This window comes from Mustela putorius, unplaced genomic scaffold (genome assembly GCF_011764305.1).
Source record: "Mustela putorius furo isolate JIRA1106 unplaced genomic scaffold, ASM1176430v1.1 tig00003853_pilon_pilon_pilon, whole genome shotgun sequence".
In the NCBI taxonomy this organism is placed as follows: domain Eukaryota; kingdom Metazoa; phylum Chordata; class Mammalia; order Carnivora; family Mustelidae; genus Mustela; species Mustela putorius.
The window spans coordinates 47,090,806-47,213,800 of record NW_025422005.1 but is presented as its reverse complement, the minus strand read 5'-3'; the positions used below and the strand labels follow the sequence as shown (position 1 = coordinate 47,213,800).

At 41.8% G+C, this 122,995-nt stretch overlaps 1 protein-coding gene and 1 long non-coding RNA gene across 5 annotated transcripts; one reads left to right on the top strand and one right to left on the bottom strand.

Annotated features, from left to right (window-relative positions):
* Positions 1-55,105: 55,105 nt before the first annotated feature.
* LOC101679253 lies at positions 55,106-61,595 on the bottom strand. Its single transcript, XR_001179212.2, has 3 exons — positions 61,377-61,595; positions 58,854-58,967; positions 55,106-55,407 (listed from the first exon to the last, which is right to left on the bottom strand). It is a non-coding gene; the product is annotated as an uncharacterized LOC101679253 (long non-coding RNA).
* Positions 61,596-61,689: 94 nt separating this feature from the next.
* On the top strand, positions 61,690-104,340 carry MYSM1 (Myb like, SWIRM and MPN domains 1). 4 transcript variants are annotated; one of them, XM_004751635.3, is made up of 20 exons: positions 61,690-61,784; positions 66,438-66,513; positions 68,034-68,104; positions 69,913-69,990; positions 70,083-70,106; positions 71,199-71,277; positions 73,942-74,040; positions 76,358-77,118; positions 81,805-81,935; positions 83,043-83,146; positions 84,736-84,813; positions 86,455-86,540; positions 89,662-89,716; positions 90,055-90,105; positions 90,815-90,889; positions 91,507-91,695; positions 92,627-92,759; positions 97,627-97,732; positions 97,913-97,967; positions 101,722-104,340. In XM_004751635.3, the coding sequence occupies exons 1-20, from the start codon at positions 61,702-61,704 to the stop codon at positions 101,758-101,760; spliced, it is 2,373 nt and encodes a 790-aa protein (XP_004751692.1). In that variant the 5' UTR covers positions 61,690-61,701; the 3' UTR covers positions 101,761-104,340. The 4 variants fall into 4 exon arrangements, with proteins under 4 accessions (XP_004751692.1, XP_004751691.1, XP_012911093.1 ...); XM_004751634.3 differs by having other exon boundaries at positions 98,971-104,340; XM_013055639.2 differs by having other exon boundaries at positions 97,910-97,967.
* The last annotated feature ends 18,655 nt before the right edge of the window (positions 104,341-122,995 follow it).

The following is a 122,995-nucleotide window of genomic DNA, read 5'->3' as shown; positions in this document are numbered from 1 at the left end:
TTGTTAGCTATCAGATCCACTCCGTTGTAATAACACTTCTTTAACAAAGGGTTACTGGGAGCAGAGCAGAGTTTGCCAAACAGTGAATTTGCCGATGTCAGCAACCCGGAAGGTGAGTTGATTTTGACCATATGTAGGAATAGTCAGCAGAGGGACAATAAAGCACTTTGGGGTGGGGCTCTATGGAAGCTAAACAAGAGCCAACTAGAAAAAATAAGCAGGCTGGGGAATTAATTACCTGCAAAGGTAGACTAAGCCAGACAACAGAGCAGCACAGAAAAAGCCACACCACTCCCCCGCTTTAGACTCCAAGTGTTTAAAAAAAAAAAAGAGCCTGAGTCTCAGGCCTATTGCCACTCTTGTTTGCTTTTTGTTTATTTCAACTAACATTCTAAATGTATATCCCTGAAATTCTAATCATTCTAACAAGAGGGATAGAAAAGTCATTGTGGTAGAGGACATTAACCAATGACCTTGGGACACAGAAAATCAGCTAATTTTGTAGACACACGAGTTAATTTTATTTTGCCATTCAATAAGTTACTTGGGTAGCACTAGTATTTGGAGAAGATGAAGCTAGTGCCACATAAAACCATTAATTCTCTTCTAATTTGTGTTATGTATGGGTATTTCAAACAGATTTGTAACCCTTTGTGTCAATTGAGGCAGAGGGTTCATGAACTCAATGAAAAAGTCTACAAAATTCTATGTATGTGTACGTGCATGCATACACGGGCACATACACGCTCCCCTGGGGAAAGAAATCATTAGCTTTTATTTGGTTTTCACAGAGTTCCATGACTCAAAAATGGTTAATAATTCCCAAGCTTAATGGCTACACACTCATTATGAGAAATTTGCTTTTGTGTGAATCTGAGTCTCATGCCTTTCCCCCCTTCTAGGCTTCTATTTGTGCTCATCCATTTACCTGGAATGCCTTTCCTTCTGGTCCCGTGGATGAATCCCATCCATTCCTCAAGGCTTGGCATACATAGTGCCTTCACTATGAAGCCTTCCTTACTAACTCTGTCTTCAGGAGGAATGAACATTCCCATTGAGCATAACATTTTATCAAAACTAATATGGTAGCACTTATCAAAGTATTATCATTGTGAACCTCTGTGACTCTTGGCTAGAACCCTATCCTACTCATCTGTGGACCCCAGACTCCTAGTACAGTGCCTGGCACTAGGATATATTAAAATGTGTGATGATTGAAGAAGCAATTGAACTTAAACCCTCCTCCAAAATAACTTCAGGTCTTAATTTCTTCTAGTGAAGTATACTTCATCCATTTTTCGGGTATACAAGTCCAGATGGATTGAAGACCCCAAGAAAATTCAAGCCTAGTCAATTTTCAGTGAGTGTTCTAAAGCCCAGTTTTCAATGAGTGTTCTTAAAATAAGCTGTCAGCACGTTCTTCCAGCCATAAAGTGTCCCTTCTCCCTTCCACTAATGCAAGTGGGCACCTCCTTATATAAAATGGGTCTGCCTGAAAGATTGGGCTTGGAGGTGGGGATGGGAAAGGATAATGTATGACCATTAGGCAAGCATAAAAAATAGTTCCAGATGTGGCTTTATTAAAAACAACTACTTCGGGGCACCTGGGTGGCTCTGTGGTTTAAGCCTTTGGCTCAGGTCATGATCCCAGCATCCTGGGATCGAGCCCCGCATCGGTCTCTCTGCTTGGCAGGGAGCCTGCTTCCCCCCCCACCTCTGCCTGCCTCTCTGCTTATATGTGATCTCTGTCAAATAAATATATAAAATCTTAAAAAAAAAAAAAAACCTACTTCATTGGTAATCGCAGAGAGGACTTTCTTTTTATAAAGTTAATATATCTCAGGCATCTAGAAGTTAGTGCTTAGCATCTTCTGGATAGAGATAAGGATCATGCTGAAGTATCTATTCCCCATGTCCTTTGATTGTTAGAGAAGATGTGCATTGGTGGAACTAACCGAAAAAGACCATTCCAAAAAAGACTCTGCCCTACTCTTGCCTCCATGGGTCTTCTATATGGGTCAAGTGGAAGGTCATGGAAAATGGGAAAATGTTAGAATATGGGATGGCCCCAGAAAGTGAAATTGTTTCTTCCTAACTCTGGAACCTGGCCCCATTTATTTGGTTTTGGACGTCTGACATCCCAGAGAAGGGCATGCCCCTGGGCCTCGGTCTCATTGAGGACCTATGCTAAGCATGGGATTCAGTGATGAGCAAGACACAATCCCTATTCTCAAGGAGCTCACAGTCTGGTGGGGAAGAGCATACAGATAAAGCACAAAGAAATGCCAGATCTGGGGAGGAGGAACCATTATCAGGAGAGACTTCATGGGAGAGGTGACATGTAAGCTGAGCCAGTGGGACTCACCAGGAAGGAAAGGTTGGAAGAGAAACCTGCATGCGAGGGCACAGTGGAATAGGAGAGCACAGTGCATTCAGAGAACTGTGAGCTGCTTGGAGAAGCTGGGAATGAAGGTATGAGAAGAGAAATGGAAGCAGGAAAGTTTAGGGGTGAGGTTGTGAAGTAGGATCTGTTCCATGCTAAGAGTTTGGTAGTTATCTTGCAGGTGATAGGGAAATGTAGAAGGACACAGAGAAACGGACTCTCAACTCGAGAGAGATTCATGCTGGTAACAGTTTGGGTGATGGACTGGTGGGGAAGATGCCAGGAAGGAAGGGTGATACCAAAGACAGGATTTAGTTTAATTTGGAATGCCTGTGGTCTCCAAAGCTGTCCTGGAGCTGGGGGAGAAGTGGGAAGAAGATGGCTTAGGCTGGACCCCCATTATCCCACATTTGTTCCTACACAACTTCCTGGCAAGCTGGGCCTAAGGAGGGAAATCTGCAAGTTCGCACTTTGCCTCGACAGCTTGTCCCGAACTTCAGTTTTCCTGTGTCAACTTGACATCCAAAGGGAAGTCATCTTATAAAATGGTCGCTTCTCCCTGCTCAGTGTCAGGATGCTCAAATAAACAGATGTAAAAGAAAAAAAGGCTTGTGATCTCACCACTGCAGGACCCAAACCTAATTTTACGTCATCTGCCAGAACTGACTAAGCTCAGTGGGACTGATTGACCCAAACTATGCAAACCTTCTGATGTAAGCCAAGAGACCGATGTTTTTACTTAGGCTGGGAGAATTGAATCATAACACCTAGCATCCGTATGACACTCATTTGATTTATCAAGCAACACTGAATTTCTATTTTGTGCCAGGCACTCGGAAGGCAACAGGGAGTGAAATCCACAGGATGCCTCCCCTCATGGAGTTTTTATTCTGGTAAGAGACGCCGGTAAATAGAAAACACAGCGATTAATGTATGATTCTACACCTCGACAAAGACAGTAAAGAAGGAAAGTAAAGAGAAAAATCTTCTGAGCAGGGCCAGGGGGAAAGGCCTTTCTGCAAAAAACACCTAAACTGAGACTTCCTCCATGACTAGAGTTCCTCAGGGGAAGAGCAGATGAGAAGGGCAGCAGCTGCAAGTGCCCTAGGAGGGAAAGCTTGGGGAAGAGTTCTGGGCATCCCAGGGGTTGAGAGACAGCCTGCTTTGCTGGCGGAGTGAGCAAAGGAAGTGTGATGAGCAATGTGATGTGCGCTCCCCAGTTCACACCTCTGTCATTTCCACAGGGCTCTTCTCTCTTCTGTCTCCTTCCACTGGTACCTCTACCCTGGCTATGTCATTGGTACTAGCTGGATCTCACTGACTCAGCAACTGTTGCTCCCAGTGAGTCTTAAGAGTTTTGTTCAGGTTCTTCTCATCCACTGGCTGATGGGGCCACTGTTAGGCTTCAAGAACCATATTCTCCTCCTATGTTGTTCTAGGAACCAGATGCCCGGGTGATCCTGGGTTCCTTATCCAGGGCACGTCCCCGCTTCCACATCAAGGACCCCAAGGAACTGAATTAGTCATCAGAAAGTTCTTTGATGTGCACACCATCTGAGCAAAGGTAATCAGATAGTATCCTGGGATATGCCATCCGTGCCCCAGCAGCGAGTGCTGAACTCCCCTTGTCCTGCTACAAACTCATCCTCTCTGGAGGGGCCAGAACACTTAGTGCCAAGAATCCCTGGCACTTTCTTGCCATACAGACTTCTCCCATGTACATCCACCGAAAAATAGTGTCTGATGGTTGCCTCCTTGTTGCTTTAGAACACTGGATTCCCAGATCACCACGTTACTGCCTTCTCAGGTTACTGCTCCTCACTGGCTATTTGCGCAGAATTTGCGTATTTCCCAGATCTCCTCGGGACTGTCAGTGCATCAGCTTCTGCTGCTGGCTAATCTCTTCCAGAGTGGTGATTCATCTAGGTTCATGTTCAATGGGAGGAATTTTCCCTGGCCTTATCACAAGTCCTGGAAAAAGGTGGGCAAGAACCTGGGCTGTTATGTAATTGACCATACTAACAGTTAGGATGCTTATAGGGACCAGTAACAGAAGACCCAATTTAAAGAGGTCCAGGCATGACCCAAGTCCAGGGCTCATTCATGGACATCATCATGGGTTTAGTGGCTTTCTATCTTTCTGTGTCACCATTCTTAGTATGTCAAGGAACATCCTTGCGTGGTCTCAAGATAGCTCTGGCAACTCCTGACATCATAGGTAAACACAATGCAAGGACATTTACTCTAATTTTTCTCTTTTTATTAGCAAAAGAAATCTTTCCTGGATGCTCCCCACCTCCATCCCTGTCAACTTCCTCTCAGATCCCTTTGGTTAGGAGCTGGTCACATACATATACCCAAACAGGGGATGAGGCTCCATAATTGGCTGACAGTCATGCTTTGCCTTTTGGGATCCCCTTTTTCTAACCACATGGGAAAGTGAACACACAAAGTTATTTTTAAAATAAGTAAAAACTCAGGGCTCTGATAGCAAGAAAAAAGTGAGAAAGAAGATGGCTTTTGGGTTGGTGGAGGGTCACTAATGCTCTATGCCAAACATTTCCAGCTCTCCTCTTGGGTACAGGGTAGGGTAGTACTTTCCCATCTCCTACCTCCTTGAAGGTGGGTAAGAAACCACGTGACTTGTGTCAGCCAATGCAATGTGAGCAGGGGTGACATCTCTCACAATCAGGTGGAAGCCCAAGAGCAAGTGAGAGAGATTCAACACACTTCAGCTTTGGCAAATATGGAAGCATAGAAATGGGGTGTCCATTAACCTGGGTCTTTAAATAATAATGATGTAGATCAAAGTCTCTCTCCAGGCCCAGCAAATTTACAATAGACATTGAACACGAGCAAGAACAAAACCTTTGTTGTTTTAGGACACAGAGATTTGAGAGCTACTTGTTTCCGTGACATTACCTAGCCTTTCCCAACTCCAGGAGAAACCAACTGCATCTTCTACAAGTGTAATAAAAACACGTGTATAATATTCATGATAGATCTCATTTCCCAAACTTCTACTATGTAGCAGGCACTGTACTAGGTCTCACAAGTAAATGACAGGGCTGTGTTTTATACATGAGAAAATGGAGGTTCAGGTCTTGTTCAGGTTCATGGGGTAAGTGGCTGGTGGAAATGCAAGTTGAGTCTAGGTCTTTCTGACGCCAGAGAGCTTGCACTGTACACACATATCCTTATTCCTGAGTACTGGTGCCACATATCTCAGCGGAGCTTTACAATTTCCCTGCCACAGACCCCGTTGTCATTCTACCCAGAGCCTCTCCCCTTTCCACTCTTCCTCCCTATCCTTCTGACTCCATAAAGAATCAAGGTATTACAAGTTAGAGGAGGCACATGGATTTTGGAACTGAGTGCCTACAGGTTAATCTGGGCTCTGCAGTTGTATTTGGGGGAGCAAGGGGCGAGTACCCTAATATCGCTAAGCCTCAATCCCTTCCTTTGTAAAAATGAGGCCAGCCAGGGCTCCCTCAGAAGCCGGTCAGGAGGATCGTGTATGTACAGCCCTTGTATGGAGCAGACAAGCAAGAATTAGCCACTTTTCACTGTAGACTTGTTCATTTAAAAAGAAGCAATCAAGACTCCCCCACGCTATGCTCCAAGCTGGTGTGTGTGCACGCACACATGCACAAACCACCCTCCCTGAAATGCAAACGTTTCCTGGTAAGATTCAACAAGGTCTCACCGGGCCTGCTTCTTGGTCATATAAGGGCCGGCAGGTCCTCTCCACGGGCTGGAGACAAGTTTTGTTTCCCCAGCTGCACTCACAGGGGAATGCTCTCCAGGCACAGCATCGGGAACCTGTTTGACTTGGCTCAGAGGCCTGTCAGCACATTCAGGAAGTGAAGTCAGAGAGAGGCCCAATTTCCAACAGAGCCAGCTGTACACGAATGCCCAGGCAGCGACATGCCTTACCTAGGCAGGAAGCCTATCAGCCCGGGTCACCCTGGGTGCTGTCCAAGAAACCTCTGAGGATGGCTCGGGGCCACGAAAGGAAGAAGCAATCTCTGGCACCCAGAGATGGGCTGTGACTCCCAGAGCAAAGCAGCCCAGCAGGGCTACGCCAGGCTCATCTCAGCCAGTCCCGTGTCCTGGGCAGCAGGATGACTACAGCCGGACTCCCAGAGCTTGCTGGGTTGAGGGGCTCATGTTTATCTCCCTGGAGACCTGAACTCAAGTTTTGGAAAGGGAATGAAGGAGAAGGGGAGGAGAGCAAAACAAATAGGTTAAGAGTGCTGGAGAGGGAAGAGAGAAAAATGAATGGTGTCTGACAGTATGCAGGCCCTTGAGAAGGAACACACAACCATTCTCCAGCCATGTCCCAGGAACAGTATGGTGACTGAGTCCTTCATGAACCCTAGTGCTAACTAGAACATTAAGGATTAAATAAGCTGATATATGTACAAGGGCTAAGCTTAGGGCTGGCAAATCAGAAATGCACCCGTTAGAATTCTATGGTTGCAAGTGACAGAAAATTTTAAATCAACTTATATTTTAAATCAATTTAAGTCAAAAGCAATTTTATTGGAATAAATCATTGAAAAGCATCAGTAGAAGTAGCCTTGACCTGGCTATATGTTGGGCTCAAAAAGAATCATCAGGCTCTGATTTCCCTCCATCACTCAGCTTGCTATGGAAGTGTTAGCTTCATGCCCAGGCTCCATATGATAGTATCCAGCAGACCCCACTCTATGTCCACAGGAATAAGTAAGAGGGCAACAGTAGCTACTCACCCCCTCCCAGAACGGTATCTCTTGATTTGATTGAACGACCTTTAAACTGAGACCTGATCAATTAGTCAGGCATACGGGAGTGGGTAGGGAAAGCATTCCTGTCTTGGGCAAAAGCACGTGTTAGAAGGAGCCAGAACACCCGTGTGGTTAGAATGTAAGGTTCCCTCCAGAGGAATCAAGGGAGAGGATGGGAAGGGGCAGAGGCCATGGGGCAGGTGGATCCAGATGGTGTGCAGTTTAATGTAGCAAATCTAAATATGGTTCCTTGACCCTCAAGTCTCAAACAACCTGAGAGCTTAGATGACAGCAAAAAGAACGGAGGCATTTTCTAAAAGTCACATACCTCATCTTAGGGGCAGAAGCTCTGATTCCTGGCTGCAAGAGACTGATCATGCCATTAGCTGTTTGTGAAGGTCTTGAGATGTGCCCATCAAGGGGGCTGGGTGGGGAGTGGGGGGGAGATTGCCTTCTGGGCTACCTTGTTTCAGCCTCACAACAGCCCTATCTGCGAGCTATCACAGGCTTGCTCCCCGGGCAGGAAGCTGGAATCAAACGGCTCCTAGAAAATGGCTGTGTCGGCATGACCGTAAGAGTCAGGAGCTGGGTTTGGTTCCAAAGTCAAGCTTTTGACCATCCCATCAAGCTTCCTCCAAAGAAATCCACATCTTTAGAAATCTTGAAAATTTCAATGGCTCAGCAGTAGGACTCTCCCTGAATGTTACTTCAGCAGACAGTAGGATTACAAGAAATGCTAATTCCTTTTCCCTACCGTGAAAGGTGAATGAGGGAACTCCAGTTATCTTTTAATTTTCTTTCCCGTCCATATCTGGGTTTTATGCCCCTGCTATTTTGAATTCCATTTCAAATGAAAAAAATAACCAAAAACTACTCTCGGCCAAGACATTTGGCTTTAAAACAGACTGGCAGAAACCTGGAAGGAGTCACGACTCTCCTTGGTATATCAAACAGGGCAGGCAGAGCCAGTCGGAGAGGCTTCGCTCCATTTTGTAGAGAACAGGCCACATTTTGAAAATGGATGAGTAAGGTTCACTGTTTCGACTTGTTTCATGGTCTAGAGGCCAGGCCTGGTTTTGATCTGACAGGCCTGGGTCTCCAACCGTGGGTTATTCATTTGCAAAGACTCAGAGAGGCAGCTCGATCGCCAGGCACAGACCTGGAACAGTGTCCCTTTGAAGACTTCCTTAGTGGGTCTTAAGTGGGATTTGGTACCCATTGTGGAATCACAGTAATGAGCTCAAAACTAATGGTTTTCATTATGCCAGCACACCAGCCAGCCCCTCTGTTTGCCCAGGTGCGTGGCTCTGTGCCCCATGCCCGGATCTCTATATAAGAACAAAATAAATATTTTTAAAAGAAAGAAAGAATTGGAGATGAAGGAATGTCACAACTGGTGCAGTAGGAAAAGTGAGAGGAAGGAGGCTCTGGTCTCTTTAAAGTAGCGTAGATTTGCTATCTACTTTCTTTATTCCTTGGTCACCCTCTCCTCTGGGAAGACAAAAAACCAGAAAAACAAAAAACAATCAGCTAATGATATGGCAAGATTCACCCAGTTAATTGGGGGCTCCGTCAGAGGCTGGAGCAGTGCCGGTAGATGGCGCCAGAGGGCAGACACGGCGCTCCCGGCTTCTCGGAGGATGAAGGATTCGGAAAAGCCCAGCCAATAACTTGGGCTGGGACGAGAGCATGGGCGTCGCCCTCCGTCAGAGGGGACCAAGTATAAAAACATTTTTTCTTTTTTTCCACGGAATAGGGAAACATATGCGCTGGAAATGTTCTTGCTCTACCAGCCGGAGGCCAGGAAGTGAGAACCGGACACTGTTTCCAGGGCCACTCCAATTTCAGAGTGAAGAATAAGGCTCAGCAGGTAGGAAGGCCTTGAGAAGAAGAACCTATTTTCCAGAAGCCCACGCTGAGATGGAACTGTGGAGGGCTGGGCTCAGGAAGCTCACTGGATAAGATGAGGGAGCCTTACATTGTCAAAATAAACCCATCTGCCTCCACCGAGGGGCCGGCTGGGTATGCTGGGGAATATAGGCGGAGCTAGAGTTGGCCAGAACTGGGTTACGATCCTATATGGGTGACCTTGAATGGAGCAATGGTTGACTCATCCCTGGGGTAGATGCAATAGTTGTAAATGAGAGACAAAATCTGATTTCTAGAAAATGCTTAGTACAACACTGAACATTCACCAACCTCTGAAAAACTCTGCCAGCTGGGACACTAAAACCCCTTCCTATGGGAATGGGGACAATTCGAAAAGACAACTTTTTCATCTGTGTCACCACCGCATCTAATACACCTTGCTTGATTCTCTCTGGGCTTACCATGCTATTTTGCATTTCATTTACCTATTCAGGTAATGAGACTGGGGGCTCCTTTAAATCAGGGATGTGCAGTAAAATTCTCCCTGAATTCCCAGAATCTATCAGGGCCCCTGAAGTATAACATCTGTTTGAATACATGAGCTTTTCTTGTGAACAAGTTGTTCCAACCTACCAAGCTAAGTGATTCAGATACAGAATTATGGCCACATCTTACTTTCTTTTTCTGTGCTCAGGAAAGAAACAGAAAATACTACATACCCGGTGATGAAAATCAACTTTGAATTTTTTGTTTTAGCCAAAGACCAAATAGGAGCCAGATGCTAGGCAGCCATTTTCAGTATCGGCCAACTCACCCAGCCAAGATTCTGAATACATTCCAAGACAGAATTGCAGTATAAGATCTAATTCTATGATCTTGGTGTCATAGGTGAATATTTGGGCATGTGGCATTCCCATCTATGCAGGCCAGAGAGAGAGAGATTCTGAAGGAAAGAAGAATGACCCGGATGGAAACATATAAAGGGAGGCCAACAGAACCAGGGATGCCAGTGAGACCAATACTAAGGAGGGAATTGGAGACCACAGAGCTTGGCTACAGGGGTCAGATAGACTCAGTTACTAAGTAGCCCCTTTGACTGGAGCAAGTTACTTAATTGCTGAAAGACTCAATCTCTTTGTTTATAAAAGAAGGTATTGTTAGTCAGAATAGGTTAACCCATGCTATAGCCATATATCAACCCTGAACTCTCTGTGACTTAGCAAAACAGAAGTCAATGTCTCACTCACCCAACTGTCTCGCCCAAAGGCAGGTTAGTGGGAGCCCTTCTTTACCCCGGGACTCAGGGAATCCATTTCCTTCTAGCTTGTGACACCGCTCTCTCATTGTACAGCCTCGTTTGTTGTTACTGCAGCAGGGAAGAGAGAGCTGGGGAAGGCACACCAGCTCTGAAGTGCCTTAGTAAAAAAGTGATGTAGGTGATTTCTGCTCAGAGCCCATTGTGCAAAACAAGACACGATCCCAGCCTAACTGCAAGGGACACTGAGAAATGGGGAGGGGCATAGAGATATTTGGGGAGCACTATAGATTTGTCTGTCCCACTGTATTTTAATATTTAATTAAAATAATTTAATTGATCAGGATTAGCCTCTGCTGCATGAAATAGAACAGCCAATTAACAGTGGCTTTAAAAAGCTAGAAGTTTATTTCCTCTATTATAAAAGAGGTGGGCAGCTCCACAGTCAAAGGGAGCATAAGCCCCTTCTACCTCATCTGAAAGTCCCTTCAAAGGTTACAAGGGGCCCTCTAGGAGCCATGGCCACCTTTCAGCCAAGATGAAAGAGAAAAAGATCAGGGTGTTAAAAGGCACCCTACCTGCTTTAAGGAGCTCTCACAGACGCTCACCTAGCAACTTCCATGTATATTTTGTTGGCCATTTCTAGCTACAAGGCAGCATGCGATGTGTAGTCTTTAACCTTTGTGAATGGGACAGTGAATGTTGGGAAGGCTACTAACCATCCATGCCAAAGTAACAATGCTCAATTCGTGGAGTTATGGTGAGCACATTACAAAAATAAAAAGGCTTTGCCTAGGAGCCTACCATTATCTGTGTCCAATAAATGTTAGATATTGTCATTACATTTTTGTTTGTTTGTTTGTGTATGTGTTTTACCATATCATCATTTGGGAAGCCTGATCTTAGGGACAACACCTTAGGGACATGTCAAGAAAGTAGAGCAAGTCTTTGGTCTTAGTGAGGAAGAGTTGGGAGAGCAAGGCAGGGTATGAGAGCCCCAGGCCCTGGGTTAGGAATTAGGAAAAGGGAAAGCATTAACACTCAAGGGGAGGGACCAAGACAGAATGTCATTCTGATGGGCTGGGCCCAATCATAAGGCAGCTGGGGGTACAGGAAGGAAGAAGCTCAATGTGGTAGCCCTTGGTTTTTCTGAGGCTGACTCTGGTTAAGAGATGTAATTAGCTGAGAAAAGAACCCAAGAAAACACGGTGGAAAACCAGAAAGCATCACAGTGACTGCCTTGGTACCTTTAGAATTCAATCTTTCCGGACCCTCAGCTCCATGTATGTACTCCCTTCCTCACTGACCTCTTTCCACCTCTGTGAGGTCGCCTCACTCCTTCACTTGGTTTCTGCCACCACAAATCTGAACACTACTGCTTTTGCATCCTTTTCTTCAGTATATGTTTACTGAGTACTTGTCATGGCCAGACATAGCTTTTAGTACTAGGGATAGAGTGGGGAAGAAGACAGGCAACACTCCTTGTTCTGTGAAATCTAAATAATATGTTGGTCTTTTCCTTCCTCGGATTGGTGCCTTCTAGGTAATTCTTCAGCCTGGTCCCTGGGATTTCCTCTCTGGTATGCTACATATCATTTACCCCCTTGTTGGTCTCGGTCTTAACAGTCCTACTAGTCACTAAAGCCCAGATATAAGAGGGATGACTTAAATCTTCATCCCACCTTCGTATCTCACTTCGATGTTGGCTCAGAGGTAGGGCAGGCCTAAGTCTGTGGTTGGAGGCATTAGTGGCTTCATCAGAAGATGCTAGAGAAGAAAGAGCTAGCATTAATAATAGTCCCATCAGCCTATGCAATTCCACATCTTCAGGTAGAACAATGAATAACTTCTTGTGTCAATTAAGGTTCTTGGGTTGCAAGCAGCAGAAACAGACTCCAAGTAACTTGAATAAAAGAGATTTACTGGAAGCGTATGGGGCACCGTGAACAAGACTTAAAGGAATAGCTGAAGGGTCAAACATCAGATGGGACAGAGTCTGGGGCAGCTCATGGACTTTGTTGGAAATCCATGCCTCTGTTGGAAAGAATGGCCTCTAATCATATTTCTGCACTTTCTCTCTACTCAAGAGGCAAATTTCTGAGAGAGGGGGAGGCTGTTGTTCTGGCTTGAGTTACATTTCTACCCCTTCCCACCCAAAGCCCAATTAATAGCTTCTACCAAATCTACTCTATCTCTAGTACTAAAAGCTATGTCTGGCCATGGCAAGTACTCAGTAATAGGAACTGGTAGTTCTGCAAAGAAAAATTAGGGTGTGACTACCAGAATGGGGAATGAATGCTGGGTAGGAAAATACACAGATGTCTACCTCCCCAGTCTGGGTAATGTTCCTATTCCCAAGGCTATGGCATTAGGAATATTTCATGCAGATGCATAAGAATGTGTCCTCCTGGAAAAGTTTTCAGTTGCAGGGAGCAAGACCATGCTCTAATTACAATAAAGGTGATGCTCAGATTGGGAATTTGGAGTGATGTTGATAGAAATACCAATTACAGGGTGCCTGGGTGGTTCAGTGGGTTGAGCCTCTGCCTTTGGCTCAGGTCATGATTTCAGGGTCCTGGGATCGAGCCCCGCATCAGGCTCTCTGCTCAGCAGGGAGCCTGCTTCCCCTCTCCCTCTGCCTGCCTCTCTGCCTACTTGTGATCTCTGTCTATCAAATAAATGAATAAAATCTTAAAAAAAAATACCGATTACGAGTGGTTTAACAATCCAAAAAAATGAAAGATTTTATTTTTGTATTACTTTTTTTTTAAAAGTCTGGTCTATATTTTTGTAATTGGGATTCTATTGCATTTAAAATTAGGTCATGTGTTCACATCGTTTGTGCACCTTCTTCCCTCCCGCCACCTGGAACACGGTTGTCTCCAGCTTGAAACTTGGAGGCTGTCCTTTTGGATCATGAGGACTAAAACACCGACAGGGCAGGACAGCACGCTAGAAGAAACCTAGATTCTGGTGACTTTATGGAACAGAGACATGATTTTAGCCCTGCTCTGTATTGCTCTATATTTTTCTGTAATAGAGAAATAAGCTCCCACCTGTGAAAATTAGTCAAGCCTAATTCCAATTGCCTCTCTGAGGTTATGCCACCAGCAAGGGACAGAGCCCTGATTCTAACTCAGTTCCAGAACCTGGGCTAGATGAGGCAAGGGAAGCACCCAGGGTACAAAATTTAAGGAGGCACTCACGCTCAGGGTCACGCAGGTGCTGACCATGCTCCTGTAGGACTGTCAGTGTAGGTGCCTCCTAAAATTTTGAGCCCTGGCTGCTAGCCTTGCCTTATAGCCTGCTCCACTGCATCAGCTCCCAGAGCCCCTGCGCTGCCGACACACTGTGACTGCAAGAAAGCAACTAGTCTTCATCTGAGATCTGAGAAACGCCTGCTTTGATATTAACTGTGAGATGCAGCATTTTAAAACTTTCTGGCGTCTGCATTCCATAGCACCCCTGCTATTTTCCGAGCTCGCTTTTCTCATTAGCTGGCACGGGAGTGAAAAGCCCTTCTGAAATACCTCACCCTCCTATCCGCTTTCCAAGCAGGCAGCCTTGTTTATACATCGCTTCTCCTGGATGAATCATTCGTAGCAAGAGTACAGCTTCCACTTGTCCATGAGAAACTGTTCAAAACAATCCTTTCTATTCTGCATAGAAACCTCAGGAGTAACAATAGATATTCAATCTAAGACGGCTACTTGTCAGCCTCTCAAAGTCAGGGAACAAATAATAGTAACTATGTGCCATCGAAAATCATTTTGAAAGAAAAAACAAAACGTCCTTGTGATCGCTTATTTTTCTTTGAGCTCCTTCCCTCCGTCTTCTTTATATTCTGCTTCCTGCAGAAGCCTTTCCAGTTCCTTTTGCTTCTGGTTTCAGGGTGTTATTTTCACATGACGCTTCCTGAAACCCATAGACGGTCATCATAGTGGGGTGGGGGGAGGGCTGGTTTGGGGCCAGAGTTCAGTTGCCATTGACATCTTAGGGATCAGAACCCCTCAATCAAGTTTAGAGGGACACGTAGAGTCATTTCTCAAGTGTGGGTTTATTTGACACGCTGAATTTACGCAGGGCTAGACAAAAACCTTCCAAAGAAATACGTGTTCTGTAGATCTCTGCCAAACTCTCAGGAACAGAGAAAAAGTAGGTGAGGGAACAGGGGCTGGAGAAGCTAATAGAAGTGGAGAATGGGTCTGGGTCATGGCTTGTGAAGAGCCTTCACACTAATTCTCACGCCATCCTCCTTCAAAGAGAATGCTTTTATCTCTGTCTTACAGGTAGAAAGAAACAAGTCAGAGAGATTAAGTAATTCGCCCAAGATCACACAGCAAAGAAATAACAAGTGGGGACCCAAATCCAGGTTGACCCGACCCGATACCAATGCTCTTGCAAGTGTGCTTCGCTGCCTGCCACAGCTCAATCTATTTCCTATCAGAGGGAAGATGAGCAAGATGTGGGAAGTCAGGAAACTGAGGATATAGTTCCAGCACAGGGACATGACACAAATCCTTCCACTTTGCCTGGGTCTCCATGCTCTTACCTACAGAACAAGAAAGTAGAAGTGTTCTTCAACGGTTTCTGCTCTCTGACAGTCTGCACTTCCATATCTACTCCCATCAAAGGCATCCAACAAAAGCATAGAAATAACAGGAAGGGTGAGCCACAGGCAGGATCCCTCCCTGTGGGTCAGGAGTGCAGGAAAGGCCAGAGACAGCCACTGCAGGATAAATAAACGAACTTGGTGTTCTCTGCACTCTCCCATTTTTTCATCAATCTTTCCAGCCCCTGCCTCCACCATCCGGGCACTGTGCTCCTGGCCTTACCACCTCCAGTCGGCCTCAACGTGTAGCACCCCACCTAGGCTTGCCTGGATTCCTGCAGTGCTGAGTTAAAAGGCCTAATTGTTTTTTATCTGGCCAACTGGATGGTTCCTTTTTTGCAAATTATAAGAAGGTGCTTCTCAGACTTGGGTAGGGATAGCCCTGACTCAGGATGTATGGTTGGCAAACAGAGCATGGACTGACTTTCAGCTCCTGCCTTCCCCATTCCTCCAGATGCCCGATGCAGTGCACAACTCAAACAACTGTATGTGGCAGCCCTGGGATGAGGCCAACTGCTGATTCATTTCAGTAAATTGTACTCCTTTCATCCAATTACACATGGCAGAGAGAAACCAGGACTATATCTTGACCCTTTTCTCACCTTCATCTCTCATGTTCTACCCACTACACTATTGATTTAGTTCCTATTTACCTCTCAGAGTTCCCAGTGCTCTCCATGGCTACCACCACCCTGATCAAAAGAACATCTTTCTTCTGAACCCTAGCACTAACATTCTAACCGGCTTCCTTCCATCTATTCTGTCCTGCCTTGTGTTTATTCCTGTTGTCCCAGCCAGAAGGTATAGGAACTCAGTGAGTTTAAGACTGAGAGCTAACAAATTGGAGGATCTTTTCAAAATATAAATAAATATGGCCATACCTCTGTCTTGCTTGAACTTTCAGTGACTTCTGATGACTTTTAGATTAAGGATGAAACTCTTGACTCAGGCCCCTCCCTACACTTCCAGAATCACTTCACATTGTCTTCTTTTCAGCTCTCCTCTCCCCCGTGCCTCAGAAATGTCCCCCAAGAGCACAGTCTTCTCTCTACCTTGAACACTGGTCCTCCTTCTTTGCCTGTTAATTCCTAATCACACTTTGAGTGTGTGAAGGGTCAAGCGTTACACCTCAGAAGGTCTTCCCTGATCCCCCTGACTGGCCAGCTCTCCTTAAGATAAGTCCCTCAGAGACAAGAGCCTTCTTCCCTTTGCAGCACTCATCAGTTACATTTCCACGCGTATCTGTGAAATCATCTGACACTCTCTCTCCAACTGACCTCTAAGCTATGTCACACGGTGCCTGGGCTTGTCACTATATAATGTCAAGCATACAGTACCTCCCTGATAAATGTATGTTGAATGAAGGCGGATTTGTCTGGCTTGGAGACATCCCCCCAGTGATCTACTAGTTTAGTGTCCCCAAACTGGGGAGTGTCAAAGGAAGAGGAAGAAGAGCAAATCTTAGAAGATAACAACTGGCAAACCATTCCGTCATAACTAACCAACTCCGAATGCATCTTCTATGAGGCATTGTGGTTAACTGGTTCTGGGCAAACATTTGGTGAATCAGTGAATAAAATCTAATCATTCAAGGCCCAGATTAGATGCCACATATGCTAGAAAGATGCAGAAGTAATCTCTCTGTCCCATACGTGTGCAAAGCATTTCATCATTCCCTCTCTGTTGATAGTTTTTATCTTCTGTTAGAATTATTTGGGTATATGTCTCATCTCATAGAGAACCTTGGAATTACCCAATTGATTCCTGCTCTGATCTTCCATCCCCCAACATCCAGCACAATGGCTATCTGTAATAGTGTTCAAATAAGGTTCAGCAAGAGAATGAAGGCACAAATGGGTGATAAATCATGCTTGTTTTGCTTGCTCTCTCTCTCAGAGGTACAAACTATTAGTTTGAGCGTATTTCTGACTTTCCTGATCCTACATTCTCTTCAAAAAACCTGGGGGAAAGGATTACTTGGGATACTTTCAGCCACTTTAAATTAATCAATCATCTATCATTTAGTAAGTCTCCATTGTGGGAAGCCAGGTTGTTGTCCCCTTCCTCCCATCAAGCATTTTCAGTCTGGATGATCTCAACAGCTTTCTAATTCGAATCAGAGAACTTCCAGTACCACAAATGTGTCCCAAGCACGCCAGAGTTTCAAAATCCAGCTTTGGAGATCGAAGTACCAATCTTAGGATCATTTAGGTATATGGCCTCATGCTATTTAATCACTGCCAGCACTTTCAATGAGTCTCTTATTTGTACCAGTCAAATACATGCATTAAAACAGAAAATCTAGTGGCACCTGTGTGGCTCAGTCAGGTAAGTGTCTGCCCTCAGCTCAGGCCATGATCCCTGGGTCCTGGGATAGAGCCCTACATCAGGCTTCTTGCTCAGCAGGGTGCCTGCTTCTCCTCTGCCTGCTGCCCCCACCCCTTGCACAAGCACCTGCTTGTGCTTGCTCTCTCCCTCTCTCTCCTTCTGTCCAATAAATAATAAAATCTTTTTAAAAACATAGAAAAATCTAACCCTCTCATTAGGTCTCTGATTGAAGACATTTCACATAATGTGTCAGGATGGTAAGAGTCTCAACTCTTCTCTGACCGTGAGCTACCATTAGGATTCACATATACATACTGAAACATGCCTAAGAGTTGCCACATTTTAGAGCAAAGGGAGACCTCAGAAATTGTTTGACCTAAATATTCATTTTACAGATGGTGAAACTTAAGTCCCAGGAGAGGAAGGCACTGGTCAAGTGGACTATGGAGTTAAGATGCACTCAGCTTCGGAGGTCTTTGGAGTCAAGATACTTTTTGAATCTTCTGGGGTGTGACAGGCTTTTTAAATACTTTATCACAGCTTATCTCTACACCTCAGGAAAGGTGCCTCGTCTACATTTCACAGGTGAGGAAACTGAGCAGGGAGTTGAAATAATTTGTCTCAATGTCTCCCATTTATAAATCTTCCAGATAAAAAAGTTGGGGTTGAAACCCATATCTGTGTCAATCTGAAGATAGAGATTCTCCCAGGGATAAAGGTCACTGGAACTTTGTGAAGAGCCCATTGCCATTGAGTTATGGGTTTGAGACCAAGAGAATACAAATTCCAGACTAGAGAATCCCAAGGCAGAGATGTCATAGGCTCCTGTGCCCCCACGCCTCGCACACAACCACCGCTAGCATCCTGAAAAGTCAGACCAATACCTTCTCAAACTATATTGGGCATACAAATCACTTGGACGTCTATTAAAAGTGCAGATTGTGGTTGAATAGATCTTGAGTGGGGCCTGAAATTCTGCGAATTCTGAGATTCTCAGCTAATACAAATGTTCCTGGTTCTGGACCACACTTTGTGTAGCAAGATTGCTGAAGGTCACTCAGTCTTCAGCAGCTCCATCCCCAGACTGTCAAGCAGCAAAATTCATAAGAATGAGGGAGGGCAGCCAAGGTTGAGTAGCTGGCAGAGGCACAATGGGTGTAGATATCGTTTGCTGAACATCTTACTATGTGCTGGCATAATACTGAGGACTTTATTGTACAATCACCTTTAATCCCTCTATAATCCTCCTAGTAGCTATTGGTGTCCACAGTCTACAGATGAGGAAACAGACTCAGAGTTCAGGCAACTTCTCCAAATTCACATGGTTCTGTCTGATTCCAAAACTCATGCTCTTAACCGCAATGCCAACTTCCTCCACCATGAGCGTCTCCTTTACACTCAGCAATTCTGAATGGTGCTTTCAAGGAGAAAGGAGTCTTGGAGCAGATATTGATTAGCTGTTAGGGACATTCCAAACTTAACACCAGACTACAGTGAATATCTTAGACCAGATGTTGATCAGCTTGCTAGGGGAATGTGCAAAGGATCCATTCACATCAAGACAAAAACAAGCATAAATAGCTTGAGTGAAAAATTAGAAATAACTTGCATGGTCCACAATAGAGGAATGGTTAAATAAAACATAGTCTATTAAGCAATGGGCGTATTAATTAAACAATGGGTATACCGATTTCAGTAATGTATTTGCTAGAATAGCATGATCTGATTTGTTTTAGAAGAGACATGAGTGTGGAGGGGTGGTGGGGAGGGCGTGAAAACAGAGAAAAGGACTGGAATGAGATGTTCCAAGAAATTAATATCAGTAAACTTTGGGGACTATTATTATTCACTTTTTCCTTTTCTTTTCCTTTTATACTTACCCATACTTCTCATTTTTCTGTAAAAAGAGTGAACCATTTGTGCAATTTTTAAAAGAAAAAGTAAATATGCAAGAGGAACCAAAAAGCTTTTCCAAAAGGGGCGATGGAAGTGGACATGCGTTACCAGATATTAAAGTATATTATAAAGCTGCAAATATAACAATTTAGGGTTGGGAAATACTAGACTGATAAATCAGTGGAAGAAAATAAAGTGAAACATGGGATCTGGATACATAAATAATACATAAAAAACACATAAATAGCCTCTCTTTACATGAGAGGCTAATCTAAAAATAATACAAAAGTATTGTATGGTCCCCTCCAAATGCTATGGGTATAGCCCGTAGACCATCAACAAAGTGGGGGGAAATATTTCTAATATATATGATCAATAAACAGGACTGGTTTTCTTAACAGATGACGCTTTCTTATAACTCAATAGGTAATTTGGTAGAAAACATAACCATCTATTCAGAAACGGCAGGTGGGGGGGGCGGTGTTGATGAGCGAGAGAATGAATCCCAGCTACAGTGACACCGAGAAAGGGGGCATTGCTTTTTGCTGTGGTCCTCCTAGGTCATCAGAGGTTTTATGTAACTCTCAAGGTAGAAATTCAAATCAAACTAGAACAGGAACAATTTCATGAGTCACATCTGACCACTGACTCATCAGTAGCTTAGTGAGAGAGAGATCAAAAATTAATACTCGTATCCCCTGTGCACAATTCACAGTTTGGGGTTTTTCGTTTGTTTGTTTGTTTTGGTTTGGGTTTTTGGCACGTAACTAGGTCTAAGCTAACTGCAGGATAAAACAAGGAAGGTAAGTGACATGGCATTAAGGATGAGCAGGTATAGCTTAAGGGGCCTAAATCCCAGCTCTTCTCTGAGTGTATCTTCAGGTACCTCACTAAACCTTCCTTTCCTCATCTGTAAAATGGCTTCAAGAGGTCTTCTTCACAGTGTTTTTTTCTGTGGGAAAAACAAGATTGCCTGTGTAAAGCACTCAGCATCTCTTAGTGAGTTGCTCCATAAATAGTAAGTCTGATGACAGCCTCAGAACTATTATTACCAGGCATGGAATGGCAGGAACAGGGGCAGGCATTGTGCTTCCCCTCTCCTCGCCCCAGTACTAAGCCTACAGAGGAGACCCCTGTGATTCCTGGGTTGAGGAGGACACTGGGGCCATGTGGATACTGTGTGGCTTCATCTCGCCTCCGAAGCTCTGCACCAGCACGGACTCCCACGCAGGGAGCCTCCCAGGACCTCTGAGTCCTCATGCAGAGAGAACATTGGTGGTGGAAGCTGTAGAGAGCAAACTCGAGGAGAAGGTGTTTGGGGAAATACTCTATGTTGGCCTCAGCCCTGCCTTCTCTGGTTCAGAGATCTCGCTCCTTGAAGCAAGCCTATACAGCAAGGTTTCCCTCTAAGTCACCTCAGATGCCTCCTCAGCCCATCCAGCAGAGTTTGGAAGATGTTGCCAGACCAGGAATCTGCTAACTTAGCCAGGACCAAGCAGTCACGGCTTCCTGCAGAGCCCCAAGGTCCAGCTGATAGGAAAATTATGGAAAACCCTAGAGTATCCCCTAAATGGTCATCATTGCCCAAACACATGCCACATAGCTCTATTTCCTGCACCTTCACTGCCAACCAAACCAGGACCTGACATCCCAGGACCAGCTAATAGCCAACTTTTATGGAGGGCTGTCTGGGTTCCAAGCCTAATGCTAAGTATTTTACCTGCATTGCTTCAGTGAATCTTCACAGATAAGCCTCTCACATCTTATTTACAGATGGGGAAACTGAGGTTTACAGAAGGTTTAAGTACATAAATGAAGTAACTGATGGTTACGGGCTAGGGCCTCGAACCCAGGTCTGTCTGACTGATCTTGGTTATTACGCTACTTCCCTAGGAATTATTTTGCAGTTCCCCCCAAGAAGGGAAGGACCCACCCAAGATCACACAGCTAATAGATAGCAAAACTGGGATTCAAATCTGTTGCTCTCCAAGTCCAAAGTCATACATTCCCCATGATACCCGGCTGGGTTCCCCAGTCACATAAGCCCAGGCTTTAAGTGTCCCTTCCCCGAGCCTAGAGCCTGCTGTTGTCCCAGCTCCTTGGTTGATTGCTTGGAACCATGTCTGACCTTTCTCAGCTCTTTTCCCTGGGGGCAGGTTCTAGAGTCTGTTCTTGCCAGTAGGACATGGACAGATCTTCCCCAAAGATGCCAAATCGCAGCTTGGTTCTGGAGAAGGCAAACAAGAGTCCCCACTCCAGGCACACCTACTTTGGAGAATGAGAAGGAGACTAACTTATCTTCTTGGTTCCTTCACTGGGTCTTTGAAGTTGCCCTGCTCCTAAGTGGACTTGGAAGGGGCAAAGACATCAGTGCCCCATCCTGCCTTCTCCCACTTTTGTCCACCTGCTTAGGCAGGCATGTTAGGGACCCACAATGCCTTGTACTCCAGCCTGACCCATGACCACTGGGCGCTGTTATTTTTTTACTGTGCTTGTTCATTTCCAATTGCAAAAGCAACAGGCTTGTTGTGTTATTTCCCACCTCTCCGGCAAACCGGCCTTCTCCACAGCAATGCTGCAGGAGCGTAAAGGGAGCCAGGGTTGCATAAAAAGTATTGTAACGGGCGTGAGTCCAAATTAAAATTCCTCCAAGGTGTGCAAAGGATGCCACAAACGGATCAATTTGCCCATAAAGGCTCCCATTCGAACTGAGAGACTCAAGAGAGGAAAAGCAGACTAAGAAACAGAGTATTTAAACACTTCAAATCATTTCCTCAGAAAGGCTTTCCGCATCTTGCTGGAGGAGCGAGTCATCTTCCTGTGTGAAGTGTTCGAACTCACTTCCGCTGAGTCACAAGAGGGGCATTCAGGTCTGGACGCAGCCACTGTGCACGTGGTGGAGCCCACGGCTCTACAGCTTCCTCTTCAGAAAACAGAGGGGCTGCCTCTCGGGCCCCATAACGGCCGGCTTCCCTCCAGGCCGCCAAACAACCGGAGTTTCTGAGGGGCATCTGCTGACAGCCTCTGCCAGCTCCCCACCCAGCGTGTCCCTGAGGTCTGTGACTCACAGCAAGCTCACACCGGAAGCCGCTTCCCCTTGCAGGCTCCATTGGCTGAAATGCTTGCCAGCCCCGAGAAAGGTCTGTGGTGCTGGCCGGCTGCAGTCGTGCATTGGGCAGCAGCAAGGACCCAGCCTTTCCTCAGAGGGCAGCAGCACGAAGAGCAAAAATACAAACGTGCGCACACTGACTGGTGGGATGAATGGGCTTTTATCTATTCTGCAGGCTGGAAACCACAGACCATAGACATGGTCGGGAAGGCAGACGCACGCCATCGGGCAGAAGGCTATGTGTTACCTAGCCAAACACGGCCCTTCGAAAGAGAAAAGGAAGGCAAGGAGCCCACCGCTCTGAAAGCAAATCAAGCAGGACAGTGAGACTTGGGGTTTCAGAAACTCCCATCCTGACCTCTAATTTGGGTTAATCATAATGCCTCCCAGTGATCCCCACAGAAAGAGCCTGCTGGTGGGGGGAGGGGGGATGTTGGAGGTCTTCTTGCCTGTTCTACTTCACACAAACTTGAACTTCAAAGAGGTTAAGTCGCCACAAACCACGCCAGGAGTCAGTGGTCCAGTGGCATTCGAACCCACATCTGTCAGACATCCACACTCTCAGCTACTACAGATTTCATTTCCTTCTGATTGATGTTTATTGAAAACCACCTGTGTGCAATGTCATAGCTTGGAGCCAGACACCCTTATGAGGTGTTGAATGGAAGAAAAAAAAGAGAAAGAGGGCAGAAGTCCTAGATGTGTTGCTTTCTAACTCTGTGACCTTGAGTAAGTCCCCAATAACCTCCACCCCCTTAATGTTTGATTCTGTGATTGCCTTAAGAAGTTGTTCAGGGGAGGTTCTTGGGTGCGTTCCCCATGTTGACTCTAAGAAATAGAGTTTTCTCTTTCATTCATTCTTTATTTATTTATTCCATCACTCTCTAAACATGTATGGATTACTCAGTAACGATCTTTGGGGCAGAGGGGTAAATAAGACACAGTCCCTGCCATCAGAGCCGTTGTGGTCTGGTGGAGAAAAAAGGCCTCCAAAGGGAGTCACCCTGCAGTAAGATTAATGGGTTTCCCAGGGAGAAAAAGTCACAGCAGCCATAGAGACAAGCACAGCTAATGCCATCCAAAGGACTGGGGAAAATTATAGAGAAAGTGACAGTTGACCCAGGCTTCGAGGAATGAGTAAGGATTAGCTAGGATGTGTGTGCTTCACGCCCTGTCTTGTCTAGGCCCATCTCATTCTCAGGTGACGCTGACACTGCCATCTTGAGTAACCAAGCGAATGTGTGGAAGGACGGTGTAGCGGGTAACAACGCAGGCTCAGGAGTCAGGCAGCCCTGTGTTTGAACTGGAGCCCTGTCACTTACCAGCTCTGCCCTCAGCCTGAGTCTCTATCACTGCAACCTTTTGAAGCGCTTCTCCTTTTCTGCAGCTGCCTCTTCTCAATGAAAGGTCCTTCTACAAACACATGAAATGCCCATCCTTGCCAGGTAGTTGGTAGGCACTGGGAGGGGGAGATGCAGAGGCGTGTAGGACACTGTCCTTTCCCCTAAAAGTGCAAGCATTTCGGAAGGCAGGGACAGGGACAGTCTCACTAGGCACAGTGGTCCGTGCACCATGGCGGTGGCCTCCTGCAGGACTAGGACTACAGCAGCACAGACGAAGGGTGGTTCATGCTCAAGACTTCATCCTCAAACCACCGCCACTATCTGAAGTTACATTTGGGGTTCTTCAGGCTTTCATGGCCCTGTTGGGTGGTTTATTATAAAATTTAGAGCTGGAGTGGGATTTTGAGATCATTCTACAAGTGGGAAAAAGGAGGCCCAGAGAAGCAAAAGGCATGTGTAGGAAGGGATGGAATCTGGTTCTGGACCCAGTCCTCTGGGCTTCTGTGTCTTGCTAATTTTCAGCAGTGATGAGATACCCAAATCTTCCCCCCTTTTATCCTCCCACTGCAGTTGTACCCTATAGTCTCATTCAGCTGCAGGTAATAATACAGGACAGGGGCTCTGAATAAATATAAAATTTCTCAGTGGGACATTTGAAATGAAGGAGATCATTTTTTAAATTCATTTCCATACATTTCTCCAATGAGGACTCTGTTTTCCTAGTCAAAGTACTGAGTCTCAACTAACATTAAAATCGGCTGCAGTAAGCTGGTGCAACCACTCTGGAAAACAGCATGGAGGTTCCTCAAAATGTTGAAAATAGAACTTCCCTATGACCCAGCAATTGCACTACTGGGTATTTACCCTAAAGATACAAACGTAGTGATCCGAAGGGGCACATGCCCCCGAATATTTATAGCAGCAATGTCCACAATAGCCAAACTATGGAAAGAACCTAGATGTCCATCAACAGATGAATGGATCAAGAAGATGTGGTATATATACACAATGGAATACTATGCAGCCATCAAAAGAAATGAAATCTTGCCATTTGCGACAACATGGATGGAACTAGAGCGTATCATGCTTAGCGAAATAAGTCAAGCAGAGAAAGACAACTATCATATGATCTCCCTGATATGAGGATGTGGTGATGCAACATGGGGGCTTAAGTGGGTAGGAGAAGAATCAATGAAACAAGATGGGATTGGGAGGGAGACAAACCATAAGTGACTCTTAATCTCACAAAACAAACTGAGGGTTGCTGGGGGAAGGGGGGTTGGGAGAAGGGGGGTGGGGCTATGGACATTGGGGAGGGTATGTGCTTTGATGAGTGCTGTGAAGTGTGTAAACCTGGTGATTCACAGACCTGTACCCCTGGGGATAAAAATATATGTTTATAAAAAATAAAAAATTTTTTAAAAATCGGCTGCAGATGATTTTCTTTTGTGATATGAAGTCGATGGAAAACATCCTGATGTAGGATCTTGGAAGCCCAGATTCTAAGATCAGCTTTGCCAGTTGGCTGCCTTGGGACCTCAGGCAGATCACTCCCCTCTCAGGACCTCCAGTGTCCCCTCAGGTGCGAAGATGGCTGAACCCAGTGGAAGAAGCTCCATGAGATCTAGGACATTGTTGACAGGGGTCTCTCCAGGGCCTGCAGCCACGTCGGATACACTGGAGGGACTCAATCCATGCTTCTTCTTTTTTTTTTTTTTAAGATTTATTTATTTATTTATTTGACAGAGACAGAGATCACAAGTAGTCAGAGAAGCAGGCAGAGAGAGAGAGGGAGGAGGAAGCAGTCTCCCCGCTGATCAGAGAGCCTGATGCGGGGCTCGATCCCAGGACACTGGGATCATGACCTGAGCCGAAGGCAGAGGCTTAACCCACTGAACAACCCAGATGTTAGGGTCCGTAATCAAAGGAGCGAGACGGATATGAAATGAAGGTCAAGCAAAGCTTTATTTCTTGCCAAGCATCTCTTAAGAGGTGACCCCGACCAGTCGGTTTGATTCTCGAGGCTTGGTGCGAAATAAAGCTTTGCTTGACCTTCACTTCGTATCCATCTCGCTCCTTTGATTACGGACCCTAACACAGGCACCCATGCTTCTTTTAGAAGAGAAATATCTTCAAAGTCACCAGCATTCACTGAAGAGGAGTCCATAAAATCATTTCCAAAATCTGAAGTTTGTCTCTGTTCATTTTTTCCCCTCTCTCTCGTTAGAAGCATGATTACCTCCCCACCGCCCCGTCTCTTAGCAACAACATGGAAGGGTTGACTGTTCTGAAGCACTTCTCAAGTTGCGTGACCTGGCAGCTGTGAATTATTCTGTGTACTCTAATATTACCATTTCGGCGTTGCTCCCCCTCCGCTGTCACTCCCCGGGCCTCCTGCTCAAAACCACCCGCTCAGCACCTCGCCTCACTTGTTGCTGAAAACACACCCTGATTCCGCCCACCTCCGCTGGGCTCATTTGTGCAATTGTTCGCGACACCAGAAAACTTAACAGAACAATGTATTTTAACAGGAGCGCAAGAACACAGGGAGGTAAGGTAAATACTTGGCAATACTTTCTAATGCCAGGCCTGAAACCCATACACATGTTTCTAGGGTCTTCCATTTGTCACTTTATTGTGCAATGGATTAAACCAAAAGAAAAAAAAATTAAAAGAGATGATAATGACCACCATTTATGGAGCATCTACTATGCATCAAGCAACTTCCCACACCCTTCCCTTCTTTGTCTTCCCAAAAGTCTGGGGAGCACCCATTTTTACAGATGAGGGAACGGAGGCTCAGAAATGTGGATGCACTGCTCAGGGTCACACAACTGGTAAAGTCTGCTGCCGAGACTGGGTCTGGGTCTGCTCTCTGATTCTCAAATCTCAGGCTTTACAACTGAGAATAATCTGGAAAGAGTTAGCCCACAAGAACCATCTAGCAAGGAGAGAACAGAATGGCAATTCCAGTCCACCTAGTCCTTTCTCCACCCACTTTATTTCCACTCCTAAAACTGAAATAACTTATTTTTTGTTGTTCCAATATAGAGAGCTGAGTAAAAGTTGAGCCTACTGAGGGAGATGCCCAGCAATTATTAGGCCAAAGAGAATTCAGGTTGGAATGGGACTTCTGGCTCATTTGATCTAGCCCTGATAGTTTATAGATGATGAACTGAAGCCCAGATTGTTTAAGATAGTCGCCCACATTCACCCATCTTATCAGTATGTACCAGAGCCTGCCTTATCGCTAGCAAATTCTGTGCTTTTAATCTGTGGGAGGCATCCTAGCATGTATGAGCCAATGGCTCTGAGGCCTAAATATACTATCCTCAAAGTGCTTTGCCTGGCCACACCCAGTACATGTAACTGCTGTTGACCTGGATCCTCTTGGAACCTTGGTCTCTTTATCGGTAAATGGGGTTGGCAAGGGTCCTTAACTCATACCTTTGGGAAGAAATTCCACTGAGCTCCGGGATGTGGCAGAGCATTGTAGTGCTTGCTTCCCCAACACGAGCTCTAATCTTTGGGGGTTGGGTAGGGCATTTCACATTCCTGCATGATTTCCGAGATGGGCAGCATTAGAATACGATCAGAAGCACCTGCCCCGGTCTCTTATGATTATGAATGATCAGGAAACAAGAGAAAGAAAAAAAAATCACAGGAGAAAATATTAAAACTTGCATCCACATACTTTCTTGACCTTCTTCTCTCCTTGGCACAGCTTCAACCTCACGGAAGCCATGGGCGAGGAAGGCTATCAGGCTGAAGGTCCCAGAGGAACTGGCAGAGGGTGGGCCAGGCTAGATTAGAAGTCAGGTTCCACCAGGTAGAGGGCTCAGAGTGTGGGAGGCAGCTGCACCGCGAGCGTCAGAAACCTCGAGGACTGTGGGTTCGCCCCACAGGCATGAGCCCCCCAGGCATGTGCACGTCCCACATGCATGCACACGAGGCCCACAAGGCCGACAGGGGCCAGGACGATTGCATTCTCAGTTCACCAGAGTTCCTATCTCCTCCCCGTCCCTCTCTACCCTCTCTCTAGGCCCCCTTTTTAGGATGAAAACAACTCCTGACCTCATGTCTGACCTTATTTCCTCCAGACTCGGATAGTCACCCTCCTCCTTACCAGGCTGCACCACCAGCAGTAGTGAGGGGGGGGGGGGCGAGGCAGCAGAGCCAGGTCGTACAGAGAAATGCTGCAAGGAGTTTGCCGGGGAGGCGGGGGGGGGGGGGGGGGGGGGGGGGGGGGGGGAAAAGAGAAGGAAAGGCACTAAGGGGACAGCTGGGGCTTAAGCTGATTGTGTGTGCGTGCACGTGTATGTGGAGTCAAGTTTATTCTAAGCAAGAGACTGAAGCCCATTTACATGCTTTTGGGCAGAAGCCAGAAGAAAGAAAAGGAAACAAGGAAATGGCTGAAGGGTCTGGGTTGGGGGGTGGCAAAGCACTAGCAGGGGCTCTCTGAGAAGGGGAGGGGGAGGGAGCGATGGGCCTCACTCAGGAGGAGGGACCGCTCTTCTGTTGTGGTAGGAAGCCAGGAGGGTACCAAGGAGCAGAGGGAAGAGCTTCAATCTGCCAGCCCCCAGAGCTCAGCACTGTCTCTCCCCGGAGCACAGCGGTGGCCTCAGGCCAAGGACTGCCTCCGGCGCTCCACACACGTGAATTGCCATCCTCACCACAACCTGCAAGGCGGGCATTTCTAACACCCCCATTTTATAGATTCCCCCCACTGAATCTAAGAAAGCACATGAAATTGCCGAAGGTTGCACAACCAGTATTAGTAGTCGAAATAGTGCTGACACGAATACAGCCCGAAGTCTGTGTCAGTCTTTATTCTGAGCACTTTATATTCATTAACCTACTGACCCCTGTGTGGCGGGCACTGTTACTACCCTGACTTCACAGATGAAGAAACTGAGAAACAGGATGCTTGGATAACTTGCCCAAGGACAAACACTGTGAGAGCCCTTGAACCCCGGCTCTCTGTCGCCCAGGTCAGCGTCTGGAGCCCTCGTGTCCCACTGGTTGTCGGATACAAAGCCCTGCAGATGGAACTCATTTCTCTGATTCCAAAGGCGGTCTTTTGCTCACACGTCACATGATGAGGCTACCTGAAGGCAAATGAGCTTTGAGAGTTGAATACTCTGTCCCAAGATCTCGTTAGGATGTCGAAGAGCAAGGAACAAGTACCCCCCGAAGACGTCCTCCGATTTCTCTTTGGGTAAAACTGGGTGACAGGGCTCTCCCCCATTCCCTAATGACTGGGGTGTCTCTATGGTGGAAGCGGGAAAGTGGGGGAGGTCCAACATGGTATAAATTTAACCCATCAGCAGTGTCTGCCGTATCCAGGCAAAGCGAAAAGTGCTGTTCTTAAGCCTTCCTGTGTTCAGTCGGTCATTCATGGACCCTGACTTCTGGCGGGCCCTGCGCCAGCTCCAGGCACCCAGGAGTGGAAGCCCATGGTTCCTGCTCTTCAAGGAGCTTACAGATGGGGACTTGGAACAAACACCGAGAGCAGACGGGTCCATCGCGGCGTGTGGCAACACCCTCCAGAGGAGGACACCGCGTCTGTCTAGGGGAGAAACCGAGGCATGGGATTCACAGAGAAACCGTCACTTTTAAGGAAAGAAGTTTGCCAGAGGAACAAGGGAAGTGAAGGCATGTGACTGAGGTGGAGAGGACATACGTGCCAAGTCAGAGAAGCACAGGGAAGGATGGCACAGTCTGGGGAACTGGTCACAGGTCAGTGCGACCGCAGCAGAGATGCGGGCTTTGTGGGGTGGGAGATGCAGCAGGAGAGGGAGGCCGGGGCTGGATCCACCCACCCTGGGCAGCTGTTCTAGTACTGCAGGTTTCTGCAGCTGATGGTGTTCCTGGGCACCGGTCATCGTGCTCTGGCAGCTGGCTGCTGCGGTCCTGAGTGGAGTTCCCAGGGAGGGCGCTTGGTGGGCCACGGCCAGCCAGAGGAGGTGCTCCTGCAAGACCCATGATGAAGGCTCTGTTTGCTTTTTGCCTCTTTTTCTTTTTCTTTTTTTTTTAATTTTATTTATTTATTTGACAGACAGAGATCACAAGTAGGCAGAGAGGCAGGCAGAGAGAGAGGAGGAAGCAGGCTTCCCGCAGAGCAGAGAGCCCAATGTGGGGCTCGATCCCAGGACCCTGGGATCATGACCTGAGCCAAAGGCAGAGGCTTTAACCCACTGAGCCACCCATGTGCCCCTTTTTTTCTTTTTTTAAGATTGGTTGATCAATTGATTGACTGACTATGTTCAGTGCCTCTTCAGGTTTCTTCCGGTGAGCAAAAACAAGCACCAGTGTAGGTTCTTCATGAAGAAAATGTGGCATAACACACACTTCGGAAAAGCAGGGGAGACCTGTATTTCTAATTCACAGGTAAGAAAAAAGAGGCTCAGGAGAATTACCAGGCCCTCTCTCCAGAGCTGACAAGACACAGGTCCAGGGTTCGAACCCCAGCTGGCCGGAAGCCAGAGCCTACACTCTTTCCCCTCCCCCTCAATGAGGCCTCTAAAGCTATTCCTATTATGTAACCAATAAATAAATAAATAAATAAACTTTTCTTTCTATGGTGGCAGTGGCGATGTCACTCCAGAAACTAAGATTTGTTCCCTTTATAAATGAGGGGTCAGGGCATTTTCCCCCCCTGCTCATTATAAAGGCCTGCTTCCTACCAGAATGAATAATGAGGTTGTAGCTGTCTGCATTCAGCCATACGAAGACGAAGACGGGTAATTGTGTTTCTTCCATGATGGGAGAACCAGCTGTGGCACTAATAAAAATGACTGCTTTTCAATTCTTTCAACAAAGTAAATAAAACTCCCTGGTGATTAACAGCAAATTGGTTTCCTGCAGAGTTGTCAGATCTGAAGGGGGGCCATGAGGGGGAAGGGAGAGAAGATGGGGACAAGGGTTTGGCTAGCGGTTCAAGCGTGCCTTCTCTGAGTACGTGGTCCTGAGGTGCTCTGGGTACAAGAGATGTTTTTAACTCCTTTCAGGAAATTCCCAGGTCTGGCAAGATAACAATCCAGTATCCTGGCATGGGGACAAAAGAAGAAAGGGGTCTCACTTATTAACAAGAGCAGCCCCTAAGGCTCTCAAATTTAGGGCACCAGTTCTTATTCCATTCATCTATTCCACAAATATTTATTAAGTGCCTGCTAGCAGCTTATTCATTAACTGACTATTTACTGAGTGTCTACTATATTCTGACAGAGTTATGCCTTGGGAAAGGAGCTCACAGTCTAACAGAGAGAGAGAGAGAGAGAGAAACATGGTTTGTTGTTATTCCTGTGATAAGTTCTATATATTGGAAATGAAAGTTGGGAACTTATATAGTCTTTTCATTCTCTTGACAAATAGGATAGAAAAGCTGTTTTGCCCCCAGAATTAAGCCAAAGAGTTACAAACCAAGTCCAATAAGAGATCAGTCAGAAGTGAAGATAATATGGTTGGAAATGAGAACAGGGGGAAACGTGATTCTGAAATTTGCAGAATATTGGTGGATCCAGGGCTGCCATGGGAAACAGGTGGGATACCCAAAGTCGGGTAATACAAGGAGAGTTTTATCTACCAATGGGTCCTTCGTGTGCAGGGGTGCGGCAGGATGTTGGGGACTCCCAGGGACTATGCAGGAACCCAAGACTAGCTGTAGCAGGGCTGTTACCAACCCGGGTCCAAAACAATAGGGGAGGATATTGGCTATAGGAACCTGTAAGGGAAGAGTTGTCTGGGGACGATCACTTTGAAAGGTGTTCTGATGGACATCTGGAAGTCACAGCTGGGATGACCCTATAGGGAAGGTGTCAGAAACAGAAATACCTAATCTCATTTTCCTCCTTCCCAAGATTTTTTTTTTTTCCATCTCACGGGTCAGGGAAGTCTTCCTGTAGTAAAGATAGTATCTGAGCTACATCTTGACAGATGAATGGGAGTTTTTTTGGGTGATGAAGGGAGGGGACAAGTCAAGAAGGCGGGAAGTGGACCGAAAACAGATTCTGAGAGACCTTTATGATATGCAGAGAAGTTTGGCTTCTGTAGCCCAGGCACTGGAGAGCCATTGAATGATTTTTAAGGAGGCGAATAGCATGACCATAAGCATTTATGAAAATCCTGTTGGCTGAAGCATGGGAGATGGCACCAAGAGAGATGAGAAGAAGAGACAGGCTGGCTGGCTAGTAAGTAGCAGATGAAGGGGGAATGCCTGAACCACAGTCATAGAGAGGGAGACAGCGAAGATTTTGAAATAGTTGAAAAAAGTAGCAATTATGGATGATTGAACCAGAGAAGGGCATGCAGGAGAGGGGGCATCTAGGCTGACTCTTAGAACTCCTGCCAGGATATTAGTGGACACACGGTTTGCTGGGACTTAGAAAGGAAAGAGGCAGAACAGGTTTGGGAGGACGAAATGAGACAGCTTTGCTCTGAGGCATAGTGAGATCCCCCCGCCTGCAGGACCTCTAGGTGGAGAGGCCTGCTGGGACTTGGGTATGACCCTTGAGTTCAGGAGAGGGAGACAGAGCTGGCCTGAGAAAGAGGTCCGGAACACCTGAGCATGCTAGAGGTTAGGACATGGAATCACAAAGGGAGAGCTTGCACAGAGGGAGAGGGCTCCCCTGCCTTCCAAGGCCTTACCTGCAGGATGCAAATGGAAGTGCCTCCTTCATGGGGTGGTGGCAAGCCCTTGAGAGAAGGGATAGCATGTGGAAGAGAGCTTGGCTAGTGGTTCTACCCCAGCAATGTGCCTAGCATATCCTAAAAATACTTACAGAAGCAGAGGAAAGGTACAAATACTAAGAAACTTGATTTTACACCGTATTCAGAAAAGAAAATAGCAGCTGCTTTACACTTAATGGACACCATGGTCTTATCTCGCTGCACCTTACACATCTGTCTCTTCTTGCTCCTTGGGCTGAGAGGGGTGGGAACTAGATCCCAACGTCATCTGTGTTTCACATTCTCCTATGTACCGGCAAAACAATTAGCACATAATAGCTATCCACTAAATATACAGATATCGCTAATTGATTGTCTGGTGGAGAAAAAAAAAAAAAATGAGAAAGACTCCAAGCTGGAGAGAGTCCCAATTACCCTAGCATTTCCCTATACCCGACAAGCCGCTCACTCTCTGGGTCCGGCCCCTCCCCCACCAGAGAGACATGATTAATGTCCTTCCTCTGTTTGAGAGTGCTAGTCCCAAGATTAATGAAGTCAGAATCCCTTGGAGATACTTGAGTAAGAAATGGGCCGTATTGTTGTCTCGCTTTAATTAATTTGAAAATTATCCTATATTGTTCAAATGGCAACTGACTCATCAAAAGTGGGTGTTTGGAAATGATCGATGGAAAGTCTGAGGATTTTCTCATTAATTAATTTGGCTGTGAAAATAAGCACTGGCCCACATTCCCAGTGAAATAAAAACACACCCAAAGGTAACCAAGAAATCAGGCTGGTGTGGAATGGCCTAAGTTCTGCCCTCAGGCATAGACTCACACTTTTGGCAGCCAAGCAATGATTTTATATAGGTAATATGTAACGTGTGATTTTCTGTCTCCCCCCCCCCAATTTTCCACATGTTATCCTACCATAAAAACTTAATTAAAAAAAATTAAAATAAAAAATATTTGTCATACACATATACGATATAGAATAAATACAGCATGTACAGAAAGTATAATAATATAAAGTAAATGCTATCTTTATTTTTCTCTTTATCTATGTTTTGAGACTTTTTAATTAGTATTCCATAGTATTATTTGTCCTGCTATTCTATTACCACGTGAACCGGGGGTCTTTACATGTAAGCAACAGAAACTGTATCTAGCTAATATATGCCAGGAAGAAGTTTTCTGGAAAATACAAAGGAATTCAAATTTTCAAAAGAAAAGTGGGGAAATGGGCTTAGTAAGACAGGAAGAGGAAGCTAGCTACTCCAGGGGTTTTGCAGGAACTACGCACCAGCCTGTCCAAGAGCCCCTGTGACAACCAGTGGCTCTAGCCACTCACACGCGCAATTAGGAAGGGGAGTTCTGGTCAACCCAGCAAGGGCCGTATTTTGCTTCAGCTAGAGAGAAGTGGCGCACCTTGCTAACTGTTGTAGCCAGACTGTACTGGAGGGCTTTGATCATTCACCCAAGTGAATTTTAATCCCAGCTCCATAAGAGGTGGTAGGGATGTTGGACAAACAAACAATAGATGCCCATCTCATAAGGCGATTGTTTCCCCCTTACCCAGTGATTCTTAAGGTCTAATTTACATAAAGCAATAATGTTGCATATCAGCCACTGATCCATTGCTGAACAGCTCTAACTGTTAGGTAATCATCCAGTGGGTGTTGATTCCATTTCTGTCTCCCTGTGTCAAAAGAGGGGCCAGCAGATCCCTGGGTGGCTCAGTCGGTTAAGCGTCTGCCTTCAGCTCAGGTCATGATCCCAGTGTCCTTGGATCGGGCCCGGCATTGGGCTCCCTGGTTCAGTGGGGAGTCTGCTTCTCCCTCTCCCATCCCCTTTGTGCTGTTCTCTCTCTCTCTTAAATAAAATTTTTTTAAAAAATGAGGTGTCAGGATGGTAGTGGGACTGGAAAGAACTGGAACAGTTAGAGGATCAGTTGGGAAAGCTGAGGGAGGGGAGCTTGGAGGTGAGGAGAAGACTCAGGTGAATGAGCTGTCATCACCGCCTTTCTAAAGGGTGGTCTGCCATGCAGCAAAAGAATGAGTTTTAAAATAATCGATGGAAGTTCAAGAGAGGAAAGAGTTGTCTCAACAAATGGTAGAATACTTTAAGAATTAAAACGGCCCTGCTCTGGAAAGTAGGAAGCCCCTATTTCAAGGGGTGAGCCACTAAGAATTTCAAAATGGGATGAGGTTGGGTTATTTGATCTCGAAAGGATTCTTCGAACCTTGATAGTTTGTGGCCCTCCCATCCTTTGATATTTGCAAACCTAGTAAGTGTCCTACTGAAGGGCTCCTTGCCTTTCACAGTTAGTCACGGGCATGCCTTGGGCTCAGCTTCTCCTTTTCACCTGGTTTGCTCCCAAACCTTAATGGAAGGATCCCCCAGGCACTTCTCAGCTGCTGCAGGAGAATTTGGGGATTTCCTCAAGCAAGCATGACAAGCAGAGATCAGAGGAAAGGTGCAAGCAACAGATTCAGAGTAAGAGTTCTGGGGTTTAAACCTCAGCTTTGCCACTTACATACTGTGGTATCTTAAGCAAGTCAATGGGTTTTGTGGTTCTCATTTTATTCCTATGTAAAGAGTGAGAACAGATGATGAGAACCGTAATAACAGTAATAACATGGTTTCAAGAGTTTATTTTTTTAAAAATGTAATGCATGGTTTTGTGGAGTCTTAATGGTGTGCTAGATTATTTACATGCATTTTTTTCTATATTTAATTCATTGATGTAATCCTGCCAAAAATCACGTGATGTGTAGATTCCATTATTTCCATTTCACAGATAAGAAAACTGAGGTTTGGTGAGTTTAAATTATTTACCTGGGGCACCGGGGTGGCTCAGGTCATGATCTCAGGGTCCTGGGATTGAGCCCAGCATTGGGCTCTCTGCTCAGCAGGAAGCCTGCTTCCCTCTCTCTCTCTGCCTGCCTCTCTGCCTACTTGTGATCTCTGTCTATCAAATAAATAAATAAAATCCTTTAAAAAAATTATTTACCTAAAAAATAGAGCTGAAATTAAAATCGACAGATCTAACTCCATCAGCAGACCTGACCATGGCTGTCAGACTTAAACATGAGCTCATACTGGACCTAATAGGTGATCTGGAACATGAGAGGGACTCAGCAGATATTAGCTCTCCATTCATCATCTTTCTGACTTAATCTTCTAAAAACTCCTGTTAAAATTCATCATTAAATGTTGTGCCCCAGTGCTGCCTTAATCCTCCCACTGGGTCACGAGATGGTGGCAGCAGCTTCCAGTGTCAAATCAAGATACCACCCAGCACCCTAGTTGTTCTTTTTCAAGAGCATGAAAGCTTTTCCTAGAAACCTCCTCTCAGGTCTCATCTAACAGATTTAGGTCCACAGTCTCATCTCTAAACCCATCATTGCAAAACAAGGATGACTGAATAACCCTGAGGCCAGCCAGACCTACCCCCAGAGCTTGTCCGCTTCCAAAATCAGCCTTCCTCTTGGAGAGGACAAGGAGATCCTGGATGTTGGTAGGCTACCAACTGTCTCCTCAATAGCCCTGTTATTCTGATAAGAAAAAGAAGGCTCAGAGGGGTTTAACGAATCTGCCCAGAGTCCAGGGGCAAGGGTAGGGCTGGGGGAAGGGATGTGCATACCTATGGTGGTTCTTAGGTCAGGAAGAGGGTTGGAGCTGTGGCAGGGTAGGGAGAGGATTTAAGACAGTGGTCCTCAACTGTGCTGCACACTGCAGTGACACGAGTCACTTTAAACAGCTGTGATGACTGGATCCCACCCGGAGGGATTCTGACTCACTTGGTCTGGGAGGAAGCTTGGCTATCAAGGTTTGTAAAAGCACCCCAGGACATTTTAATACGCAACCAAGGTAAGAACCACAGGTTTAGGAAAAGAGCTGATGGGCCATGGAGGGCTTGAGGCTAAAGGCATAGAGTCTGCACTGAGTAACAGAGATCCTGTCTCTCCTGTTTCTCCTCAATAATTGTTCCCATTTCCTGAGGGCTAACCCCCCCCCAACCCCACCCCGTTCCAGGCATGGCTGTGCCCTCAGTATTTGCCATCTAGTAGGCAGGTAATAATTGAAGGGTTGGAGGGATCACAGACACTTTACTCATAGAATGAATAATTTTCATGCAACCTCCACAAAGTAATAGTGCTTTCCATTTTACAGACGAGGCAACAAAAGCCCAGACATTTTGAAGAACTAAGGCTTTTTGACTCCGTTCTGCAAATCCTGTCCCATCCATAGAAGAAATCAAAAGTCTGAGAAACAAAACCGAGCCTCCCCTCTCTCTTTCTGCCCTCCTCCAGTTTGCATCTTACACCGTCTGGACCCTTGTCGTGGTCCCTCCGACCTGCTAGGGAGCACCAGCCTCCTGCGAGAGGAGTCAAGGGCTGAAGCTTCCTGCCTACCAAGGCATAAGCAAATGCCAAGACCAATCTTCATTTTGAAGAAACCCCATTGGGAAGCCTGGTATCTAGCCTGGTCTTCGCGCCTCCTTGTGGTGTGACCTTGAGCATGGGTCTTCCTGTTTCTGGGCTTCATAGTCCTCATCTGTAACATGAAGAACTTGGACCAGAATCTGCAGGTTGTAAACTCAAGTATTTTTGGGTCTAGATAGTTGATGTAAACCCATGAGGCAGGCTGGATGGGGACTATAGGGAGAGAGCAAAACCTGCCCTGTCCAAAACAGTGGAATTTATTGAATTCCAGCCAGTTGCCATCATGGTGGCCTGTGGGCTCAGGGTTATGAGAGCTTCTGATTCGCTTTCAAAGAAATACTAAGAAATCTTTATGTTCAATCCCCTGCTTAAGCTAATATTAATCTAATGATATGATGATGCTGATGATGATGCAAGGGAAGAAAACATGAATGTGGGCTGAATGTAGCTCACAGGCTATTTCTTTGTGATCTGTGAGCTAAATGGTCTGTAAGGCTCTAATCACATTCTGTGATTTCTAAATGAAAATCGACCCATTAAGAAACACAAGCACCGGCATTCCTGCACTAGCTGAAAATTCTCTTTGGAAAGTAAACCCAAATGGCATCTTTCCTATTTTTCCTTCCTAGTACTTTGCTATGCATCAATTTCTGGGGTTTCTGGGAAACTGTACCCCCTCCAAAATCTGATGATCCTGTTTGAAAGATCACCTGCTTTATAGAGAAACAGTGCCCTCTGCTGGAAGAGTAATGCAAAAAGACGCCTTTGGGGCTGAGATCATTTAAAAGGGGAAAAGTGGATTTGTTTGTTTTCACTTGAAATAGATTTCATGAAGAATAATAAATAAAATATAAACGCATATTTATGGATGGCTTGATGTATGTTAGGCATAAAATGGACTTTCATGTATCCATTTGGGAGTAATTACTCTTAATCTACAGAAAGGCCAGGATTCAAGAAAGGAAGAAAACATTTGTTACCTCAACTGACAGCAATGTAGAATGCACAGACAAGGAGAGGAAATTGGAGTCTAGGTCTCCAGACTGTGTGCTGGAAAGTCAGAGCCTTTATAATAATGTATTGCAAATCGGTGGGTTTTAATAGTTACTTTCACTGCATCCTTTCAATAAATCCTCCCAATAACACTCCAAGGTAGGTTTTATTTTCATTTGACCGATAAAGAAAATGAAGCACAGAGCCTGAGTGGCCAGCTCAAGATTCCTTGGCAATTAAAGGATGGAGACAGGCTTAGACAAGTAGCTTGGCTTCCCTAAGCCTCAATCCCCCTTTGTAAAACATGGATGAAAATAGCATCTATGGGGGCACCTGGGTGGCTCATAGGTTAAGCCTCTGCCTTCGGCTCAGGTCATGATCTCAGGGTCCTGGGATAGAGTCCCACATCGGGCTCTCTGCTCAGTGGGGAGCCTGCTTCTGCCTGCTGCTCTGCCTACTTGTGATCTCTCTCTGTCAAATAAATAAATAAAATCTTTTTAAAAAATAGCATCTATGTTTTCAACAGGGATAGAATTGGGAATCCACGTGTGAGACCTGTTACATCACGCCTGGCCCAGAGTGAGCCTGGTACCCAGCATTAGCTAGAACTACTTCAATGATCAGAGTCCAGGTCTTTCAACTCCTGGCCTCTGCCTTTTCCACTACCTTGCATGGTGTTTTGAATCATCAAAATAGGGACCCCAGGGCTGCTGGGATTTATAATCATGGCCCTAAACCCTAAAAACTCCAGTTTTTTTAAGTTTTTGTTTTTGTTTTTTGTTTTTTAGCAGAAGTGGCTTTGTCAACATTTATTAAGATCTTGAGCTACATCGTAGACAGATTATTCTAAATGAGGGAAGTTATGGTTCCTGTGACTTATGCACCATTCACACAGTCCTGGGGCTGTGATACAGATCGCTGAGTTCTACGCTGGAATAGGAGCATTGCCATGTCAGATGATATCCAAAAGAAAGTGGTGAGCGTCCCAGGGGGTCCAGGAACCACATCAGAGGAGACTTGTAGAAGGAACTGAGGATACCTGGCCTGGAGAAGATAAGATTCATGGACCATATTCATTCATTCATTTACTCATTCAAGTGTTCATTCGTTTTACATTTACTGAGTACTTACTCCTTGTGACACGTTACCAATATAGCCAGCAGCCAAACACACAGAATTTCTGGGCTTATGAACCAGATCTAGAGAGGATTCACGTGGAGTAATAGAGGATGTCATGAGAAGAATTAACCTTATTTTGGGTGAACCAGGACCAGGGCCAGAAGAAGAATACATTTTGGTAGAACTCTTTAATTGGTTGCAGGCGAGGTGGCAGGATGGCTGGCTCAGACATGTGAACTCTTTACTGCTGGGTGTATTTTAAGTCCAGAAGCCTACTGGGAGGTTTTCAGAGGGGATTCGAGAAGGAGCCAGGTTGGGTCAGGGTGGAGCTGCATTAGTTCCCTCCGAGCCTAGGCACCATGGATGTATCAACATTGCCCAGGCTGATCTGGGAAGGCCCCCAGGAGTTGCCACTTATACTGAGGAGGAGAAAAACAAGGACCTTTCTTGAGCCTCCATGTTCCTGATGCTTCCGTTTTACGGTGGCCCGCTCTCTCCCCATCACAAAGAATTCTGAACAGTGTCCCTCAGCAGAACATAAGGGGATTGGCAGAAAAATTCTTTAGTACAGGATGCAGATTTTTCAAAAGTCCATTATTAAAAAAAAATCATTTCCTTCATTGCTAATTCTGAAGCAAAATATAAACAACAAAGCTAAGGGAATAAAAAATCACCCCATGATAATCATGGCTAAGACAATTTTCCTCCATTTTCAACTTGTTTAGGATTTTATTTTATTTTTTAAGTACATATAATCACACCAAATCCTGCTTTTTTACTTAGGATTATTTAAAACTAATCTGTTTTTAAAATTATTATAAGCTCTTCGCTACAATCCTATCTTGACTTATGTAGTTATATTATTATTATATAACATGATATTGAGTAAATAAAGCATAGTTGACTTGTTCATTCTCCCATTACTGGCCATTCCCCATCTTTGATACCACTTGGTACAAGGGAGAAGTCCACACATGATCGCAGTGTGGAGGGAATAAAGGAGGAAATGGTGTACTCTGTGGGGAGGAGGGAGGTTGGTCCTGGGTTGGGGCAGGGGGCAGGTATGGCCGTTGATAAAAAAGGAACCAAGGAAGTAATATAGACTTAAAGATCTGCGGATTTTTCCTGGGTAGACCAGGGAGGAAAGCACATTTGCAGTGACTGAGAGGTCCTCTGCAGGGGTCAATGTCAGCTCCCCATTACCAGAGACCAACTGGGTGACCATGGAAAAGAAACGTCTTTGAGTCTCGTTTTCCTACCTGTATATCACAGTGTGGCTGACAGAATTACTTTAAATTGGTAGAAAGGAGGATCAGATTGAGACAACATGTGCAAAGTGCTTCCATCCATGCCTGATTCCCAGCATGTGCCCAACACACGCCAGCTGTGCCAGATTGTCTCTTGGCAACTCAGGGCCATTTTTGCCCTTCTAAGTTCTCCTTATTACATGGCAGTTGGAAGCTCAGCAACTGTATCTTAGAAAGTTTCTACTCCTGGAGTATGTTAGTTTACTAGGGCTGCCCTAACAATTCACCCCAAGCTGGGTGCTTTAAACAAGAGAAATTCATTTCCTCACAGTCCTGGAAGCTGGAATTCTGAACCTCAGGTAGCAGAGGTGGCTTCTTCTGAGGCTCTCAGCTTGTTTGTGGTTGGCTACCTTCCTCCTATGTTTTTACATGGCCTTCCTTTGTGGGTCTACATCCTAATCTCTTGTTATAAAAGGACACCAATCATACTGCACTAAGTTAGCCCCCTTGAGACCTCATTTTATGTTTATTATAGTTCTCCTTAAAAGACCCTATCTCCAGGGGCACCTGGGTGGTTCAGTGGATTAAAGCCTCTGCCTTCGGCTCAGGTCATGATCCCAGGGTCCTGGGATCAAGCCCCTCGTCGGGCTCTCTGCTCAGTGGGGAGCCTGCTTCCTCCTCTCTCTCTCTGCCTGCCTCTCTCCCTACTTGTGATCTGTCTGTCAAATAAATAAATGAAAATCTTTGCAAAAAAAAAAAAAAAAGACCCTATCTCCAAATAGAGCTGTATTCTGAAGTACGGGAGGTTAGGACCTCAACATGAGAATTGGGTGGGTGTCAGAGTTTAGTCCATAACACAGAGTCTGGATTAGAGCCATATATACAATAATTGAAAGGTAGAAGAGAATCAAAAGCCATTGTCTTGGTCCTTGGCAAGTGATAGACACAAGGTCTTTCTAGTATCTGCAGCTTCCAGACACCCTCTTGAAGATCACCCACTTGGCTGATATAGACAAGCTAGATTCACTAGGGATGGTTTTCCTATGATTCCTGTACTTCCCACTTCCCTGAACACTGGCAGGGGTTTTCCTAACGTTTTTCTCCCAGATCTTCTAAGAGCTTTGCAAACATCTAATATCCTGTGTAATACCCACTCCTGTTTGAGATTCCCTACAGTGGTTTTTGATTCTGACTGAATCCTGAAGTCTGCGGTAACTATTATGTGTGGTGATGTGGGATGGTTGGTGAGTAGAGTTGCAAGAGACCCATTGAAGAGAGCAGGGTGGCAAGGCACAAATGAAAAGATCCTGGGGAAATCAAGGATAGGGTACTTAGAATTTATCCTGTGGTCTAAGACATTATGGACTTTTCCCACTAAAACATCCCTCAATGGCAGAAAAGAATACGCTTCTACTCTCATGGGTCCTGACAACAGATACTACAAGAAAATTCTTTGAAATGTTTTAAAGTCACCCAAATTTCTTATCTATAATATATTCATTTGTTTTCATGTAAGGTAATATTTGTAATTATTAGCCATCAAGTAAAGTCAACATTCTAGAGCAATGTTGTTTGTCCTATGGTTTTGAGCACTGTCTGGACCCGGTTACAAATCACAGTTTGAGAAGCAGAGCCCAAAGCAATATGGAAACACTGAATGGTTTTGAAGAACAAAGTAAAATAAGGCAGTTGCAGCCATTCTTTTTTATCAGCGATTATCTGAATGGTCTGCGGGCTGCTGCATGGAGGGGGGGAGGAGACAAGCATATAGGCAGGGCAAGATGTTAGAAGGCTATTGGAATAACCCCGGTAAAAAATGATGAGACATTGAAGTAAGATCATGGCAGTGAGAATGGAAAGATAGGAGCCAATACAAATGACTAAAAGAACTTGAGTGGTCACTTTCATCTCTGGGCTTCAGCAGAATCAACAAGATCCTTCCCAGCCCAGAGGTGGAGGTGCAGATGCAGAGGCATGGGGGAAGGGAGGTGCCCAAGGCTCACAGGGAAATCTCAAGGATGGTACCACCCACCCCTGACGTCTTCTTGACTCCACTACTTCTGTGGCTATGGAGAGGCAACTGGCCTGGGACCCAGGGAGGCAGAGCCTACGCTTTGGCTGGTATTGTGATTTCTTTCCATTTATCTTTATTGTATGTGCTTGCCTTTAATCTATCATAAATATTCATGGCTTATTTCACTCAAAGACTGGCTTCATTCAAAGAAGACTTTTGCTGCTACTTTGCCACTGAGACAAAATTTTGTAGACTTGTCTGTTTTACAGGAGACGAAATTCTAGATATAAGGAGCAGTGATATTTTGACAAAGATGTCTAGTGATTTCCAATTCTAATTCAATTCTGATTCTAATGTTACCTGGCATACAGGAGGCACTCAATACACATTTGTTGAATTACCAAATGAATAAATGGCAAGTGACATATTTCAACGCATTCAAACTCTTCTGATAACAAGTCTTCCCTTACATTATCTGTGTAAACTTACATTGTCTTGGCAGTTCAGCCCACAGCCCAGGGCCTTGTTCATGCATGTACTGGTCCCTTGGTTTATAATGTCCTTTGCCTCTTAATCCATCTGGGGGAAAAAATGTCTTTTCATTTGTGACAATTTGGCTTAAATGTCACATTACCAGAGAGAGCATATCCATTTAAGATGAACATAAGCATTTAGAGCCCAACAGAACTGGGTTCAAATCCAGACTCTCATACATACAGAGTAAAGGTATCCCAAGAGTCCCTTTCATAAATGTTTGCTCTACTAGATAAGTAAAACAAGAAAGAAAAATTATTTCACCAAATCCAGCCACCCTTTTCCATGGCTAGGAGCCATTTTTCAGCAGGCAATCCAACGTAGTAAGTACCAAGTCTCATGTTTAGCTTTGCTGAATGTCTCAAACTGCTGCCCACGTGAGAACATGTCATAGGCTGGTTAGCAAATATATTTGGTGTCACAAAATCTCAGCCATATACGGATTTACCAGAACTTCAACTCCAACCAGTTTCTGAATTTTGTCTGGGTCAAACATGTCTACCAAACTTGTATATCACCGGGCTGGAGGGGTCCATACTTAGGATGGACCAAAGCTGGACAGTGAGACTCAGAAAGTTGGAACCCTCAATATTCCCATTCCATTGTTCAGAGATGAGTGAGGAATCCATACCAAGACTGGAGAACCAATTGAAAGAGTGGAACTTCTTATCATTCCACCAACCCAATCTCCTTGTGCCTGAATCGGTCTGGTTGATGCACCAAATGTGCCTCATGGTACATTTCACTCATTGTCCATCTCTTTGCCTTTGAGTTCACAGATGTGTTCAGCTGCCATCGTGCTCTCAAGCCTGTTTTCCAGAAGAAACCCAAACATACTTGAATGTTATTTTTGTCATGGCACATCTGGAGGACTAAATAAAATAAAATGTGTTTAAAGGGTGGAAAACTACGGGGCACCTTGAAACAAACTTCAGAATGATACTAAACCAGCTTATATCCAATTTGACTTTCACATGGCAAAGTCAGCATCAATAAGATCATCCGATACTACAAAACAATTTTTGAGATGCATTAGATTTCTGTCCTTAGGCAAGCTTCCTAAGCGTTCTTTGCTTCAGTTTCCTCATTATAAATTGTGAGTAATAATTCCTACTGTGAGACCTCAGTAAGGTGGATTCACATACTTGGCACATAGTAGAAGCTCAGTAAACAATGTCTACAATTACACATTGCAAAATTCTACCCTTTGCAGAGTATACTTTCTTCTTTGGTACCATGTATACAGAATGTTCTTACCTATTAAGTGAGCAGAATGATACCAAATTCATAGGATTGTTAGGGCTACATTAGATAAGACACATAAAATTACAATCTCATCACAATTACCATTTGCATTATCCTTAAATCAAATGTGCTTCCATTAGAATTCCAATCATTTCATAAGTGTTCATTACACATCTGTGTTGTTCATACAGCTACACATTCTTTGAGTTTCTTGTGTATCTTAGGGGAGGATGAGTAACTAATACATGTTGGGTCTCTACCACAGGGCAAGCCTGTCTGGGGTGTTTTTGATATGCTATCTTCTTGGTTCTTTCCCCAGGATCTGTAAGGAGATGTTGGATCCCAACACAAGTGAGAATACTGATGTGATGGTATGAAGGTCAAAACCCTTAGACCAGGTGTGATGCCACACTCTTTGCCTCACTCTGTAGCTTGAGTGAAGCCCAGGCAGACATTCAATAAATGTGGAAGAATGTTCCTGTGGATGATGGGGCCCCTGCCCAAAAGTGAATGTTCCCTAAGGCTCAGCACTTGACAGCAAGCACCCTGGGGGCAAATTGCCTTGGTTCTTCCACTTTCCAGCTCTCTGCCTTTTGACAGGTTCTTAACCACTCTGTGCCTCAGTTCAAATCCACTGTAAAGTAGAAATCATAACAGCACCAACCTCTTATTATTGTTTGTTTTGAGAATAAAATAAAATATGTAAATTGTTTCATACAGTGCCTGGCATATACTGAGTGCTCAGTAAATGTCCCTCTTAAATAATTAGTCTCAGAGTCCCTAAGAGGCACGGCTGCAGAGACTAAGGAAGCTGCCCCTTGAGCTGTGGAAGGCCAGGGCCTCAGGAGCCTGCAGAAACTTGGATGCTGTTGCCGATGGGAAGAGAGGCCCATTTGCAGCTGCGATGGCCTCACAGCTAACAAGGGGACGGTGTTCATTTCCTTCAGAAGCTGTTTTGCTCTCTTTCCGAGGCTGTAGGGCAACTGCTGCTTCAATAGGAAGCTCTCTGAAGCAGTGAGTCAATAGTCACTCATCCTGGAGGTGATTCACATGCCTGAGTGTGTGGTCCACAAATGGTGTGGGGGTGGTACCTCTTGGGGAAAGACTGACATGCCCCTAAATGAGTTGTTTGTGATCACAGGCTGCTCACGAGCAGACGTGGGAACAGATGCGCCAATTAAGTCCTCATCATGTCCTCTCCACCCTCCCTCAGGAGGGGCACACGTGTTGCTCGAAAAGATGTTGAACTTGGGCATAAGAGATGTCATCACCCGCCATCGCCCAGGCCTCTTCACAATGAGGGCTGGTGAAGGCTCAGAATGGGACACTGGAGGTTTGGGCAGTTTCAAGACTTGTGCTCACATGGAGGTAAAATGAGAGAACTCCTGAAAAGCTGGCTGGAGAGGAGTTTTGGAGCTGAGCACGGTTCCAGTGGGGTGAGAGTCTTGTCCCTAAATTTTTACTCAATGATAAAAATTTTATCAAAAATAATTAACCTGTTATTTATCTGTTTCTTCCAATGGGCTGTGCATGTTCTAGGGGTTCTGGAATCTTATTCTGTAGCCATCACAGCCAAGAGGGCCACATTAGTTGTGCCAAAATGCCTGGATCTGGATCGGAGCTCTGGGCGGCTCCAGAACGCCTCAGGCCCTCAGTCCCTAACCTGGAATACAGGGAATCTAACTAGTACCTACCTACTAGGACTGTAAGCGTTAACTCCTCTAAAGCAGTGCTAGTCAAAGTGGGATCCACCTTCCAGAGCTCATCTACAAACTTACAGGTCCTTTGTCAGTTAAGTGCAAAAATGAAGAGTAACCTTCCGGGAACCTTTATCCCAGTGGCTCTTTATAGCAACAATTTTGTTGTATTTTACGAAAGTAAAACTTTTTTTTTTTTTAACTGTCTCTTCATCACAGTTTGAGAACCACTAATCGTGTACATCTTAAAACAAAGATGTGTTGCTGTATCTACTTATTAAAGTCCATACCATTTTGTTACAAGTACCTTCCTTGGACTTCTCCTCTGTGCTTATCTTTGAGTTTTGTGGGTCGGTAGTATGACTTCCATTTCAGGATCTTTAGAAAGATATTTAAAATGTTTATGATTAAAAGTGGGTGTTGTAGAGTTAAGAACTGCTGATGGAGAACTTTAGTAAACAAAAGGACTTTGGAATTGATTCCAAGACAGAGTGAGAGAGACTGAGGGTTCTAAGTGGGAACACCAGCAACACGGTAATGGAGGGGCTTCTTTGAAATCTCATCCTCCAGCAGTGAGGTACCAGGATAGGCCCTCCTCCTTGGTTCTGCTGTTGGAAAAGCCCTCTTGATGAGCTCAGGGTTGAAAGAAGTCTTTCGCATCTTCTAGCACATTTCATAAGGTAGAATATGGGCCTTGCTCAATATCAACTTGTTAATTTTAGACAAGAGCAAATACAGGGCCAGAGAAACTGTCATAAAAGTGATTATTGTAAATATCTACCAGTTCGCGGTGCCTGGGTGGCTCAGTTGGTTGAGTGTCTGACTTTGGATTTCAACTTAGGTCATGATCTCAGGGTTATGCCATCGAGCCCTGAGTCAGTCTCTACACTCAGTGGGAGGTCTGCTTGAGAATTCTCTCCTTTTCCCTCTTCCTCTCCCCCTGCTCACATGCTCTCTTGGTCTCTCTCTAAAAGTAAATAAATAAATCTTGAAAAAAAGAAAAGAGAAAAGAGAATCTACCAGTTCACAGGCATTTAAGGTGCCCTCCGTTTTCTCCTCCATAAAATGAGAGATTCAATATAGATGCATGATAATATAATGTAGCAGACGGAGAAAAACTTCAGAATCAGACATAACTGGGTTTGATCTCTCACTATGCCATCCATTGATCACCAAGCCACTTAATATCTCTGGGCCTCAACTTCCTCACTGGTAAAAGGGGGGTCGTAACACTTACCATATAGGGTCTTTGTGAGAATGAGCAGTGATGCCCTGACTTAGAGATGTGGCTCTTCTTCTCACTGAAAGGCAGACTCTAGTTCTCCTTCCCTTGAATCTGACTTGGGCTTCATCACCTGTATGACCATAGAATGTAGCAGAAGTCATGTTCTAGGACTTGCAAAGCTAGGTCATAGGAAACCCTGCAGTTTTCACCAAGGCTTCTTGGAAAATTTGCCATGAGGACAGCCACATGCAATGTAAGTATCTAGTTACTCTCTCCTCCATGCTTTGAGGAAGCCCAAGCCACAACAGTAGAGAAGGCTGTGGAGAATAGATGTCCCAGCCAGTTTCCAGCTGGCCAGTCATCCGGCCCAGAGGCCAGACATGAAGAATTCCCCAGATGATTCCAACACCAGCAACTATCTCTGACAATAGCCACCTAAAGGACTCTAAGAAAAAACCACCCAACTGAGATTGTCAACAGACAGAATGGTAAGGAAAAAATACTGCATTGTGGAGGGGTTTGTTAAGCGGCAGGAGATAGCCAGAACATTCTGCTAGAGCAAAATTTCTGGTCTTTCAATCCCTTACTAACATACAAGTGACTGATGGTTTGCCAATAGTTCACAATCCTGTCCTGGCCAGGAGTAAGGTATTCAAGGTTGTTGTTCCCACATGGCCTGCATTTGTTTCCTGTTTTGCGATCTGTAAGCATTCTCCTCCTCCTCCTCCTCCTCCTTGTGACAGGGTGACTCTTCCCAGGGTAGGTGAGGAGGAGGCTGCTTGCCTCATTGATCTTGCCTGTGACTGGGTAGGTAAGTGGGAGGAAGCCAGTTTGGCTTCATGTTGAGGTGACTTTTTCCAGTCTAGATCTGAGATTTTGGTGTCCTTCTCTTCAACTGGTTCAGTTCAACAGTGGGATGTGTTGGGATTGGCACCTCAGAGAGACCCGAATCTCCCTTACATTTCAGACGTTCTGTAAAGCAAGTGGTCAGGTACTAGACAGGTTCTTAACTTGCCCCGTCCCCTTGCTGATGTGGAACTCCTGCATACATTGCTAATAAAGTTTAATCTCCTCAAACTTACAAACAAGCTAAAGCAATTATAATCATGGTTAGTAAGTTTCTGGTTGTCTCTTGACACTTTTGATGGTTTGGCTACATGACTTCTCACAAAGATCATGACAGAAACTTTCTACCCAAGCCAAGCTGATAAACAGAGCCCTGGAGACTGCCATCATATCCTGTACATGACTCAAACACGACTTCTAATTTCCTCAGCCCCTGGGAAGATGACAGTGCGCATCTGCTTTATTAAATTCTGTTGGACCTTCATTATATTTTCTTAGTTATTTTTTATTACTTCCAATCATTCTTCTTGCTCAGGACATAGAAAGAGAATGGTAATCCTGTTAAGGTGACAAATACTGCATTTTTCTGCCCTCTCTCCAAGACGATGTTAATTCATCCATTCATCCAACCATCCAGGCATACATTCAGCTCAGCATGGCTTTATTGGGAGCCATCTCTGAACTAAGACCTGAGCTGAATCCTGAACGTTTAAGCGTAAGTGAGAAACTTGCAGGCCCCTTCTTCAAAGGGAGTGCAATCTAGTGATGGAGCAAGTCAGTAGACAATTGCAATGATGTGTAATGAGTGTCCCAACAAGGAAATACATACACATATACACATCCTTCTGAAGATAGAAAGCAGGGGCACTGAGGACACCATCCTCTGATACCCATCACCTTTGAGTAATGATGTTTAAGTACAAAATTTGACAGTTTTTGTGACTCAGGCCATGAATGAATTTCACCATTGCATTTTGCATCCTTCACGCACCTCATTTACAAAATCTTAGGCGACAGAATTGCTGGAGATGGAAAATCAGCATCTAATGAAAGGAATATTATTAACGTAGTGATTGCAATATACATTATCTTAGTTAAGCCCCACCACAACCCTGTGAAGAGGCCTATCATCTCTGCTGTACGGAGACCTCAGGTTACAAGTTACAGTTAAGTAACTTGCATATGATGACACAGCCGATGAACAGCAGAAACAAACTACAAAAACAGGCTTGTCTGAGTCCAATTCCATCTTCTCTCTATTGTATTGTGCAATAGAAAAATGTCTACAGAAAGAGCAACTCCACCCCTCACATTTTGTCATTAAAAAATAATAAAATCCTTATTGGGGAAACAATGACAAAAATGCGATAGGAAGAATGTTAGTGGTCTAATAATATTAAGAGGCAAAAAGCAGGTGTTATGGGCTGAATGTTTGTGTCCCTCCCCCCAAAATTCTTAAGTTGAAGTCCTAGCCCCCAATATGATGGTATTTGAGGTGGAGACTTTAGAGGGTGATTAGGTTTATATGAGGTCAGAAGAGTGGGACCCTCATGATGGGATTAGTACTTCTATGAGATAAGGAAGGGAGAAAGATGGATCTCTCTCTCTCTCTCTCTCTCTCTCTCTCTCTCCAGGAATATGCACCAAGGAAAGGCCATATGAGGACAGCAGGAGAAGGTGGCTGTCTACAAGCCAGGAAATGGCTCTCCCAGTCAACAAATCTACCAGCACCTTGATCTTGGACTTCCCAGCCTCTAGAACCGTGAGAAATAAATGTGTGTTGTTTAAGCCAATCAGTCTGTAGTATTTTGTTATAACAGCCCAAGCAGACCATGACGGCAGAAGATGACATTCAATACTATCATAACTACGCAGCACAAACGTACAAAACAAAGCAAAAAATAGGGGGGAACGCCTTAAAAAAATAGGGTTAAGCCGCTGCCTTCGGCTCAGGTCATGATTCCAGCGTCCTGGGATCAAGTCCCACATCGGGCTCCTTGCTCAGCGGGAGCCTGCTTCTCCCTCTGACTCTGCCTGCCATTCTGTCTGCCTGTGCTCGCTCTGACAAATAAATAAATAAAATCTTAAAAAAAAAAAAAAAAGATGTTAACCCTGTTCTCTCTAACTGATAAAAATACTTTTTTCAAACTTTTCTATATTTTCTAAAATGTTTATAAAACCCCTCCTATGAACTCTGATGGCTCGTAGGGTAATGTTTACTGAGCCCTTAACTCTATGCCAGGATCCGTAATTTCAATTGGTCCTCACAACAATCACAAGATGTATGAATTCCTCAATTTTACGTGAGGGAAAAGTGAGGACAAGAGGAGTTAATTCATTCATTGAAGATCACATGTCTGGTAAAGGACTTGTGTATTCATGTTTTGATACTGGGAAACTAGTAAGCCTAAAGAGGGGGGTTCCAGAGTCCAGACCACCCAAGGGAGTAAACTCTGCTTTGAGGACATGGATGAATTCTTTTTTTTTTTTTTAAAAGATTTTATTTATTTATTTGACAGACAGAAATCACAATTAGGCAGAGAGAGAGGAAGGGAAGCAGGCTCCCTGCTGAGCAGAGAGCCCAATGCGGGGCTTGATCCCAGGACCCTGAGACCATAACCTGAGCCGAAGGCAGAGGCTTTAACCCACTGAGCCACCCAGGTGCCCCAGGACATGGATGAATTCTTAAAGACCACTTAGTAACTTCTTTCATCCCTGGGGCCTCCTTCATGCTTTCTAGCTTTTGCTTTCTGTGAACTTTCTCATTGGCTGACCTGTCAAACCCCAGGACCCCAAGGTTGGAAGGACCAGAGAGTCCATCTGGCCAAATGCCCTCTGTGAGGCTGAAGGCCTTCTTTAACCTCCCTAGCAAGGGGTACTCTAACTAGCCCTTGAACGCATCTCCAGGAGGATGCTGCCATTAACACCAGCATCCCCCTCTCCTCTGGGACTGTGCTTTCACTTTGAGGGAATTGACAACAACCTCATTATCTGCAGAGAAAAATAAAGCAAATACAAGGCTGTCCTTACTTCGCTCTCATGGAAAAACGATTTTAATGCGCCGGAGTAAACTGCTGGTCCAGCACACTGAAGACATATTAGCATCTAGCTATGGCAGAGAATGTTGCTGATACTCAGCCAAGAAGCATCTAGCATCAAGCCCGGCTGCCTCTGACCACAGGATTCTTCCTCGGTCGGCTCCTGCTCCAGTCCTCCACATCTCGGCAAACGAGACCTGCCTCCTAGCATTGCTCAAGCCAGAAACCTAGGAGTTATTCTTGTTGCCTCCTTCTTCCTCACCCCCACAGACAATCTGTCACCAAATCCTGTTGATTATACCTCCAAAATATATCATAATTTCATCTACTTCTATCATCTACTCCTGTCCAAACAACTATCATTTCCCATCTGGACCCCTGATCCCACTTTCACAATACTCCCCCCAAACACACACACACACACACACACACACCCCACAATCCATTAACCATCCAATACCCAAAGTGATCTTTTAGAAAAGGATGCTAGGTCATATCACTTTCCTGCTTAAAATCCATAAATGGCTTTCCATTGCCTTCATAATATCATTAAAAATCCTCTTTGCTACTTCTATGGCCCCTGTGATGGTCCCAGACACCTCTTGGTTTCATCTCACACCACTCTTCACTGCATTCCTCATAGTTCAGTGTCAACAGACAGCTTTTGTTCCTGCCTGCCTTGGGGTTCTCATCACCCACCATCCTGGAATACTTCCCCTGCCAACCTATGCATTTGTAGAGCACCTGAGTGGTTCAGTTGGTTTAATTGTCTGCCTTTGGTTCATGTCATTATCTCAATGCCCTGGGAACGAGTCTCGCTTTGGGCTCTCTGCTCAGCGGAGAGGCTCTTTCTCCCTCTCCCTCTGCCCCTCCTCCTGCTTTTGCTCTCTCATTCTGTCTCAAAGAAATACATAAAATCTTTCAAATTTTTTTAAAAAATAAATGCATTTGCAAATGCTTGGATACGTGAAAAATATGATTCCCCCATTTTCAAGATATTTAAGAACATACCAAGATGTTAAGTGACTTGCTCTATTTCATAAGAGAGAAAGTCAAAAGCTCTGTCTTCTGAGTCAACACTTTCCTTCAGATTTTATCCAAAGAAGAGAGGAGGCAGGAGAAATATGGAGAAAGGGAAGCAAGAGCTAAGGGAAAAGAGAGAAAGGGAGAAGAAGGGGTATAGGCGGAGACCTTACCCACTGATGGGGGACATACTGCCTGAAGGGAAGAAAACAAAGGAGCTAGGGATTTCCTCACTTGGCCTAGGGTGGTCCCCAGGAGCTGTGAAAGGCACATCAAAAGCCAGCCTCAGCTCTCTGAACCCCAGAGCTGCTCTGAGTCACTTTCCTGCTGTCAGATTCTGGACACAGATACTCTCTCTGGGTGATGGATCCTTCTGTAAGTAAAGATCATTTAAGAAAACCAGACCCACTAGCTGCTTATGTTTGCTGGGAATAGAAACGAGTGTGCCTTTTCCCTTAAATTGTTCTTATGCGATTTAAAACCTTCCTGCTTGCACAACCTGAAAGGGAATTATTAGACCCCAGATTATTCTTCTTAATCATTCTGCAGCTTTAAAGTTTGCCAGCCTTACTTATTTAGTGGGGAGGATGTGGGCAGGGCCACATGATGTAAAGCAAGGAACAAGACCATGATATTCATCTCAGGCTGCAACTGACAGCACAGAGCCATGATGGCCAGAAATCACAGAAACCTCCTCCCCTGGCCAGGGGCAAAGGCTGGTCCCTGGTGGTCTTAGCCACATTTTGCAGGCCGGCTAGTGCCTTTTGAAGGAGTGGCTGTTTTGAACACAGACCTAAAGCAGATGCTAGGGTCAAAACCAGTCCGATATGTATCGAGTGCATAGTAACCTTGACCAGCTGTAGCCTGAGGCAGCAAGATTTGTTACCCTGCGCCAGACCCTGCGCCAGACCCTGGGTCCACTTCCTTTATCTTTATTTCATTTTATTTCAGATCATATCATCCTTCCAGCAGCCCTCAGAGGTAGGGAACGTTAACCACCACTACAGATGGTGAAATAGGGACCCAGTAACAAGTACCTTTCAGATGCTCCCTGCTAGTAAATGCAAAACTGCAATTCCCTCCTGTTCATTTTCTACCCCACTGTTCACTGGCTACTCCAGCAAACATCACCTCTGCCTTTCTGAGAATCTACCTAAAGTCTTCAGTGATCAGACAAAGGAGAAATACAGACAAAATCCCCATGGAGGGGAGCCTAGCGTGGGCGTGTGCCTGTCCGGACTCTCCCAGGAAGTACCTCAGTGACTCTCGGCTGCCTTCCTGAGGCCCCGCAGCCAGAATGGGAAGATGTAGACCACAGGAGAATGTGAGGAAGGCAGCCCCTGCTCTGGGACTAATGAGGTGTGACCACTGCACTCCAGGCACTGGAGCCATCCAAGGTCTCTGGAACCTTTTATGGCAGGTCCACTAAGCCTGCAAATCCTAGCGTCCATAGTATATTTTCAAAGGCTTAACCAGCTCAGTAAGAAGAATGCCCTGGAATCTTCACTAATTCAGTGAGGTCTGTTTCCAAGACATGGGGCTTAGAGTCCAAGAATCTTACTGAGTATCATCTGGGCTGCTTAATAGAGGAAAATCACAGCAAGTTCAAGGTGTCGGTGACTGTGATGGAAATGGGCTCTAGTGAGCATGAAATTAAATCAAATAAAAGCGTGGAAAACCTTGAAAAACCCCTTCCTGTCTTAAATGAAAACCACAGCAAATGTATATGAATAATTCCTTGATGTCCAATTTTTTTCTATCAATGTAAATCCTTTCAAAGGGTTAGAAGAGTTACGGACAGCATGTGGCCTTTCAAGCATACCCTCACATGTAAATAATTAACACAGTATCTGTACTGTCAAAATTATTTTTACAACTACGTTTAACTAAACAATTTTTTTAAAAGAGGTCCTTGGTTTTCTTATGAATGTGATAGAAAGTAATCCATGGCATGGAAACAAACATATATGAAACATACTGTGGAAAATCACACACAATAAGTTCTCCAGTCAGTATGAACAAAAAACAGCAATATGATATTTTTGTTGATACAGAACTGTAGTGGGTCTATTTCATGATACTTTGCAGGCTTCTGAGATGATGAAATTCTTATCCCATGAAATAGCCTATGTCAAAACAGGTAAAGATACATCAAAATCTGTTCAGTTTGATTCAATAAACATTTGCAGAACACACATCTGCCATAGGTGTACCAGGAACTCTCTCAAGTATTAGAAAGAGTCAAAGTTGAACAAGTCAAGTCACTATCCCCACACCTGCCCCCACCAGAGCTCCCAATGGGGGGGGGGTGGAAATTGCAGGCAACAATTTCAAGTGATATATTTTCTCAAATCCCTGAAAACAGGATGCATCTTGCCATCAACAGAATGTCAAAATGTAATTGGCAGCAATTTTTCTTTCTTTATGGCACATAAAATAATGGAAGAACTTACTATCCATGACAATGAAGCTTAGATTCAGTGAAATATGGTAATTATTGCATAAGACAGAACATAGTGCTAAAACAAAGAGGTCTAAATTTTCCTTTCAAACCTAAATGTACCTTTCCTCCCTGGAAGAGGGTAGTTCAAAAACTTAAGTCCTTAATGGTAAATAAGGTAGGAATGATTATACAAAAACACTTAAAAATTGTTTTGTTCGTCATAATAAAACAATGAAAATGCACAGCTATTTTATAGAACTTTAATTAATAGTAATTGGTATTCTACAGTTCATTTCTGTTTGCTTCCTTGAAATTTTTCAGGATCTCCTCTTTTCTGGTCACAATAAAATCTGTTTTACATACCTGTTGATAATATGCATACTAAGAGCAGTTTTATTTTCCAGAATTTGGTGTGTCACTCAAATATTCTATTTCATCCTGAGTGCATGGCTCACAGTTACTACTCAGTCCATGGGCCATTGATTTCCCAGAAATGAAGAACAATGTGAATGCTTATTTTTTTTAATAGCACTTTAAGTAGGCTCCATGCCCAATGTAAGGGCTCGAACTCATGATCGGGAGATCGAGACTCGCATGCTTTACTGGCTGAGCCAACCAGGTGTCCCTAGAACAGTGTGAATGTTATAATGAGAAGCAAACAACAAACAAAACATCAGGGGAACATTTTTTTCAATATCTTCAGCTTAGTGTATCTGAGGGGTATTTCTCAATGATCAAATCATCCCACTAGTTTTCCCCTCCTCATATCGTCCAGATAGCCTATGCTTCAGTCACAGCAGGTCACTGCAAATCCCTAGCCCTGCCTTGTGTTGTCCTCGCCTCATATTCTTTGCTCATGCCTTTTTTTTCCCCTTCCCCCTGGAATGCAAGTACTTTCCCTCTCTCTACACTTGGAAAACTCTCGCTCAACTTTCAAAACCCAAGGTTGACCTTACTGTTTTCTCTTAGGCTTCCCCAGGAAAGAAGAATCTGAGACCAGGGCTTCAGAGACTAATTTATTTGGGAAGTAGTCCAAAGGATTATGAAAGAGAACTGGAAAGAGCATGCCAGTTAAGGAGGGAAAGTCAATTCAAGAGTAAGTTATTGCTTTGTGAACAAAGGGGCTCCATCCTACAGGGATTTTCTCCCCATCGGTCATCCACTGTCTCATGGGGTATTAACACCCCTGCTTTTCCAGACTGTGCATGTGTGCACTTTCTGCTGCAGAAAGTAGATGTAATGGTGCCGTCAGGTTACACCTGTGTGAAGCTGGTTGCCATGGAAATCACTGGAGTAAAAAGTGACCTAGAGAGGATGAGAGGCAGAGCACAAGAAGGCACAGAATTAGCCTCGCCGCATCAGATCTCCATGGTTCCGGGCACGGACCTCTGCTTCATGGCCTTTGTTCTGTTTCTTCGTAATGATCCATTTATATATTGAGTATGGATTTCTTATCGGTGGTGACCAGATCTTGTTCACATCAGAGGCTACTGAACCCAGCAGCGACAACAGCAAGCAGCATATGGACTTGGGGCCCCTCAATGTGGTAAAAACACCCATGTTAAATGAATGGGAAATGTTAAGACAGTCGGTTTATTTCTCAGGTAGTCGGTATGACTGTTCAAATGAGAACTTGGGATGTGGTGTGAAAAAAGGAGAAATAAGTCAAGTGACTCAACACAAAAACCAGCGTAGACAAAGAGGGACTCATCCGTGATCCTGGGAAAGAGGAATTATTTTAATAAAAGTATCAGTTCTATTTTGTAGGATATTTTTTTCCTCAGGAAACCTGACAAAAGAAACATCAAATAGTGCATGTTATCAACCACTTGGCATATAATCTTAAAAAAATTTCAGTGAACTTGTATTGCTAATATCTAGGTTTAATCTCGGTGGACCCCAACTATGACTCCCTGATTCACTCAGAATGTCCTTAGAATGACACGGACAGACACGGACCTGTGGCCCGGTGTCTGGCTGGCCTCCTCCCCTCCTGCTCTCCCTTTGCTCACTTTCCTCCACCATCCTGGCCCCCCCAGGCACACTCCCACCCAGGGCCTTTGCAGTGGCTGTTCCTTCCACCTAAACACTTTCTCCTGACATCAGCTTGGCAAGACTCTGCTCAAATGCCACCTTCCCAACAAGGCCTAGGCTGAACCCCTTTTTTAAATGTTTTTAAATTTTTTTATTTGTTTAATTATTTTTTAAATTTCCTTTCAGTGCTCCAGAATTCATTGTTTATGCACCACACCCAGTGCTCCATGCAATACGTGCCCTCCATAATACCCATCACCAGGCTCACCCAACTTCCCGCCCCCGCCCCTGAACCCCTTTTTTAAAACCTGTACCCCTTCACCACTCTGAACTCTCAGGATCCATATCCTGCTCTACCTTTTTTCCCCATTATCCATAATACTCAATCACCTCTAACCAATATATAATTAATTTATAATAATTTATTAATATGTAATATATTAATATATTAGTTAATATATAATGTATTAATGTATTAATATAATATAATAATATGGTGATTGATATATAATAATTCATTGATATTAATTGATTAATTGATTAATATTATGTCTAGTGTTTATTTTCTCTCCCCCTTTACTAGGAAGTGACTTCTATCAGGGTAGAAAACTGTCTTTTTTATTTATCAGTATATCCCAAGCATGAGAATAGTGCTTGGCACATAGCAGGTACTCAGTAAACACTTATTGAATTGAATGAAAGCTCTTGAAGCTTTGAGATAACAATGTGCTTTCTAACATAGAAGGCATATTGTTCATTCAAACACTGGTAGGGCCCTTACTGTGTGCTGCGTGTGGATAACATGGACATGATTCCTGTCCTCAAGGAGGTCCCAGGCTAGTGTGGAGGCAGCTACCTGCCAGAGTGCTGGGCCCCTGACACAAGCATGCACTGTGGATCTGGGGTCGCAGAGAAGCGAGTTTGTGTGAATGGGCAGGAAGATAAGCAAAAGCACAATGCTGAAGCTGACTTTACAGCTAGAAAGGGAGCTACCTAGACAGCCAAGGGGAAGGACCCTGGACTGGGTTTTGTGCTCACAGACTCGACCATGTGCGAGCTCTAGAACTGAGTCAGCACAGGTTTACATTTCATTTTACGCAGCCCTTCAGCATCAGCACAGACTGAATTTCCCCCTCAAGTTGGAGATTTGCCTTATGCCTCCCCTCAATCCCCTCCAAAGTACAGGCAGCATACACAATAAAGAGGCAGGCAAGAAAACTACACAAGTCTCTCATTCACTCATGAGAAGGGACTCTGGGACTCTGTTTAGGTTTATCATTGTTCCTTTGTCTACTGCGTTCTGTATTTTTTGTCAGGATCATAATGCAATTGTTATATACATATTGTTATATACATATATATGTATACATATATATATATACTATGTATATATACCTATATAGAAATATACATATATATGTAAATATATAAATTTATATAGCTCTCATTTAAAATATCCATTGATTATGTGTTTACAAAATAAGTTTTCTATATTCAATTAAAAAAAAAACTCTGGCTTTATTTTTTTCTAGTTGATTCACTCATTGATTAGATGGATAGTTATTAAATGGTTATAATGTACCAGGCATTGTAGCTAGAGGCTGTGGATACAAAGAGGAACAGAAACATGCTCCCCGCCCTGAAGAAGACTTTAGTAGCACCATAGGTAGACGGTGAGAAAATAAGAACATGGAAATGTTACCTGTGGTAGGAGAGAAGGATTTAGGGCAAGAGTCACAAACTGCAGGTCAGATGCAGCCCACGTAAGTGTTTGGTTCCATAGCGTTTTTCAAAACTTTGAATGGTTTTTCACAAATTAATCTTGATTTCTGGCTTGTCTTCAAAGAAAAGAATCAAAAGACCTGACAACTCTGAGCCCGAGTTCCAAAACAGCAACAGTGGACCAAAGCTGAGCCAGAACCAGCCCTTTCAGAGGGAAGGAGATAGGGAAAGGAAGGCAGAGTGCCCCTGCGCGTGGAGGGTTCTGGAAGACAGGTGGGGAGTGTCACGCATTCCAGGCAGAGGGAATATTTTGTTTACAGTCCGTACTTAACTAAGCAGCCAACCACATCCAAACCCATGCAGACTTCGACAATTCCATCCCTGCTTTCCCTGTGACAGTGTTCAGAAATGTCTGTGAAATGAACAAGAACACGATCAAAGAATTTTACTTCTGGAGGAGATTATTTCATAGGTCATTTTCCAAATGAAGACGTGGCCGTCTAGAGGGGTTGAGTAACTTGCCTGGTACAATGCTAACAGAAGCCGGTAGCTGTTAACAGACTGTACCAAAGGCCTGAGGGAACAGAGGGGAATGGCAATATAGAACAGTATAGCTGGCATCTGTTGTTTTCCTTACCCAGCATCCATTCTTCCTCCCTCTGGAAACGGTACCCTTATTTTGCTCCGGGGAGCCACCACACCTCCTTATTGAATGTGGTGCAGGTGGAACTGAGTCCATCTGGCTTCTGAGATGGACTGAGACCCAAGCCCGCCCACCAACACCCATCCTCCTGGAGCTTTTGAGAAAGAGGCATAATTCTTCCACTGGGGGTTGCTGAGAAGAAACAATGCAATTCTGAATGATGCTATTAGAAACTAACCTAAGACAGCATGCTGTAAGGAAAACAACGATAAGCTACAGTTCCCTGGGTAAATCACTTAACTGTTCTGAACCTCAGTTACCACATCTGTAAGTGAAAATAACAATTCCTTACCTCAAAGGGCTATAAAGAAATAATGTCTGTAAAATGCCTGGCACACAGTAGGAGCTCATTAATGTTGGCATCTTTTCTTTCCCTTCCGCATAATGTCAGATGGATGTAGCATTACTGTAATTAAAATGTAAGAAGTACATTGGCAGACGCTCCTTACAACATACTGAGAACAGCTTTTTCAGTAGCTACCTTATGTGATTTCAGGGAACTGGGGAGGGAAAATAAAATAAAATGCAGCTTGTTTTCCTGGAACAATTCAAGCCATTTCCAATGCCTGCCAAGCGTAGCCCTTAAGTCTATGTCTGCATTCATCTATTATCTCACCTCTGCATAGATAAAGTAGTTTTCCTCCCTGCTCACTGGCCATTTTCTATTTAAAATGGGAACTCTTGAATTCCTGGCAATCATTTAGCTGACAGTTTGGATCATAATGTAACAATAACATTAGTGAGCAGTTGTGTGACAGTTCCTGCTTTTAAAGCACTTTACAAATCTCAGCTAATTAGTCTGATCGCTAACATGCCAGTTTTTTATGAATTAATATTGCAATTATACTTTGCTTTCTCAATAAAAATGCAGTGATCTTTTTTCACCAGAAATAGGGAGAAATTAAATGAATAAGCTGTGTCTCTAATGTCTTTGAACGCAGTGCAGTTAAAATATGAGCCAGACACTTTCTTGACTGAATGTTCCTCTAACTATATTTGTGAGGATTTACAGGTATGGTACCTCTTGACAAATCTATTTTAGGATCAATGAAGAAAATAAAGGTGTAATAGTGGACTGAGAAGGATTCTATATACCCAAGATAAGTTTCTAACCTTCAAAATACACTTTCTACTCATTTCTAGATTTACGTGCCTCAAAGAAATCAGAAAATTACCCGATTATGATTTACTCTTAAACCAATTCATGTAGTGTTGTGAAAGACCCTATTGCTTTTGTTGTGAATTAAAATATAGAGCATGTATGTGTGTATATATACATATATATGCATTAAAATTAAGTTAAAATTGATTATTTAATTAAAAAATAGAGTATGTATATATACGTACATACATACATATATATAAATAGAAATATATATAAATATATAAATAAAATATAATATATATAAAATAGATAAATATATTAAAATAGATAAATAAAATATACATATATATACATACTCCATATTTTAATATATATATATGTATGTACGTATGTATATATATACACACATACTCTATATTTTAATTCACAACATATTTTATGTTATATTATTATATTATATACATTTAATATATATATGTGTATATATGGAAGACTTGGGTTGGAATTCCACCTCTAGGACTCAGGAATCTAACTGTAACTTTCTGAACTTTGGTTTCCTCACCTCTACAATGGGGGATGGGGTGGGGTGATAATAATTAATTTGCATGATTTGCATGATTCTTGGGAGGTCCAAGAGTGATTCCACCCTATGCAATATGTGGGATACAACAGGAGATCACATCAGCCTTGACCAATCCTCTCTGTTTGTAATTCATCTTCTGCCCTTATTGCTCTAAAATTATTCTGACATTCATTCAGTTTGAGTTTATGGAAAGCAGAGCATCATAATGAGTTAAAATTTTTGTTAGGTATTATAAAGAACTAAATTTAAAGGGATAATTATGATGGAAAATAGGAATAATTATGAAAGTTCATTTTGTTGGGAAAAAATCTAAACATATGATCACTTGAAAACTCCTTTGAACATACTATGAAACTGTAGAGATATCTCAGTTAAATTTAGTCATTGTGTCCTCTGTTCTTTGCACAAATTTAGCAAAAAGTGATATGAGGATGTATAACAGTGGAAAGGTGCCTGAAACACTTAGAAAGCTGTATGAGCATACTTAAATTGTTTCATTCATTCAGCAGTTAAATAAATCCTGAGCTCCTAAGACATGTCAGGCACCATTTTGAATGTTGCCAGTATAAGGACTAGTACAAGGACTAGCAGACAGAGCTTTTTTCCTTAAAGAATTCACAGTCTCATGGTGGAGGCAGACAAGTGAATGAACAGTTGCAACAATGTGAGCATAAATGCTCGTAGAGACTACTCAAGGCCAATATCTAATTTCTTGAGAAGTCATAAATTCTTTGAGAGAAATGGTGTTTATCCTGCCAATATGATTTGTAGAGGGTGAGCCCTCAGTATAGGGTCAAAAGACCCGGATTCTGGTCCAAGCTCCTTCTTTGAGTAGCTATACATCCTTTGATAGTCATTTCAGTTTTCTGAGCCTCAATTTCCTCATCTGTAAAGTGTGACTGATGACACCAGTCCTCACTGGGTTATTGTAAAGATCAATGGTCATGAGAGTGAATCTTTAATTAATTGTAATGATCTCAATAAAGTAAGTTACATTCTTAAATGTTTTTTTCAATTTTAAAATAGAAGTTGTTTAGTACTTCACATAATCGCTGAGTGACCCTTTTCCGAAAGAAAGACAAAAAGAAAAGAAAGAAAGAGAAAGAAAAAGATAGAAAACCAGGCACCTGTCACAGTTCAAAGCAGGTCTGGCTTTGATCTTTTCAGCACTCCAGGTAGATATCCCCATTTTATCAATAAGAGAAGTGAAGAGCCAAGAACTTGTCCAAGAGCACTATCTCTTCAAAGCCCAAGCCTGGGCAACTTCCCAAGGTCTTTTACAAACCAACAGAAGTCCAAAGGACCAAACCTCCGGAAAACTGCGGAACTTTTCTCTGAAGGTCCCTCCTCTCCTTTGCGTAAGGGGCTGGACAAGGCTTCAGCCCCGCCCCGTGACTCGTGAGACTCCGCCCCCAAGTCTTCCACCTCTCGCGGGATCTCTCGGGAGGACGGATGGGGTTAGGTCCCATCATGGCGGCTGAAGAGGCGGATGTGGATATCGAAGGGGACGTGGTGCCAGCCGCGGCACAGCCAGGGTGAGGCGTAGAGACCGGGTCTCGCAGGGATGGGGAGGAGCACGGGTGCAAGGAGAGTACGCTGGCCAGGCTGCGGGTTCAGCAAGGAACAGGGGAGAAGAGGACCATCCGCTGGGCCAGGGTCTCCCGGCGGCCGGGGAGGTGCCGCGCCCATCCGGCTTGTAAGCTACTCTTGAGCCCAGCGGGCGTAGGTACCCGAGGCTCGTGTGGGATGGTTGCTGCACCTTTTACCGGGATATCCTGAGGGCGCCGACTTCGCCTAGCACATTGCAGTCTATCCAGCAATTAGATTCCTTCTTCCATGGTGTCCACCCCAGAATCCGGCCCTTTGCTCCCTCCGGACAGTAGTAACTAGAACAAGGGCGGCCTCTGAACCGGACCTGAGCTCAGGGATCCTTGTTCATCGCTTGTAAGCGGTGTGACCTTGGGCGTGTCGTTTCATCCCTACTGACAGGTTTCCTATTCCACATGGGGTTAGTTGTGAAAAACTTCCTGTATGCAGCTTGACTTAAAGGAAAGGGGCAGGACTTTCGAGTTGGACAGCTCTGGGTTCTCCGGCATTGGCCGGCCTTGTCACTTCCTAGCACTGTGACCTTGGATCAGACGTGTAACTTGCCTGAGCTTCAGACAGCTCATGTGAGACTGTCATGGTATGTGCCTCATATGGTTATTGTGAACATCAGTTAAAGTAATTATGGAATGTACTATAGCATACGGTAGGAGCTAGATAAATGTTCTTCACCATCTCTTTACCGTCATGGAGATTATGGTGAAGACTTAGTGAGGGTCACAGTTTACTTAATACAGATTTCTGCAGAACAGGCCAGTGTGATTTCAAGAAGCATTATCCAGCGTGAGAGATCTAGCCCTTTGCTTGCTTTCCAAGTAAGAAATTGATACATACTATTTTTAAAATGCACTTCCCCAGTCACCTTTTAGAATTGGAAGAGTCCTAGACTGGTCAGGAGTCAAAATACCTCAGATCTAAACTCGGCCAGTTATGTTGCTTATACATATGAACAACCTCCTTATAAGTCTCTTAGGTTGAATGAACCATGTGGAATGGCCAATCTTAGACCATTTTTAACCTAAAAAATGATAACTTCATACAGTCCAACCTAATATTAGGGACTCTGTAAATTATGGAGAACAGTATCCACCATTCCCTGAGGGATTAAGATAGTGGATTTAAAATTCTGCTGAACTCTAAAACACTATAAAAATGTGAGGAGTAATTAAATTCGTATAGCCATTCTCTCCCGGATCTGTAGGAAAAGCAGTCCAATGCTATTTAGATTAGTAGGGAACTTTTATTAATAGTCATTGTCCACATTTGTGTAGATCAGGTTATCAAGTTAATCTTGATTAAGTGCTTTTGCATGCATGATTTAATTTACTTTTCAGTAGGTCTGTGTGATTAAGTGGGCAGGGATGGTTAACTGCAGTCCAGAGAGAAGTGAGTTAGCCCTGGAAACACAGAAGATCATCTCAGAGCATTGGCTCTCCCCTTTTTCCATAGGTTCTTCTTTATTTTTCTGATCATGTTTAATTTTTTTTGCCTTCTCTTTTTCTTTCCTTTCTCTTGCTATTGTGCTCAGCCTTAGGTCTACTGGTGACACAATCATCTTAGACTCATGCAAGCTGGATTACAAAGGTTATTGGTTCCTGATGGTCAGAGCCTTTGTCTTCTCCAACTCCAAGGAGCATCATTAATATTATATTCTGGTGAATGGTGCCCCCTGAAGTGTGTAGGTACAGCTAGTGATAACATCTGTGGAACTCCTGAGGATTAATTGAAAACACACTTTTAATTACATGCTAAGTTCTAGGTACCAAAGTTAGAAGGTAGCATTGAAACCTTGGTTTCCCTTTCACTTCTACCTTTCCTCCTCATTTTCCTTTTCTCCTGCTCGTGCTTTAAATCAGTGTTTTTAAGGGGTTTTGTCATAAGACAAAACAAACCACATAGTCCCTGGTTACACGATTTCTCAAGCCTGAAATTTCTGTTAGGTTGGATCATACAAAATTTGCCAATGTTCAACCATTTTGACCATAAGAAAAATGGAATTTCCTAAAATTGCGCTTAATACATGCTGAAGTTTTCCATATCTGGCCAACCCAAATCTTTCTCCTGAGCTTTAGATCCATTTATCTAATACTCTGAATCTCTGTTCTTGGATGTTCCACAAGCACCTCAGTTTCAGCTTATAAACTTTTCCTACCACACCTGCCATCTTCCTCCAAGTTCGCTAGTTCAAAAAATGGCACCATCCGCCCAGTAACTCAGGGCACAGATGGAGACTTTATCCCTTTTCCTTACCTCTCTCCTTCCACCTCTTCTATCCTATTAGTTGTTAAAGTCCTATTGATTCTAAGTATCCTCTCAAATGTATTCACTTCTTCGTGTTCACAGTGCTTGTTCCCTGGGTCTGAATTACTGTCACCGCTCTAGTGTTTATATAATCACTTCCTCTTAACTGCTCCCTATCTCTTTGGCCCCCTTCTATTTACTGAAGTTAGACCAGTCTTTCTTACATCCAGATCTCATGTTACTTCCTTCAATCCCTAACTTGCTTGATGAGAAAATCCTCATTCCTTAACTCCTACAGACCTGGATGATTCATGCTCCACCTACTTTGTTCCTTTAATCATTCAACAAATATTGATTGAGCACCTCTTCTCTGCCAAGGCCTGGGTATATAGCAGTTATCAAACTAACTCCTTGTTCCCATAGAACTAACATTCTAATTGGGTAAGAAACAGTAAAACTTACAGATGGGCCAAATGGGGATAAGTGGAAAAAGATAAAGAAGGGAAAATGAATGGCATGTTAGCTTTATCTTATACACTTACGCAGGAAAGCTGGCTCTGAAACTACAGGACTTCAAAGGTCAGCATGGATATAGTGGAAGGACTGGATTTGAAAAGGTAGGAGCCCACAGATTGGGCAACCAATTGAATACACTGTGAAGAAAATAAGGGCAGGCTCAGATTTCTGACTTGGGAAACTAGGGGGATGCATATCCTTTGTCTGAGATAGGGAGCAATGGAAGAGTAGCAGATTTGAGAGGAGTTTCTCAGCTAAGGTTTAAGCATGTTAATTTAAGCTACCTATGGAGACTCAGGTGTCCAGAGGCATACACCAGAAGTATGGAAATTGCTAATCCTTATTGAGGAACACTGTAAAAAGACATTAATCCTGAATTGAGAGGCACCCAGGTGGCTCAGTCAGTTAAGTGTCTGCCTTCTGCCTAGGTCTTGGGATTTCTGGAATCAAGACCCATGTCAGGCTCTCTGCTCAGTGGGGAGTCTGCTTCTTCCTCTCCCTCTGTGCTCCCTTCTCTCTCTGTCTCTCTCTCTCTCAAGTACATAAATAAAATCTTAAAACAAACAAACAGAAAACCCACCGGAAGTGATACTAGTCCCCCTCCTGTACCTTGGCAGACCTCCATAAGCAGAGGTTTCCTTCTGCTGATACAAGTCTCAGAATCCTTTATTTAGTATTCTTGTCAGCCTCTACAAAATCAGAGTTAAAACCTGAATTAAAACCTTTTTGCCACCAACAGCTGAGAGAAATTACTGCTTTTAGTTTATTGTAGCTAATCTGTTAGTCCCACAATTTATAATAACCACTGTAGAACTAACTGACGATTCAAAAGTCTAAACCTTTTTACAGTCTAAGAGGTACAAAATTCTTACCACTAGACTAGGTCTGGGAAAAGTCAGTAGTTTTTTAGGAAACTTGTAACTTCAAGACATAAATATTGGACTTAATTATATCATAGATTGGGCTTTCCAAAACTTAACTATTCAGGTTTTTTGTGTAAGTAGTGAACAGGTGTGACTTTAGAGAGTTTTTATTAGTTCAGGGAAAGGAATGAGAATTAACAAAGTTTTAATCCCTCCTGAACATAGAAAAGGCCCCAAATAACCCAAGTTAATTTTTTTATTATATAAATTGTTATTAAAACATCAAATTTTCTTGAGGCACCTGGGTGGCTCAGTGGGTTAAAGCCTCTGCCTTCAGCTCGGGTCATGATCCCAGGGAGCCTGCTTCCTCCTCTCTCTCTCTCTCTCTCTGCCTGCCTCTCTGCCTACTTGTGATCTCTGTCTGTCAAATAAATAAATAAAATCTTAAAAAAAAAAAAAAGAAACCATCAAATTTTCTTTGTACTTGAGTATTTTCTATTTTGGCTCGTCAATTTTTTTTTTTTTTTTTCATTTTGAGGGCAGTGCTGTTACTGGTGACTTTTATGCTTTAGATATAACTAAGAGAATTGATTGTAAAGTGGAATTCTTATATACATGTGGGTGTCATCAAAGACCTCTGAAGTGTTGGTTCATGGTCACAGAGTATGTTGTGGTTGCTGTTTTCGGGGTTTTTTTTTTTTCTTCATGAAGTTGTGTATTCTTGGGAAACAAAAGAAGTGAACAGACTCTGGTTGCGGTGGTGAAGTGGTTGCTTAAAGCCACTCTATATTCCAAAGGTTAAAGAAATCGAGTAGGCATTTCTGCAATAAGTCTGTTTGTTAAGGGAAGAAGGGAATAAAATATTTACTTAACATCTGTGTCCTGCCAGTTCCTGTGCTACGTGAGTAGTATTTATTAATTGGTATAATGTCACCTTTTTACCCATTTTCTTAATTATTACAGAAGTGATGAAAGTACAGCATCTGTTTTACAAGATCACTATCTTGATTCATCATGGAGAACTGAGAATGGTCTTATTGTAAGTATTTCATGAAAATATGCAGTGCATAAGCTATTACTCATTGCCTGGAGTACCTCTTTTTTACTTGGTGCTAGTTCTCAGCAGTTATAGAGGTAGTATACTGGAAACATTTTTCTTACTTTAAAAATGAAAGAACCTTATTCTTACTTCTTTTGACTTTGAAATGGTGTGTTGGGAAACTACTTTGGAGCCAGCTAGATTTAGGTATAAATCCTTGCTCTACAACTTACCAGATTTGTGTATTTTTGCTTCTTCGTTAAAAGATGGGGATCATTGCAGGGTTCATTTCTTTCATGTAGCAGTTATCTGTTGAATTCTTACAACAGATTTGTTGTTGAATTCTTAGACCAGATTTGGGGGATACAGCTATAATCGAGACAGACATAGTCTTGCTCTCAAGTTTCCTGTATGCTAAAAGGGAGTCAGGTGATAAACAAGTACACAAATTAAGTAGAAACCATGAAGAACGCAAGATGCTAGCTGAGAGTAACAGGGTGGGGAACCCATTTTAGATAAAGTTGTCATTGAAGGAAACGAAAGGTGATAGTTTAATTGAAAGGTAATAGAGAGGATAGGTATGTGAAGAGTTGAGGAAAAACATTCTAGGCAGAAAGAATAGCAGCACAGAGACTCTGCTCAAAAGCCAGTGCCTAGAATATAGTGGGAAAGCGGGGAGTGGCAGCTGTGACGGTTGGAGAGGCAGACCTGAGCTCTGTCATGCTTATATGAAGCGAGAGTAGAATCACAGAGACCAATTAGGAAACATCTGTGGTCATCTAAGCAAGAGTTGGTGGTAGAGTGGCCTGAGGTTTTGGCAGAGTTGGGTAGATTTTAATTATATTTTGGACATAGAACTGCTTGTTAGATTAGATACAAGATTGAGAAAAAGGGGAAGAATCCAGTATGATTCCTAGGTTTCTACGTGGAATAACTGGGTAACTCATAATGCTGTTTACAAAGTTGGAAGCACAAGGAGAAACAGGTGAAGGTATGTGTTAGTGAGTTTTGAACATGTTAACTTTGGGAAGCCCACTAGATATCCAGGTGGACATTGGGGAGTGGGCAGTTGGATATAACAGTCTAGATAGACTTTAGAGAAGAGAACTGAGCTGAACATTTTTGAGAGTTGAAAATGAGTATGATCGTTTAAGGAAAGATTGTGGCTTAAAGGAAAAAAGAACTGTGGTGACTTTTGGAAACATGTTTGCTACCTGATATGTCTCATACTTGATAGCCATTGTGACTTTACCATAGGTAGGAGCCTGAGCCTTGGAATCCAGCAGTCTTGTGTGTCAGGTCTCTAGTCCTCCACTTGAAATACTTGCGGTGGTCCAGATGCATCAGTGAAGTAGTAATACCTGTCTCTCAGTGTTATCGGGGGAATCAGATATGTCTGTGCACAGTAAATGGGAGTTTATTACTTGTAATCATTATATCATGTATTTCGTTTAATGGAAACATAGAAGATAATTTCAAAATGCAGTAAGTAAAAAGAAAAATATATTCTTCTTTAATAGCCTTGGACTCTGGATAGCACCATCAGTGAAGAGAACAGAGCTGTCATTGAGAAGATGTTGTTGGAAGAAGAGTATCCTTTAATGATTATGAGGAAAGTAAAGATTTTAGGGTTAAAAATCTGTAAGTGCGAGACTTACCAAAGAGACCACTATTATCACTAGATGGACCTTATTTGGCCCCGGACTGCAGTTATATAATGTGTTAGCTACCTATGAGAAAAGCAGCATTTTATTCCTCTGTTTCTGTTTTACTGCAAAGTGTAGGATCTAACTCAATATGCTTGAGTTTCTTTTCTCAGCCACGTCTATACTGTCTGAATGTTGAGTAGAAATTAGAAAACATTTTAAATCAGTGAGAACCTTTAGTCCATGTCCAAGATCACTTAGTCCGAGCCTCCATCTACAGTTGTAGAAGCTAAAACCCAGAGATGTTAATTTACCCAGAGATACACTTAGAATATGTAAAAGTTCTCACTTCTCACTCCGCCAGTTTACAGGTGTTATGTGGGAGGAATCTAAGTAAAAAGCACAAAACAAATACTGCAGGATGAAGATTTTCCCTCAGAAGTTGTAGGACTTTAGCCACAGTTTAGTCACTACCTTCTTGTCCTAGTTTCTTTCATCTGTTTGATGATGGCAACTTCTTTGGGATTCCATTTTCTTATATATAAAATGAAAGGGTTGAACAAAATGATTTCTGATTTTATGATTTTGTAAAGATTATTAATAGTCTAATACATAGTGGTTTATTTTTAACTCTCATCTGTATTTTATGGGTATCTACCTCCTTTTAAGCCGGAATTTCTCTGTTCCCTTTATTCCCTGTTACTGCTATGTTGATTTCAGAGTTTCTGTTTACCTTTAATTGTCATGGGTTAACCCTTTTTAGGATTTCTTATTCTCTTACTTTCCCCAAACATCACAGCTATAGCCTACATCACTGCTTTTCAGTAGAAAAATAGTGCAAGACTCATATATCATTTAAAATTTTCTGGTAGCCACATTTAAAACAAATAGAATTAATTTTAATAAGATATTTTATTTAACCCATTATATTTAAAATAATATTTTCAACATTTAATGATAGAAACATATTATTGAGGTATTTTACATTCTTTGTTTATATGTGGTATTAGCTGATACATTGAAAAGTACAAGTCTCAATTAATTAATACTTAAGTAGTCATGGGTTCACTTCCAGATTTAGAAGCAGAAATAATGAAGAGGTTTGTGAGCTCTTAGAGGACAGGGATGTTTTCTTATATCTTTGTCCTCAGCTCCTGGTACCTAGTGTATTACCTGACATACATGATATATAGTCAATATTTGTTAAGGGAAGAACATGTCAAACTTATTGAAGAGTATTGCACCAAGCCAGTTTTAAGGAGTCAGAGAGGGAAGCTCCATGGCCGATTTGACCTGTTACTAGTATTAATGTAGAGAACACCCTGAACTCTTTCTGTTATCTTTAGAACTAGCAAAACAAATTCCCCTGTTAATCCTGGACAGCCATTCAGATTCATCTATTACATTCCCCAGGCTTTAGGAAAAATGAATGAAAAAATTAAATGAAACACAGACTGTTTCTTCTCTTAACCACTTCTAATAGGGCATATAGGAGAAGCTAACATTTATGTAGTACACATTTTGTGTAGGTGCTGTGTTCATGTGATTTCACATGTGGTATTTAATCTATAACAGCCTTGTGAAGTGTAGATATTTTTATTGTAGTTTTTGCAGATCTGGAAAAGGTTTTAAGAATTAATTTAGCTAAGATTCAAGTATGATTTTCATGGATGTGAGTACCTACTTAATATAAGTCACATAAAAATGTTATGATTTTGTTATTGTTTTAAAAGTTTCTTTAATAATTACACAGGTATTACTTATCTAAAAAATCACTTCCAGAAAAATTCTGGCTCGATCAAAAGGAAGATGATAAAAAATACATGAAGAGGTAAAATCAATTTTTAACACTTTAAAAGTCTGAACTTATATTTTTAAAAACTTGTTCACAAGCTTCCTTATTTTCTTTTTCATGTGGTGCAGTCTACAGAAAACAGCAAAAATCATGTATGTACTTACACATTTTATATTTTAAAATTATAGGAGAATTAAAAAATTATAGTTGGCTTGTGGAAAAACTCTTGACCTTGGGTTGTACAAAAATATAAAATCAAAATTTCGTATACAGTTGTTAGAATGCCACAAGATAATTTTATGACATTATTTATATGTCAGAATTTCTTTTATGGGCCTATATAAGCTATTCCATTAGATTATGGAAAAGGTAGTTTCCTAGGGATTTGTGGGGAAGTTTTTTAAAGCTGCTATCTAATTTAATAGGATTTGACTTGATTTCTATTACCTTGTCAGTTAGTTTTCATGTTGAACAAAAATTTAATTTAAATTTATGTCTTTCAAAAATTATCTAGAGAAATTAAGTATTAACTGTTTTACAAATATCCTTTCCCTATAATAGAAGAAAATTTGATGTTATTTAGTGTTTATAAACTTTCATGTTTATGTTCCTCAAAGGGTAGACTTACAGATTTAGCACTGCCAAGGGTTTGAGCAGTGAGCACACTTTGGCTTTTGCATTTTGTTAAATAGACAACAACAAAGAAGTTAATGACAAGATGAATGGATTGCTTGAATTAAATTAATGAGTTTCATCACTATTTAATTTCTTAAGGACTGCATTTCAAAAGTAATAAACAATGCCATAGTTTCTTTTTTTTGGCTTGGTATTTACATAGATTTATATGGAAGAATCAAGAGATAATATTTCTGGAGCCAACTTAAACACTTAACATGCCTTTCAGGATTTGGAAATGTACTAATACCTGCTGCTTTGTGTCCAGTCTAAGGAAGCGTATGTGTTTGTTACCACATTGACTTCCTTTGATGTCTTTTAGTGTTATCTTCACTCAGACCCAAGGATTATGTCTCTTGGGGCTCCTATCATCCTGAGCTAGATAAGTATACAAGACAGGGTAAATCTGTCCCCCAGGTAGAGGCTGCAGCCTTTTCTTCTCTTCTTTTTTAACTCTTAGACTCACACAGTATTGAATTTAGCCTTTGGCTATCTATAACCTTTAGCTGCATAAATATGGAATGTTCCATTTCAGACTTTTTTTTTGCAATTCCTTTTTTTCCCCTCAGGGCACACTCTCCTACAAAACCAGCCAGTTACTCAGTAAAGTGGACGATAGAAGAAAAAGAGCTGTTTGAACAAGGGCTGGTAAATAGAGCAATTTTTAATTTATAGTAAAATAATTCTAGAAGCCAGTATTGATAGAATTATAAGGTTAATTTGGGGAGACCAGAAAATTCTTTCAGTGATCACATCTTTAATTTTTCTGTAGTGATGATGTTTGTAGTACAAGAGACTTCCTTTTAACTTACAGCCAAGTCACTAAAATATTAAAATATACTAGGATCAATATTTTAAGATAATTTTCATCCCCTCCCCTTTTTTTTGGTAATAATAAAACCCGAGATACTGAGCTCTGTATACATTGACTACCTGGATTAAAGGATAAAATTACTTATCTGATGTCTTCTCTTGGGGAAAAAAAACCCCCTCAAACAATAACAACAAAAAACCCTTGATATTTGGAACTGTCTGCATAATCAGCTGAGTTCTTATTTATTCAGATACTTGGCATTGTGCACACAGTCTGAATATTCTTTTAGTGTATACAGTTGGAAGACCAGAAACATATCTTTTGCATGAATGTTCTGAAATCTATTTAAATATCCACAAATTACATAATAGAAAAAAATGTATGCCCATTTGTAATTCCAAAGATTCTCCCTATGAATAGAAAGAAACTTCTAAGTAAATATTCAAAAAATTTTTTTTCTAATTATTAGGAGTAGGTTATATCTTTTCCTTTAAGGTACATATATTACAGTAACTAATTTTGAAATTACATAGATTTATATATTATATATAGGATATTAGTATAATATTTATGTGGGTTTTATGAATATAAATTGAAATGTCATTATTAACATTTCTACAGATGATGGGAAATAAAATATGTTTGTATTTTTATAGACATCGCCATGACTTCTGTATGTTCTGTGATGTCTTTATATAAATAAACTATCTTGAAGGTTTTATCTCCTCCTGAGGTTTTCTCCTATACTGTTGATGTTTTTAATATTGGTATTTCGTTCTGTTGCATGATTATCATTTTTATACCTAACTTTAATTAACCAGTCACTTATTTAAGATTGCTAACTACTTTGGTGTTTTGCCCCTCACCAAAGGCTATATATATGTGTGTATGTGTTTGTATACACATACACAAAAATGGTTTGTGTGTTTTTAGGTGGTGATGATAGGGGCTATGTCTGCATGAGTCAAACTTCAAAGGGTATATAAAGTTATAGGTGTTAAGTCTCCCTATCACTCCTGTGTGTGCCTTCAGTTCTCTTCACCTTAGGTATCCATTGTTACCTGTTCTCTGCATGTCCTTCCAGAGATATTTGTCCCTATATATGCCAATATGTATTTATTTATATACATATGTAGGTATCTGTCTATATACATAAACAGATATTTTAAACCTAGAATGTTTTCCCACAAAACTACACGGAACTGTTGGGTGTATTCACAGCCTTTTTAACCCGTTGATATAGTTTGCTTATACACTGAATTTTCTCAGGCTTTAGAGAAGGGAATTATGTGGTACTGAAAGGAAAATTTTCCCTCCCTTTTGAGTATAGAATTGTCTCTGCTCTATTTTGAAATTGGTGTTTTCTTTGTTCCTCTTGTTCACATACCCTCTCCAATTTTCATAATGCTCAAGCCCCTACAATCCCAACTGGCTATACTCTGTCCAGATCTTTGATCTGTCCAAAAGTGCTCCATCCTATGAAGTTACTCATTTGCTTTCATCCCACAAAATTTAACTAATTGTTCAGTAATTTGATCTTAGCTAGTGTTAGTTAATAACAATCTTAATTTATATTTACTAAGAATTTTCCTAGAAATACTTTCAGTTTTAAGAAATTGTTCACATGTCATATTTTCTCATGAATATCAGAAATAAATATATAATTAACTTATCATTGGGTCAGGTTTTAAAGATGATTTGCCACCATAAGTCATGACCTATAAATGTTACATAAATCTGGCCCTGGGATCAGCTTCCCTGAGTTGTGGAGATAACTGTGAAGATTTATGTATCAAATAATAGACTTGATACCTAAAAATTCCTTTTAGCTTTAAAATTGTATTTCATTCCTTTCTGTACTTCAGAAAACAGCAGAGCTCTCTCAGCGTCTCAGTTTTTTCCCCAGCACAACTTTGTCATTAGCGGGCATAAGCCTTTAACAGTACTGGGGTGTAGGGAGGTGCTGGCTACAGGTCACTTCATTTGTGATTCATTCGTTTTTCGAAGTCTGTTTTCTGTGATACCTGGGTAGAGTGAAGTTATCTGCTATGGGACAGGTAATAGATATTGTGCCAGATGGAATGTGGGTAAAAAAAGACATTTTGAAATTAGTTCCAGAACATAATCAGTTGATTCTATAAATGGAAAATGTAACCTGCCTCTTTTTCAGGCACTTGTTTTTTTAGATTTGGAACATTGTAATGTTCAATATGAATACATACTGTTAGGAATACATAAAAGTGGAGAATTTTCATTTAGATAGCTGTAAAAAGAAAACTAATTTCTAAATCATTTTGGTCAGTTTTCAGAAGTCCAGATTCCAAGAGTGTGGGCTTTACTTTCAAGAGTCTTAGCTTATATATCAGGCTTGTTGTGTGCTTTAGAAAATAAATAAAGATGGGTTGTTCTTTTAATTTTTTTTTTTAAATGTGCAGTTGCTTGGAATATTAACAAGTAAGTTAATCAAAATCAATTTCTTTTCCATTTTGATAACATAGGCTAAATTTGGCCGAAGGTGGACCAAAATTGCAAAGCTAATTGGAAGTCGCACTGTTTTACAAGTTAAGAGTTATGCCAGGCAGTATTTTAAAAATAAGGTAAGCAGGATATAAATATCCAACTTAGTAATAGTATTTGCAATGAATGAAATTAGGAAGCAAAAGTAGTGCTTTAATTTGGGCATTAATGTCAATATTCTAAGTTTTTGTAGTGAAAGTATTTTATATTCATAAGGTACTCAACACATGTTTATGTTCAGAAATCTCAAAGCGTATCTTAAGTGCTTTGAGTATTAAGTGCTCCTGAAAAATACCTTTTCTTTTTAAAGATATGCATTGTAGCTTTTTTTTGTTTTTGTTGCTGTTTTATTGGCAAGATGCCTACTTGTAAGTTCTGAGAAGAGTTTGATTTAAAAACCAGTCTTTTCAATATATGAGTACAACACCCAGTCCAGAAGAACCAGCCCACAAGCTCTAGAATGGTGTTTGAAAATACAAGCTGTTAGAGGTGCCCGGCTGCTCATTTGGCAGAGCATGCTACTCCTGATCTCTGAGGTTGTGAGTTCAAGCCCCATATTGGGCACAGAGCTTACCTCTGTCCTGGCTGTAAGAGAGGCTGGGAAAGTTTCTGGATTTTACTTGGAGGTTTAAGAGCTCCTAGCAAAATTGACACTGGATGTTCCAAAAGCTTGGCCTTGCTCCTGCTCTGAATGTTTTGTTCCTACTCCATCCTCATGGCGACAGCTTCTACTATATTCTCAGGACTCCACGGTCTGTGACTTCAGCCTATTTCTCTGCTGGGCCTCCTCCTGCAGGCACCCGGGACATCGTAGGAGCCTCAGAACCTCTGTCTGAAGATTTGCCTTGTAGCTTTTAGGAATGATTAGAGCTTAGGGACCATAAATGCTAACATGAAACTAAAATCTGTTTAATAACAATGAAACTTTTATAAATTTTTTTGAAGAATTATATGAAAACTTCAGTAAATTGAAGTGTTCAGAAAAGCATAGTTTTGGTGTAGTTCTTTAATCTTTTAAGTAATCTGTGCTATGTTCAGTCATGTAGTTTGATATTTAGAAAATTTTAATGTCTTCTCTGCTTGAGTTCTGGGAACATACTTATATAGAATTTGACAAGGTCTTAAGTGAAATTTGCTGTTTTCTTTTAATGCAAATAATGGATTTTATCCTGTATACAAGATTTATATAACTTAATGTCATTTAAGCATGGGAAGTAAAGAGTGGAATGGATTCATTATATATCAGTCATCTGCTCCTTTTTTAACCAAGCAATGCATATTCAAGGCAGCTTGGCAAGGTAAAGGTATTCTGGAAGAGAATAAAGTTTAACTCGGTTATTCCAGTCCCCATGCTTCTCAGACTAGAACATGCAGAACATCTTAGGATGTCAGTTTTACTCAAAGACTTGGGATGAAAGGATATATTGTGATGTTAAAAGAGACATTCATAAAAAATATAATATGAAATCATATCTGAATTTTTAAGGTTAAAACAGGAGGCTTGAAGTAAATAGCAAGGTTGTTAAAGGCTATTCCAGGCCATATGTCCAAATTTCCTTTTCTCTCCTGCTACCCTTTTATTCTTCTTTACATAATAAGCCAATTAATCTCAAATACTAGATACTAGGATTCTGTTGTGATACAGGATCTGTAAGTAAGCTCTTTTTAGGGGCTGAAATCCCTTGGGTATGCCAGTCATGTACAAAATTTTTTGAAAACTGTGTGGGAAGATTTTTTTCAAATCATTTATATTGATTGATAGTCATTTTTTTCTCCATCGACTAGATATTTATGTCTGTAATAGTCCATATGGAAGATAATTTCATGCCTTAAATTATAAGCTGTATAACATTGGAGCTACATTAAATGAACCTTTGAAAAATAGTTTGTTTCTATTATATCTGTATTTAAATGAAAGATGAATTTAATTTACTAAATAAAGATATGTGACATAGATTCCTTTAAGTAATGGGCTATTCAGCATTATAAACAATCATCAGCTGAGGTATCTGACATTCTAAGGTATTAGCTGTTGAAATATTTTAATATCTTAAAGAATACCTTAGTATAACAGTTGTTGGTTCATTCTGTGGTTGATTTGAGACAGAGTCCTGTTTTAAATTTAATATTGAAAAACAGGTAATAGTTGTACAAGGTCATAGGTCATGATTATTTGATAAATAAAATCAGCTGGCCACAAATGAGTCAAATATAATGATAGAAATTTGAAATGATGATATTTTACATTTAAAATGCAGTTGTAAACCCTTAAAAGCACAATAAAGGTATAATATACCATTGACGTGTCAGTTTAATAATACTGTATTTATTATATATGTGCCAGTTGATAAATTTTTAAATGTTAATATGGGGATTTTTATCTTGATTTTTAATAAGGTAAAATTAGATGGTCCAGAGAGGGAAATACCTAATCAGAAGAGCGGCAGTGATCTTCAGACTAAAAATGAAGATGAAGGCACAAAGGCATGGATACCATCAAGTTTAAGGGGACGTGCTGATCCCAACTTGAATGCTATAAAAATTGAAAAGTTATCTGATGATGAAGAAGTAGACATCACAGATGAAGCAGATGAGTTGACTTCTCAAGATCCTCAAAAGAATCCTAGCAATGATGTCTTATTAAACATTTCTAATAGTAAAAGTCATGAAACCAGTCAAGGGGAATTTATTGCTTACAATCAGGTATTGGAATCTTCCAAGGAATATTTTCAGAATATAAAGCAAGGTGAGATGGAAGCACTTCCAAGTTCAGGAAGTAAATTTTGGACTGAAAAACAGAGCATTAGTGACAAAAAATCAGTTGAATTAAATGATCAGAAATGTAATAAACTGATGAAAATCTCTGAAAAACATGATGGAAATGGAATAATAGATGATGCCAGGCCATTGCCTTCTCCAGAGCGTTGTGAAATTCAGAAAGACTTGTGTGATAATGAAATGCTTTTTTATTCTTCCTGTCAAATGGAAGAGGAGAGCCATGAGGAAGAAGAGCTTAAGCCACCAGAACAAGAAGTAGAAATAGATAGAAATACCATTCAAAAAGAAGAAAAACAAGCAATTCCTGAGTTTTTTGAGGGGCGGCAAGCTAAAACACCAGAACGCTATTTGAAAATTAGAAATTACATTTTGGATCAGTGGTAAGGAAGACTTATAGTTTAGATACTGTTGTAAAATGTATGATGCTCTAGAGTATTTTAATTAGGCCTATGCAGAATTTAGTATTTTACATCAGTAGTGATGTGGAGAGCTTAAACATATGAATGTATTTTAATAGGCAAGACTTAAAATTTCTCATAGTGAAATTTTCTTTGAAAGCTTTGGTAAATATTGTTGTCTCTAGCTATCTCAATCCATCTGTCTTTCATTAAGAATATTTGGTCCTGGAAAAAAGAGATAATTTGCTTTAAGAAGCAGTTTCTTGGGCGCCTGGGTGACTCAGTTGGTTGAGCAACTGCCTTTGGCTCAGGTCATGATCCTGGAGTCTTGGGATCGAGTTCCGCATTGGGCTCCCAGCTCCATGGGAAGTCTGCTTCTCCCTCTGACGTTCTCCACTCATGCTCTTTCATTCTCCCTCTCAAATAAATAAATAAAACATTTAAAAAAATAACAAACAGTTTCTTAGGACAGTATTAGGAAGTTATAAAAACATTACTGCACTGGAAAAGGGGGAGAATGTCTTTCCTAGTTTATCATGTACTTGTAAGTAAAAAAAAAATTTTGGTGGCAGAGGATATTTCTGTCATCAAGTGTGGCTAGATTACAGAAACCATTCTAAATTGCTATAAATGCTTTCAGCTTTGATCTTATAACGTAATATGTTAATAATCTCTTCATCCAGCTTCATCAGGATCCAGGAATTCTCTAATATATGAAGTTTATCTTCTAAATTGTCAGAATTTGAATTATTTAGCATTGGATGGGGCACAAACCAAAAAACTTCCCACCTTATTAGCCCAAGTGTTCTGCAAATAATTTGAATTTTTCCTACCAGCTTAAGACATTATCAAACATTCATAATTACTATTTTTGCTTCAGGAGTTACTGAATTATGTAGGGCCATCTTTACAGAGAAGTTATGCTATAAGTTAGGAAGGTTGCCAAAGGAAAACAAATAACCAGGCTTACTACATCGATAACCTTCATTGCTGTACAATATTAATTTGGTTTTCAAAGATAGCTCTATTCTAAATGAAGTATGTTTGCTCTTGTTCTTGACTGACGGTTGAGGTGACTAAAAGTAAAATTTCTGGGTTAGGGTGGTATCAAATGAAAGAAGAATGATAAGGAACAACTGATAGTTGCACAGTGCTTTACAGTTTACAGAAAGCTTTTCTATGTTTTGATTCCTCACAACTGGCCTAAAAATAGGCAGGTGGTGTTTTCTAAAGTGTTTGATAGATTCTGCGGTCAGGAGAGGTTTGGGGTTCTGCCTTTTATTATACAACCAGCTACGGACAGAAGGACCTATGCGCAGGTCTCAACCCTGGCCATCAGTTTCCCCATTATTTCACATTGCCTGATTGATTCACACTATTGAAGAGGACCAATCAAATTAGATCTCAATGGGTATCTAATTTTTTTTGGAAATAAGAGGATGAATGGCCAAAATTGAAGGACTTAAAAATAATACCTCAAAAACTTTTTATCTGAATGAATCATCAATGAGTGACTTAATGGTGCTTTCATCAATTTCATTTATTTGAATTTGAATAAATTCATTTATTTGAATTTTGCCTCAATAAGGCAGAATAAATTATATAGATGATATAAATTATATGGCAGTAGTTTCCTAACGACATTTGCCTTAGTTCATAAAACCACTTAAATGTTATTTCAATATAGTGATTTAGCAAACAGTGTTAAAGCAGAAAGAAATGTTTTGGAACAGGAACTCAAAACTATTCTCTTCGGAAATAGAAGAGGGAACTAGAGGTGGTGTTAAAAAAAATTTAAAAAGAGTAAAGTTTTGAAATAAAACAGACCTGCTAGATTTGTTTGTAGCTAAAAATTCCTTTCCATAAAAACACAACTGACTTCCTGTTGAAGGGTATGTTTTACCAAGATAGTAACCAATACCATTATAAATGCCTACCGAATGCATTTAAAGGTATTTAAATCATCCCCAGTCCTCTTGGCAACCTTGTCCTTATTTTACAGATGAGAAAAATGAGGTTCAGAGAGAAAAAGGAACTTGTTCCAGGTCACATTTAGGGGGTCTTTCAGGGTCTTGCAGTCTTATTCCTTATTTTCACACTTCATCTCGGGTCTTTTCCCCGGACTTTTCTTTCTGCCTTGGATGCTCCCCCTACTCTGCCCCCCAGGTCTTAATGAACTGTGCTTCGTCAAATCCTTCAGGTCTGCTCCAAAAGACCTAGAGGACTTCATGACCACTCTATCTAAAATAGTTCCCAGCTCTGCCTCCCACTCTCTTGCTTCATAGAACTTATTACTACTGGATATTATATTTTTATTTGTGTATTATTTCCTCTTCCTCCCTCCTCCTTCCCCATGATAATACAGGCTTCTGCCCAAAACATGGGCAGAGTTTTGTCTGTTTTTTTCATTGTTACACTCCTAATTCTTAGGACAATACTTGTTCTAAGCAAATCCAGAGGCACTCTATTTGTTGAGGGAGAAAGATGGTGCAAATGAATCATGAATAAGTATCTTTAGAGGCCTTACCCTTTTTTTTTTTTTAATGATTTTATTTATTTATTAGCACGTGCACAGGTGAGGGGAAAAACAAGACTCCCTGATGAGTAGTGGGCCCTATGAGGGGCTTAATCCCCCAGTACCTTGGGATTATAACATGAGTTTAAGGCAGGCGCTTAACCTACTGAACCACCCAGGTGCCCCCAGGAGCCTTCCATTTGTTTAGCATCATGTTGCTAGTGCTGAGCTCTTTTTAAAGACTTGATTTGGGCAATCTTTAAGTCAAGACAGTTTTTAGATTTCCTATAGATTTTTGGAAGCTGGTTACACTGCTTATTCCTGCTCTCTTGGCTTCATTTGTGCAGTTGGTTTCCTTTGATTGAAGTGAAGTAAAAACACACTGGTATCTCAAACTTTTTAGTGGAATTCCGCTCCCCCCCGCCAACCATGGTTATATTCATTTTTTTTTGAGAGTCCATGCAAGTGGGGGAAGGGGCAGAGGCAGAGGGAGAGAATCCCAGGCTGACAGCCTGCTGAGCACCGGCCACTGTGAGACTGTCTCACAACCCTTAGATTTTGGTGACTTGAGCCAAAACCAAGAGTCAGGTGCATAACTCATTGAGCCACCAGGTGCCCCTCAGTGGAATTTCCAGTACCCTCTACATCACAAGTTACTTTTTGCCTTCCCTGAATGTCTGTAGAAATAATGGTTTTATTTATTTTTTTAATAGTAATTTTTGTTAGGAGAAAAAGACATTTTTTAAGATTTTATTTGTTTATTTGACAGGCAGAGATCACAAGTAGGCAGAGAGGGGTGGGGGTGGGAAGCAAGCTCCCTACCAAGCAGAGAGCCCGATGTGGGGCTCGATCCCAGGACCCTGGGATCATGACCAGAGCTGAAGGCAGAGGCTTTAACCCACTGAGCCACCCAGGTGCCCTGAACTCATGATTTTAAATTTGGTTTCTGCATAGGCCTTCTTTAAATACTCTATCTAAAATAGTCTGCACCTAGTTTTCTCATTCTATCCCTTATCCTTCTTACTTTTTCTTCCTAGAACTTGTTGCTGCCTGTCATTATGTATTTTATATATATATTTATTTATATATATGTATGTATTTATATATATATATATATACATATATAATAGATATTATTCATTGTATATATTCTGTTAGCATGTAAGTTCAGGAACTTTATATTCATCTCTGGATCCTTAGTGCCTAAAACAGTGCCTGGTGTGTAGGATGCAAAGTAAATATTTGTAGAATAAAATAAAGATTAAATAAGAAATACCTGTTATATGATATATCTGAATACTTGGTTTATGATGTCTGTATATAAATCTCCACTTTAACCTCCATAAGCAAGTACTTTAATCCCCCTAATTTTTAGTTTTCTGCTCTCTAAAATAAGAATAAGAATAATAAATGCTACTTTGTAGAGTTATGAGAATTAAGGTTGATAACTATTAGTACTGGCATAAGCATTTTTGCTATTATTAGTACTCCATTACTCTTAACCTGTATCTACTATGGTATAGTAAGTATATTCAGTAAATATTCATTTTATTATGTAAACTTTTTAATTTTTTCATAGTCTTTGGGCATTTCTTGATTCCTTTGAAATCCCCATATCTCTTTCTGTTTTCCAGGGAGAGTAAGCTCTTGATATTTATTGGTGTAATGTTTAAAAACCAATATAAAACTTTTAAGCATTTGTAAGTTAGCTTATAATTAAAACATACTGTCCAGCAAAGTAAAAGTAGATGAAGCTAAGTAATATATTAAAAATAAGAAAAGCCTAATAGTAAATACTGTAGATTTATTATCAGAGTGCCCTTTTTATTCAAACATTGAAGTTTGAATTTGGATCTGTTGACAAAGCTTCTAACTTTAAAATCTTGGGATAACTGGAATCTCTTACATTTCATATGGGAAAGAAATAATACTTAATAAAAATTACATTATACTCATACGATTTTGTATAATTTAAAGATATTTCAGGAAAAAGTACACTTGGGTATTATGTATTAGCATTGTTTTTACTACATATTTACAGATTGAGAGGGGGTAAATTTTTAAGATATTTCAAATATCAGAAGTTTTCCCCAGAAATCTTTTTTTCATGTTTTTATTTATCCAAAATAACTGTACTTCCATCTCTTAATTAGGGAGATATGCAAACCGAAATACTTAAATAAGACCTCAGTACGTCCTGGCCTGAAGAACTGTGGGGATGTTAATTGTATTGGACGGATTCATACATACCTCGAGTTGATAGGAGCAATCAATTTTGGATGTGGTAAAAATAAAAACCCAACAACTTCTTTTACACAACATTTTTTTATCCTTAGAGCACCCATTAACTTCTTTGTTAAAATTCAAGCAGATTTAGTATAGATAGAGAATTCAGGAGGATATTACAACATTATGAAGTAAATGTATCATTGAGTTGTTTCTTTAAAACAGATTTCTGTTGATTAAACTGTATTTTCCTATAACTTGCTGTGAAAGTGGTGGTATGAAAAGGAAAAATAGTCAAAGTAGTAGAAATAATTTAACAATGCAGCTCTTTGTCACGTAAAAGTAAAGCCATTTTAAGAAAAATCTAGTAATGGCCCATTTAATTTGTAAAATCTGTATTAATGCTAGAAATACTGTCTAGTAGTGTTTAAATAAAGGAAATAATTTATGAGCCTCTACACTTAAGTGTAATAAAAGTGTCAAAATATTTTTCATGGAAGAAAGTTTCTTTCATCCTAGTTTTTCTCAAATTTAAAGTCAATGAATATGCATGACTTTAAATGTATTCTTCACTTTTATTGAATTAACGTGACACAAACATTTTTAAAAACGATAATAACCATAGTTGCAAAGTGATAAGTTAATTAGAATTTTGTAACCCATAGTTTCAGAAAAGTATATTCTATATTGTATGTATAAGAGAACACAGCTAACCAGAAAGTTTCCTTTCAGAGATTATTTTATTTTGTAGGAGAGAAAATTCACAGTCTGCCCTGTGGTCTGTCCTTCATTTCAGTGTGTTTGTTACCCCAAGCACTGTATATGGGACTGGCTATTCAAGAAAACTAGTGTCACAGCTTCTTCAGCCACAAAAGCAAAATCATGTTTTCTGTATTAGATATTTGAATTCAGCGAAGTGGGCTTAGCACTCATTTAGTTAGAAATTCCGTTACCCATCTCACGAATACCCTGTTTTACTGGGATTTCCTTAAGAGCCTTACTTTTACTGAGAACTTCCAAGTGATTGTAGAGAAAGATAGAAGCTCAGGTATAACAGAACTTAGACATTGGCTTATAACTTACAGTCAGTGTAGATGTGTCTTCCTAGTTAACAAATGAGTTTCAGAAAATAATAGATTGTTTTGTTTCTCCTGAATTCCGGTAGAACAGGCTGTATACAACAGGCCACCACCGGTTGACAAAGTACGAGTCAGAGACCGAAAAGATACAGTGGAAGCATACCAGCTTGCACAGCGTCTGCAGTCTGTGGTAAGCAGCCACCCCTCGCTAAGAAATCTCTCCAGATTGCTCCTGGCCCTGTTAGTCAGGTGTGCTGCCTTCTCGCCTGCTATTTAACAAAGGAACGTGTTCTCTCTCATATTTCACCTTAGGCATTCACTTTCCTGGTTCCCATTCAGTTCCATGTTAGCTTTTTATTTTTTTTATTTATTCACTTTTTTTTAAGATTTTATTTATTTATTTGACAGACAAAGATCACAAGTAGGCAGAGGCAGGCAGAGAGAGAGAGAGGAGGAAGAAGCAGGCTCCCTGCTGAGCAGAGAGCCTGATGCAGGACTCGATCCCAGGATCCTGGGATCATGACCGGTGCAGAAGGCAGAGGGTTTAACCCACTGAGCCACTCAGGCGCCCCCACGTTAGCTTTTGAAAGGGCAAAAATGAGAAATACCCACAGCTCACTGGCAGACTTGACACGAAAGCATTGTGCTTTGCTTGCGTGCTCTTAGACTGCTTGGTTCTGGTTTCTGTATCTAGAGTGTCTTCTACTGCCATCCAGTCAGGCTCATTTTTCTCTTTCAGTTACTTTATTTAAGTCTTACTTTTAAGATTCAGCTTTTAATTTTTATTTATTTTTTTAAATTTTTTATTTCTTTTCAGCATAAGAGTTTTTTTAAATTTTTTATTTCTTTTCAGCATAACAGTTTTTTTTTAATTTTTTATTTCTAAGATTCAGCTTTTTAGAATAGCTATCCAAACTCTTGTAGCCTTTCCTTAATTCTTGAGGTTAGTGAATTTTTACAGTATCTCACAATTCATGAATCTTATTTTTAAAATGGGTGATCCTGCAAGTCCTCTAAAAGGCAGAGTCATATTGGATTCTTACTGGTTTTACTAATGAAGTAGGTTAAATTGGTAATAGGTGAGGCAAATGAAGAAAAGTGCCACTAATAGAGTGGGTATTTTTTTTAGGGTGTTTAGGCTGTAAACCATTTCTATCTAGATTTACTCTAGTAAGAAAGAATGTTTTTAGATCCTGGAAATGGTAGTTGCTGGAATTGGTGCTTTTCATATGCTAGTTTCTGAGCCAGTGCATTTTAAAGGCTTCAGTATTGAGGTTTACAAAGCTGGGTATTAGTAATTCAGTCAGCTAACTTTGTACTTCTTTCTCTTTGTATCCACTAGGCAATCTTTCCTTTTCTAAGACTGAGAAATAATTATTTTGCTCCTAGTTTTCAATATTCTACCTCTTGCTGTGGGTTCTTGCAAGTTTTCTATCACAAGTGGTTGAAAGGGAAGTCATTTTCTTGGTGGTTCTTTTGGTCTTAAAAATACCTTTTGTCCTAGTGTTTTAGCTCCTAAAGGTGAAGAGAAATGAAAATTCAAGAAGAAATCCAAGTAAAATTCAGAAAATCACTACTGACTTATTTTTGAACAGAGTGCTATTAAGCATAAATTAATAAAATAAAATTTATTCAGGCATTGCTGATCAGAGATTATATTTCAATGAAGAAATTAACTGATTTTTAGAAAAATACCATTTTGGTGTTATATATTAGTGTGCTCTAATTTCTCCAACTTAACCTTGTTAACCTTTTGCTTTATTTTAATGCTTACCCCAGCGCACAAGGAGACGTAGGGTCCGAGACCCATGGGGAAATTGGTGTGATGCAAAAGACTTAGAAGGACAAACTTTTGAGGTAAGTTTGACCTTTACAAATAGCTTATCAGTGAAAGTTGTTCTGGCAGTAGTATTTATATATCTTAATGCCACCTGTGTTATACTCGTTTGTGTGTGTGTGTGTATCCTCCCTGTGTTAATTTTATTATCCAAAGGTCACCAAGAAATAACAAAATAAAGGCATCAGTACACTTAACTAGGAGTTTGGTTCATTTTCTGTATTTTAATTATCTATTCTGCATTCTGGTCTCTAGTTCAACAGTATCTGCTGGTTTTCCAGTAAGTTGGTATGCCTAATTCATTTCAGTAAACATTTATTTATCTTTTTTATTTTTATTTTTATTTTTTTAAAGATTTTATTTATTTATTTGACAGGCAGAGATCACGAGTAGGCAGAGAGGCAGGCAGAGAGGCAGGCAGAGAGAGGGGGAGAAGCAGACTCCCTGCTGAGCAGTGAGCTTGACAGGGGCTCGATCCCAGGACCCTGAGATCATGACCTGAGCCGAAGGCAGAGGCTTAACCCACTGAGACACCGAGGCGCCCCTCAGTAAACGTTTATAGAATGATGTTCTGATACATCATTTAAAATATTGTCCCACAAGCACTTAATAAGCCTTGCATATACCAGTTAGTAAATGTTATTGTTTCTTCCTGGATTTAAGTGCCCCCGCGGCCCCCCCCCAGATGTTCTTTCTCTCTTCCCCATTCCCTGCCCCCAGCCTCACACCCAAGCGCCAGTCCAGGCATGGCATTAGTCAATGCAGGGTTCCTGCCTAGAAGGAACTTAATTTCTAGATTAAGGAAAGATGATGTCTGATAAGTTCCATAAGATTGGTCTTAAGAAATAGCAGGTCTTCCCCAAAGGGTGTGGTCATAGGGAGTATCACAGAAAATGTGATATTTCAACTGTGACATAAAGGATTAGTAGGAAAATTAGTACATGAGGACATTCCAGGCCAAGGGAGCAGTATAAACAAAGGTATAGACAGGGAAAATACCAAGTTCTAAAAAAGATGCATTGTCCATTTGGGCTAGAGTATAAGAGTGGTGGTAGAAGTGGGATGTGTTCTGTACTTAATTTTATCAGGATTTTATAAACATTAATCAAATCAGTCATCACAGTAATACCATGGTATTATTGTTATTACTATATGTGTTTCCATGTTAAAGGTAAGGAAACTAAAGCACAGAAAGCTTCAGTAACTTGTCCAGGGCCACCCAGTAAGTAGCAGAGCCAGGCATTCTGTCTCCAGAATCTGTGCTTTTTATCATTATGTTTCAGTGTCTTCTGGTTGGGAAAGAGAACTCAACACAGTAGGACTTGGTGACTAGAAATAGGGAGTAAGTAAGAGGAGGGACTCAAGTGGTTCTGAGATTTTTTAACCTGGGTGACTGGTGCCATTAATTAAAACAGGCAAAACAAGAGAAGGAATAAGTTTTAAGCTTGGTGTGGCTGTAAATTTTGGAACAATTTTTTTATATATGATCCAGCATTTCAGTTTGCTAGTAGAAAGGTGAGACACATCTATGTCAATGTAGTTGATCTTAGTCTCACCATGCCTAAACCTAAATATGGTTTAAAGAGTTGTTTGATTTTTGTTTTAATTCTGCCTCTCATTGGCTGGTGGACTTTTTGATCAACGTGTGTTTTATGTTTTAGCATCTCTCTGCTGAGGAATTGGCAAGAAAAAAAGAGGAAAAATGTAAACCTGTTAAATCCTCAAAAGTACCAAGACCAACAAAAAGGTATAGTGTTATATAAGTACAATTTTTTTTAACTTACCACAATGATTAGGAAATGCATGCGGAAAAATATCTGATATAATAACGTTATATTCATATTAACTCAAAAAATACTAAAATTTTTGAAATTTTTTATTTCCTTGATTATCAGTTTAGAAGATCTTAAGCAAAAGTTTTAAATTTGTTTGGGTTTAGTGACTATAGGATCCAACATATGTTGTAAAGGGGCCTTAATTATGACAGATAGTCATTCATCTTCTTAGACATTATAAACAGATAACCTCATGAATGACTTTTCTTTGGTTGGTGCCGATTATTAGCAAGGTTTCTTGTTTTGAATAATCTGGTATTTGTAACTTGTAACAGTTAAGGTCACCAAGTAAGTTAAATGTCTTGATTTTCTAGACCCTTACTTTCTGCAGATGCCCCACTGAATAGACTATAGTTTTGTCAGTGTCCCTTTTAAAACAAGATATCTAGGAATGGCACTAAGTCATTTTCAGTGGAAAGAGCCCCTGATGATTAACCAGGGGTATGTCCCTAGGTAAGTTACATAAAGCCTTAAGCCTTCAGTCCTCACTTACAAAGCAGTGATTATAATAGCTAACACTGTTAGTTAGCTATGTTTTAAGCACTCTATGTATATCAATTCATTTAATCCGCATAACTACTCAGTGCAGTAGTTAATATCATTCCCATTTTATAGGTGAGGAACCTGAGGCACAAAGAGCTTGAGAAACTTGCCTGTGCTTGTTAGTGGTAAGGCTGTGATTTAAATCCAGTCAGTTGAGTTTAAGAATCCATACTGCTAACCATTACATTACACATCACTTCTCTAAAATAAAAATTAAAACTTACAGTTGTTTTGAGAGTGAGTTAAATGAGAAAACTAAGTAAAAAAGATAGGCATCCATAAGCTAGGACTCCTCATCCAGTATCCAGACATTTGATTTTCTGAATTTAAATGTGAGGCATATTTATTGTCATTTCTAGGCCCTTGTTCTAGTTTGTCAGGATCTTTCTGAATTCAGATCCACTTTTCTCATTTAGCCTTCATAGCTTTGAATTAAAAACATTTCAGTAGGCTTATCTCTTCTGTCATTGACTACTGATTAAAATGTTTAACTAAGATAAATATAAGCCTTAGACATTATTCATTGTTCAGTCAGCTCCACATTGCTATGGTTAACCTGTGTTTTTTCATCTTATGCAAAAGAAAAAGCATAACAGATATCTTGCTTATGTTCAGATAAAATATATTTGAATCTCTGAGTCTGCTAGTTACTAGCAAATCAGTTCTTTCAAAAATGAAATTTAGGGGCACCTGAGTGACTCAGTGGGTAAAGCCTCTGCCTTCGGCTCAGGTCATGATCTCAGGGTCCTGGGATTGAGCCCCACATCGGGGCGCTCTGCTCAGTAGGGAGCCTGCTTTCCTCTTTCTCTCTCTGCCTGCCTCTCTGCCTACTTGTGATCTCTGTCTGTCAAATGAATAAATAAAATCTTTTTTTAAAAAATGAAATTTAGATTTACTTATCATGACTTATATTTTCCTGGATCCATTATTATTATTCTTAGTAGTCACCTCTGCACTTGCTAAAGGCTCAAAATCAGCTGTTTAATAATCTTTTCCAGAATTTCCCAATATATACATCTAATTTCTCTGCTTCTAAAGTCTGCTTTTGGGACACCTGGGTGACTCAGTCAGTTAAATGGCTGCCTTCATCTCAAGTCATGATCCCAGGGTCCTGGGATCAAGCCCCACATCTGGCTCCCTTCTCAGTAGAGAACCTGCTTCTCCCTCTCCCTCTGCTTGCCACTCTGCCTTCTTGTGCTCTCTCTCTGTCAAATAAATAAAATCTTTAAAAAATAAATTCTGCTTTTTTTGTGTTTTGAAAATAAGCCCAGGGGCACCTGGTAGCAGGTCGTGATTTCAGGGTCATGAGATCAAACCCCAGGTTGGAGCCCCAACGTTGGGCTTGGTGCGAGGCTTGGAGCTGGCTTGGGATTCTCCCCTCTACCCTCAGATATGCACACATTCTCTTGCTCTCTCAGAAAATAAATAAAATGAAAACAAGCCATTGCAATAATTGCCTCTTCATAGCACTCTAGTAAATTTTTCCATTCTGTATATTTCCTCCAACAAGATAGTGGGGTTTCATATCATGCTTCTTTAGTCCTCTGGGATGCATACACTGTCTTCCTGTTCTTTTTATTCATGTTGATGAAGCACTTGTTTAATTTGAGTATCTTTCCCCTTCATTCAACAAGTATTTCTGAATGCTTGCTATGTATCAGGCACTGTTCTAGGCACTTGGGATATGAAGTGTCTGTTTTTCTGGCACTAACAGTCTCTGGTAAAATAGGAACTAAATAGTCCTGCTCTTTTCCAGTCGAATAACATGAACATATTCCTTGTTTGGGTTTTTTTTTTTTTCTTTCTTTCTCTGGACATAGCCTAAAGAAACCTTATTAATTGATCTTAATATCTTTCTCAAATCTCAGTTCTTTACTGGTAAAAGCCTTTCTAACATTTCTCTCAGATTTACACATGCTTTTGTATTATACCCATATGTGCCCCTCTTTTTGTCTTTTTTTTTTAACTCTTTCATTTTAAAAAAGGTTTATCATAGGGCTTTTTATATACATTAATTTCTTTAGCAGAACTGCTTGTTCTTTATTCATTCAGCAAAGATTTGTTGAGTCCCTACTCTGCTGATACTGTACTTACAAGTGTTTTTGAGAAACTTCCTTCTTGAACTTTCTTACCCATGTCTTGTCAGGGAGTTAGTTACATTTTTTTCAAACTTTTTGAAACCTGCTTTCAGTGTAGGTCAGGGTGTGGGTACTTTACTATTTCTTTTCTTTGGGTATTAAAAGAAATTAAGGCGACAGAATACTTTCTCTTAAAGGTCTTGTCATTTCCCATCTTTTTTATTGAGTCTGAAAAAAAAACCAGTTCTTCTTTCAAAAGGGTTGTATGGAATTAATTGTCCTTAAGAAATTCTCCTAGTTTAGTGTTTTTCTGATAATTGGGGTTTAGATTATTGATGCACATTTTCTAATTTAAATGAATGTGATTCTTGGTCTATGTTATTGAGATTGTGATTTTTTTTTTCTTTTGTAGCTCATTTGATCCCTTCCAACTGATACCTTGTAATTTTTTCAGTGAAGAAAAGCAGGTACTATTATGCATCAGTGAATAGTCATAAATAATGCCCCGTTAGACACGAAGTATTTATTTTTCTGTGTGTGCAAGATATATATGCATATGAAAGATTGGACAAGGCAAGGTGCATTAAGGGTCAAAAGAGTGATACAGATGGGAAATGAAAGAGTATTTCTTCATGCTAGGATTTTGAATGATAATATTTTAAAAATCTCTATTCTGTGCTGAGCCTTGGTTGAGAATGAGAACTTGGTGTGACATGTGAAGGAGGAAAGGGTGGACATTCCAGAGGAAGAACAAAATCTCTATTTTTATGCTCCCCCATTTTTTTTTTTTTTTTTTATATTTCAGGAGCCATTTCAGGTGAAAGTGGCTTCAGAAGCACTTTTAATAATGGATTTGGTAAGGATAATCTATTGTGTTTACTTACTCTGATTTCTATTCTTGTGTATTTTTATTGCAGGCTTAAGAGAGAGTATGGAAGACGTGTATTTTGGATCTTAACTATCCTCTTTTACAAGGAATCTAAAAAATAAGTCTTTTCTTTTGGAGAAAAGCCAAACAATTGCATGTTTCCATATTTTAGAGAAAATAAATTAATGTGAGTTTTGCAGACTGTTTATCATCATTAACCCTATATTCATTTTCTGGTATCCTTTGTCTGCGGCCTTCTAGATAACTGCAACAAACCACAACTCCTACAGTTTGGAGGCTCTGTTGGCACTAAATTCCAGAGACCTCCAATAGTTGTGTTTGTTTCGGGCGTTTTTCTGTAGGAGGACCCAGAGTGATTTTTTTACTTTGTGTCCTTATTATACCTTTTCTGAGTAAGGAAAACAAATGGTATCTTTATTTTGTAAATTTAAAAACAGCATCTTGGAGTGTTTGAATATTTGGTTCAAAGCTTCTCAGCTGGCAGTGAAGATAAATCTGAAATCCTAAATTTCTTTGCACTGAGCCTAGCATCTGATTCCTCTGCTATGCTACTGTATTTGAAAAGCATAGTTACCATACTTGTAAATGAGTCTCTTGTAATAAGTGAGTTTTACTCTGATTTTTTTGTCAGATGGACTTGTATGTTTGGGCTAAGCCTGTTTGTATTTCTTTTTAGCATGCTCATGTGTCTATGGCAGAAGTGATTGGTCTGCTAGGAGGAAGATACTCAGAAGTTGATAAAATAGTTGAAGTAAGTTCTCTCTGTAAAAAAATTTAATTATTTAGTACTGCTACCATACCAAATATTTTTAACGATTTCAATGGATATAATTAAAATATAGACTTTTACCTGTGATGGAAATGAGACTATGCAAATGTAGGTTAGATATTCCCAGGAGTAAACTAACGTTCTGTTTATTGACCACTTGTTTCCTTTTACCATCGAGAAAGGGCGCACTGCCAGCCAGGCCTCCTCATTGCTTTCACCAATAAAAAGCTACAACTACTTTAAAAGGCCAGGAAACATGCACCAACCCTATAGTTTAAACTTGGTGTGCATGATTCTGTTGCAATTATTATCATAAATAATGGGAGTCATTGAAAGACTGTATTTGTCAGATATTATATGGACTAACTTGGAAAACTAACAATTATTATTAGGCCTTGTTTGAGTAGAAAAATGGATTCTGAGTTCCTGCATACAACCATACTTTTGGTGTCATTTATTTGCAAGTTAAAGGCTACCTGTGATACTGTTAATTACTTTCATTGGCTTAAAAAAGTTTCTGTATCTACATATGAAGAACTAAAACTTTAAGAGAATTAACAGGATTTCAGGATAACTGTATGAGGATTAATCTTTTATAGGTCTGTGCAGCAGAGCCCTGTAACAGTCTGAGTACAGGACTACAGTGTGAGATGGATCCTGTCTCGCAAACACAGGCCTCAGAGACCTTGGCTGTGAGAGGCTATAGTGTTATTGGATGGTATCATTCCCATCCTGCCTTTGATCCAAATCCTTCCTTACGAGATATTGACACTCAAGCCAAATACCAGGTGGGCCTCTAGGTCTTATGTGATGTTGTGTGTAAATAATTGTACTTTTTCTCCTCCCTCATTGCTTTCTACTAAATAAATGTATTTTTAACATTTCTAGCAGAGTGTTGGCATTTCTAATATTATTTACATCTGGAGTTTTGAAATAACTGCATTTTTTCTGATCAGAAGAATAATACGTGTTTATTTAAACATCTGGGAAATCAGCTATTTTGTTTAGCCCAGACAAACCATCTAAGTAACAGTAATAAGTACTCTGAGAGCTTTTAAAAACTGGTGGGAACAGGGCACCTGAGTGACTCAATTGGTTAAGTGTCTGGCTTTTCATTTTGGCTCAGGTCATGATCTCAAGGTCATGAGATTGAGCCCCACGTCAGGCTCCACACTCAGCGTGGAGTCTGCTTGAGATTCTTTCCCTCTTGCTGCCCCTACCCCTCTTCTGCTCATGCTCTCTCTCAAATAAAAATAATATCTTAAAAAAAAAATTGATGGGAACAACTAGGATAGGGACTGGGTATATGAGTGAATTTTGCATCTCTGGAAAAAAATGAAGTTTTGTTTTATTCTGATAGTTTATGTTAAATGGGTGAATGCTTTTGCTGTAGGCTGCTGTTAATAAATTATTACCATATTGATAAAGATTATAGTTGAAGCGTAGTGAAAATAATTTGTAAACATGTTCATGATACAGATTTTGCAGGCCATGTGATCTGTATAAGGGTCATTTCTGCTTGGGTTGAGCACATTTTGACCTGAAAAATTTCAAGTGTGGAATGATACATACTTCATTTAGTTGCTGTTTGGATGTGAGGTTTTTAACACACTTTTTGTTCCTTTTTCCTCCATTAGGTATTTAAGATGTTGGTATGGGTAAATACTGATTTTTAAATTTATGCAGTCAAGACTAATTATATTTTTCTTTTTATTGTAGAGTTACTTCTCCAGAGGCGGTGCAAAATTCATTGGAATGATCGTTAGTCCTTATAATCAAAACAATCCTTTACCTTATTCCCAGATTACCTGCCTGGTTATAAGTGACGAAATTAGCTCAGATGGCTCTTACCGTAAGTTTTCAACTAAGACAACTTCACCCTGTTCCTACCTTGATTTCTTTGAATCTTATATACCAAAGAATTTACAACTACGTGAAGCTATGTGACGGAAAACTTTGTACCCTCAAATAGGGAATCACTGTTTGCACACCATGTAGTGCAGTTATCCTCTTACCTTTGGTGACTTCCTTCTAGATTCAAGCCCCTACTGTATTACCATGACCAATGGGCAAAAGGATTACAATGTGGAGAAGAGCTTGGGCCAAGCAATGTCCATGTTAAGTACAGGCCTACCTCCGAGATATTGCAGGTTTGGCTCCAGACCACCACTAGAGTAAATATCACAGTAAAGTTAGATGAATTTTTTGTTTTTCTAGTGCATATAAAAGTTATGTTTACTTTGTACTATGGTTTATTAAGTGTGAGGTAACATCATGTCTAAAAAATGACATACATACTTTACTGAAAAAGTACTTTTACTAAAAAACGCTAACCAGTATCTGATCTTTCAAGGGGTCAGTCAGGAATCACAAATCACCATAACAAATATAATAAAAATATTTTGATATTGCAAGAATTACCAAATGTGACACACAGACATGAAGTCAGCAAATGCTATTGGAAAAATGTTGCTGATAGACGTGCTTGACCATAGGTTTGCCACAGACCTTCAGTTCCTGAAAAACACAGTAACTATGAAATGAAGTGCAGTAAAACGAAGCATAATAGCCTGAGGTATGCCTGTACTAGAGATACTGCTGTAAGCAAAATACACAAAGTCTCTGTTCTCGGGAAATTTCTTATGAACGCAGACTGGCTTTCTCTGCAATGGCATTTGAATGGGAAAAACAAAGAGAAATGACCACACTGTCACCTGCTCTCCATGGCCTCCCAGTTTTAGGCTTAACAGTGCCAACTGGTTTCCTTCTCTTAGTTTCCATTCTGTCCCAAAAAAGAATGTGCTGGGCTTAATCCATCACATGATTTGGTTCCTTTGGGAATTGTGTTCACTTGTGGTCCAGTCAGCTCTGGCTGGACAGGGAGTGGGTGTGGCAGACTGGGTAAAGGAGGGGAATGGAAGAAGCAAGTGTGTACGGAAAGGAAAAGACTGGAAGAGACAGTGACATCTGTAGGATGCTTACTCTCTATTCTCTATCCTTACCACTGCTGCTCTGAGAGTTCACTGTCCTCTAGATGCTGTCACTGCACATTGTACTCAGGTTCCCATTAGCTCATGAGCTCCTTAAAGGTAGATGTGATATTACACTCGTTTTTCTATCCTCTGTCTCTAGCACAAGGCCTGGCATAAAGCAGGTACTGAGTGAATGTTTAACAAATTAATGTCACTGTTTTTCATGTTGTTACTTAGATGCTATCTCTTTGGCAAAGACCCTCACGTCATTGCAATTAGTTGCTCTGCTCTTTGTACACCTGCACAACTGTAACACTTATTTCCTGCCTCCATGGTGCTTTTGCCTTTTAATTTATCTATTTAGCATGTCTCTCTAAAATGTGAACCTCAAACAGCCCACTCTGCCTTCATCTCTGTAACCCCACCAGCATGTAATCAGTTGCCTTGCATCTAGGAAGTGGTCAGCTGGTTTTTAGCTCTGCTGGTTTTTAACTGAACAAATAGTACTGACACTAACTTCAGTCCAAATAGCACATGTATATAACATTCTTTAGCCCAATTTATAAAATTTTATAAAAATTTAATTTTATAAAAAGTTATAAAAGGAGTAATCACAATTAGCTCATTCTCAATTTACATCATTTTTTTCATCTCACGGCCTGCTGGATTTAGGGAGTGAGCCTATATTCTGATGCTCTCAGAGTATACAGAGAATACAAATAACTACGAGCTACATAAGACTACAAATTATTTAGAATTCAGTGAAATTTAAAATTCAGTTCCTAGAAATTTGCTTCTGGCCCAAAGGAAGTAACAAAAGACCTATCTGAAATAGCCACAAAACTGGACAAATGTGTAAGACAGTGATGTTTAGGTCATAACATCAGGCAGTGAGGGGTTATGATCACTGAGAGATGGAAAACAAATGAGGGGAGCCCTGAATTCGCGTACCAACTTAACAGAATTTCCAGATATGACACAGGAGGAGAACCCCACCGAGAGGCTGCAGACTGAGGTGAGGTGACAGAGGGCAGACAAATGCAGCTAAACTGTACCAGAGAGTGGAAACCTACATGGAGAGCCCAACTCTGGAGATTTGTAGAAGGTACAGATTTAGTATTTGAGAGAAATACAGACCAGTGCATGTGAGGAAGAAAGTACCCCAGGCAGGGGCAGGGAACACTTGAAAGGATGAGAGGGGGACAGTACTTGATGCTCTCACAAGCTGCCATTGCACAACAAACAGTATTCAACATTATCATTATCGCAGGAAAGTTCTTTTGGGCAGAACTGTCTCTAAAATACTTCTTAACACTGCTTAGTAGGTCTTAATCCTAGGTTCTTCACTTTGCTCTTCTTGGAAACATTCTGGTTCACAAATTAAAGGTTTCTAGAAGCCATAGGATACCTTGTGTTACTTTTAAGTTTACTTTTTACTTAGGTTCTCTCTTCCTTGCCTGTCCTGTCTTGTCCTTTCTTTTTTCCTTTTAGGTATATACCCAAATTCTATCTTTAAAATGTCTCTAATGGATAAGCATTTTCTGTACTTGTAATAGGCAGGCAATATACTTAATGATTAGTGTTCTGATATTTTAATGACTTAAAAATATTCAGTACAGGGCGCCTGGGTGGCTCAGTGGGTTAAGCCGCTGCCTTCGGCTCAGGTCATGATCTCAGGGTCCTGGGATCAAGTCCCACATCGGGCTCTCTGCTCAGCAGGGAGCCTGCTTCCTTCTCTCTCTCTATGCCTGCCTCTCTGCCTACTTGTGATCTCTGTCTGTCAAATAAATAAATAAAATCTTTAAAAAAAAATATTCAGTACAAAAGGAAATTTGTACTGCTTTTAGTGCCACTTTTTTAACTTAGAAAAGTATTCTTACTACCAAACAGAGCTGTATGGTACACGCGCACTTGCGTGTGTGTGTGTGTTTTCATGGTTTTCCACCAGTACAGACTGAAAACACATTATTTTTTATTCTTATATTTGACTTTCATTAAGAATAGGAATTGCTTGCCTGGATTCATACCCCAGCTCTGACATTTACTGGTTATTTTATTTTGGGCAGAACACTTAGCCTCTCTCATTCCCTTTCGCCACATCTCTAAAATGAGAAAAAATTACTACATTGCTGGGGCACCTGGGTGGCTTAGTCAGTTAAGCATCTGACTTCAGCTCAGGTCATGATCTCAGAGTCCTGGGACTGAGGCCTGTGTCATCATCACCACACTCAGCAGAAGTCTGCTTCTGTCATCTTTAAAAAAATTACTACCTTGCTTACAGAGGAGTTGTAAAAACTGCTGGTAATATATGTCAGGTGCTTAGCAAATAATAGATCTTCAATAGGTAGTTGTGATTATATTGTTGTCGATGCTTATTAAGTAATTGAGCATATCAAGTAAATTATAGGCATCACCAAAAGGAGTTTGCTTAATAGCTTGTGTTCTGTGATGTGTCACTCTCCTAAGTTTTTGGAGGGAAAAAGTAAAATGGAGGAGAATTGAAATGTGAAAAAAAAAAAAATCCACCTGAAAAAAAATGGGGTAAAGGCCTTTTTAGAAATACTGACAAAGTACGCTTATATTGTAAGGAAGTACAGTCGTGATGTTTTTTCCTTTCATTTTTTTTCATGCCTTCTGATTTGCTGGCATTGTATTTACTCAAAAAACCTTATACTGACAGAAACTTAGTTGAGAGGCAGTATATTGTAAAGTTAATAAGAGAAACTCGAGCCACAACTGCCTGGGTTTAGATCCTGACTCTGCTTCTTTGTGATTATATATATGCTAATGAACAGGTTATGTTCTTATTTTAGGAATAGTACTGGTAGCTGGTTCTCTTAAGTGGCCTTATATATGTGAACCACCTTAAGCCTGTCATGTAGTAAGCATTATGTAAGTTTTACCATTATTTTTATGGTATTGACTTCTGGTAATGAATCAGCTGAGCTTTTCTTTTAATACACGGCAAATAAAGTTACTGGGGGATTTTGAAGGTTATGTGAGAAATTTCCAAGTAGGCTCATCCATGATACTTTTCCTTTCTAGCTGTGTGCATCGTATCCACCCCTTGGGCTCCTCTCCTCCAGAGTTTAGCTTGGCAGAGAAGTGCAATTGCTGCTTCTCCAGAGTTAGCCCTATTCCCTGGCTCGTGTTAGATGAGCACTTATAGGGAGGTGAAGTGAATGTGGACTCAGAAGCCAGGCAGACTTGCTGGGGCTTAAAATCCAGCCTCTTCCACTTCACCAGCCTACACAGGTTGTTTCACTGGTCTCAACCTCAGCTTCTTTGTCTGTTAAATAGGAGTAATGCTGCCTACCTTATAGCATTGCTGTAGGCTTAACCTGTGTAAAAATACAAATCACTGGGACGGAACATGTCTTGTTTAGCTTAGCTAAATGTCATTTTAAACTCATGGTTCTGGCACAGTTTTTAACAATGCCACCTTTCACTCAGAAGGTCTCCTGGCTTGGATATAAATTATGTGATCATCCTGCCTCTCAGTTCCTTACATATAATTGTCATGCAAATGGTACTTTTACTTTTCTTTATTATTATTAATTGCTTGGCATTAATGTGCTTGATGGACCAGGTTCAGCCAGGCAGTAAATATTTAATGAATGCCCACTATGTTTAAAGTGCTGTTCAGCCGGTGTGCCAAGTTGCGAGGGTGAGGATTTTAGGTAATTAAAAGGAGATTGGGGATTTAAGAAATAGTTGATGACAGTCTGCTTCTTTATGCTTTTCTAGGGTTACCTTACAAATTTGAAGTACAGCAGATGCTGGAAGAACCTCAGTGGGGATTAGTGTTTGAAAAGACAAGATGGATAATAGAAAAATATCGGCTCTCCCATAGGTATGTACTGTGGTTTGAGATGTTGCACATCTGCAGTGTTTCTCATTAAATTAGGTTTCAGAGAAAGCCCAAGTTAAATATAAAATTATGATATATGGCATCAGTGACAGTTTATTATAAAACTGATTAGTTTATGGTATTTGTTTCATCAGTCTGTCTTCATATTTCTTCTAACAGCAGTGTCCCTATGGATAAAATCTTTCGCCGGGATTCTGACCTGACTTGTTTGCAGAAAGTAAGCTGCCTTCGTTTTAATTGGTTCTATTGTTCATAGATTCTAAAGCTATTCATCTTGATGTGTTTTCCCATGATGCCAAATGCTTTGTGGATACATTTTCTCTGTGTTTTTTTTATGGCTTTTTCCTTTCAGAAATTAATTTCTAAGAGATAATTAGTAATGCGTTTTGTTGCACACACTTGCATATAGAAATAATACTATTTTAGAATAAATTTGTCTGTACTAGCCGGTTAATTTCTTAGCAGATTAATGTACACAGTGGAGAACATTTTTCTCATTTCATTAAATTCAAAAGCACCACGTTTCCATTTAGGTTTAACAATTGATCATTTTCAGTAATAGTAATATAAATCTAATAATTACATTTAGGTGGTCATTTTATTTAACTTTCTGGTAAGAAGTAAGAGTCCTTAATTCTTTCGTTTCACTTTTTGTTTCCATATGTATAGAATTAAAGATCAGTATGGCAACACCTTTTTTTTTCTTGGTAGCAATTTAAGAAGAGAAAACTTAAACATACTAAGTTTCTTTTTAATATTTTTTACAACCCTTCTATTAAGTCCACTTTGTTCTGTTGGAAGATTAATACGCATATTTTTTTAGGAAACAGCCTCTAGTACCCTAATTTTGAAATTGTAGAGTCCTTTGTATGCACACAGATTTTTATTCTACAGGATTATTTCCCTTGGTAAATGTAACTACTAAAAAAAAAAAAAAAAAGGTCACAAATTTGTCCAAAGTAGAAGGCATCACACTTAAAATCTCAGGTTTGTCTCCTTTTATGAAATCATAAAGGAACTAGCCTAAGCATTTCTCCTACACTCCTACACTCTGGCTGTATGATTATTGATCATAAATTTATCACCAACCATGCTTAAAGAGACTATTTCTCATTTGCGCATTAGAAAATGTGAGATTTGGAAAGAGATACAACAATGATAGTAATGCAAACCCTCATGCTTTTTTTGTGTTTTAAATATAAAATTTTCTTTTTAACTAGCTTTTGGAGTGTCTGAGGAAAACTCTGAGCAAAGTGACTAATTGCTTCATTGCTGAAGAATTCTTAACTCAAATAGAAAATTTATTCCTTTCCAATTATAAAAGCAAGGAAGAGAATGGAGGGACTGAAGAGAACTGTGCTGTGGGTCCAAAGGAATTGTTAATGTAATTATTTTTAAGGAAGATCTTCTGATTTCGACTCCTTCTTTGCAAGTAATAACCTTGAAAGTATTGTAACTCAGCTAATGGTGGCACAACTTTAGTATTTTTTCTCTAGTCATCAAAATCCAAACTTTCCCACATAAATCCTGTGACACTTTTTTTCACACAGCAGTTATCAGAGTGCCGTGTGAAGCAGGGTGTGCCGCAGTCTGCAGTCCCACCATGGCCGGCAGGCGCTGCTGGGGACTCTGAAGGGCTGTCTGTTTTTCTGGTGTATTCAGGTTGATAAATGCAATGTATCTCTAGTATTTATTTCTCCCCAAACTAGTCATTCCACTTTTGGTACCTCGTGTCTGTGTCTCATTAGGAGCACCTCCATTTTTGCCGTGTCTTCTGGTGAGATTTTGTCTCTGGTTGCAAATGAAATGTGGATGGATGGTCACTGAAGTAATGAACATGGATGAGAACTAGGGGCGCAGTAAATCTAACAACACGCTGCAGGAGGCCAGGGGAGACCTACGGCCAAAGTCTTAAACATAGAGAGGAGACCAACGGAGAGAATCAGATTGCCGGTTTTTCGGTTATAGATCTTTGTTTCCATTTTACTTTATAGCAATAATAATAGAGGCTGTGCCATTGTCTCAGCTAGCTGAAACATTTAATATGGATTTCAGATACATAAAATAATTAACTTCAACTCTATGTCCACTTGGTATGTGTGATAAAACCTCATTTAATCGGAACACAGATAATCATAATTCTCAAACTAGATTTTTTTTCTACTACCTACTGCCAGGAGAAAGAGGCAGATTTTAATAATGCTTAAATATTAAATCGGAGACTTAATTTTAAAAAGAAGAAAACCTTCTAGGACATACTACATATCTAGTCCGGTTTCATATGTTTTCTAAATCTAGAACAGATGTCAGCAAAACTTTTTATGTGAAGGGACAGTTAGACAAAAACTTAGGCTTTTCAGGTCACATACTGTCTCTATCAGACATTCTTTTTTATTTTTTTTTTTACAGTCCCTAAAAAATGTAAAGTCATTCTTATTACTTCATGAGCCTCACAGAGAATGGGTTGTTGGCCTTTATCTTCCAGTCCCCGCTCTAGAGAATTATAAACATTTGTAATTTATTTTCAGGTATGTGAACCTGAGACACTGAAAGGCCTTATTTACGTCATCTTCAAACAACAACAAAACTTAGAATTATGATTTACATTTAAATATATTTTCAAGTAAAATTAGCAATCTTACTGCCTCATTTGCACAGATAGATTTGAGTTTATTTCTGTGAGCCATAGAGCAATTTATACCCAACCTCCAAGCACTCTTACTAGTAAACAGTTTACACCTTATCTGGATATGGTTCTGTATTTTTACCTTTTTTGGTTGTAATCATTAGCCATGGAAGAATATGGCAGTGTTTGAGGGAGCAGGGAACCAGTTCTAGATGGCTTGCCTATGTCTTGACTCAACCCTGTGACTTCATGGTGGTGGAGTTGGGGGCGTAGGGAATATAAGCTGACTTCTATCTAAATTCTTGTGCACCTGAGGGTTAAGTTATCTTCCTGACAATCTTCCAGGTCTAAAATGCATTTCTCTATATGTAGGTAGGATAAACAATGAAACATAACTTATAACACAGTTACCTTTACGACTGGGGGAGGTAAGAGCTGCAGACCAAACACCGGGAAACCTGAGTCTTCATCCTAATTCTATTACCAACTTCCCTCTGTGGCAGAGATAATGTCATATAATCTGTCTGGGCCCCAGGCTCCTCACCTATATAATCCATAGGTCTAAATTTTATGGCTTTGTTTTTCCTTCCAAATACAGAAAGTCTGCAGTTCTGTGAAAGGTAGTAATTGATTCCTTGGTACTCTTCCTTTTGACACGTTTTTCTCATTGTATGTGTGGCACACATCCTAGAAGTTGGTATGAAATAGCTCTCCTGATTGACATTTCCCTGCAATTTTGATTAATTTCAGTGATGGAAAATAATGGAAATTGCTAAAAATTCTGTTTTCCAATCTGGGTCCCCTGCATGCCAGTAGTTAAGATATTTACTAACCTAAGCCATACCGTGAGGAACTCAAAGATGGTAATCCTCAGAGGTTACAGTTTGGAGAGCACAATTTTATAAGTAATACTAACTGAGAATTTTTTTTCTGATGCTAGAGTATGTTTATCTCAAAATATTTTTTTAAAAAGCAGAAACATAAAAATATAAACCCTATTATCTGGAAAACCACAGGTAATATTTTAGTATAAATTCTTCCCCCTTTGTTCCCTTGGGCCGTGTCATTTTAAAGATTTTATTTGCTTATTTGAGAGACAGCACACTCGAGAGCATGAACAGGGGGGTGGGGGTATAGAGGGAGAAGCGGACTCCCTGCTGGGGAGTGCTGAGATCATGACCTGAACCCAAGGAAGTCGCTTAACCAACTGAACCACCCAGGTGCCTCTGGACCCGGCAATTTTAGAACGTTAAAATTTGTGGTATTTTCTTCCTCTCCTCCCTTGTTCATTCTCCCTGTTTCTCTTTTCTCTTAACATATTCTTAAAACATTTTTGCCACTGCAGGTGCCCACATTCCTGTCACTGCCAACTTGGGCTACTTAGGGTAGTCAGAGCCAGGACCTTGGAGAAGCACAGAAGTCTGGAACTGAGAGGCAGTATAACATGGGAGGTTCAGGAGGCAGAGACCCAAAGAAAAACCTACCTTTGATAATGTTTACAGGAGTGGAGACAGGACCTGGATGCATCCAGATCTCTTAATCCTGATTTGATTCTTAAGATTGCACAATGATAATAAAATAATAAACTTAATTTTTTTTTCTTTTCCTGCTTGGCTGGTGGAATTTTACATTAGTACTTCTCTGATATCAGACTTAGCTCTTTTAAAAATCTAATCCCAAAGTAACATTCAAAAAAGAAAAACCAGTGAATAAAATCATCAAGATCAGACTGTCCTTACCCCTTCAGTATTTTATTCTTGAACTATTTCCAAAGCCACATTAGGTAAGACTTAGACACTTTTGCCTTCTTTGTCTTCCTCCAGAAAAAATTAAAAATTAATTCATTACAACTGCATTTGTATAAAATGAGTCTAATATTGTACATTAACATGTCCTCAACCTAAAAGATTGTTTTTTTCCTTCTGAATTTAAAAAAAATGAAAACATTTTTATTGGCCTTAAAAGTACTGGTGACTGCCTGCCTGGTATCTAATGGTGGCCCTGCCTGTATTCTGAAGGGTAGCTCTGGAAAGCTGGCAGTCATGACCTTGTTGAGCTCTAGACTTAGAGAATTTAGGAGTGTTGCTTAGAAGTAATCATCATCATGAAGAAGATAGGAGGCAGTGATTAGTTTTAGCTTTCAGGTAGATATTTTTGTTCTGACCTGTAATTTATAGTTTTGAAACTCATGCCACATATACTACCACTCCTTTTCTTTCTTCATTTCCCTCAAGCCCCACTCCCCGTTTTTCCCCCACTCCCTCTACTTACCTCTCAGAATACAGGTACAGGATGGCTCATTGAGCATTTGGTGACAGCAAGGCCGGAAGGATAGAGTTGAACAGATCCATTCGTATTTCATGGAAGCTGATTAGTGCTGCCCCAGCCTTCTCTCCAAAACTCACTTCCCCCACAGGAGTGGGGTGAGGTCGGTGATGTGGGTAACAAGCAGGGTCAGAACCTCTGCAGCTGTCTGGGCAGCAGGGCGGTGGCTGCCTCGACAAGCCAGCCTGAGCAGGCCTCCTGCTCTTTGGTTTGCCCTGTTTGTCTTGCTGGGGCCTGATGAGGTGCCTGGAGGACTTGGGGGAAGTGCTGTAGGCAGGATGCTCCAGACTGATTCTTCGCACAGGGACAAGGGGACCTGTGGATACCTGACCACCCGACATACAGCTCCCTAGCTCGGGTCATCAACAGGCATTCAGTGGATGAGTTTCTTAGTAGGAATTAAGTAAGGGTACCCCAATTTGGAATTTTTTCACCTACACGGCCCTCTACCAATAACAAGACACTGTAAGTCCAGATTCCTACATCGTGGCATTTGGGAAAACTTAACTTCACCCAAGCACAAAGGAAAAAGCACATTTTTATCATCATCTCTATCAGGATTAATACAATTTTAACAAACTTGATCAGTATTCCCAGCTTACCAGCAGTTAAGAATTTTCTTACAGATTAATATCCTATTTTGCAATATTTCCAGAAAATCACTGTGGAGAATAATGTCATATACTTTTAACTTACTCAAATCCTGACCTTTTCTCAAATGGTTTTATGTGTGCTGTTCTTTAAAACTCTCTTTTCTCTGTTTTGACATTTGCCCTGTAATTTGTGCTTTCCAGCATTTTCTGAATCTTGTAGGCTACCTTAAATTCTTTCTGGAACAAGGCAGAGAATAAATATGTTAACCCCCTAAATCAGGAGAAAATAAAAATTTCCCAGATAAGCTGTGATTATACTAGATGCTGTATACCAAACTAAATTCGAGAAGGTAAAATTAACTCATGGTATCTGGGTTGTTTGTATTTTCTTCTTTTGAATATATTTATGAATATATTCATAAGAACTTTAATTTCAGGGAAAAATGCCTTATGTGCTATCTTTGAGGTTTCCTAGAGTAGTCTCTTAGGCTTTAAAAGGAATGTTAAATATGATTTCATAGATTGTACTCCTGTTTCATAGTTTTGCCATAGAACATTTGTTTTGAGCTATGAATTATAAAATGGTATTTAGAATCCAGCATGATTAAATAGACTAGTCATAGATCTTTAAATTTATGGATTTAATATGTAAATTGTAAATTGTGTATTATCTATAAGTATCATATAAGTTTACTATGATTATTGATAAACCTGTTGCGCTGCTGTTTTCCCCAAATGTTATTAGTGTTTATGGATTTCTTTTATTACTTTGAATTTTGGAATGTTCTGTAATGGAATATAATGACTTAAACTATTTTGTTCATTTAAATATGATACCACATTGTCAAATCTGTATTAAAGAATATTGTAAATATTAATGTTTATACAGCTTTGAAACCTTTTCCTTGAAATGGTTGAACTTCTCCCTGTACTAAACAATGACATAAAATATCTGATTTTAAGCTTTGAGATTTTAGCTTGTGGTAACAATTAAAAGAAAACATTCTGAAGATTCTATATAAATAAAATTTTGGAAAAAAAGTGAACCGTTTGGTCTCTTTCTAAAGTTTTAGCAGCATACACATTGAAATGCAAATATGCCTCATTAATTCAAACATTGGTTGAGTGTCTATTATGTTGAGCATTGTAGGGGCCACAAAGATGAGTAAATCTTGATTTCGTCCCATAAGAAACCCATTACCTAGTAAGTAAGTGGGAGATCCATAAAACCCAACCCAGGTAAGACACTAAGATGCAAATTGAAATTGATTATAAATGCTTGTAAAAGACTTCAAAGGTAATAGGTGTTTGTTTTTGTTGTTATTGTTTTTCTCTTAAAAGATTTTATTTTCTATTTATTTGAGAGCGAGAGAACGATCCCAGGACTCCGGGATCATGACCTGAGCCAAAGGCAGACACCTAGCCTGCTAAGCTATCCAGGCACCCCGGTAATAGGTGTTAAGACAAATGAGAAATCATTCTCTAGAATGTGAGGGGTGAGACCGGAAGAGACTTGGAAGAGATCTACCTTTAAACATCCTAACAGGATTTGGTTAAGTGACATCTGGGGAGAGATGTTCTAGAGGGAAGTGACTTTAGCACAGGTGTGGGGATGAGGAGTGGGAAGTACTTGAGAATGGTAAGTTTTGGCCAGAGGGTAGAGTATATGTAGACACTCATTAGGTAATTCACACTGAGTCAACTAAGGAGGCAAAAGGTATAAAGAGGAAAATCTCACCTTAAAATCAGAATTAACTCACTCACTGTCCTTCCTAGTCTTTTCTTAGCATATACAAAACTTGAAGGAGGACTTTTCTTCTATTCCGACTTGTCTGTACTATCTAATTGATGAAGTTGTTCTTCCCTACTTATCTGTTAACGCAGGTGAAAGACCCTGTGGTCAAAGCATCCCATGTGGGGACAGAAACTACGCCTCAAATAACAGGGGCTGCCCTGACACCAACAAGACCCCATTTGATTGACCCCAAGATAATGATCGATGTCACCCTTACTGCCCACCTGCTCGTACCCATCCACTTTGCCCCATGTTTTCCTGATGGGCACCTAGAAGTATTTTCAGCACTTTGGAGACAGACTTGGAGCCACTAGTGTGAAGTCTCCCGGTGTTGGCCTCACTGAAATAACTCCTTTCTGGTTTCACCACCATTCGTCTCTCTGCTTTGGATTTTGTCAGCAGTGAGTGGCTGAAACTGGTCTGTCTAGGACCCTGGGAGCCAGAGCTCTTGCACCCCTGCACCCCAGTTGCAATTTTTTAAAAGATTTTATGTTTTTTGAGAGAGAGTGAACGGGAGAGGGCACAAGTTGGGGGGGGGGGGGTGGAGAAGCAGACTCCCCGCTGAGCAGGGAGCAGCATGTGGGGCTTGATTCAAGGACTGCAATCAGGTCCTGAGCCAAAGGCAGACACTGAATTGAGCCACCCGGGTGCCCCCCAGCTGCAATTCTTGGCAAGCCATCCAGGAGCTGTATTTTCAGTTTGCCCACCCCCCTGGACACTCCCCATTGGAGCAGTGGGTTTGGGCAGCACCAGGGGCTGTGCTGTTTCCCCAGCCAGTGGCTGTGGTAGGTCAGAATCAGCTGCTCATGGTGACTCCACCAGGATGTGAGGACAGGAAGTCCTGGGCAGCTGCTGAAACCTGTTTTGTTGCAGGACGTTCCTGCTTGCCCTGAGCTGTATCGACTGCCTTCAGTGCATTTGGTGAAGCAGAGAAATGAGTTGAAGAATCAGTGGGTCCTAGACATTGGCTCCTGGTAAGTTCCCCAGGAGTGCACACTGGAACCCATTGTTCCTTGGTTCCCTGCTGTTGGTTTCTTCTGAACCATTTGTTCAGGCTGGCGTCGCTTGAGTTGTGGCAGGAGCTGATCTAATTTGTGAAGGTATCCTTGAGAAAAGGAGTGGACGTGAAGGAAGCCAGGGTACGCATTTGGGGAGATCTCTGTTGGAGTGTGTGTGTGTGTGTGTACAAGATGGGGGATGCTAACTACCCCCTCCCAAAGTCCTCTGGAGAGAGTACTGGCTAACTGGTCTACGTTTGGTTAGAACCCTGTGACTAAGGAGATGGTTTCTTTACTGCAACACTGCCTGACCCGTACATGTGAAGCTCAGAGGAAGCATGGCCACTGCATAGCTCTCTGGTATTCCTTCCTCTCATTCAGTTGCCTCCACATGGGTGGGTGGGGAGGGTTGGTTTGGCTTTCTTAGTTTGACTAGGAAGCCCTTGGGTTCTGTCAGTGAAGCTCTGACTTTCGGGGTCAGATTTTGTGTTTCTTCCCTGTCCTTTCTGAACTTTTGCCTAGGAAGATGGGGAATACTCCTTCTGTTCCCAAAGAAAGTGCATTAGAGCATATTTTGAATAATTGGTGCAAAGGGCTGAAAATCACCCAAACAGCCTGTTTAGCAGGAGGGAGAAACAAGAGACAGAGACTAAGGAGTATCAGTCCAAACTTTGAACCCACCTCCAGCCTTGTCAGTGGCGCCCTTGCCCCTCCCCTCTCCCTGCCCCCCCCCATGTCTGCACCCTCACCCCTGCCTCGTAGCTGGCTCCTACCATTGCTCCTGCTCCTCCTACCATCACTACTGGCGAGCAAAAGCATCCATCTCGTTATGAGGCTCAAGCTGGAGCACCTCCCAATCAGCATGAAAGGGCCCAAGGACTCAGAGTGCCCACCTCAGATTTCCCCACAGGAGCCCCGGGGAAAATAGACGTTTGGTCTATTTTAGAATAGATTGGGGGGCGCCTGGGTGGCTCAGTGGGTTAAGCCGCTGCCTTCGGCTCAGGTCATGATCTCAGGGTCCTGGGATCGAGTCCCATATTGGGCTCTCTGCTCAGCGGGGAGCCTGCTTCCCTCTCTCTCTCTCTCTGCCTGCCTCTCTGTCTACTTGTGATTTCTCTCTGTCAAATAAATAAATCTTTAAAAAAAAAAAAAAAAAAAGGAAAGCTAGAATAGATTGGGGAATAGATGAACACACACTGGACACAGGTGTAATGTATCAGCATTAACGTTAACTTAAGTTTGCTGGCTTAATTAAAATAGGCATGTCTTTTGGAGTTACCAACATCGAATATAATACAGAGAATCAACTTCTCTTCTACCTGAACTAAATTCATATTTTATCTGTTGCAATTTGACTTAAAATAATGGTTACTTCTGTCTGTTTCTTAAAGCTGAATGGGTAATTGTTAAGAGCAAGTAGGTTGACTAAAAGGTTTATAGTTTTCAGCATCTTTGGTAACCTCAGACTTTGAAGTTTTGCTAGGTTAAGTAAGAACTCAGTGGGTGGCTAAATTTTTTCCAAATGAGATAAAATACTGAAACATTCATTACTAAACACAATTTCATCTGCTTTTGGCTTCTTATTACAGAAAAACCAAAGACACTGCATTCAGCTTTATGCTTAATTGAAAGAATGTATTATGGAGAAGCATGTTTCTGGAAATTAGGAAACATATTCAAAAACTTCTGATCTAAAGAATTCTGGTGTAATAGTGCATAGTCAGTCATGACATCGTTTTCACTGGAAACTAAGACTTCTAAGTAAAAGTTCTGATAAACATAATTAAGACTGTCAGGAAATGATAAAGAAAGCAACTTTATATACAAGGAAAGTAAGCTATGATTTGGTAAGAATGGGAATACATTTTTGTGGAAAAGAAAGTAATTTTGTCCTAAAATGAGACTGATTATTTAGAAAGAGAACGCTTAGGACAAAATCTGAATGAAAAAGAAAGTTGTCGAGGTTTGTGAAGTGGAATATTTGGAAAAGAATTTAATGTGTGGTCAGGACTGAAATGGAAATGAATGAATTTTTTAAAATATACTAGTATGAGACTGGGATTTGGGGTTTTTTCTCTGCTAAAACGACAAAGTTCTCTTGAAAGAATTGTTGGTCTGCTCTTGATAAGAAATTATAAGCAAAGTTTTCTTTATCTGCCTAGAAAACCAAAATTTCTATGTTGTCTTATCAGTTTGTTGATTCCTTAAAAAAAGTTAAAACTTCTCCATATTGAAAGAGCTAAGTTTTACTAAGGCTGTGTAACCTTCTATACTTGCCTGTAGAATCTTTCTTACTGCCAACTTGGTTAAATAATTACATATTGAGTGTTATAATTATCTGAATCCTATTTAAGCATGTTCTTTATAACCTTCTGAGGTTTTTAACAAACTCCCCAAGATTCAAATTCTAACTGGAGTCTTTTTGACTAACGAAGCTTGTTTATGTGGTCTGTGACCCATCCCAAGTAGGCAGAGAGGCAGGCAGAGAGAGGAAGGGAAGCAGGCTCCCTGCTGAGCAGAGATTCCCCATGTAGGGCTCGATTCCAGGACCCTGGGATCATGACCTGAGCTGAAGGCAGAGGCTTTAACCCACTGAGCCACCCAGGTGCCCCATTCCTGCTCATTTCTTAACTCAGGCAAAAGACCTTTTGGGCAAAGCATCCCATGATGGGACTGAAATGACCCCTCAAATAATAGGGACTGCCCTGACGCCAGCAGGACCCCACGTGATTGACCCTGAGGCAGTGATCAACCTGACCTTTAGGCCCCAGCTGCACATACCCCCCTGCTTTCATCCCAGTTTTCCTTATATAAACCTAGAAGTCTTCACAGCACTTTGGAAACAGTCTTTGAGACTTTAGTCCACTGTCTTTCCAGTGTTGGCCTCACAGAAATAAGTTCCATTCTTATTTCACCACCACCTATGTCTCTGCCTTTGGATTTGGCCAGTGGTGAGTAGGCAAACAAACCTGACGCATTTTCGGTCCCCAAGCCAGGGGCTCTTGCCCTCTTGGACCCCAGTGACACCACCAATTTGAAAAACAACAAGGACCAGCAGGGTCATACTATGTGTCTTCAGCTTCTGTCCTTTCATTGAGGACTTCTTCCTACAACAGCACATAAATATCTATTTGCTTTCTATAAGGCATACAGAGCATTCTATGGCACAGATTTGCCATCCTTGATCTAATCAGTTCTTAACAGATGAACTTTAGGTGGTTTTCATTTTTCTAGGAAAAGTAATTCTCTTTTTTTTTTTTTTGCACACTTAATATTTTCCGGACTAGATTCCTAGCAGCTAAGATGCCAGATCAAGATCTATGGGTCCTTTAAATGTTGTTAGTATCTGCAGAAAAATCTTCCATTTCTATAAGCTCATTTTCCTCATAGCAATACAGCCACGTGTATCATGTTGTTTACAGAACCAGTTTGAACTCAAGGATCCTCAATGATATAATTTAGGTGGCAAAGTACAATAAAATCCTAAGAGTTTTAATTCCATGAGACATCTATTTCATTGGAAGTTCATTCCTTCGTGCAGCTGTTATCGATGCTTGCTAATTAAACATTTGCTGTAATTGTCTGATTGTGACCAGCATCATGTTCAGCCAATAGCTCCAGACCAACATTGTCCCACAATCCTATTTGTACTGTAGTGGTTTTTCTTACTCTTGCTGATGTGTTTCCACATCACTGATTCTCAATTTCTTTTTCATAGGGTGCTGGCTTAAACAAAATATTGTCAGAGTTTGCAGAAAGATAGAGCTAAGTAAAAAACTTGCTTTGGGGTCTTCTCGGTGGCTCTGTCAGTTGAGCGTTTGACTCTCAACTGCGTTGAGATCAAGAGTTTTGATCTTATATTTTGAGTCCTGTGTTGGGCTCCACCTTTTTAAGTAGGTGTGGAGCCTACTTAAAAAAAAAAAAAAAAGATTTAAAAAAATTTTTTTAAAAACCCTTGCTAAAACAACAACAACAAAAAACAAACAAACAAATAAAAATCTTGCTTTTATTCCCATATCTTTCCTCTTATCAAGTATAAGACTTACCAGTTAATAACTCTGATACCTGTTACTGGGTAGAATCAGTGATTCCTTTCACTTCAAAATGCAGAAGAACTAGAAAGTTTCAGAAAACAGTTTAGCAGCTTAGGCAATTTTTTCCACATCAGGGATTGCTGGATTTTGTTTTGTTCCCAAACACCTGACAGGTATGACTCAGCAGTAATTGCAGCGTCTAGACCCATCCAGAACCAGAAGAATGTCTAAGTCGGGCTCATTTTGTGTAATAAAATTAAATAGTTCAAAGGAAATCTTGCAAAGATCTTGTTCAGAACAAAGCTGTGACTAACATTGAGTAGTTCTATGTTAGTCATATGAGAGGGAGCTTTTATGAGCTCAGTTTGCTTAGATACAATGTCTCAAATGAGATTTCAGCATCAGGCAGTTGGAGAATATGTTGAGATCATTAAAGCATGCTCTACCAAACCGCCCCTAACTCAACCTGGTAAAATCTCACTCATGGGGCTGCTGATGGGGCAGCTGCTTCTGCAAAGAATTCTACCTGATGGAAGGAGCACATGAATCTCGGCTAATGACCAAGATTCTGCTACAGACAGCTAGAGCTGATTCTATACAATGTTACAAACTCATCTTCAAATGGGCCTTGCACTACTGTGCTTCAGACCACACCGGTTCATAAAGAAAAACTGACATCAAGTTTCTTTGAAGCCAGAGCCCTAATATTAAAAGAAAATGGAAAACACATTTCTCTTAAATCAAGGAATCTGAGAGCTGGAAAGGACCTTGGAACTGTTTGGGCTTAGAGTCCTATATCCTAATAGAAGGAAACAGGTCCCCAAAAATGAATCACCTTGTCCAAAGTCACACAGCCCCTTTTGTAGCAAGGATACCCCAAGCAAACCCCAGCTTTGCTCTAGCACCGTCCTTTTGAGTGATGCCAAATTATTTTCAATTTCATGGCACAAAGAACTACTGTGAAGATTTTATGTGCGATTCAAATGTTCCATATAATTTATGTTTTAATTTAAAATGTAATTTTGTCTTTTAGATCTGCAAGATCTAATAAATGCCAGGAATATGACTTTTATGGAAAAGTTGACTAAAGAATTACTATTAGAAGTGATATAATTAATGGTACTTTACTAGCTTTATCTAAGATTAGCTATATTAGCTCGATCTAAGATTAACGAACCCCCAAATCCTCGCTGTTTGCTTTATAAATCCCCAAAGCTATATCTGCTCTTCAATCATCTTAATGAAAATGTTAACTCTGAGGCCACCAGAGGGCGCCCTCCCACAGCAGATGAGCACAATGATTTCAGCCCTGTAACATGGACCAGCCCGCCCATCAGAAAACACCGCGCAGATAGATGAATTTGTGCCGGTTGTGAAGCATTCTTTTGTCTAGTTCCTTGACATCATGTGGTCTATGGGTGAGTTTCCTTGTTTCATGGTCTCTCCGGATCAGCCATTTTCATTCATGAAGGTGTTTTATCACAATAGCATAGCATCCACCCATTTATAGATAGATACGTGCTAAATACTTTATGTACAATGTTACATTTGATCCCCCCTCAAGAGCCTTACAAGAAGTTGTATCATCCCCGTTTTAAACTTAGCCTTAGAGTGTTATGTAAGCCAGCAGTGGCAGACACAGAATTCAGACTGAGGCCCATCGGATTCTAAAATCAGCTCACCAAACTACCATGGTATTGGTTTCAAAGCTGGAAACAATTTATTTCAAATCTCCTCAGTTTGGGATGAGAGAACTGATACTCAGAGATGAGAAGTGACCTGTCCAAGTCATTCGACTCAGTCAAGGCCAGAAAGGGGAGATCACTTCCTCCCCATCGCCCATGCTCCTGGATCCCACCTCATGGGAATCCCTGCCTTCTCTGGGAAACCCAAAAAATCCTGCACCATGCTATACCCCCACACAGCAAGCGAAGCCATGGGATTATTAGTCTATTACCTGTACAGAAGAAATGGACCTTACGGATGGAAATTTTGCTTCAACATGGTTCTCTGACTTCCCCATTATGGCCAAGCCTGGGAGAAGGGAATTCACAGGCAGAACACCTTGCATTTTCAAAAGTCATCTCTCTGCTTCCAGAGGTTCTCCCTGCACCCTCTACACTGCACCCAGACGGGGGTTTGGTGCTTTGTTTTGTTTGTTCTGTGGAGCACAGCTCTGAGCAGGTAGGCACTCTTCCTTAGATTCTCCAAAGGCTCACCAGGCTCCCTGCGCCTGGTCCAGCACAGATGCTTAGAAGACTCATCCATTCTCTAGTCTCACTTCTTGCCAGTCCTCCCCCCATTCACGCACGCACACAGACGCACACTCACGCACACACACACACACACACACACACACATACACTTTGCTCTAATCATAGCAAACTATTTGGTGAACCCTAACACTCATAGCTCCATCCAGCAGGCCAATACACTCTTCTGCTTTTGCATGGAACATGTCCCCTAGTTCCACCCTTGTCTTCCGTGTCACCGTCAAAATTCAAACATGCCTTCAACCTAGAAGCCTGCCTTGCCTCTCCAAGGTCAGAATGGATTAGAACTCTTCAGCTGAGCCCTCTGTCATGTCCCTGGTCACCCTGGCTTTTCCTTGTCTCTGTGTATTTCTGGGGCCTCCACCAGACTGGGAGCTTCTGAATAGCACGGAACCTGCTGTTGTAAACTGTGTATCACCGATGCCTAATAGAATACGTAGCATAGATTAAGAAGACATTTGATCATTGAATGAATGATGGAAAACAAAAAGAACAGAAGACAGATCCTTTGGGCGAAAACCAGCTGGGCAAAAGCGGAAAAGCCTTGGAGAAGCAGCACCTCTTCATTAGCCAAAGAGCCGTGAGAGCTTCTGGTACGTCAGTCAACAGTGAACCTGGTAGCTCGCTAAAGATGGGTTCCTCAAAACCACAAAGGCAGGTGGCGTGGGAACCCTATGGCAGGATCACGTTTTCTAATCAAAAGAGCACCGTCAGCTGGGTAACTCTGAGGCTCTAGTGGTGTTACCACTCTTCTTCTTGGGTCTTTTTATCCCTGCAAGCTGGGGGAGGGAGCTGCTCCAACATGTTCACCCACCGCCTTGCTTTCCTTCTCCTGCACCTCCCCATAGAGACAACAACTTGAATGGAAAAGCAGGCAATGAGGTAGCACCATTTTTAAGATGACAAAGGTATATCCATCACCTGAGGTCAAACAGGGAAATGGGCTCTGCCTTCTTCGAGCAGGTGGGGCAAACGGGGAGCAAGGAGTGCAGCATCCTCCCAGCTAGCCGGGCAGACCGGGAGAGGCAGCCTCTGCTCCCTTCCAAACCCCTTCTGCGCTGTGAACGATGCCCTTGCACAAGGAGCTTTACCTCCAGGGCGTCCCCCCAGCCCAGCTTCTCTGGCCCTCGGCGCACGGGGCGCACGCCTGTGCTGTGGACGGACCAGGCGCTCTGGACCCAGAGGGAGTCAGCCTCCCCGCCTCTGGAAAGAGAGCAACAGGAAGGACAAAAACAGAATAGCAAAACCCAAACAGGCCCTTGCAGATCTGGAGAGCTTGGTTGCAGAGGAAAAGAAAAAGATCCTGGCCTGACCCATGACTCGGTGTGCATGGGCCCTTGCCCGAGTCACGTGCCCGGAACCCAGCCACGCTGGCGGTCATGCCCGGGGCCTGCGGGGCCGTGGGGCGGAAGCAGCCAAGGCACTTGTAAGGGAGCCTGGTGCCCAGAAGAGAACGGCAGGTCAAGGCACCTTACACAGTCCAATGCATGTGGGGCCTGACAAAACCGAGGGCAGGAACATCCCCCACGCAGGAGCTGAGAACCACTCCTTCTTACCCGGGGAGCACCGAGGGTGAGGGTCTGGGAGATGACAGTCATGCGGGGGGGGGGGGGTGGTTAGGGGGCAAAACCCCCAGTGTGGTAGCGTCCCAGTACCCATGCGCCACCCCACAAGCCTTGAGTGCTAGGAGGTGGACGAGGGGTCATGGCAGTGGGAGCCCTGCAGAGGTGAAGGCCAACCCTGGACAGGGAGGGCAAGAAGTGGGCATGTGCCTTGACTCCCTCGGTCCTTCAGGGAACCTGAGAAAATGTCACCGTGTAGAGTGATTTCTCCCCCAGGGAGAGAACCAGGACAGGGACTTAGTGTCCACCTTGTAGAGGACAAAGCACAGTCGTTCTCATTACTTGTAGATCCCAGTTACACTCTGTAAAGGAAGTATAAGTCTAGAGACCCGAACACTGACTGACCCGTTATTCAATCTCAGAAAATGGTGCCTTTCACGTTACAGTGTGCCTTCACATCCCGGGTGCTGTTGAATCGTCAAGGAAAGTGCTGTTGCTCCTCTTTGTCGAGGAGGGCACTTTCCCACCCAGCTGCTCCTCTGAGCTCCATTCTGTGTTTCCCACAACTGTAGAGCATCTCCTCCAACAACCCACGAGGGATCCCGACAACATACATGTCCAGAAAGGGATTCAGTGAGCTCCCCATCCCCACTGATCCAAACCAGACCCTGTTCACCTCTAGGACTGCCCACCTCGGATCCCAGCACCACTGCCCTCCTCATCACCCAGCCAGAAATTTGCAAGACAGCCTCTGCCCCTCCTGTCCCGTGCACCCAGGTCTGCAGAGTACCGCTTCTCCAGACGACCCTTCCTGCGTCGGCGTAGGTCCTGACCACCTCCTCTGGCTTATGTGTGGCCTGGATGCTGTTTCGACCTCCTGTGTTGCCACCCTCAGTCCTCTCCAACCCTGGCTCTAGGTCCCCTCCCTTCCAGACCACACATCCCAGTGCTGACAGCATGATCCTTATAAACACCGACTGCATGGCATCCTAGTTCTCCTTCACACCATGCAGTATCCCCGTATCATTAACACACATTTCAAATCCCCTAGCTGATCGCGTCCCCTTCTGTCTGTAACTCAGCTCTTCTTTCTGGATCCGTCCCCCCTCATTCCCTGACTGGTGTTCTATGTCCCACTCGTACTCAACTAGTCAGAGTTCGCTACTGGACCTCATTTCTCAAGATTCCTTCCCTGCTCGTGTGTCATTCTCTCTGCCTGGAGTTTCGACCAACTTACATCAGTTTCTTCGGCAAGCTTCAGCTGACTCCCCTGGTCCCAGCACAGGACGAGGCTCCATCATGGCACATTCCACTTAACTCCAGTGCCTACTCCCTGGGTGTGAAGTTGTGTACTCTCTTTCTCACTAGAGGCTGTGCTCCTTGAGAGCTGAAATTGCTCATTCCTATCCCAGGGTCTAGCACAGTGGCTGTCATGTATAGATGCTTAGTAAGAGTCAGGTGGATGATGGATGGATGGATGGATGGACGGGTGGATAGGTGTCTTGTTCAAGTCAGCATGGCTTTCAGAGGAAGGAACAAGGACTCAAAGTCAAACCTTCTTTCTATATTCGTACTTCTGTATTACCCAGCTTTGAAACCAGTTCTCCAAGCTACCAGATTTCCTAAATATACCTACCATTGCAGGCTGCTACAAATGATGAGAATATACCTGGAGAGCCCCGGTTGCTCAGATGAGGGGCCCTGCGCCCAGGGAGTACTAGGTGGTAATTTGTCTGGTGGGTTTTTGTGTCCTGGACTGAATGTTGCAGAACCAGCTAATGAAATCTACATTGTAATTAGGGAAAATATTCCTGCAGCAGGTTGGAGAGATAATGACGGCCTAATTGTTTTTTCCCCCAGTATTTTAACACAATTGTCTAGAAAAATAATTTAGAATTGTGATTTTTATAATTACCATCTTTTGAGAAATCTGTTCAGAATTATAATTATCACTTCACAGGCTTCAGAGCTAACTTTGAATTTGGCACTTCTAGGCTTTGTGTAAGTTATCTCCTTTGTTTATCTCAAAACACTATGATGTAGCTCCTACTTACCGTACTTTGCAGGTGAGGAAACTGAGCCTAAGACAGGCTGAGAATCTTGCCCAGTTACCCTTGGTTGCAGGGTTGAAATCGAGCAGTCTCTCTGCTACTGAACTCAACCCATTTCTCTATGTTGCCTCCACAGCTCTCAAAGAATCAATTATTCAGTTAATTTAGAAATCCTTTATTGGATTTTGTTTTGTCTTGTTTTAGAGAGAGAGGGCATGCATACTTGTGAGCTGGGGCAGGGGCCAGAGAGAGGGAGAGAGAGAATCTCAAGCAGGCTCCATACTCAGCATGGAGCCCAACACGGAGTCGATCTCACAACCCTGAGATCATGATCTGAGCTGAAATCAAGGGTCCGTCGCTTCGCCAACTGAGCCACCCAGGTGCATCAGAAATCGTTTATTGTTAAATAGTGCCAGGCCTGTTTTAAAAGCTACTGGAAATACAAAAGAGACCAAAATAAAGTCTTTGTCTGCATGGAGCATATGCTCCCAGAGGAAAGCAAATAAGGAATAAATATATAACATATCAGATATCGATAAATGATATGAACAAGAGAAAAGGGCGTGTGTAGAAAGAAGTATTTAAAGAATGGACGCATCTAAATTCCGAAACAGCGGTGTCTTGGTCTCAGTGCCCCGGAGACACACTCGGCGCTTGAGACTGAAGGCACAAGGTTGGTTGGGAGGTGCTCTCAGGAAATACATCCGTGGAACATGAGGACAGCAGGACTGGGCAGAGAGGAGGCTGAGCCATAGTTTGATTACGTCTGAGCCCCCAGCAGACACTCCAGGGCAACCCTTCAAGGTCGTCCAAACTGAGGCAAAGGGGACTGAGCCCTTGTATCCCTGCATCCGCCAGGCAATGGCCCTTGGCTACCACTGGGAAGGAGGGAAGCAGCTCTGGGCAGCGAACGGGCAATGCCCCGTGAGGGGCACTTTTTGGAGTCTTGGATCTGTTTCTGGACCGCGGGTATTTCCCGTCAAGCCTCTCTTGTCAAGTCAGTGGCTGAGACCAAAGAATTAGCTGCCTAAGCCTACCTTCTGCATTTTTACAAGCCAGGATGGTAATTTCTGTGCCTAAAGTGTTGCTGTAAGAATCAGAATGAAAAAAATGGTGATAAATGACCCTATAGACATGCAGAGGGAGATTAAGTGAATTAAGTTTCTCTATACTGTGGAATATTGTAAACTGTGTGTGAAAAAGAAATGATCCGGAGCAATCTGAACAGAGGCAGAGAGACAAGACATATGAGAAAAACAACACAGGGCAGGACAATGCATATCACGTGATTTCGCCAATTTTAAAAGACATCTGTTTGCATCTGGACAGAAGGTGGGTGGAAGGATACGCATCCAAGCAGTGACGGTGAAGGCAGGGGTCAGAAGGGGTGGTGGAGGCCAGGCAGGGCTGGAGCAGAGAGAGGTCTAGAACTGGCCTTGCCTCTAAGGGCCAAGATGGGCAGAGAGGGGTCGAAGGCGATTTGCTGGGGCAGATGGCACTGCAGGGGACACACTTGGATGTGACCTTAGAGAGAGCTTGCTCTCTAGAGTTGCTTGTGCTCTGCAGTCAGCGAACCTCCCCACCCCACCTCTCACTGACATACTGACCTGGGGCGAGGCAGTGCCTCTGAATCTGTCTCTTCCTCTGCGAAAGGGGAATAATAATAATACCCACCTTACAGAGCTGTTGTCGAGATTAGACACGAGTCAGTCCAACACTCATTCACGGGGGCCACTGTCATTAGCCAAAGTGGTCACTTGACATTCCCTCCACTTCTAAACAAGAAGCAGGGAGTCAGAGCAATGAGTTCCCTGGGCCAAAATAAACATGCCAGGAGAAGCCAGCTCTCCAAATGAGCGAGTCTTCTGTCAGTGTGCTGCCAGGCGGCCAGATGCAAAGCTGATTCACTGAAATTCTGCTTGTAAACCAGGGGTTCACTTAGTTTTTTAAGATATTTCATCCAACTAATACAAGCATGTAGTTAAAAAAAAAAAAAAAAGTAGCCTAAGGCTTCTAAAGAAATGTAGCAAGCCCTTCACCATAACGGGTGACCCATTCCAAGGGCAGCATCGTTTGTCCCAAGGAGCTGTCTCACCCACCGGACAGTTACCTCCGGATTCCTAAATAATACGCTTATTTTACTATCTCCCATTTTACCAAATGTAGACATTATTTATTGACTCTCCTGATCTAAACATTTAGCCTTCCTTATTCCAGCCTCCCACCCCCCCATTTGTCCCATAGTTTTCGTTATATCAAAAAATCAGGGTTTACATTATAATGACTGTGTAATCCGATTCTTTGAATTTTTTTTCAAACTCCTCAGCAGATCTTCTGTCTATCTATCCTTTGACTGTTGTTTTCATACTCTCCTACTGGGTACTTCACTGGTCTCATTACCTCCTCTCTTTGTTCCAACATGGAAACCTCTTTCCAGAAGCTTCTGTCCTCCGGATCCAAGCTAGAAGGACTGCTCTCGGCCTGCTGCACAGCTACCATTGGGGGAATGCTCTATGTTGCTCTTCTGGACAGAACCCTCTGTTTCTCTCTCCCTAGTTTTGTTGGGGCACATCCTTAAAAAGGGAACTTGGCAGAGAAGTGTGTACGTTTTGTTTTCTACCCTGGACTCCATATTTTGTGATTGGCCAATAGCCAGATGGCTTTCTTCCTGGTAAGGAACTTCATAGCCTTGAGTTCAAACAGGTATATCCAAAGTACTAGATATGAACCCATTTACCTAACAAACGTGGACTGGAAGCAAGGCCCTGTGCAAGGATTTGACTCAGTAAAACAGGGGCTCTGTTTGCCACATGATTTTTGTTGGGGAAAATAAGTAAACAGGCAGTGATGTAATGTGATTCATATTATAGCAGGAACTTGATATGGTGCAAAAAGAACATTCCCACTCCCCCCAAAGAGGATTTAACCTAGTGTGAGGAGCTCTTAGAAGGCTTCCTTGAATTGGTCTGCCTAAGAGGGAGCCTAAACAATGAGAATGCATGTTTATTCACTTACATACTATATAATTTAAAAATTGGATCTAGCTATTTTACAAAATATTTATAACTGCCCTGGTGTACTGAAATCTTTCCAGTTTCTACAACTGTTTCTAGATCTCTGTTGTTTTATGCATTTCAACATTTTCCCCAAGCATTTGAATGGTACCTGGCATATAGTAGGCTCTCAACACACAATTACTGAATGAATGAGTGTCAGATGCGGCGTTTTATTTTATTTTTTTTAAAACATTTTATTTATTTCTTTGACAGACAGAGATCACAAGTAGGCAGAGAGGCAGGCAGAGAGAGAAGGAGAAGCAGGCTCCCCGCTGAGCAGAGAGCCCGACACTGGGCTCGATCCCAGGATCCCGAGACCATGACCTGAGCCGAAGGCAGAGGCTTAACCCACTGAGCCACTCAGGTGCCCCAGATGTGGCATTTTAATATGTTGGAGGAAGAGAGTCCTTTAAAAAAGAACATCTAATAAATGGTCCTGGGACAGCTTAGTACTGAAACACACAAGAAAATAAACGAGTTGCTTGCTTCATCCAGTTTACAAAAATAAATTCCAGATGCACTAAAGATAAAAAATCTTTAAAATTTTTTGAGGACAACACAAGAGAATATCTGTATGACATTAGAGTAGGAGAGGGTGAATTAAATAGGACAGAATGCAGGAAGCTCAGCATGAAGACTGATAAAGTAGGCACTATCGAGGCAAATTTTCCGTAACACAGAAGACACTTAGCACAGGGTACTGTGCAAGATTCTCTTCTCCTGGACTCTGAAAGTTATGTTGGTCACTCTGATAGACTGATTCTAAGTGTGGCCTTGCCATTTATTGGGTATGGTAGTGTGATTGAGTGTTTTATCTTCTCTTAATTCAAGTTTCCATTTCTGTAAAATGAAATTAAGATCATTTCAGAGCCTTGCATTATATGATAAATGTAAAGCCCTTAGCAGAGCGTGTGGCTCACTTTAGGTGCCAAGTGTGCGAGGTGTTGGGGTTTTCAGCATTAAAACCCCATGCTCCTATCCTTCACCCTTGAAGGGCTTAAAGCCTATTGGACAACTTAAGACAAATAAACAGCTAACGGTAGGGTGCCAAGTGCTGTCCCAGCTCTCTTTACTTTGGCCTCCTTGGATTAAGAAGCAACATCGCCCCCACTCCACGGGGAGCCACCTGTTGGCATCCTTCAAGAGTCCATTCCTCAGGATTCTGTCATGGCTCCCTTGTCCTCACCATGCGCTGTCTCCCCAAGTGATCTCATCCACTTCCATGGCCATGACTGCCTTCTCTGTGGGGGCAACTCCAGTTGTGTCTCCTGCCAAAACCTGACATCCTGTTCAATGGATGCCTCAAACGTAGTATGTCAGGACCTAGACTCTCCAGCTTCCTATGTCCCTGAATAAACTTCTCCACCACGGCCCCACTCAACAAGTGTTTTTCAACCCTTTCCCGCACTCCAGTTACTCATGATAAAAACTCAGGGCCATTCTGGAGAATTCCCTTCCCCTTACCGCCCAAACCACGTTCATTCTCCCACTAAAACACTTCGGAAATCCCCGCACTTCCTTCCACTGCCTTAACCACATTGGTCTAAACCGTCATTGTCTCTCACCTGGGTTTCCGCCGTAACTACATAATAAACCTCCCCGAATCCCCTCTTCCCCTTCCCAACTTCCTCATTCTTGACCCAGATCTTTAAAAAATGTACATTTTATTTATGTTTTCCTACATGAAATTCTTAGTTGGCTTCCCATCCTGCTTAAAACTCTCCGTCTCTTCCCCCGGTCCACGAGGCCCTGGGTTACTTGGTCTTCAGCCACCGTGGTGACCTCCGTCCCATTCCCCTGGCTCGTCAGCTTTCAGCCACGCTGGCCTTTTTTCAGTTTCTGTGACTCATTAAATTCTTCCTACCTCAGGCCATGGGCACATGCTCGTCTCTCCGCCTTGAGCAGTCCCTACTCCCTTTTGACCAGACTAAGCCATTTCACGCTTTTGGGTCTCTTCTTAAATGTCATCTCATTGTAGGAACTTTCCCTGTGGACCTTATCTAAATCACATAGTTGAAATTTCGAATCATCTTTTATTCCTTCTAATGTTTATCGATTTTAAAATACCTTGCTTATTATGTGTTTACCTCACCTAAAAGACTGAAAGTGTAGAAGTTGTCAATTTTGTTCCCGACTGCTACCAGGGAGGAGGATGGGGTGGGGATGGCCCTCGACCAGGGATCTGCCAGGACTGATCCCCCCTCCTGGATGACCCAACCATCTCTGCCCCTAAAGGACTGTCACTCTAGCAGCCCGGTGAGGACTGTGACAGAGAGCCTGGCCACTCGACAGCCTCTCCCACAGGAGCCCTGGGCCCCAAACCACTTCCAGCTAAGTCTCCTTCCTCACCTCCTCTCACTAGGGATCACCACCCCAGGTGTGTTGCCTTAGCTTCAGGAGAACAGGGATTCCGGCGGGCAGATCCCCAAAGGAAGGAAGGCAGAGCCACATACTTACTAAAGGTGTCTGCCCATTGCATGTTAAACTGGGGACTGACTACACAATCACTGTCCCCTCTGAAATCCCCCTGGGCTCCTGCCCTTGGTTGGTCCACACCCTTCTTTGGCCTCAGAGCTTCTCTCTCTAGATCCCTGACTATACCATCCCCAGCCCTGAGCTTTAGCCACAGTGGGCCCCGGAGCTGAGGTGCACACAGGGCTTGGTCACTGTACCCACACATCTCCATGGCCAGCCATCCAGGGTCCTGCTTAGCTTCCACACCTGGACCTGGCTCTCCTCACCCTCTCCTGCTGTCCCCACCCCACCCCACCCCCCGCCCCACTCTCCAGGGCTGGACACGGACTTGCACATGGACTCATACCACAGTGTCACAACGTGTTGCAGCCGCAGCAGACCAACTGTGCCATTGCCCGGGGGACCAGGCCCAGAGAACACCTGCCTTCTCACAGAGGGAAGGCAAAACTGTGGGGGCTGATGGGAAAAACCTTTTCCAAATGGCATCAATAAAACTTCCCTGGAAAGGGCGCACGTGTTTGGAAGGTAACCGGGTTTAGACAAAGTTAAGAGGGTGGGATCCCCGTGATGGGATTAGTGCCCTTTAAGAGGAGGAAAACAGGTCTCTCTCCCTCCAGGCACATGCAACAGAGGAAAGGCTGCATTTGCAAGCCAGGAAGCTGGACCTCTCCAGGAACAGGATCTGCCAGCACCTTGCTCCTGGACTCCCCAGCCTCCAGAACTATAAGAAATAAATGTCCGTTGTTTAAGCCACCCACCCAATGGTGTTTTGTTATAGTGGCTCAATCTGACTCAAACAGGTGTTAGATATATAGACTGTTTCAGGGGCTTCCAAAATCTGTTGATTCAGAACCTTTTCAGGGTAGAGATGAGAAACCACTACTTTTAATAAACTCCACAAGAGAGTCTTATGGAGACAGTCTTGCTCTGATGTTTGGAACCTGCTGCCCTAGAGAAAAGTGCCTAAGATGAAAAATCAGAAGACGTGGGTTTGAATTCTGCTCTGTAAACTATTGGGTATGGCATTTGGGGGAGCCATTTCATATCTCTGAGTTTCAGGATCTTGCTCTGTGAAATTGAGGATTAAAAATATGTGCTTCAGAGCACAGCTGTGGGGCTCCCATGCCCCGTGGATTTTATTTACATCACTTCACAATCTGCAAAAGGTCAAACTTTTCATTTGTTGAAGAGCTCTTCTTCATCATCTCTGACCATCTTCCTGGCACAGCCCACACTTCTTCAGTGAGATAACATCCCTTTCCTCTGACTTCTGAAGAAGGACTAATAACAGTAATTCACGGAGCCTTTTGCTTTTCCAAAGTCCCGGGCTATCATTATTTAGATACACATCGTAACACACCCACAGCCTCCCTAGCCCATTTGCTGCTGGGGAAGAAACCCAGCTCAGGTAACAGCAGCAAAGCCAGAACAAGAAAGCTTGGTCTGACTTCCATAGG

Excerpts from the sequence above, each read along its gene's own strand:
- MYSM1 (XM_004751633.3), top strand. The coding sequence starts at position 61,702 with ATGGGGTTAGGTCCCATCATGGCGGCTGAAGAGGCGGATGTGGATATC. Across the intron at positions 86,541-89,661 it reads GTACCAAGACCAACAAAAAG|CTCATTTGATCCCTTCCAAC; the intron begins GTATAGTGTTAT and ends TTTCTTTTGTAG. Across the intron at positions 90,890-91,506 it reads AAGTTGATAAAATAGTTGAA|GTCTGTGCAGCAGAGCCCTG; the intron begins GTAAGTTCTCTC and ends AATCTTTTATAG.